The 122,540-nt window shown below is 41.8% G+C and overlaps 1 protein-coding gene across 1 annotated transcript; it reads left to right on the top strand.

Annotated features, from left to right (window-relative positions):
* Positions 1–23,193: 23,193 nt before the first annotated feature.
* Positions 23,194–101,052, top strand: GXYLT2 (glucoside xylosyltransferase 2). The gene is made up of 7 exons (XM_068983013.1): positions 23,194–23,468; positions 45,865–46,057; positions 51,900–52,031; positions 83,497–83,748; positions 84,837–84,960; positions 95,827–95,999; positions 100,870–101,052. Exons 1-7 carry the CDS (start codon positions 23,194–23,196, stop codon positions 101,050–101,052), a joined length of 1,332 nt encoding a protein of 443 aa, XP_068839114.1.
* The last annotated feature ends 21,488 nt before the right edge of the window (positions 101,053–122,540 follow it).

The raw sequence follows: 122,540 nt of genomic DNA, 5'->3' as shown, positions 1-122,540 counted from the left end.
TCAGCCCTGAGTGTACATGTGTCCCACCATCCTGAACTCCCCTCCCTCTTCCCTCCCCACCCCATCCCTCTGGGTTGTCCCAGAGCACCAGCTTTGGGTGCCCAGCTTCATGCATCCAATTTGCACTGGTCATCTACTTTACATATGGTAGTATACATGTTTCAATATTATTCAATGCCATCATCTCACCCTCACCTTCTCCCACATAGTCTCAAAGTCTGTTCTTTACATCTGTGTCTCTTTTGCTGTCTCGCATATAGGGTCACTGTTACCGTCTTTCTAAATTCCGTATATATAGGTGTTCATATACTGCATTGGTGTTTCTGTTTCTGGCTTACTTCACTCTGTATAATAGGCTCCAGTTTCATCCACTTCATTAGAACTGACTCAAATGCGTTCTTAAATCTGAGAGTTTTGATAAAGACAAGAGGTTTATGTTAAACAATTTAAAAAGTACTCTGCCCATTCATCCGTTCTTTGGGGGGCAGGGGGATTAATTGAATTGATTGAATACTCACTATGTGCCAGCACTGCACCATATCCTTTATAATGATCTCATTTTTCCATTCTGACAGCTCTGTGAACTAGAGATTACATATCCCCATAGTGTGCACAAGATTACAGTTAGTGAGTGGCGCAATGAGAATTGAAACCCAAGTGAGTCTGATTCCTGAGCTCAAGCTGTAAAATACTATAGAGTTGGCTCCCAATATACTACCTCCTACCCAGCTTGTTTCGCATTGTGAGCACAAGTCTTCCTGCTTTAGACCGTATTTAGCCCTACAAATAACAGGTGCTCTATGAAGAGGAGCTAAAAAGCCTCTTGATGAAAGTGAAAGTGGAGAGCGAAAAAGTTGGCTTAAAGCTCAACATTCAGAAAATGAAGATCATGGCATCTGGTCCCATTACTTCATGGGAAATAGATGGGGAAACAGTGGAAACAGTGTTAGACTTTATTTTTGGGGGCTCCAAAATCACTGCAGATGGTGACTGCAGCCATGAAATTAAAAGACGCTTACTCCTTGGAAGAAAAGTTATGACCAACCTACATAGTATATTCAAAAGCAGAGACATTACTTTGCCGACTAAGGTCCGTCTAGTCAAGGCTATGGTTTTTCCTGTAGTCATGTATGGATGTGAGAGTTGGACTGTGAAGAAGGCTGAGCGCCGAAGAATTAATGCTTTTGAACTGTGGTGTTGGAGAAGACTCTTGAGAGTCCATTGGACTGCAAGGAGATCCAACCTGTCCATTCTGAAGGAGATCAACCTTGGGATTCCTTTGGAAGGAATGATGCTAAAGCTGAAGCTCCAGTACTTCGGCCACCTCATGTGAAGAGTTGACTCATTGGAAAAGACTCTGATGCTGGGAGGGAATGGGGGCAGGAGGAGAAGGGGACGACAGAGGATAAGATGGCTGGATGGCATCATGGACTCAATGGACGTGAGTCTGAGTGAACTCCGGGGGGTAGTGGTGGACAGGGAGGGCTGGTGTGCTGCGATTCATGGGGTCGCAGAGAGTCGGACACGACTGAGCGACTGAACTGAACTGAACTGAAATGAACTGATGCCAACATGGAATTAGTGTAGCCCTCAAAAAAATCCCTTGAGATAGGCCTTTGGCTGGCTCATTCCAAATTAGCTTTTCTAAAAAGAATCTTTACATCTGCCATGGCACCTCATTCCTAGAGGTCACAAGCATTAATGTTTTTAAATTATTAATGCCAAAGAATTAACTGAGGCTGAAGCTACACCTGAGGAAAGTCTATTTGAAAGCACTTTACACAGTAGAGCTATGCACTTCTTGGATATTTTACTCTTTGTTTGGCAACACACACAGACAAATTGTTGCAATACAGATAAACAGACCATAAGGTACATTGCTGCTGTTATATATATATTCAAAATATATATTGCATATGCTATTTCACAAAATACTGATTGACACATATAATAAAACAGGGATTTATGACTTTATTTGCAAGTTATAGTTCACTCTATTTGGATTTCTAATTAATGGTTAATTACACAAGTGAAAAGTTCATTCTCTTTTCAAAAAAAATGGAATATTACAGAAAAATTCCTTTGACTGCTGTCTAACTTTGGTTATTTCTTCTGCTTCATCAAGAGTAACCCCTCTAGCCACTCTTGCAGAGATTTTTATATTTCTATATATATTTCTAAGTACCCTGTTACATTATGTGTCTAATGCTTGGGGAGCATTATCACACTATAAATGAATATCTGCAACACTAGTTTATTGTTTTTCTTGGGTACTTTTTTAGGCATATCAATATTGGTTCAAAGATCCAGTTGAATTCTTATTTCTAACAATGCTTGAAAATAAAGACATCATTTCAACATTTCATGTTAACTCTGCTTTGGAGGGAAAAAAACAAGAATGAAAATTTTCGTCTCTTTTGAGCATTCAAAGTTGCAAGGGGTTTGTTTGTTTTTCCATTATTTTAAGCCTTATTTTTGGATGGCCTTTCACTATTTTAAAAATAGCTTTTTCCTGTGATCAGTTTGGTGGGTTTCCCAGGTAGCTCAGCTGGTAAAGAATCTGCCTGCAATGCAGGAGATGCTAGTTTGATTCCTGGGTCAGGAAGTTCCCCTGGAGAATGGATAGGCTACCCATTCCACTATTCTTGGGCTTCCCTGATGGCTCAGATGGTAAAGAATCTGCGTGCAATGCAGGAGACCTGGGTTTGACCCCCTGGGTCGGGAAGATCCCTTGGAGGAGGGCATGGCAACCCACTCCAGTATTCTTGCCTGGAGAATCCCTTGAACAGAGGAACCTTGCCGGCTACAATCCATAGGGTCACAAAGAGTTGGACAAGACCTAAGCAACTTAGCATGCACAAGCATGCATATAACCTGCCATCTCTGATTGAATTAAATCATCACCTCTTCTAGTCTAATAACTTGATTGTGATCCACATGATTCAAAATTAAATGTTAATTTAAAAATATTTTCTAAAAACAATCCCAGTTCCAGCCGTATTACAAAATTCTACAATTAGAAATCTTTTAATGATGAAGTCCCCCTTGCTTCCAGAAGGTGGCAGGCTCTTAGGCAAGTAAGACAATGTTAATGAAGAACAGAGTTTTAATCTATGTTGGAAATAGCTTCCTGTATAAGCTGTTTATAACTCTAGTTCATTCTCTGAGCCATTTTTGGGAGATGGTGGGATCTTATACAGAACTTGCAAACTACACTTTAACCACTGTTATTATTTTGGCATACATCTTTATGACTTTCAGTGTATTCATAAAATTCATTAAAAGTATCTTCCTATTCATAAAAAGTACAGAAAGAATTTAAACAAAGATGGTATCATATCTTATTTTTTCATTATTTCCACCCAACATGGCATTATATCTAGTATTTCTTCTTTTTTTTTGGCAAGAATATTTTACCAAAACTGTACCTTCCTTATTTATCACTGTTATTGTTAATTCTTAAGAAGTGAACAAAGTAATGATTTGTTTCAAGAGGGGAAAAAAAGTGAGACCAATAAAATCATAAGCAAAGATCAGAAAACTAGAATAAAAATATGAAAGTTAGAATACAAACTAGATAACACATTTTGAAGTTTGAAAAACAACTATCCTTCTATATACAGTGGGACTAGATATCTGAAGTTTTGCAATTTTGAGTTATAAACTAATTCTAAGAGGGCTTGGATGAATTCCTGGATAGAAAGCAAGCATTAGCAGCTCAATCATGTCCAACTCTTTGCAAAGCTATGAACTGTAACCCACCAGGCTCCTCTGTCCATGGAATTCTCCAGGCAATAACACTGAAGTAGGTAGCCATTCCTCTCTCTAGGAGTTCTTCCCAACCCAGGGATCGAACCTGGGTCTCCCTGCATTGCAGGTGAATTCTTTACAATTTGAGCCACCAGGGAAGCCCTGAAATTTGGATTGTAAAAGAGGATTAAAGGATGGGCCTAACAGGGTACATGAGCATGAGGTGGACACTAGTGATGTGCCCAGTGTTTTTTAAACACCTTTATTGTTACTATTTTTTATCTTTGCACCAATCTTTTAGCCGATTCAAGTCACAGCTGTTAAAAGAGCACAGTGTTAGCAATAAAAGAGCACAATCATGGGTATTTCAGTTAAGACTTAGTCCAATTCCAATTGTATGCAAGCTCAATAAAGTTCTGAAAAAAACCTAAAACAGTTACAGCTAATCCTAGGGTGTTTTTTGTTTTGTTTTGACATTTTTTGTGCAGAGTTCAGCTAAGGGCTTAGCAACATACATTCCAAGATGCTAGTCCCATTACATTTGATGAAATACAGACCATGGGAGAAATGCTAACCAAATTGCACTTTAAGCTTCCTTTATTGTTTTCTGTCATATATATAAAAGACATCTACAGAAGGTACTGTTTTGATGCCCTGCCCAGGTATTCTTCATGGATCCAGGAGGCCCATCTGTAACTGGCCACAAACATTTGGGATGACCTCTCCAAAGACTTTCCTTAGTTCAGGGTTTCTCCACCTCAGGTATTTGGGGCCAACTCATTCTTTGTTGTGGGGAGCCCCCCCTGCATATTGTGAGATGTTTAGCAGCATCTCTGACCTCTTATTTCTCAATTCCAATACCAACCCTGCTATTGTGACAACCACAAATATCTCCAGACTTTGCCAAAAGTCTCTTAGGAGACCAAATAGCTCATAGTTGAGAATGACTGCCCTAGATTGATGGAAGACTCCCGGAAGTAACTATTGCCGCCACCACCACCTACCCCAGATCCACAACCATGAGGAATATTATGGGGTACAGAAGACTGCCTTAAAGGGCAGATGACTCCAGTGTGGCTTACACTCCAGAATTCTTAAGGGCAAATTTTCGCTGAACCCACATCTTTGCTCAGCTTCTCCCCTTTCCCTTTCCTTCACTTCGTTCCTTACAGATTTCTCCTGAGTAATACCCTCACAGTGAGTCACATGCATCGGAATCTCTATCTCACGCTCTACTTCTAGGGAATAGGTTGAGGGTACCTGACCTATGTATACAGCTTGAGGAATCCCTTACCATTCCTTACAGTCCTTCAAAACTTCTGGAGAAAAGTTATCTGCAATATCTACAGGAATACATGATACACGTTTTAATGTTACTCTTTTTAAAGTTCTTATAATCCAACTATCCTTAACAGAACTAATCTTTTCCTTAATTCACAGAGAACGTGTTTTTAGTCCTTCATGCAGAAATCATTTAAATGTACCTCTTTTGGCAGCAAAGACTGTGATGGGATTGTAAATTGGTATAACCACCTTGAACAAGAGTCCCTTGAACAGCAAGGAGATACAACCAGTCCATTCTAAAGGAAATCAGTCCTGAATATTCACTGGAACAACTGATGCTGAAGCTGAAACTCCAACACTTTGGCCACCTGATGAAAAGAGCTGACTCATTTGAAAAGACTCTGATGCTGGAAAAGATTGAAGGCGGGAGGAGAAGGGGACAACAGACGATGAGGTGGTTGGATGGCATCACTGACTCTATGGACATGAGTTTGAGTAAACTCCGGGAGTTGGTGATGGACAGGGAGGTCTGGCATGCTGCAGTCCACGGGGTCACAAAGAGTTGGACATGACTGAGCAACTGAACAGAACTGAAATGAACATTAAAAAATTGTTTGGCAGTATTACTAGAACTAAACATATGTATGCCCTAGCACCCTACAGTTCCTCTCTTTGATACATAACAGAAATGAATGGTAATTGTCCATTAAGAGACAGGCACAGGAAAGTTCAGAGATGTATTATCCATTACACACTACACTAGATACAATTCAGGTGCCCATCAAGAGTAGAATAGACAAATTGTGGTATACTTACTCAATATTGCTAAACAGAAATAAGAAAGAATGGACTATAGCTATACACAACATGTAGAATCACATAGGCATGTTAAGTTAAAAAGACCAGATCCAAAAGAAGATGGAGTATTGTTATTTAGTCACAAAGTTGTGTCTAACTCTTTTGAGATCCCATGGACTGTAACCTGCCAGGCTTCTCTGCCCATGGGATTTCCCAGGCAAGAATACCGGAGTGGGTTTCCATTTCCTTTTCCAAGGGATCACCTCCACCCAGGGATCAAACCTGCATCTCCTACATTGGCAGGTGGATTCTTTACCACTGACCCACAACAAAAGAATAAAATAATGCCATTTGCAACAGCATGAATGGACCTAGGGATTTTCATACTAAGTAAGTTAAAGACAAACATGTGGGATCACTTACATGTGGAAACTAAAAAATAATGACATAAATGAAGTTATTTACAAAACAGAAGTAGACTCACAGACATAGAAAACAAACAGGGTTACTGAAAAGTAAAAGAAGGGGGATAAATTAGGAGTTTGGAACTAATGGATGCACACTTGTATGTATAAAATAGATAAACAACAAGAATCTACTGTATAGCAACTATATTCAATATCTTGTAATAATCTAAAATGCAAGCAAATCTGAAAAAAGAACAAATATATACAAACCACTTTGCTATACACCTGAAACTAACACAGTACTGTAAATCAACAAAATTTCAATTTTTAAAGTAGTGAAAAGTTTAAAAAATCCAAAAAATAGATACCCTCTGCCTTTTTAAGTAATAAAATCACGCAGATAAGAGAGTTATTAAAGAACATTTATATGTCAGGAGAAAAAAGACTAGAATCAAAAGAGTTCATACTAGATGTTTCCATTTATATGAAGTTCAAAACAGGCAAAACTTAATCCATGATCACAGATGTGAGAACAGTGATTCCTTTTGTGGGGATGGTTACTGACTGGGAGGAGGTGTGAGAAAGCCTGCTGGGTGCTGAATATTTATTCTATATCTTGATTTGGGTGAGAATTACGTGGCTATATACATATGGAAAATTCAGAGAGCCATACACATATATAAGATTGAGCAACTTACTATATGGAATTTATCAGTATATAATAAAAGAAATCCTGTGCATGACTAGAAAACGATCAGAAGAGATGACTCACCCCTGGATGCTGGGAATACAGACTGTTGATGGCTCACAGTCATGTCCTTCACAGGGCATTGTCCTTGACTGCAGAGTAGTGCCTCGTCCAAAGTTATCCACTTCCATGAGGCTAATGCAGGATACAAAGGTCCTGGGTTCCTTACCTCAGATGGGACAAGTAACTCTGAAAGCCATCCCGGCTCCAGGGCTCCCTGCAGAATTGGCAGAGGCCTTGGTTGCAGTGGCACTGTGGGCCTCTGTCCCGTGCCTCTTTCTCTTTGCAGGTGTGTCTCCAAAGAGCATCCCCTCCAAAACCATCTGCACTCAGTGGTCCTTCTTAGAGTCTGTTCCCAGGAGCCCCAATATAAGATGCTGTTCGTGCTACAGGTCCACTCTTCCAAATAGACTGGAATGCCCACTTTACTTTCAATATCAACATTCTTAAAATTAACTCAACAGCTCCCTGAGTTTTCTGCAGTGTCATTTCCTGATCTTCCTTCACCAAGGGGTCTGGAAGCCATGAATTTGCCAATATTTTTAAAAGACTGTTGCCAAGACTCTCTTTCTTCCTGAATGACTTTTGATTATTGCAGTCACTCAGAAGAAAACCAACCTCCTGAAGATAACACTAAGCTAAACTATGAGCTCTAAGGAGGAGGAAAATAGGTCCCCTACAATTTGAAACAATTTCTGTTGATTATGTCTATTGTAAATTCATTATAAGTACTTCTCTATGAAGTTGATATAAGTATTTCTCTGTAAAGTTAAAACAGCATAACTGGGTAATTTTATGTTATTTTTCCAGGGGAGTTCATGTTAGTTATCTTTTTCCTAAATAAAACTACATCCTTTTCAACCAGAGGCCATGGCATTCGGAATGTAGGTAGTAATTATGTCATTGTCAATGGTACATAATTAAGACATAGCCTTGAAACCGTCTCCCAGTCTTCTCCCTTCACTTTTCTCCATTCTGCACTCTGGTTTTTGCAACGTTTCTAAGCGTTCATTCATCCCTCACTTTCTACTTACACTTATTTTTCCTGCATTGACATTTTCTCTGCTTCAAATCAATATTTTTCCTTGTGGGTTTTGTTTATTTACACTCATCTCGCTTTATCACTTCAGTAGTTAACAACATTTTTATGGTGATTTTTGAAAATCATAATTTGTAGCCAGTTAAGTGTCTTCTCTCTTTATACAAAACATGAAGAAATAAGAAAATTTTAAGTTCTGTCTTCGTGGCATCAGAGGTCTCCAGCCAGTGAGAACAGAACCTGTTGCCTTCATTATCACAGTTTACGGAATTGTTTTTCATCCTGGAAAATAATGCTTATGCTCTTTTCTTTGCCTCTAGGTAATACTTCCCCCAAGTTATCATAAACTTATGGTATAAATTTAATCAACAATAAATTTATTGTTTGCTTATTATATATGAGTCATTTTTCTAAGTGTTTTGCAAACAATGTCATTATTTCAGCTCTGGGAGGAAACAGACTTCATATTACCAGTGCCTTCATTTTATTCATGAGAAAACTTGGACTTAAAGAGGTTGAGTGACTTTCTGGGTCTCATGGCTTATAAGTAACACAGTCAGGATTGGGACCTCTGAGTTTATCCGACCTTTAGTCCTTTGCCTGTCTTAGTACCTCAGACGGTAAGGCGTCTGCCTACAATGCTGGAGACCCGGGTTTGATCCCTGGGTCGGAAAGATTCCCCTGGAGAAGGAAATGGCAACCCACTCCAGTATTCTTGCCTGGAAAATCCCATGGACTGAGGAGCCTGGTAGGCTACAGTCCATGGGGTCACAAAGAGTCGGCCATGACTAAGCAACTTCACTTAGTCCACCATCTATATAACACATGTTTCTGTTCTTGGTCATCTAGGAGGAAGAGAGAGAAGAGATAATACAAGATGAAAGAAATGATCTCTAACTTCAAATAATTTAGACTCTAGTTGTGAAAATGAAACACAGAAGAATTAGCAATTGCAGTAGCCAGTTTCCAAAGCTGCATCTTCCCACACCCGAGTGTGAAGCTGGGTTGGCCCTGTGGTACCAGTGGTAACACTGCATTACTTTGGAGAGCCAGGTCATAAAAAAACCTTGCCACTTCCAACCAGACTATTGAAACACATGCTCTAAAGGAAGCCAGCCACCATGCAAGAAATCTAGCTACCCGTGAGATCACCATGCTGTGGGGAAGCCCAACCTGCCACTTGGAGAGGCTGTGTGGCCAGCAGTGACTGCCTCTGCCATCCCAGCCCAGGCACCATTTTCAAGAGTGAAGAAGCCATCTTGGACATCTAAGCCTCAGCAGATACCACAGGAAGAAGAACAGAGGAATCTTGCTGTTAGCCAGAAACACATCTCGAAGCTTACGGGCCCATCCCAGCCACCTCTAGGATTTGAGCCACCCCAGCTGAGGCCCCAGTTACATCAGAAGAGAGACAATCCGTCCCCACTGTGCCTGCCCTAATTTCTGACACACAAAATTATCAGCCTAAGAAAATGATTGTTAGGTTTGAGGGAGGTTTTGCAATGCAGCAGGGGATAAACAGAATAGCAATGAAAGACAATCTGGTGTAAAAATCCAGTCAGAGAGATCCAGAGATAGAGAAATGTGTAGGGGGCTGAACAATTAGAAAAATCTCATTCCTGATAAGTCTGACAAGTCTAAATTATCTGAGCAAAGGCTCCCAGGGGAAAAAGTACAGATAAATGGGGTGGAACCAGGTCACTTTATCTGATGTGGAAGACACAAAAACTGAAGCAACAAGCATTAGGACTAGATAAGACTCTAGGGCAATCCTTGAGAGGGGTGAATGCCCAGGAAAAGAATTCTGCAGCTGAACAGGGCAGAACCATTTAGTACAACTCATGCTTTTGTAAGATAAAGAAACTGAAATTCAGAAAAATGAAGTGATTGGGAGAAGGTCACATAGCAGGTTGGTGGCAAAAGTTAATACTTAAGGCTAGGACTTAGTTTCTTTTCTCCAGGAACGAACCCACAGTTGGTTAAGGAAATAGCATCATGATTCTTTGTGTCTAAATCTAGATAAACTTTCTTCCCTGGCATCAAAACAAAAAACCATGGTGTATCCATCCTAAATATCTGGACAGATAACCATGGTGTATAAAGCCAGATTTTCTCCTTCACAGCTGTGAAGTCTCTAAACACTCTTTCTTCATCCTTTTCTTCCATGTTAAAACCAAAATACAATAAAACCTCTAAATCTTTTAGTCTCTGAACTTTCACCAAATTCTCCATTAAGTTTTTTAAAAAAACTTTTTTGAGGCATAAATTACATTTCATGAAATTCACTCTGTTTTAAGTGTACTAGTCAGCGTTTTTTACTACTGAGTTGAGCAATCGTCACCTTAATCCACTTCCGGAATATTTCTATTCCCTGAAGCAAAATCTCTCTGTGCATTTACAGTTAACCTTCTTCCTGCCTTGAGCTGCAGATCAGAAATAATTTACTTTTGTCTCTATAGATTTGCCTTTCTGGATATTTCAGGTAAATAGGACCATGCTATAAATGGCCCTTTGTATCTGGCTTCCTTCACATAGCATGTTTTTGAAGTTCACCCATCCTGTAATGTGAATCAGTAGCTAATTCCTTTTTATTGTTGAATGTATTCCATTGTATGGATATACCATATTAGTTTATCTATTATTATTATTATTATCTATTTTTATTAGTGGACATTTGGCTTGGTTCTACTTTTTGACTACTGTGAATAATTCTGCTTCCACTAATTTTAAATTTAAAAGTAGTAAAGATTGGTTAGTAGAGAGAAGTCTCACAGAAGTTTTGAGAGTTTTATGGAGATTGTTTATTTAAATAAGAAAATGCAGAAAAATAGGAAAAATACAAATTCACCATTCAGAGATAACCAGAGTATTAATGTTCTACACATTTTAGCTAAGTATTATGTAGAGTCTTTTCTTATAATAAAGTTAAACAGTATATACTTTTTTGATAGCTCATTTTAAAATTAATTATGTCAAGAAAAACCTTTCTATGTGACTGCTGAGGCTGCTGCTGCTAAGTTGCTTCAGTCGTGTCCGACTCTGTGTGACCCCATAGACGGCGGCCCACCAGGCTCCTCTGTCCCTGGGATTTTCCAGGCAAGAATACTGGAGTGGGTTGCCATTTCCTTCTCCAATGCATGAAAGTGAAAAGTGAAAGTGAAGTCGCTCAGTCGTGCCTGACTCTTCGCGACCCCATGGACTGCAGCCCACCAGGCTCCTCCACCCATGGGATTTTCCAGGCAAGAGTACTGGAGTGGGGTGCCATCGCCTTCTCCATTCTATGTGACTACATTACATTGAATCAGTGTATCATCATTTGTTTATCTGATTTGATAAAAATTTTATTTCAGTGATTATATAATTCAGTTACATCCAATTTCTTGGCCATTATAAACAAGAATGACTTTGGCTATGCTCACAAAAGCTGTCTTCAAACTAAATTCATGAAACTATTTACTTCTGTTTTCTTTCACCTCTTTACGGTTAATTGTTTATATTCAACTTTTTAGTCCATCCTGAAAGTATTTTGGCACTTGTTTACCCCAAAGCCATTCTTCCACACTGACTTAAAAAGCATTCTTTCATTCACAGTACAGATGAACACTGTCCAGAACCATTTCTTAGGTTTCTACTCTATGTCATCACATGACTTCAAGCGCCAACACCATCTTGCTGTAATCAGAACTGGCTGGAGCATGATAACACATAGCAGCGTCAGTCTTCCTTCAGCGTTACCTTGTTTCATACCGTCCAGTTTCACAGCAAAAATTCTCAAAAGTCTAACTTTATTTAATATGTATAGACTGAAATTTTGGATGAAATTCACACACTTAAGTAGCAAAACTTTTTTCTGATTTCACCAAGAGAACTACTGGTCAAAATGACCTTGAAGTGACTTATTTGTAAGCCATATATCAATAGTCCCCTCTAGTCCCATGTTGTCAGTCATCATGCAATCCCCCACAGGACTTCTTCCCCTGTCCCTGTGATGAGAGGGGCATGAACTGTGAGTCAGGTTGTTCTAAAAAGCAGATGGATCTTGGGTTATTTGTAAAGTCATAGACAGACCTAGAGACTGTCTATAGAGTGAAGTCAGAAAAACAAATATTGTAGATTAATGCATATGTGTTGAATCAAAAAAAATGGTATCAGTTCAGTTCAGTGGCTCAGTTGTGTCCGACTCTGTGACCCCATGGACTGCAGCATGCCAGGCTTCCCTGTCCATCACCAACTCCCGGAGCTTGCTCAAACTCATATCCATCCAATCAGTGATGCCAATCAACCATCTCATCCTCTATTGTCCCCTTCTCCTCCTGCCTTCAATCTTTCCCAGGCATTGGGGTCTTTTCCAATGAGTCAGTTCTTTGCATCAGGTGGCCAGAGTATAAAATCATATAGACGATCTTATTTGCAAGCAGAAATAGAGACACAGATGTAGAGAACAAATATTTGTATACCAAGGGAGGAAGGGGGAAGTGGGAGGAATTGACACATACACACTATTGATGGGCTTTCCTTGTGGCTCAGCTGGTAAAGAATCTGCTTGCAATGCAGGAGATGTTGGTTTGATCCCTGGGTTGGGAAGATCCCCTGGAGAAAGGAAAGGTTACCCACTCCAGTATTCTGCCCTGGAGAATTCCATGGACTCTGTAGTCCATGGCGTCGCAAAGAGTCGGACACAGCTGAGTGACTTTCACTTTCACATTATTGATAGTATGCATAAAATACAGGTAACTAGTGAGAACACCCTGTATAGCACAGGAAACTCTACTTAATGCACTGCGGTGACCTGAATGGGAAAGAAATCCAAAAGAGAGGGGAATATATGTATATGTATGACTGATTCATTTTTCTGTACAGAAGAAACTAACATAACATTGTAAAGCAACTATACTGCAATAAAAATTAATTTAAAAAAAATTAGATGGATCTTAAAACCCTAGTGAACCCAAGAAGCACCAGTACAAGCTGTATTGGGTATGAACTTTCAATGCACACAACTCAGGTGTGAAAAAATGTAACTTTGATTCTTCCTTGTCTGAATTTAATTTCTTTGTCTGGCAACAGTTTGCCAAATCAATTTGTGGTCAACTCAGTCACTTCAGTTTTTCCTTAATCTCTTTGGTGTAGACTCAAGGGGTTCAGGTTTTTCTCCACCTCCTTAATTCACCCCAAGGTGTCATTTTACTTCTAGGAAGTTTTCCAAGAATCACAGAACTGAGTAGAGTGGGGTGGGCCTAAGGAAGCATCTGAACCTTGGAGTTGTGTCTGTTCAGACACACGCAAGTGTCCTCTCCTGTGTGGTCCTCAGACAAAGTTGTCTCTCCACACCAGCATCTACCGAGGCATCCAAAGTCCTATGTCATAGCTGTACAGTCTGCTCCAGTTTCTGCTAAGACATTCCCTCATCAGCGTAAGGACCTCTACTATCCTCAAGCCTCGGGTCTAATGGCTTCTGCTAGGCCCCCTGTTTTATTGGGTCCCACTCTGGCCTTTCTCAGGCAGAGCCCATCCAGAGCCCTGGCTCCTCCTCTACCTGGAATATACCCTGGATATCCAAGACTCTGCAATTCCCAATCTAAATGGTCCCGAACCCCATCTCGGTGCAGGCCTCTTTGCTAAGTGGTCCTCCTGAAGACAAACTGCCCCTAGCATACATGCCCTTAGGCTTGAGGGTGGCCAAAGGGCAGGTGTTTGCAGGAGAGTGGATGAAGCTTGTGCATGTGAGTACAGGTGGAGGGAAGAGAGGATGAGCTCAAGACTGGGGCTGGGGACTTGCACTCCACCACCTCCAAGCATATGTGTAGAAATCTTGAAGTTCCTCCTGAACCTGAAGATTGCTATCAAAATACATTTGTCATGCAGAAGCATAGAACATATGCTATTTGACAGTGGATAGTTTGACCTGTAAATATTTAAGCAAAGGATAGGTGGGTCTCCATTTTTTTTTAACTTTTATATTAAATTGGAGTGTGGGCTTCCCAGGTGACTCAGCAGTAAAGAACCTGCCTGAAATGCAGGAGATGTGGTTTGATCCCTGGGTTGGGAAGATCTCCTTGAGAAGGAAATGGCAACCCACTCCAGTATTCTTGCCGGGAAAATCCCATGGACAGAGGAGCCTAGCGGGCTACAGTCCATGGGGTTGCAAAAGAGTCAGGCACAACTTAGTGACTAAACAATAATGGGAGTTGACTAACAACATTGTGTTAGTTTCAGGTGTACAGCAAAGTGAATCAGTTATACGTATACATGTACCTATTCTTTTTCAAGTTCTTTCCCCAAATAGGTTATTACAGAATGTTGAGTAGAGTTCCCTGTGCTATAATGGGGTTCTCTGATTTTACTCTCACCCCAGACCCTGAGAATTCCAGGGATGGACCTGATAGAACACTATCACTCAGTTGAGTGCTGCCTTATATAGCTTTGACTGTTAGAGTCACAGAGTGTCACTCTTTGGGGAACCCAGTTTATTCAAATGTCCCCATTCTAACTTCACAACTTGTTTAGGTTCTAGGTTTTATTTCCTGTCCAAAGAAAATTTTCACTACAATGCTGAATAGTCTCTTGGGTTTCTTACTTTCTTACAGTTTCTTGGCTTCAGAGATTTTCCTTGTTTTCCCACCAGGTCAGTGAAACATATCAAGAGAAGTCTATGCATCCTCAAAGGATACCAAATAACATTTGAACCAATAGGAAAGTGAAAGTTGCTCAGTCATGTCAGACTCTTTTCAACCCCATAGACTATATAGTTCATGGAATTCTCTGGGCCAGAATACTGGAGTGGGTAGCTGTTTCCTTCTCCAGGGGAGCAACTGAACCAATAAGGGACATTTAGTTATACTCCACTGGAAAAACAACATCATGGAGATGTTAATTCATTGTAAGTTAACTTATAAATTTTTCTTAATACCAATAAAGCTTTTTTTGAATTTTAGAATGAGAAAGCTAGTTCTGAGCTCATATGGAAAAATAAATAAGAATGGCCTGGGAAGCTCTAAAACAATGAAACTCATCCTGCTAGATATGTAAACATCTCATCATTCTAAGGAAATAAAATTGCATGCTAACATGGGAAACAGACAAGAAGAATGGGATAGAAAACTCCAAAATATCCAAAAATACACCTAGGAATGCAGCACATGACCAAGGTGGCATCTAGAATTGATGGGGAAAGGTGGACTGTGCAGTTTAAGTGTTGAGAAAACCATATGAAGGCAAAATAAAGTGGGCCCAAACTCACCTAGAATAAATGCCAAGGGAGCCAAAGATTTACACTTAAAAATGAAACTATATGTATTGATAAGGTTTGTTTATGCAGATTTTGGGGAATCTTACAAATCAATCAAAGGCAACGCAACAGAAAAATGAGCAAAAGACTGGAGCAGAGATTTCATAAAATAAGAGATCTAGTTGGCCAGTACATACATGAAAAGATGCTAACTTCACTAGTGCTCAGGGAAATGCAAATTAAAACCACATTGAAATGCCACTACACAGTCTCCAGAGTAGTTAAAATGAAAAAAACAAAACACTTGGAGAGAATGTTTACCAGAAAGAACCCTCATGTGTTGTGGGTAGGTGTGTCAGTTGATACAATCACAGGGAAAAACTGTTGGGTAGCATCCACTGAAGCTAAGCTTATGCCTACCTTGCAATACAGCAATTTACCTCCTAATATATATATCCAACACACACATATTCCCGTGCTCACCAGGGGACAAATACAAGAATGTTCACAGCAGGTTTTCAGTGAAAACATTTCCTTCCAACCCTGTCCTCCATCTGTTCTGGGTTTTTTACTCCTTAAGATAAAGATATCTTTATTATTCAAGCCCTTGCTCAAAATGTTGAATCACCACCAGCAGCAGGAGCAATGTTTAACAGCTTATTAGAAATACAGACTCTCAGGTCATGGCTCAGATATACAACATTGATATCTACATTTAACAAGAGCTCCAGATAATGTGTCCACCCATTAAAGTTTGGAAAGCTATAAGCTAAGCTAAGTCACTTCAGTCGTGTCCAACTCTGTGCGACCCCATAGACGGTAGCCCACCAGGCTCCCCCATCCCTGGGATTCTCCAGGCAAGAACACTGGAGTGGGTTGCCACTTCCTTCTCCATGAAAATATTCCATAAATGAATTTCAGTAACTCTTAAACATTCCACAAAATTTCCTAAGAACCTGTGAGAGTTAGTCAGATTCTCTTCTGCTCCTTCTGACTGATATAGACATGACCCTAAGCCTCCTCTCCTATCAACTGAGGTACTTACTAGCTACCATCTTTACAGATCACTCTACACCCTTCTCTTTGCTCAAGCTACATATATACACTATCCTTGGGGCTTCCCTGGTGGCTCAGAGGTTAAAGCGTCTGCCTCTAATGTGGGAGATCTGGGTTCGATCCCTGGGTCGGGAAGATCCCCTGGAGAAGGAAATGGCAACCCACTCCAGTGTTCTTGCCTGCAGAATCCCATGGACGGAGGAGCCTGGTAGGCTATAGTCCACAGGGTCCCAAAGAGTCGGACACGACTGAGCAACTTAACTTTCACTTTCACTTTGGGGCAGGGGGTGGAGGGGCATGATTAACAACACGGACAGTAGAGTCAGAGTACTTGCATGAAAAATCCTTTATCTGCTTGCTTTTAAAAAAGAAAAATAGATTTTTTAAGAGCAATATTTTTCGGTTCACTGTAAAATTGAAGGGAAAGTACAGAGAATTCTGACATACTTACTGTTTCCTCACGTACACAGCCTTCTCTCCACCAACATCTCAGCACCAGAGGGGTACATGCTTTCACCTGATGAATACACACTGGCACACCATTATCACCCAAAGTGACAGATGCAGCACAGTTTATTTATCCATCACCTGCTGAGGGGCATTTTGGTTGCCTCCAAGTTTTCACAGTTACTAATAAAGCCTGTATTACTAATTACCGGTACTCAAGTGCAGGTTATTGTACCGACATAAGTTAAATAAACACCAAGGAGCAAGACCGCTGGATTGTATGGTAAGGGTATGTTTAATTTTGTAACTGTCTTCCAAAGAAGCTGTATCATTTTGCATTCCCACCAGAAGTGCATGAGTGTCCCTCTTGGTCCACATCCCTGTTAGCACTGGTCGTGTCGGTCGTGCCAGATCTTGGCCATTCTAATAGGTGCGTAGTCGTATCTCATTGTTTAATTTGCATTTCCCCAGTGGCAACCCACTCCAGTGTTCTTGCCTGGAGAATCCCAGGGACGGGGGAGCCTGGTGGGCTGCTGTCTACGGGGTCACATAGAGTCGGACACGACTGAAGTGACTTAGCAGCAGCAGCAGCAGCAGTGACAGAATTACCCGCTCCAGTATTCTTGCCTGGAGAATCCTGTGGACAGAGGAGCCTGCTGGGCTGCTGTCCATGGGGTCCGCAGAGTCTAACACGACTGAAGCGACTTAGCAGCAGCAGCAGCAGCAGTGACAGAATGTGGAGCATCCTTTCATCCGTTTACTTGCTATCTGTATATCACCTGTGATGAAGTGTCCATTAAGGTCTTCAGCCCATTTTTAAATCAGGTTGTTTCTTTTCTTATTGCTGAGTTTTAAGAGCTCTTTGCATGTTTTGAATAAGTCCTTTGTCAGATGTCTTTTGCAAATCTTTTCTTTCAGTCTGTAGCTTATCTTCCAATTCTCTTGCATTTGTCTTTCACAGAAGTTTTTAATTATAATAAAAGCTAGCTTATCAATAATTTCTTTCATGGATTGTGCCTTTGGCATTATATCTAAGAATTTCTGGCCATCCCTGAAGAGTTATAAGCAGAGGCAAAAGTGAAAGTGAAAGTCACTCAGGCGTGTCTGACTCTTTGCAGCTCTATGGACTACACAGTCCATGGAATTCTCCAGGCCAGAATACTGGAGTGGGTAGTTGTTGCCTTCCCCAAGGGATCTTCCCAACCCAGGGATTGAACCCAGATCTCCTGCATTGCAGGCAGATTCTTTACCAGCTGAGTCACTAGGGAAGCCCAAGAGGAGAAATAGGACTCAGTATATGTTTAAAAAATTTTTATTCTGGTTTAAGGATTGGAAGAAGGCATGGGGAAAAGCAAGGAGGTTTCTAGGCCACAAAAGAGCTACATCATACAATTTAAGGTAGCAAGGGGTGGAGTGGGGATAATTTATATGAAATACAATGAGAACAAGACCATGAGGAACTGGGCAAGGTTTGGTCTTGTCAAACAATCCTTATTGACAACTCAGGAGAAAAGTGGACAGATGCCAACTGCACCTTGGAGGCAGAGTTGACAGAACTTACTGACTCTCAGATATGGGAAGTAAGGGAGGTAGCCTTCTAAAACAGCTCCCAGTAATCCTGGTATTCAGGTCTTTGTGTAATCCTCTCCACTTAAGGGTAGAATGGGTTTAATGCCTTGCTTCTAATAAGAAGAACTCAGCATTGCAATGGAATGTCACTTCCTAAAATAGATAATGAGATTGTCACTTCTGTGTTCTCTCTCTCTAGCTCTTCTGATGTCCTTACCCTGATAGAAAGAGCCACCACTGAGGGCAGTCTCTGGCAAAGAGTCATCAAAACAGAAATTCTCAATATAATGACCTGAAAGAAACCACCCCTTTCAACAACTATGTGAGTCTTAGAAGCAGATCTTTTCCCAGTTGAGCCTTCAGTTGAGACCACCATACCTGGGCCAACACTTTGATTATAGCCTTTTGAGAGCCTGTGAAGCAGAGAACCCAGCTACACTCTGCTGGGTTCTTACCCACAGAAAGCATGAGATTGTATGTGCATAATATATTTTTTAATATTTATTTATTTAGCTGTTTCTAGTCTTAGTTGAGGCATGTGGGCTTAGTTGCACCATGTGAGCTTAGTTGTATGTGGAATCTTAGTTTCCTGACCAGAGATCAAACCCACATCCCCTACATTGGAAGGTGGAGTCTTAACCACTGGACCACCAGGGAAGTCCCTGTATGTGTATTATCTTAAGCCACCAAATTTGGGGATTTGTTATGCAACAATAGATAACCAATACAAGTGTGAGGTAAGCAGAGAAACCAAGGATGCTTCCTACCTAATTTCTGGCTTGAGCAAATGGGTATCTAGACATGTTAAAATTCCCAGTGGAAGAACAGATTTCTGGGATAGAGAGACAAAATTTAAAAAAAGCATTTGGTATATTAGATATCCAAGTGAAAAATTGGGTAAATCCTAGATAATGTATCTGGAACCCTTTTTCAATGACATTAGATGTCAGAGCAGTAACCAAACCATGAATTTGAACTCAGGAAAAGGAAGTAAATCAGGCCTTTCCTTTGTTCCAGCAAGGCTGAATAAATTACGGTCCTCTGTTTGTTCAAACCTAGCTGGCCCAACTTCTATTTTGGTATTTGAGACTAAAACCTTAACTGCTAGTCAAGTGTGACTTGGCCTAATTTTATTCTTGTTGCACGTGTCTCCTTGAGGAAGAGAAGAGGTGGCAAGACAGAGTTTGGAAATTCTTGCTTCACTTGGCCACATACCAACATAATAATGGTCATTTCTGAATTTGGAAGGCCTGAACATCAAGCTTTAGCCTAACCCAATGTTTTTCCACAGCATCGCCATGTTGGCAGTTGGCCCAAGACATTTCTTTTCCTTAAAAAATATTTTATTTATTTATTTGGCTACACTAGGTCTTGGCTGTGGCATGTGGGATCTATTCCCTGACCAGGGATCAAATCAATGCCCCCTGCAGTGGAAGCGCAGAGTCTTAACCACTAGGCCACCAAAAAAGTCCCAACCCGGAAAGATCTTTTGTGTTACTGGAGTGTCCTAGCATTGTAGGAAGTTTAGCATGTGCCAGTAGAATCTGCCAGTTATTGACAACCCAAAACATCCTTTCCACAATTCCAAAATGCACCTTACTGAGATAGCACCTCACTCTCGGTGAGAATCAATGAATTTTTTGTGCAACATCTGCCATACACACCTTGAGCCTGGATCCTGCAATCGCCCAGGTGCCTGCTTAACCAGAGGTTCCAAGTGTTTATATGTTCTCATTCCTAGAACTTTATATACAACAGAATCCCTCAAAGAATTAAAATGTAATGCTAATATGGAACCATTTGGAATATAATTGAATTTTGGGTGATTTAGAAGGCAACATGGAATCTTGTAGAATCTCAGAGACTTTGCCATAACTAGTGTTCTTTGTTCTATGGCCAAGCTGAAAAGAAAGTTAATAGAACACTGGCTATCAGTTCACGATAAATAATAAGAGGAGGAGCCCTCATGGTTCAGGTTTATGATGGAATGCCCTGGAAGAAGAGTTAGAAACTTCTAGAAACTTGGTCTGATAATTCTGGCTGTTGAAGTCTCAAGAAGAAGCTGAAGAAGCTGAAGTTGAATGGTTCTATGAAGACCTTCAAGATCTTTTAGAACTAACACCTACAAAAGATGTCCTTTTCATTATAGGTGACTGGAATGCAAAAGTAGGAAGTCAAGAAACACCTGGGGTAACAGGCAAATTTGGCCTTGAGATATGGAATAAAGCAGGGCAAAGGCTAATAGAGTTTTGCCAAGAGAATGCACTGGTCATAGCAAACACCCTCTTCCAACAACACAAGAGAAGACTCTACACATGGACATCACCAGATGGTCAACACCGAAATCAGATTATTATATTCTTTGCAGCCAAAGATGGAGAAGCTCTATACAGTCAGCAAAAACAAGACTGGGTGCTGACTGTGGCTCAGATCATGAACTCCTTATTGCCAAATTCAGACTTAAATTGAAGAAAGTAGGGAAAACCACTAACTAACCATTCAGGTATGACCTAAATCAAATTCCTTATGATTATACAGTGGAAGTGAGAAATAGATTTAAGGGACTAGATCTGATAGATAGAGTGCCTGATGAACTATGGATGGAGGTTCGGGACATTGTACAGGATACAGGGATCAAGACCATCCCCATGGAAAAGAAATGCAAAAAAGCAAAATGGCTGTCTGGGGAGGCCTTACAAATATCTGTGAAAAGAAGAGAAGCGAAAAGTAAAGGAGAAAAGGAAAGATATAAGCATCTGAATGCAGAATTCCAAAGAATAGCAAGGAGATATAACAAAAACTTCCTCAGCGATCAATGCAAAGAAATAGAGGAAAACAACAGAATGGGAAAGACTAGAGATCTCTTCAAGAAAATTAGAGATACCAAGGGGACATTTTATGCAAAGATAGGCTTGATAAAGGACAGAAATGGTATGGACCTAACAGAAGCAGAACATATTAAGAAGAGGTGGCAAGAATACACAGAAGAACTGTACAAAAAAGATCTTCAGTTCAGTTCAGTTCATTTCAGTCGCTCAGTCGTGTCCGACTCTTTGCGACCCCATGAATCGCAGCACACCAAGCCTCCCTGTCCATCACCAACTCCCAGAGTTCACTCAGACTCATGTTCATTGAGTCAGTGATGCCATTCAGCCACCTCATCCTCGGTCTTCCCCTTCTTCTCCTGCCCCCAATCCCTCCCAGCATCAAAGTCTTTTCCAATGAGTCAACTCTTCACATGAGGTGGCCAAAGTACTGGAGTTTCAGCTTTAGCATCTTTCCTTCCAAAGAAATCCCAGGGCTGATCTTCAGAATGGACTGGTTGGATCTCCTTGCAGTCCAAGGGACTCTCAAGAGTCTTCTCCAATACCACAGTTCAAAAGCATCAATTCTTCGGCGCTCACCTTTCTTCACAGTCCAACTCTCACATCCATCCATGACCACTGGAAAAACCATAGCCTTGACTAGACGGACCTTAGTCGGCAAAGTAATGTCTCTGCTTTTGAATATGCTATCTAGGTTGGTCATAACTTTCCTTCCAAGGAGTAAGCGTCTTTTAATTTCATGGCTGCAGGCACCATCTGCAGTGATTTTGGAGCCCCCCAAAAATAAAGTCTCACACTGTTTCCACTGTTTCCCCATCTATTTCCCATGAAGTGATGGGACCAGATGCCATGATCTTCGTTTTCTGAATGTTGAGCTTTAAGCCAACTTTTTCACTCTCCTCTTTCACTTTCATCAAGAGACTTTTTAGTTCCTCTTCACTTTCTGCCGTAAGGGTGGTGTTATCTGCATATCTGAGGTTTTGATATTTCTCCTGACAATCTTGATTCCAGCTTGTGCTTCTTCCAGCCCAGCGTTTCTTATGATGTACTCTGCATAGAAGTTAAATAGCAGGATGACAATATACAGCCTTGCCGTACTCCATTTTTTATTTGGAACCAGTCTGTTGTTCCATGTCCAGTTCTAACTGTTGCTTCCTGATCTGCATATAGGTTTCTCAAGAGGCAGGTCAGGTGAACTTATTACTCTGTCTCAAATCTATGTCAGAAAGCGTGCATTTATGTATATACTACAAGCTCTGTTTTATTGTACTAATTATCACATAAGTTTTATTGAGCACCTGTTGTGAGCTAAGCACTCTGTGAGTTTCTTCGAATGCTTTAAGAAAGGCCCACACAACAACCTCTGTGGAGAAGAGCAATACAATCCCAGTTTGCATGGAGGGAAATAAAGGCTCAAGAAAGCTGTGCAAGTTCCCCAAGATCACCTAGTCAGTGAGGTGTAGAGTCATATTTCAAATCCAGACTCCAAAATTCGCTCTGTAACTTGTTTAGACTCTATGGAGCTGGAGTCATGTTATCTTACAGCTATCTACCAAGTGCCAGGCCCTACCAATGGCCAAGCGGGACAGGGATGTCCCGGCCTGATTGGACGTGTGGATAGCTGCGCAAGTGCGTGGATAGATGGATAAAAATAAATGACGGGGGAAATGCAAGGGATAATGAGGGAATACAATGAACAGGGGATGGAATGAAAGAGTGAATGAGTGAAATAAGGAAGTAAACGAGGGAAGACCGAGCGCCTAGCTGCCGGCGGGTGGGCAAACGGGCAGCTACTCCACACAGTACGGTAGGCGCGGGCTGCCCCTCCTCGGGCCGGCTCTCGCCTCCCCCTCTCTCCCTCCCTCCTCTTCCTCCTCCGTCGCGCGCCCGCCCGCCCGCCCGTCGGCCGCCGGGACCCCAGTCCCCGGCGGGCGGGCGGAGGAGGCGGCCGCCGCGCGCCGCTGCCCTCGCCCCGCCGCCCGGGGCGCCGCGATGCTCAGAGGGGCCCGGTCGCCCGGGGGCCGCCGCCGCCGCGCCGCACCATGAAGCTCCGCAACAAGGCGGCGGCGCTGCTCCTGCTCGCGCTGGCCGCGCTCCTGCTCGCGCTTCTGTCCCTGCGCGCCGGCCGCGCCGCACCCCCAGCGCCCCTCGCGCGCCCCGCGTCCGCCCCGCCGCGCCGCGCCGCGCCGGCCCCCGCGCGCCTCCCGGGCTGGAGCGCCCTCCCGGGGGCCGGCCCGAGCGCTCGGCGGCGCCGGCCTCCTCGTCTGCGCCCCCGAGCCGGCCGTCGGGGCGCCGTGAGCCTCAAGAAGTCGGCGAGGTGAGTCGTGGCAGCCCCAGAATCCCATCTGTGGACCCGTGCCTCCCTCCCTCCACCCGTGTCAAGTCCAAGGGAGGCTGTGGGCTGGAGGGACAAACTCCAAGTTCACCCCCGGGCTGCCCACTTTTATGTCTTACCTTGCTAGAAATGAAAAATCGTCTTCTTGGAATCCTGTTAACAGCGCAGTGCTAGTCATCACGTACCTTTTGGAAAGCAAAGTGTCAGGGGAAATGACTGGCATGTTACATTCTTAACTGTCCGGGCAAAACCATATATTTTCATTTTTCCAAATTTGCGTCCTTTGTTTAATTTCTCAAAAGCCATCGTGATGCAAGAATGCTTTATCTAACTCTCATATTTCACTGGAGTTTTTTTTTTTTTTTAACCGAAAACTTAGATCTGATTGAGTTGGAAAAGTTAGATTTTTGCTAAGTACTGGCTGTTTCTTATTGAACCTCGAATTGCCCTGTGCTTAGAACAGAAGAGCCACTCTACCTGAGGGTGTTAAAAAGAAGTGTTCTCCTAGGAAGGAGTGATGCGTGGCACGGGAAAGACAGTGGGGGTTTCCTTGTTATTCCTTCTTTTTCAGACTCTTGTATGGTCAGAGTCCTGCAAGGAAAACATCTTAGCCATCAAGATTCTGTTTGATATCCCCTTTCTTTACACAGAGCTTAACCCGCCACAGCTTTTCATCAGAGCGTTTTATCTTGGCCTTAGGGTCGCTGGAACGCCTGCAGGTTAGGGATTTGCCTTCATTTCCTTTGTTGTGGAGAGAGCTTTTTAACAATCCCCCCTGTCTTGTAACCGTCTGTTTCCTCTACCCTTTTGAGGCTGTTGATGTTTCTAACTGCCAATTGCAACGTCCACGTTTGCTGGGCTCCCTAATAACTTGAAATGATTGGAAGACTTCTTTTTGACCATAGTGACTAAATCTGGTTTGACGTTTTTACTGTGAGAGAAAAGTCAGGAGACCTCCGTAAGTAGCTGTGTCAGCATTCTCTTCTGCCTGGTAAGAGATGTACAGATGAGTAGGGACGAGTTTTAGGAGCAAAAATCTATACGATTGTTTTTGAGTACTTGGAACCATTTATAACCTCTTATGAATGTATTTGCTCTTATGAATGTATTTGCTCTGTAAGGATATTTCTGTTAGGAACTAAATAGGCTTTTCTCTTCTAGGTACTAAGGTTTCTTGTAATGGGTTCTAATACAGTTTAACTACAAGGTTGCTGTGATTTGTAAGTTGATGGGACAACTTGGAAGGTAATAAGACTGGACACCATTTGTCATGGCTAACTTTTTACAAGGCATAGTGTTAACCTCAGTACGTTAAAAGTCATTGTTAATGCAGGTTATGATTCTTATTACACCATCAGTATAGTGGTTCTCCCAGAGGGCTCTTTGAATCAGCAGCACCAGCTTTACCTGGGGCTTTGTTAGAAATGCAGTCTTACCCCTCCCCTCTTCCACTCCACCCCTAGACCCTCTGAGTAAGACATCAGGAGGATGAGGTCAGTAATCTGTGTTTTAATAAGCCCTCCTCTTGTTTCTGATGCACACCAAACTTTGAGAGCCTGCTGTAAATAAGCACTAATCAAGCACTAATATTATCCCCATTTTACAGATGAGGAAAATGTTATACAAGGTTTACCAATTTGTCTCAGTTTCCAAGGTGAGGTTAAATATCCCAGCAGTCTGGGTCCAGGTTGAGCCATTTAGTACTAGTACACATGTCAAACACGAGGCTTGCCTGCATTCACCATTTTCCTGAGATCTTTTCTAAAGAAATGTGACCAATTTTTGGAACTGTCTTCATCCTTCAAGGTGTTGGGAACACTGGGGCAGCATCTTCTTGTCTCTATCTGGACAAATTGGCTCTGACTCAGAAGAGATCACGAACAGAATCCAAATGGATGTTTTCAGGAAGGACTATTTCCATGAGCAACAGCACCTCCTGAAGTCATTTTTCTTCTGAACATATCTTGTAGATTATCGTGGAAATCATGGCCAACACCATAAAAATAAAGAACAAAATTTTCAAAGTCAGGAAAGAGTGAAAAACAAAAATGCCACAGGAAGTCTCAGGCTCAAATGCATAAATGTGGAATTCCTCTGGCAAAGTTGACATTTTCTGGGACTTCTTAAGGTTTCTCTTGCTACCTGGACAGGAATGGTGACAGAGCAGTAAGGGAGCAGGAGGAAAGATCTTTGCATGGACGCCTTTGTTGCTTTGCTAATCCTGCCTGGGTTAAATTTTTGTGGTTTAGGAGGAATTTCATTTTAGGGAGGGAAAAGTAAGCCTCGTATTTTCAGAAAATGAGTGCTTTAATCTCTTGATGTGGCTAGAATCCAGAAGAGATGAAGGCTGCATGCGTGATCTGGTATCTCAGGCCTGGGGAGTAGTCAGCAGAAATGGTGGGGCTGGATGAGACCCAATCCACCACCTGCTGACCATCCTTCCAGGGCTATACTGCTCCCTGCAGGGTCGTGGTGTAAGTGAACTCCTGCCACGTCAGCACAGCAAGCATGGCATTCTCCTTCCACATCTTGTTTTCATTTCAGAGACGTTTCCAGGGATTTGCCTAGTTAGCAGGCAGACCCTACAATTTTATAAGTAGTCATTTGTATGCAATCTGTCCTGTGGTGGGCTCCCCTTTCCATAAATATAAAGCCAGGAGGTGAGGTCTGAGCTTTTAGGTCAAGGGTGGAATCTGAAAACAGACACCACACTCTTAAGTAGCGGTTCCAGGGCACAAGAGAAATGAAATCTTCCTTCTATTTTTTTTTTTTTTTTTTTTTTGGTGATTTAGACCTGGCTGACTTCCAAAACAAATTTGAGACGACTAACAGTAACTGACACATATACAATAAGGCCATTGAAATACTTATGAAACATGAAAAGTCATAAAGAGGAGGTGGGAAATAAGTACTGTTTGTCTAAAACTAAGGCCACTATTGTTGTGAGGGATTAAGTGTTCAATTTAGCTCTAAGCTTCCTGGCAGCCATGTCAAAAAGGGAACCATGATGGGCTGTGTTATTTTCTTTGAATGATAAGAGGAAAAGTTTATCACGAGGGATCATTTTTTTTTCATGGAACTGAATCCTAAAATGAGAACTTTACATTAGATTTGATTTCAGAAGACTGTCTCTCCAGCTTGCTTCTGAATACCCTTTGAGCCTGCCTACAGAAGAGGAAGTTTAATATAACTGCCCATCAGTGTGATAGGAAAAGAATGTGTCATCTGGAGTCCAGAGGATTGGGTTCTATTCTGGAACCATTTCACCCTAATTTCTATCTCTGTCAAATGAGAGTCGATCCACAAATTTTCTAAGATCTTTTTCAGCTCTGCCATTTGACCGTCCTGTGATGAGATCATCAAGTTCAGCTGCAAAATCCCAGCAAGGACTGTTGCTTAGCCCTTTGTGTTGTGTCTTGCAAAACCACTCTGTTTCTCATTTATTGGCTGTGACCTAGAACTGCTGGTTAGTCAGCCTCCGCCCTCTCCTGAACTTCTATTCTTTGTCTTTTGATTTAGCCTGGATAGTGCTGTTTTCTCTAGAAGCCATAAAAATATGGCTTCTAAGGGAGACGTGGGCTACGTCTAAGCCCCTCTGTGATTTTATACCACAGTCATTCAGCAGATGTTTATTGCTCATGTGTCCTGAGCCAGGTACTCATTGTGCAATGGTAGGTGGAGTTTGGAAGAGGGAGGACAACACAAAAACGCATTACATATTTGGCAGCCTCCACAGCTGCCCCAGTGAGAGGAGGCGAGCATATCTGCTCATCAAGACAGCACTTTCTGCAGTTCCCTTTGGTCTCTGGAGAAGTCTTTTCAAAGGGTTCAAGCCTGAATAAAGGTCTCACTAAAGAGGGATTATGTTATACAGCAAAATGCCAGGTCTGTGGCCAACCTATAATTAACTGGTCACCCCAGAGCACATTACAGATCTCCAGATCTTGAGGACCATCTATGATACTTGGTCACTGTGAGTGCAGATTCTAGTTTCACGTTCATTTTTGTTGATGAGACCCCTCTTTCACCCTCTCCGTGTATTCATTTAGTAAGTCCTCTTGGTTTTATCTCAAAATAGAACCCGAGTCCCACCATTTCTACTACTTTCACGGTTGCCACCCAGCTCCTGAACACGGTGGTTTGCCATGGACCGACCACTGCAGTAGCTTTTCTTTGACTTGGGGTGTCCACTCTAGCGCCCTCTACAGTCCATTTTCTATACAGCTGCTGAAATAATCTTAATGTGACAGAAAGTTTGCTGGTTCCAGTCACTAACTTCACATCATACACAGTAAAATTCAGCTTCTTACTGTGGCCTTTGAACCCTATTTCAGGCCCATTTAGCTCTCTGGCCTCATCTCCTACCCCTCCCCACTTCACTCACTCTGCTTCAACCACTCTGGCCAGCACTGCTTACTTTTTCCTATGCTGAAATGTTCTTTGCTCCTGTCCTTGTGTGGCTAGCTTCCTCATTTCTTTCAGGTTTACGTTTTCAGGTTTTCGCCTCAGAGGAGTCTTCCCAGCTGGGACCCTGCCCATCATCCTCTACCTCCTTGCTCTCCTGTTTTTTTGTTTTAATAGCACTCATCATTATATGAAAATACTGCTTTGCTCCTTCCCCCGTCATGCATGCTTCATGTCTTGTTAATCAGTTTACTGCTGGCACCTAGAACAGAGATGAGCGCTCAGTAGGTACTTAGTAAATATTGGTTGAGTGAATGAATGAATGCAGCACCCCCCTTATGCCAGCACTATACTAAGACTTTGCTTCTATTATAAAATTGCATATTACTTAGTAATATTCAAAACAATCTTACACCTTTTAGGGAGGATCTCTAATAGTAACATCCTTTCAAGAGAGGGAATATTTTTCTTTTAATAGGTTTTAATTTTTTTAGAGGGCTTCCCTCATAGCTCAGTTGGTAAATCACCTGCCTGCAATGAAGGAGACCCAGGTTCAATTCCTGGGTCGTGAAGATCCCCTGGAGAAGGAAATGGCAACCCACTCCAGTATTCTTGCCTGGAGAATTCCATGGACAGAGGAGCCTGTCAGGCCATAGTCCTTGGGGGTCCAAGAGTTGGACACGACTTGGTGACATTTGTGGAAAAATTGGGGAGTATGCAGTCCAGAGGGTTCCCATATATCTTGTACCCAGTTTCCCCTCTGATTAAAATCTGGCACTGGTATGATACATTTGTTGTAATTTACCAAATAATAGCAATACGTTATTACTAATGTTTGGTGTATTTGGATTACATTAGTTTTTACTTGCGGCTCTTTTGCAGTTCCAGGATTTTATCTATGACATCACGTTACATTTAGTTGTGACATCTCTTTGAGCTGTGACAGTTTCTCAGACTTTCCTTCTTTGTTGATGACCTTGAGAGTTCTGAATAGCACTAGTCAGGTATTTTGTAAGATGCTTCACTATCGGAATGTGTCTGATATTTTACTCAGGGTGACTCTGGGGTTATGAATTATCAGGAGAAAAACCATGGGATATAGTGCCATTTCATCACATCATATCAAGTGTATATGCTATCAACATGAATTAATGTTGGCTTTGGTCACCTGGCTGAGATAGTGTTTCTAGACTTACTCTTGCCCTGTCTCCATACCGTACTCTTTAGAAGGAAGACACTGCACAGCTGCCACGTAAGGAGTGGGGAGTTGTGTTCCCCCTCCTTGAGGATGGAGCGTGCTTAATCACTCAGCCATGTTCAAGTCTTAGTGACCGCATGGACTGTAGCCCACCAGGCTCCTCTGTATGGGATTCCCCAGGCAAGAATACTGGAGTGGATTGCCATTTCCTTCTCCAGGGAGTATGGAATATCTATATATAATTTATTTGAAATTCTTTTGTGTGGGACATGTTGTGTTTCTTCTCCCCCATTTATTAATTTATTCAATCATAAATCAGTATAGAATCATCGATATTTTATACTTTGAGTTACACTGCATCATGACCTTATTTTGTTGTTGAAATTATTTCAGTTCAAGTCATTAGTAGCTCTTACAGTTGGCTGCTATGCCCTTTAGACATACTCCCATCCCTGTGCTTTCATTTTTTGTTTTCGTTCTTGTCTTTCTGGGCACTTTCTTACTCTCTGGCACTATAAGAGCTGCAGGCTCACCTCCTGTGTTTCCTGCTTCAGTCATAAAATCAGTCATTTCTTCTAGGAGACCTGATTTCTCTCATTGGAAAATGGTATTAGAAGCCAAGATTTGGGTACTCAATATGTTTGCTGCTACTGGGGTGTCATTTCATTTAGCCTTCACAGCTGAGAGAGCAAAACACATATGTGTGTACTAACCTATGTATGTACATGTACTTTTAAATTTTCCATGCATGACCATCTCTGTGTAAGTTAAACATGGATTTATACTTAATGTCTCCAACTGTAATCTGCTACCACATGGATCATTCTAACCTCTTTTCCTTGATTCTCTGGGAAAGGGAGTGTTTTTATATCCTAGAAGCACCAGCGAAAGTTTTCTCCCATCTTATTGGCTTTATTTGGTTTAAATGCCTACAGTGTGGATGAGGAAATGGAAAGGAATAGAGGGATGAGATGGGATTAGCTAATTGATGTAAACCAAGCGAGGTTCACCACTTAAGTTAGGGATCAGGCCAAATATGCCTGAACCATGGGGTGGAGATAAAGTAATAGACGTTGTGGTTGGCACCTGACCTCTATTTTCCCATCCCAGCCCCAGTTTGACAGTGAGGTGTACCTCCAGGCAATGGTTTAAACCTACCATGACATCCCTATCCATGCCATCGTGTAATCTTTGTATATCCAGGACCAAGATATAATTTCATTTCTCTGGCAATAGTTACTGGTCTTACAGGTGTTACATGACCCAAGCTGGCCTGATCAGCAGGAAGAGAAAGACTTACGTTAGCGGACAAAAGACTTTATTGTCTAGATATGAACAAGATAATAAACAGTCCCAGGTGTCACTGCCATCCTCAGAAAACCAGCCTTGACTGAAGTCATCACTCTGGGCAGTAGAGAAAGATAGAGACTGTGGATCCTTGTGGACAGTGCTGAACCCTTAGAACCACAGCTCTGGAGGCCTGACCCATCTTGAACCCTCCTGCTCTATGCTGCAGTTGAGATTTCCGTTATTTGCCACCAAAATCCTCTCCCGCCCTGCCATGGTGTGCCATATGTGCTATCCTGCTTCCCTGACCAGGAGTCAAACCTGCATACCCTGCGCTGGAAGTGCAGAGAGTCTTAATCACTGGACTGCCAGGGAAGTCCCTAAACTCCTTTTAATGGAACTAGGTGGTACTTTCAGAGAAGGCAATGGCACCCCACTCCAGTACTCTTGCCTGGAAAATCCCACAGATGGAGGAACCTGGTGGGCTGCAGTCCATGGGTCGCTAAGAGTCGGAGATGACTGAGCGACTTCACTTTCACTTTTCTGCATTGGAGAAGGAAATGGCAACCCACTCCAGTGTTCTTGCCTGGAGAATCCCGGGGACGGAGGAGCCTGGTGGGCTGCCGCCTCCGGGGTCGCACAGAGTCGGACACGACTGAAGCGACTTAGCAGCAGAAGCACTAGAAGCAGCAGATGGTTCTTTACATCAAAACCTAAGTGCTATTGATGATGAAAAAAGGGAACAGCTATAGGGCCAGCCAGGAAATGAAGGTCCGTTACACCCTGGAGCTGCCATCCTGTGTCCTTGACCTTGTCCCAGGCAGCAGGTGATTCTGAGATATGTTCCTAAGCCAAATTAGAGCCTTTAGGGGGTGGGGGATTTAAAACATTGCAATCAGAGAGACAGGATAAGGGAAAAGTATTTCTAGTGGCTGGAACTGCATGATAGGAAACTCAGGGACTGGCAGCTCTGTCTCTGGCATGGAGAAAGCTGGGGAGTTCATGGACCCAGGATGACAAGTAGGGTTGAGAAGCAATGCCAAGCAACTGGGGTGGGGGTGGGGTGGGTGCTGACATAGTTCCCAAGGCCAGCTTCTGCCCTCTGCTGGCTGTTCTGGCCCATCGTGTCTGATTCTTTGTGACCCCATAGACTATAGCCCGTGGCCTCCTCTGTTCATGGAATTCTCCAGGCAAGAATACTTGAGTGCGTTGCCATTTCCTCCTCCAGGAGATCTTCCCAACCCAGGGATCAAAATCAGATCTCTTGCGTCTCCTGCAAGAGCAAGTAGAGTCTTTACCACTGTGCCTCTTGGAAGCCCTAATCTCTGTCCTAACTTCCGTGAATTGAGTTTCTGTCACTCACCACCAAAGAATTCTGACTGACGTAGACATGTCTCACCTGACTTTAGCACCTTTAGAAAATTTCATGACTGGTGGCCGTATTGAAAACTTATCCTCCTAGAAACTCACAAGAGAGATTCCTTGGAAGAACCTTTGAGAACAGATTTGTTTTCTTTGGAAATACTTCTCCTCATGATACAATTTACTGTAAGAAAATAAGAGGTAAAGTTTTTTGTTACATCTGTCTTGTGGGTGTGTGCGTGCTCAGTCATGTGCAACTCTTTGTGGTCCCACGGACTATAGTCCACCAGGCTCTTCTGTGCATGGAATTCTGCAGGCAAGAATACTGGAGTGGGTTGCCATTTCCTATTCCAGGGGGTCTTCCCAACCCAGGGATCGAGCACGCATCTCTTTCATCCCCTGCATTAGCAGACAGATTTTTTACCACCAGCACCACCTCTTATCACCATTTAAAATGCTTTTTCAAAAAAGAAAATAAGAGGCAGACTTGAAGATGGAATTCATGTTCCTCTCCAGAACTTGCCCAGCACTTGATATATTTTATATCATGAAATTTTGACAACTGCCCCAGAAAGAAGAGTCTCTTGATTTGATTCCTTTATTTGGATTCCGTGCTATTTTGGCAGCCAAGAGCAGCTGTGGTGTGTTTGAGGGTGATCTTTAGATGCCCGCTTCCCCCCTGATCTCTTTTAGCAACACAGAAGACTATCATCTTCTGATAAATACTCAAAGCCGTACAATTTAGAGTCCAAGCTTTCCATAAGTAGGAGGCAATGGAGAACAGGTAATTTGAAATGCAATTTCCTTTTATATGAGAGAAAACTGAGGTCCAAAGAGCTAAAATAATAATAATGCTCTGAGGCACCAAGCACAGGCCTAGCTCATGGTGATCCCTCAGCCTGTGACGTGCTGTTCTGGGTACTGTTCTCATCCTGGTTGCTTTATTATTTAGAAACTGAATCCTAACTAGATCCAGCTGACTGGCTGTGTAGCTTTGAATGAGTCAGTGCTCCTCAGCAAATCTAGGCTTTCTCCTAAGTTCAAGAAGGAAATGAAACAATGTGAGTCAAATGCTGGCACGGAACCTGCAACACGAGAAGCTCTCAGCAAATGTTAACCAGAGCTAAGATGTGGATTCAGGCAGGGTTTTCGCTGGGTTTTGTCTTGAGGAAATGCAGACAGCCTCTGTGTATAGCGAATGCTATCCTAACACAGTGACCTGGTCCTTAGTAAAAGCTGGGGAAATAGATGGGACAGGACCCTTTTAACTGTCTCTGGTAGAGTTGGGAGATTTTTCTGGAGAATTTGAGAACCCAAAAGTCTGGCCATCTATAGCTTTGACTTCTGCTCAAGGGCAGAAAAACTATTGTTTCTGAGCTTAGAAAAGCAGAGTGAAGAGTTTGCAGAAATTAGGCAGTGTCTTCAGGAACCAAAATGCAGGATTTTGTCCACAGACACTGCTCTTCAGGAGCCTGTGTCTCTGCTTGGGCTTGAACCCTTGCTCTGCTTTCTCTCCTCTCAATTTTGTGGGAATTACAAGGAGCCAGTTGTTTGACGCTGCTCCAAAGTAACAGGCCTTATTGTTCAAGTATCAAATATCATCCCTCAGGAGAAACGGGGTAATGGACTTTGATGTTAAAGTCTGAGAAGTTTAAAAATGTGCAAACATTACAAATCTGATTTGCAATAATTGAGTATTGACACTCAAGTTTTTTGCTGCTCTGCCTTGCCCATTTGGGGCATGGGTATAAAGGATTTGAAGAAAAATGAAGGCTTCTGATGCATCATCTAAGTTAATATTTAATAATAGTGATGATGATAACTAATATTTATTGATGACTTAAAACATTCCAGGTACTATAGAAAGCATTTTGCCACATTATTTCATTTAATCTTAATAACAATCTAAGAGATGGGTACTGTTATTGGATAGGCAGTATTTTTTTTAGTTAGAAGTGATGGAATCCCAGCTCCTCAGCTTAATCATAATCATATCACTTACTCATAAAAAGGGATTTACTAGCTCATAAAATTGTGAGATCAATTAAAACTGCAAAGGAGATCAAGCTCAGTCACAGATGTATCCAGGACGTCTGTCTTGTCTTGCTTGGTTAGTCACTCTGTCGTGTCTGACTCTTCGTGGCCCTTTGGAGTGTAGCCTAGGCTCCTCTGTCCATGGGATTTTTCAGGGAAGAATATTGGAGTGGGTTGCCATTTCCTACCTCAGGAGATCTTCCCAACCCAGGGATGGAACCCGTATTTCCTGTGTCTCCTGCGTGGCGGGCAGATTCTTTATCCCCTGAGCCATCCGGGCAGCCCATCTGGCCATCTTGCCTCATTTTCTAGCTCTGCTTCCTTCTGTGTGGGCCACACTTGTCGGTCAGTTTTTTTTCTGTGTGATAGTTCCAACGGATCTGGACTTGTGTCCTCCTCCTTTAGTAACCTTGAAGGGAAAGACTCCATCCAGCAAGAGTCCCAGGTCTGCCTCCGCTGCTCTGGTTTGGATCCCATGCGCACCCGATCCCTGATGGCCTCACCTGGTGGGGAGGATATTTCAGCCCATCCCAACCTCATGGACTGAGAACTGAGGTTCCCCCCAAAGAAAACTGAGATGTCCTTAGCAGAAACACCTGGAAGTGGATGCTAGTCAGAAACACCAAAACCAAAAGCAGAGAACCACTGGAATCAATAAGCCCATTTTACAGATGGAAAACCTGAGGGTTAGAGATGGTGAAAGTGTTGGCCCAAGAGATGGAACAGCCAAGTCACAGACCTAGAATTTGAAGCCAGGTCTATGTGCAACTAGATCTGTATTGCTTTTTTAAAAAAACTATCAAGGAAGGGTATTTATTGGTTCACATAACTTAAAAGTCCAGTGTATATACTAGTTTCAGACATGATTTGATCTTTGCTTACAACCATACTGTATTTGAGAACATATCTTGAAATTTGAACTGTTTGCTTGCTTTCCAGAATCCCTTTGAAGAAGATACCTTTAATGAAATCTCTTTTCTTTTAACTTTGAAAATTTTTTAAATTTATAAGGGAAAAAGCAGATTATAAAAGTTATCTTGTTTTTAATGCCTTCTATGTATTTATGTATTTATAAACACATACCCACATATATTGGTTATATCTCTGGAAGGTGATATCTGCCTGTGTGCTCAGTCATGTCCAACTCTTTGCAACCCCGTGGACTGTAGCCTGCCAGGCTCCTATGTCCATGGAATTTTCTAGGCAAGAATGCTAGGGTGGGTCACCATTTCCTCTTCCAGGGGATCTTCCTGACCCACGGATTGGACCCATGTCTCTTGCATGTCCTACATTGGCAGGCGGATTCTTTATTACTGCACCACCCGGAAAGTGGTATACCAGAATGTTAACAGAGGTTATCAAATTGGGTACCCCTTCTTTTGCTTGTCTATATTTTGCTTTTTTCTATGCTAAATGTATGCATTACTTGCATATTGATAAAACAATTTAAAGTATATTAATTACCATAAAAATTAAAAATCCCTTATTGGCCTGAGGCATAAGAAGATGGAGATTAGTTGGGGAAACTACTTTTCCTTCCTTTAGGTCCCTCATGCTCTTTCTTGAGGAATGAAATAGAGGTGCCCATTCATGGAATATATAATCCACACTCTTCCCCCTCATATGTCACCAGACATTTATTTCAAACCAGCGCTGCCGGTTCATATTTTAAAAATCTCAATAACATCGTAATTTGAAAAGAAAAGGGAGATGGAGAAATAGAATTCCCTGTGTGTCAGGAACAATCATAAGGGGGAAAACTGAAATGAGAATTAGTCCAGGCAGTGTCCTAAAATTTTAGAAGAAGAATTATGAACGCAATTGTGTATAACCTCAGCTAAGGACAAGTGGCGAATGTAGACAGCATATTAAAAAGCAGAGACATTACTTTGCCAACAAAGGTCTGTATGGTCAAAGCTGTGGTTTTTCCAGTAGTCATGTATAGATGTGAGAATTGGACCATAAAGAAGGCTGAGCACCAAAGGATTGATGCTTTCGAACTGGGGTATTGGAGAAGACTCTTGAGAGTTCCTTGGACTGCAAGGAGATCCAACCAGTCAAACCTAAAGGAAATCAGTCCTGAATATTCATTGGAAGAACTGATCTGAAGCTGAAGCTCCAATACTTTGGCCACCTGATGTGAAGAGCTGACTCATTAGAATGGATCCTGATGCTGGGAAGGATTGGAGAAGGCAACGGCACCCCGCTCCAGTACTCTCACCTGGAAAATCCCATGGACGGAGGGGCCTGGTAGACTGTAGTCCATGGGGTCGCGAAGAGTCGGACACGACTGAGTGACTTCACTTTTACTTTTCACTTTCGTGCATTGGAGAAGGAAATGGCAACCCACTCCAGTGTTCTTGCCTAGAGAATCCCAGGGATGGGGGAGCCTAGTGGGCTGCCATCCATGGGGTCGCACAGAATGGGACACGACTGAAGCGACTTAGCAGTAGCAGTAGCCGGAAGAAAAGGGGATGACAGAGGGCGATATGGTTGGGTGGCATCACCGACTCAATGGACATGAGTTTGAGCAAGGTCTGGGAGATGGTGAAGGACAGGGAAGCCTGGTGTGCTGCAGTCCATGAGGTTGCAAAGAATTGGACGCAACTGAGCAATAACAAAGGGCAAGTGGATAGATTACGGAGGAAGAGATGGTGCAGGTATGCTATGGGAGTCACACCTGGTGGGGCTGTAGTGGGCGCTGAAGTCCAGTTCACCTTCAGATCACTGAATCAGGAGCACGAAGTAAAGATAAAGGCTTATGTGCCTAGAGGGGGCTTCTTTTCTGACTCACCTGTATGTGGTCCCATATACAGCACAATAACGAAAAGCAAGGCTTCTTAAGTCTTGAGTTTGAATCCTGACTCTGCTACTTCCTAATCATAAGCCGTGTATATGTGTACAATGATGGCTAAAACCAGACACACACACTTACAAAATCACCAAGTTTGGGCATTGACACCTATTGTTCTTTAGAGCTAGACTTTGTTTAGGAACACAGCCATGTTTCAAATGTCGTGATCCAAGCAAAATATGAATTATTAATAATTGGATTCGCTTATCAAATGATTTTATTAAGCCTCCCCCTCATAGCAGATATTTTTGCATTGTTTCAACACTGATCATGTAATGCAGGGACTTCAAGGCAAATGTCAGCTTTTCTGTCTGTCTTGGAAGATTAAAGACTGTTGATTTAACTCCAAACCATGGGTCATTAAAAGTGATTTAGCTGTTAGCACAGTCCTGGGCGTCATGTCTGGGTTGCTAAGTAAAGGCTCTACTCACAGCTTCAGTGTGGAAATTTTTTGTCAGGGGTTTTATGTGTTCCCAGACCTGTAGTTTGCAAGGAACTTCATTAGTGTCTCTGGCTGCCAACACTTAACATGGATATAATCACCCATCACCAGACTCTTTTGCTAGGACCTAAATCAAGGTATTTCCACTTTTTTCAACTGCCACTGTGGCCTCATTTGCAAATCTCCATGTTCAAATAGCCATGGCTTCATCTTAAAGGAGGTTCCACTGGGACAGGGGTAGGAGGAAGAGCATTCCACAGGTCAGGTCTTCCCTAGGGTCAGCATATTCAACTCAAATCTTGAAATTTGTCTGTTTCCTTTCCTTCCCACCTCCCCCCTCAAATTTCTGTTTCCCTCCCTATTAAAACTAGACACCAACAGTACTGGTTCAGGCTGTGATTTTCTGTCCAGCTCACACTGCCAGCCCATATCATAGCATCAGGTTTACCTGAGTTAATTTAGCCTGTCAGTTAAGAAGCCCTGATAACAGGGGTAGCAGGAGACAGCAGAAAAGAGGGTCTGAGTAGAAGCAATTACTCGCGTTAATAATTCAGTGTGTTTTGCAGTAATAGGCTTCAAAGTAAACAGCACTACACATAAATGCCGTATTTCATTATTTATACACTCCAGAAATTGAAGTTTAATTAAGTCACACGCTTGAGACTTTTAAGCAATTGAGGAGACACTCGTCTCCAGCAGTGGGGAGGAGGTAGTTGAGCCTTCTCTGTTGTTCTGAGCATCATTTTTCATTGGATCACAGGGCGGGCATAAACCAGGACAATGAGGGTGGCATTTTCCAAACCTCAGTCATTCCTACATCAGCATCATGGTTTTTAAGAGTATACTGCTGTATGCTAACTTGAAAAGAAAAAAAAAACAAACAAATCTATCCTTGTTATAAATGTGTGCCTTTGTGTATTTATTTAATAGCAGCTTTATTGCAATATAACTCAAATACCCTTAAAAGATATACAATGTGGAGATTTTTAGTTTACTCACAGAGTTGTGCAACCATCCCTGATATCCAGTTTCAGAACAGTTTCATCACTCGGAAAAGAAACCCTATACCCATGAAACAGTCACTCCCCCTTCGCCCCTTCTGTGAGTCCCTGGTAACCACTGAGCTGCCTTATGTCTCTATGGATTTTCCTATCCTGGACTTTTTGTACACTTGGAATCATGCAACATGTAGTCTTTTATATTTTCATAAACTATTTTAAAGGTTCTAATATGTTGACAGAGGCATCAGTGCTCCATTCCTTTTTATTGCCACATAATATTCCTTTATATGGGTATGCTGCATTTTGTTTATTCATTCATCAGTTGATGGACACTTGGGTTGGACTTTTTGGCTATTGTAAATAATGCTGCTAGGAACATTTACAAGTGTACATGTTTTTGTGAGGACAGTTGTTTTCGTTTCTCTTGGGTGGACACCTAGCAGTAGAATCACTGGGTCATAGAGTAGTTCTGTACTACCACCTGATCTCCCAAGACTTTGGCCACTTGATGCAAAGAACTGACTCACTGGAAAAGACCCTGATGCTGGGAAAGATTGAAGGCAGGAGGAGAAGGGGACGACAGAGGGTGAGATGGTTGGATGTCATCACTGACTCAATGGACATGAATTTGAGCAAGCTCCAGGAGTTGGTGATGGACAGAGAAGCTTGGCCTGCTGCAGTCAATGGGGTCGCAAAGAGTCAGACATGACTGAGCAACTGAACTGAACTGACTGATGGTAGTTCTATAGTTAAATTTTTGAGGAACTGTTTTCCAAAGCAGTTGCACTATTTTGCAGTCTCACCAGTTGTGCTTGAGGGTGCAGATTTCTCCATATTCATACTATATTTGTTTTTAAAGAAAACTTTATATCACTGACATAAATTGCTAGCAATCACATAAATAGAAGGGGACCATCAAATCAAACACTAAGAAAACAAGACAACTTTTCATTTGTAACTTGGTACTCTTGCCTGCTGAAGGCTTTCTAGCTGAGGCCTGCTGTCTTCTCGGTTGAAAAGGAGAATTAGGCAACATTAGAAAGACATATTAGCACTGTTGAAAAAGACGTTGTTGGAAAAGAACTGAAAATGGAATAACTTCTTCCTGTGAGACTCAATGTTATTTGATGCAATGTCTAAACGATAACTCCAGTCTATGCATCACCTCTTCAGAACACAAGGAATTTGGAGGCACTGATGTCACGTGCAAGCATGTTTCATCTTGTTTCAGCTGTCAGCTCCACAGTTACCTCATACAAGGAGCTCAGAGGTGGCTGGTCTAATGTTTGTTATGTTTTTTGTTTTCCTTCTCATAGTCTGGATGTTTTCTAAGAACTCTTTGGTAAATTTGAGGAACTCAAAATTACTACATCCTTGATAGGAAAATAGCTGTTAACCCAGTAAATCCCTTCCTGGGAATGTAGTGTAAGGAAATAAAGCAAAAAAGGGAAAATAAAATCTATTGACCTATACATGTTTAGTGCAGGATTTTATATGTACACACACACACACACACACACACACACACACACACGTATATTTGAGAAAAATTAAGACAAACCACCACAAAAGAAATGGTAAGCCATGGTGTTTTAGTCAGATAACCAGTTAAAATGATGGTCATGAAGACTTAAAAAGTAACAGGAAAAGTAAAAGGCAGAAGGAGAAGGATGAAAAAAGTAGAATATAAAGTTGAATGTACACCATTAGTACATATTTTATTTGGTGGAATAAAGACCACACTGTAACATGCAAAAAAAATTATTTTATGGGGCAAGGATTTTTTTTCATGTACCAACTTTATTATTTCAACACATAATGTTTTGTATTTTAAAAATTGAAACTATACATTGTGTGTTTTATTCCAACCTTTTTTCTGAGGATTTTTTAAATTTACATTGCCTTATGTTGACTGTAAATAATATTGTGTGCTTGCTGTAAATTACAATGAAAGAGTAAGTAATCCCCAAACAAGGTAGGTTTTTGGAATGAGATAAAGACCCTGATAGAAAAGAAAAGGGAAGGTGCTCCTTCAATGAGGTGGTCAGGGAAGTGTTATTCTACTGTCGAAAGAGAAGGAGGTGGTTTTGTAAAGAGCTGTGCTGTCGCTCAGTCGTGTCCGACTCTTTGCAACCCCATGGACTGTAGCTCGCCAGGCTCCTCTGTCCATGGGATTTCCCAGGCAAGAATACTGGAGTGGGTTGCCATTTCCTTCTCCAGGGGATCTTCCTGACCCAGGAGTTGAACTCGAGTCTCTGCATTAGCAGGCAGATTCTTTACCACTGAGCCACCAGGGGAGCCTTAGAGAAGAACATTCCAGAAGCAACAGTGTAAAGGTCCAGGATGTAAGCACAGCACTAGGTGTCTCAGGACATGAGAAGGAAAAGGTGGAGGGTATTCAGCTCACAAAACTGAAGGATCAGGATGCAGGAACCATCTTTTAAAGAGCCATTGAAGTTCCTAAGAGCCTATGGGGGTCAAAATGAGTAGGACACGACTTAGCAACTAGACAATAACAAGAATGTTGACAAGGACTGTGGTAGGGAGGTGTACTGTGGGCAAGAAGCTCAACTGTTCAGGGAATGAAGAGGAGTGACCGGACAGCTGAGAGATGACACCAACAAGGAAGATGGAATAGTTGCATCCACAGACTTCACCGTGGAGATAGTGTCTAAATGTGTTAGGGAGGAGCAGGGAGGAAACCAGCTTCTGAGGCTCCTGGGACAGGGCAGGAAGAAGAGCTGCACTCGAGGGGTCGACTGGGGAGGTGGCATCCTCACAAGGCGGCAAGAGGTGAAGAGAAGACCCGGAGAAAAGGCAGAGGATAGAGCTTCATTCCTGCAGGTGAGGGGAAGAGTTAGGGAGAGAGAGGAGAGGTGAGAGGTCAACTCAGGTGATGAGTTCCTGGCTGGAGATGGACTCCGGATGCTTGTAGTCCAAGTGTGTTAATATGCAAACTCTGGGGTCTCACCCCAGACCCACGGAATCAGAATCTCTCTGGGATGGAAGTTATAATATTAACAGACACCTCCTGTGATGATGATATGCAGTCAGGCTGGGCATCCCCCGCTCAAGATGGTATCTGGTGTCTCTTCCACCTATGACACTGGTAGAACCATGAAAATTTGGATGAAGGTCCTCAGTTCAGTTGCTCAGTCATGTCCGACTCTTTGCAACCCTTGGACTGCTGCACACCAGGCTTCCCTGTCCATCACCAACTCCTGGAGCCTGCTTAAACTAATGTCCATTGAGTTGATGTCATCCAACCAGTGAGCCTCAGAGAGGGGATGGATTCGTGGAGCATTTAAAGGATGACTCAAGGTGAGAAGAGAAGCAGAGTGAGTGAGTGAGTGAGTGAAGTCGCTCAGTCGTGTCCGACTCTTTGCAACCCCATGGACTGTAGCCTACCAGGCTCCTCCCTCCATGGGATTCTCCAGGCAAGAGTACTGGAGTGGGTTGCCATTTGAGTCTAAGGCAATCTGAAACCTATTTCTAAGACCTATGTAAAGACTCTTTTTTTGATTACTAAGTTGTTTGTTTCAAACTGACTTAAAGGGAAAAGAATATATTGGCTTATCAATGACCTTCCAGGGTTAAAGCCATACACCTGGATTCAGGTGCCCAGGTTATGCCGTTTGAGATATGACCTGCCTCCTTTTGGCTCTGCTTTCTGTTGACTCCCATCCAGGCTCTACCAGTGTGGTAGCTGAGTTGGTTGCCATCAGCTTCAGCCTCAGCAGCAGGCCTGTAAAACTGGATAGCAAATATCTACTCCAGTCTTCTTTTATAAAGTGTAAAGAAGAACATAGTTAGCCATCAATCAGAGAAGTTCAAGTACAATTCCCATCTCCCATTCTCCACCAACACCTGGCAACTCAAGGGGTTTAGAAGTCTGAGGTCTGTAGCCTGGACATCCCTTGACCCTTGCAGGGTCTTCAGGTGACATTTGAGAGGGGCTTGTGTCCCATTGGTAAGATTTGGTGGCAGGCACACCATTTCAGCCCCCTTACTTGATTATTCCTTGTGGCTACAGAATACAAACGCTTATTACCTGAAGCCTACGATTTTTAACGTAACATGAGAAGTAACAGAGTAGGGGGCAGCAAAGGTCTCATTAAATCCCAGCCACCGATACTTGAACTGCCACCAGGAGAAGCTTTATTTGTCTTTTTTAGTACCTGTCACCAGACACCAAAAAGAACTGCAGGGCCCAGCCCCTGCTTTGTGTACCATGCAGGCCCAAATCGCTGAAGCCTGCAAAGAAAAGTGGCCTGCTGTGCTGCAGGGATGTGCAAGCTTTTTTTAATCAAAAAGAAAATAAAGTATTTGTTTCATAGTTTGGGCACATGAATAATACAGACAATTACATCGTGCGTTTCTGTGTACCCTGCTCTCATCTTAAGAAATAAAAACTTAAGTGCCCGGAAGTAACCACTGCCTCGTCTTTGATGTCTCTCATCCTCATAACATGATGACTTTTACTCCATATGTCTGTGAACAACACGCAGTGTTTGCTGGTTTTTCAGCTTCATCCAAACTGTCTCAATCTACCGCCCTCCTGCTACCTAATTGCTCTTTTTCCTGTTTGTCCTTATGTTTGTACATGACCTTCTGAATTGTTTATTTTCACTGCTCTGCAGTATTCTGCTTACATTTGTCAGATATATTCATGATTCTCCTGTGCATGGACAGGAAAGTTATTTCCAACTTTTCAATATTATAAATAGGACTGCTGTGAGCATTCTTCCATGGGTCCTATGCAAATGTGCAAGAGTTTCTTCAGGGCTCATATGCAGGTGTAGAACCAGAAGAGTGAGGGTGTATATATATCTTCACTCCTGACGGATGTGACCAAAAGGCGTTCCAAGGTGTTTGCTGCTGCTGCTGCTGCTGCTGCTAAGTTGCTTCAGTCGTGTCCAACTCTGCGACCCCAGCGATGGCAGCCCACCAGCCTCCCCCATCCCTGGGATTCTCCAGGCAAGAATGCTGGAATGGATTGCCATTTCCTTCTCCAGTGCATGAAAGTGAAAAGTGAAAGGGAAGTCGCTCAGTCGTGTCCGACTCTTCGTGACCCCATGGACTGCAGCCTACCAGGCCCCTCCGTCCATGGGATTTTCCAGGCAAGAGTACTGGAGTGGGATGCCATTGCCTTCTCCTTCCAAGGTGTTTAGGTCAACTTAAATTGCCCCAGCAGCATCTGAGCTGTCCCCAACCTCCATATCCACTCTGAAACATATATAGTCCAACTTTTATTTTTTAAGTTTCACCAGTCCAAAACAACATAGAGTCTCCTTATTGTTTGAATTAGTATTTTCCTGATTACTGAGGTTAAGATATTTTATTCATGTAGAAGTCCAAAGTGTAAACCTAAACTAGGTGGAATTGTACTCTTTGGAGGTGGGGTAATGGCTCATATTTAAGACAGCTAAGCTGTTACATTTATTATTTTAAGTACCTGTGGATACTTGTGTTTTTAAATGTTGAGCATAATTTTAAGCAAATGAGTATGCATTAAATGTTTTTGCAGCATATTTTGGCTGGTATTTTGACTGACTTTTTCTTAATTGACTGTGATTTTGGCCTTGTCTGTGACACATCCTTCCCATCCCTTTATATAAATTAGTTGGGAGTTGGCTTTAATAGCAGGTATGAAAGTCCATCTATGAAGCTGAAGGAGAGAAGACATCTGAGTCCTGAAGGCAAGGATTCTTGGATTCACCAGGCATGCTTCTCATTTAGTGCCTTTGGTCTGACTGTCCCCTTTGCCTGGAATCCTCCTCACCCACAAAAGCATCTGACTCCTTCCCTCCCCACCATCAGATTGTCATCGGATCTCGGCTTCTCAGTGAGGACTTACTTCCCTGACTTCGCAATGTATAGTATGTTCCAAACCATCAGACACTCCTGTATCTCTCATGGTTCCACCCTGTATTTCCTGCTTGCTGGATGACTTTCTTTGTGAGTTGCTCACTTACTATTTGCTTTGACTGGTATTCTTTCTTCGTCTTTTGCCTACCATCTGTAGAATGTAACTTCAGCAAGGGCAGGCATTTTGATCTGTATTGTTCACTGCTGTCTTCCTGGTACCCAGAAAGGTGTCTGGCACATAGTAGGCACTTCATATAGATTTATGGAGTAATGGGACGGAGTGAGCAAGGAAAAGAGGGTCGAGAAGAGCATTTCTGAGAGACACGGCATGTGCTAGGATCTGAAGATGAAATGAGATGGAGAGCTGCAGCCTAAGTGTGACTGTGATTATGAATGGCTGCCCACCCAGGCTCCAGGTGCTGGAGGCAGATACAAGAGACCTAAGTAGAAGCCACAGTCAGCAGTTTGAACTTGATCTTCAAGGCAGTCAGGAGCCTTTACATGACTTTTGTCAAGGGAATAACACAATCCTGTTTGCATTTTAGAAGAACGTGACTCTGACCCCAACAAGGAGAAATCATAGATGGGGTTAAGGATCGGATTGGAGGCGGGTGGACCATCTAGGGGGAGTCACAGTGATCTTGGAGAGGGAAGATGATGCCTCATCAGGTAGCAGCAGGGAGCTGAAGGGACATGGACGTCTCAGAAGATACATCTCTACTGTCCTCTCCTCTGATCCCTGAAATTAGTGGAATCTGAGTAAGTCTATGCATCTGGACCTAACTAAGCCAGGAGGCCATGCTTCTACTCAGCATGCTCTTAAGTAATCAGACTGGAAAGTCTTCCAAAGTGTTCCACCCACATCTTCAACTTTCCTCTTGGTGAAAGAAATCTGGAGCACGGCCGCCTTTATTTGAGCGAGCAGTGAATAATGGAGCAGCACGCTGATTGAACTCGAAGTTTTTGGAAGGAAGGTAGCATTCCACATCCAAGCTCCCCTGGTCTCCAGATCTTTTGTGCAAGTAAATTAGTTTCATTTGTCTCAGGGCACCTTTTTCCAGGCCAACTTCTTGCAGCTTGCCTGCAAATGTTTCTCAGTGGTGTGTTTGAGGCTTGGCTGTGTCTCCTTGTCTGGAACAAATCTTTTATTACGAGGAAATAGCTGGAAGATGATTCTGGACTCTTGGACTCTGTTCCCCTCTCAGCTGTTGACTGGGTATTTGATACCTTGGTAATTTTCAGCTTAACCTGTCCTCTCTCCTGCCTGCTTCTCATTAATAAACATTTCACGCTGGAAGCTGAATTTCATACCTACCAGCTCAGCAGTCTTGAGCGAGATGATTAAGATTAACACCTGTTTCTGTGAGACTCTCCCAAGATGTCATGGAGGCCCCATGTGTTGTTTTCTTTGCTTACCTCCTGGGTTTGCATGATTTTCCTTTGGGCCGGTGGTCATGCCTTCCACTTCAGCCTAAAACCCTCCAGATGATAGGAGTATCATGTTGCTCGTTTCACATGGGAAAGCCACTGTCCACCCTCGTCTTGTTCAAATTGCATTCAAATCTAATTTCCATGGCCCATGTCAGTGGGAGCACCACAGCCCTGTGTCAGCTGTCAGAGTTTAGCAATACCATTTCCAAACATGGGCCAGTAGGCAGCCAGCAGGCACTAGACAGCTGAATGCTGGCGGAAAAAAGCCTCAGACACCTATAGCAGTCCAAACAGTGACTCATCCTGCTATTGCCAGGATAAATATGGGAATAAAGGGTATTTTTCTCTAAGCAGGAAGAATTGTCAAAATGCTTATCACTTTATAAAGTATAACAGATTGTGCCTGTTCATGTTTTGAAATGTTCTAACCCTCCACTAGCTTTTATTTTTCTTTAATGAGTTTAATAATGGCTTTCACCTATTTTTCTTCTTTCTAGGAGGCCTGGAGAACTCAGGAGTTTCCAAGCTGAGCTGCCGCCCGAGCTCTGGATCCACTTGGCAGTGGTGGCCTGTGGCAATCGTCTGGAGGAGACGCTTGTCATGCTCAAATCTGCCGTGCTGTTTAGCCACAGGAAGATGCAATTTCACATCTTCACTGAGGAATCTCTGAAGCCTGAGTTTGATAAGCAGGTGATTGTGCAGAAATTGTGGCACGGTATTTACTGAGTGTAGACAGAGTGTACTGTGGGACATGCATATCCTGTTTCCTACTGTATTTTACTGAATACTCAGCTGTGTGCCCACGAACACTTGACTCTGAGCCTTAAAGTTGTCATCTATAATATAGGGATAATTACACCCCCTTAGAGAGAGACAGGGAGGATTAAATGAGGATCAAATGAGATGATGCACTTGAAGCACTTGACCCAGAGCTCCACCCCTCCTGGTGTTACTGACACTGCTCTCAGTGGGAGTCACGTAGCTTATTTTTATTTGTGTATATATATTTTTTGAATGACAAATAATATGTGCTCATCAAAATAAATTCAAACGGGATGTTATAAATATAAAAGGTAGCAGTCCTTGCTACCCTTCTTCCCCACACAAGAAACTATCAGAGTCAACACTTTTGAGTAATTCTTCCATATTTTTTTCACATACAGGTGTGTGTATGTGTATTTATGTATCTGAGAGATTGAGTATGTATATGTGTATACATGTATATGTGTGTACTCTTCCTGTATTGAGGAACAAGTAACAGTTCCCTCCCAATACAGGAGTGCTTTGGAAATAGCTATTTTCTCTGGGCTTGTTGCATGTGCAACTATAAACCGAGTTTGTTTTCCTGGCGAGGCTTCTCTTGCAGTGAGTTCTTGAGTGCTGGCAGAGAGAGCAGCTGTTTTGTTTTGTTATCTACCAACTTGTGTTACCGGGGCTACATCCTGCCATCCGAGTAGCCACACTGATGAGAAAGGCCAAAGCAGAATGTTGGGTAACTAGAGACTAATAACCGAAATCTAGAGAATGTATTATGATTTCTACAGAAAAAAAAAAAAATCACTTTGACATCCTCTCCTAAAGAAGCCAGGGAAGAAACTGCCTTGGGACTTGAAATTGATTGGCAAATACCTTGAGAAAGGTCTGCATCAGGGGAAGGGGCAAGCAAAAACATTGAAACACACGTAGGTAGCTTCTCTGAAGCTGTGGTATAATGGGAATTATAATTAATAATAATAGTAATCATAATTTCAAAAATAGAATAGCATTTATCAAGGGCTTATGATTTACTGTTATTTAATCCTCATAGCAATCCTTTGAAAAAGTTAATAACCATATCCGTAGTTTGCTAACTAATAAAATATCCGTATTTTACTAACTGAGGTCATTGAGGCTTAGAGAGTCTCAGTGATTAACTCATCTGATGTCAGTTCAAGGTTTCTGACCCAAATATCCATAAACTTAACTTGACTAGTTCTCAAACTAGTAGACAGAAAACTCAGATTCAAAACTCAGCTCCACTATTCACCTGCTGCCTGATCTTGGGCAAGTCTTGGGGCTTTTTGGGGGGGCTTCACTAGTCCATTCTAACGGAGAAGGCTAATAGTACGCCACTCCAGTATTCTTGCCTGGAAAATCCCATGGACGGAGGAGCCTGGTAAGCTGCAGTCCATGGGGTCGCGAAGAGTCAGCCATGACTGAGCGACTTCACTTTCACGCATTGGAGAAGGAAATGGCAACCCACTCCAGTGTTCTTGCCTAGAGAATCCCAGGGATGGGGGAGCCTGGTGGCTGCTGTCTCTGGGGTGGCACAGAGTCGGACACGACTTAAGTGACTTAGCAGCAGCAGTCCATTCTAAAGGAGATCAGTCCTGGGTGTTCTTTGGAAGGAATGATGCTAAAGCTGAAACTCCAGTACTTTGGCCACCTCATGCAAAGAGTTGACTCATTGGAAAAGACTCTGATGCTGGGAGGGATTAGGGGCAGGAGCAGAAGGGGACGACAGAGGATGAGATGGCTGGTTGGCATCACTGACTCGATGGATGTGAGTTTGAGTGAACTCCGGGAGTTGGTGATGGACAGGGAGGCCTGGCGTGCTGCAATTCATGGGGTCGCAAAGAGTCGGACAGGACTGAGCAACTGAACTGAACTTCCCCCTCTGCAACTTGGGACCAGTGGGAGTGATAAAAAGAGATGCTTATCTGTGCCCAAGATAGGCTAGGTCAGGCTGCACTAACAACTTCCGGAAAGCTCAGAGACTTTCCACATGCCTGCTGAATGTCTCAGAGGGCCTCTCCACGTGGTCCTGTCAGCCTGGGACCAGAGTTAACAGAGACCGTTCTTGCATGTAGCTGGCACCTGCTGGAACATTTGGCCTCTGCAGTTCTTGAGATGCCACGAAAGGAAAGACAGGGACTATCAGATCCCCACGGTGCCTTTCACTCCCTCCTCTTGACACTGACATTTCTGTTCCTATTTAACTGTCCAGCAGCAGCCGGTCACAAGACCCACCCAACTCCAAAGGGGCTGAGAAGTATGCTCTGTGCAGGAATGGAGCAAAAGTGGCTATGGGCCAACACTAGTCGGGTCACGTACAGTATCCATTGAACAAGTATTTATTGAGTACCTACTACATGCTAGAAGTTGGGGCATGAGAATGGAACAGAACAGAATGCAGACTTAAAAAGAGAAGGAAGATGTATATATATAATTACAGATGCGTAACAGGTTGCGTTTTCTGAAGGGCCCCCTCGATCCTGCCTCCTACTGTTCACATCTGTATGTACTCTCATCCTGCACTGTCCCAGGGCTGGCCTGTATGAACAGTAGCATAGGGAAGAAGTGACACTATGTCACTTCTGAGATTAGATCTAAAATGACACTGCACCTTCCATCTTGGTTGCACTCTTTCTCTCTTGGAGGCCAGCTCTCATGTCAGAGCAGCCCTTGCAGAAGACCATGTGTTAAGGCTTGAAGACTTCTTGCTGACATTCATGCACATGAACTTGGAGACAGGACTTCTCACCCCATCCAGCCTTCAGATGACTCACCCTCACTCCTCATCCAGAACACCCCAGCTCACAGATTCCTGACCCTAAGAAATGATGTGAGATAATGCATGTTTGTGGTTTTAAGCTAGTAAGTTTTAGGGTCATTTGTTACAAGGCAAGAGCTAATACAGATACATCTACACACATAATATGTGTGTGCATGGATGCTTAGTAGCCCACCAGGCTCCTCTGTCCATGGAATTTTGCAGGCAAGAATACTGGAGTGGGTTGTCATTTCCTTTTCCAGGGATCTTCCCAACCCAGGGATTGGACCCGCGTCTCTTGCATCTCGTGCACTGGCAGGCAGATTGTTTACCACTGTGCTACCTGGGGAACAAAAATCAGAAACGACTGAGCGACTGGGCACGAGCACATATGTACGTGTACATAACATAGAGTATGCCAGATGTCCTGCTATGTGGCGAAAAAGGATACAGCTTCTGCCTGGCTATCTCTTGGGATGCCTGGCCCTGGAACCTCGCCACCATGCAGTGAGAAAGTTCAGATTCACCCACAGGAAGAAGCCCACACAGAGAGAAGTCAGGTCCCCAGCCGGTAACTAACCTCCACCACCAGACATGTGAGAACAAGCCGTTAGATGATTGCAGCCCCCAGCCTCCAAGACTTGTAGTTGAGGCCTCAGACACTGTGAAGCAAAGTCAAGCTGTCCCGTCTGTGCCTTGTCTGATTTTTTTGATCCTTGGAATCTATGAGAATAATAAATGGTTGTTTTGTACTACTAAGTTTTGGAGTAATTTGTTATGAGCCATAGTACTTGGGATGTTATAAATTAGGAGCTATTGTATGGGAAAATTTTGTAGCTACTTGTGCAGTTGGGTTATGTTTTGCGTTGCTCAGATGACTTTATCCCTCTGACGGCTTTTTTCCTCAGGTCTTTGTTAGACCAGTGAAGCCCAATTGCAAAGGAAATTATAATAGGGTGTTAAAAATCACAGCAGGGCATATGGCCCCATTTTTTTTTGTTTTTTTTTTTTAATGCTGAGGTTATGGTGCCAGTTTAGATGTAAACCATTGGCTCTTTCATAAGTCACAGAATGTTTCTCAGTTTCAATTTCTTCATTTGTATCAAGCAAAAATCTCTCATAGATACACAGAAGGGACAGATGATTCTTGCTCTGCTTGTTGTGGAGTCTAAGTGTGAGGCTGTATCAGATTCTACAGATTCCTTGGAATGTTTCTGTCTGGTGGGTACTGTATTAGCCCTAAAACTGTAGATCAGCAGCAGTTGGCTTCTGCTCAGCCATGTAAGATGCTGGTGTGTAGGGGCACGTTATTGCCTCCTTCTCAGGGCTGTCAGTTAGTTTCAACACTGAGGCATTGTGGGAATATCCAGAGTGTCTTGTGATAACTTTCTGGGAGGCTCAGGGACACATACCTCAGCGTCAGAACAAAACAAAATGCTAATTGCCATCATGATTCCTCTGGAAACTACATTGTGGGCAAGTGCTGTTTTATTGAAGTAGATTTTTTTTTTTAACTGTTTAAGAACTAGAATTTTTTTAAGCTGTAGACATTGGTGTTTACCACCTACATTGTTGATATTTAATATTTGAAAGTTTCATTTTTGTCATCTCCTAATATAAAGGTTGAAAATGTCAGCTGGTTGGTTTCTTAACCTCTTCAGGCAGTTTACAATCAAATATACAATTTAACTTTGCCCCTGACTCAGAACCAGAAAATAGTAGGACACAGAAGTGGGGACAGCCACGAGCCCGTTCTGGTGGGGTGCATGAGACATTGACGTTCTGTAATGGTAGATGTAAAACATCATGCCATTGTCAAAACCCATAAAATTGGGTGATAGAAAGAATGACTCCTCATGTAGACTATGGGCTTTACTTGATAATGTATTGATACTGGGTCATCACTTGTAACAAATGTGCCGCATTCATGCAAGATGTTAATAATGAGGAAACTGTAGGATAAGAAAGAGAAGGAGAGAGGATATATGGGAACTCTGTGTACTTCCTGGTCAATTTTTCTGTAAACATAAAGCTGCTCTGAAAAATAAAGTCTACTGATTAAAATAATTTTATTATAAGATTAATATAAGCAGAGAAAGTAATATACACTCCCTATAAAAGTTTTGAAGAATACAGAAATATAAACATAGAAAATGACACCCCCACTTCCATAGGTACCCACTTTTAACAGTACGGTGCATGTCTGTTCAGATTTTCCCCTACATGTAAAATACATACATGTATTTTCCTCTGTGTGATAGACCCATATTATACATTTCTTTTTGGACTTTCTTTTTCTAGAACCTAACTATATATTGTAACTATTTTTTCATAATGGCACATATGCATGCGTGCTAAGTCATTTCAGTTGTGTCCAACTCTTTGCGACCTCAGGGACTGTATGTAGCCTGCCAGGCTCCTCTGTCCATGGGATTCTCCAGGCAAGAATACTGCAGTTGGTTGCCATGTCCTCCTCCAGGGAATCTTCCCAATCCAGGTATCAAACCCACGTCTCTTGCTTCTCCTGCGTTGGCAGGCGAGTTCTTTGCCACTTGTGCCCCCTGTTCTCACCCTTTACAATAGTCCACCGTGTACTTCCATCATAATGTGTTTTCCCAGTTCCTTATTATTGAGTTTTTAATTTGTTCCCAAGGGGATTTTTTTGTTTTGTTTTTTATTTTTTACTAAAAACTATGTTTTGGTGCAAGTCCCTGGACCTCTGTCTTGGGGTTTGTTATTACCACTTTCTAAATTACCCTCTTGGAAGTTTTTTTATAATTTACCCTTCCAGCATTTAGGTGCGAGTTTCCCATCATCCTTGCCAACTCTGGATGCTATTGTTTTAAATCTAAACAGTGGTCTATTCAGTGAGCACGAGTTGTGGTGATAAACTTCTGTGCGTGCTACCTGAATAATTTCTACACTGCCACTCAGAAGTTTTAGGTGTTTTCCATATTTCTGGGGTCTAATCACCCTCCTCTTCCCTGCTATCTTTTTCAGCTTCGACAGTGGCCTGACTCATATACAAAGAAGTTTGAGCACAGAATCTACCCCATCACATTTTCGGCTGGAAACCCTCAAGAATGGAAGAAATTATTCAAACCCTGCGCTGCCCAGAGACTCTTTCTTCCGGTAGGAACACCTGCTTTTAATAAGATGCTGCTTGGGAGAGAATTGCATTTGGAAACATCACGAAATTAACTAGCCTTTGTTTAGAAACATTTTAATTACGGTGGTTACAGTGGAAAATATGTTCCTCTTTGATTTTGTAGTTGATGCTCCTAATGATCAGGGTGTACAGAGAAGTTCCCTGTGGTTGAGAAATTGTCTTTCTCAAAGATTGAGGGACTGAGAGTATCCAGAGCATTCTTGATTATGAATCTTTGTGACTATGGATCCACATTTACTAGCTCTGTGGACCTCACTAAATCTCTAAACTTCTCTAAGCCTCACTTTCCTCCATAAGCTTGGCACATAGTTGCTGCTCAATAAATGTTATTTTAGATTATCGTTATTTCTCTTATAATAAGAACGACTACTGGATGTCACCATGTGGCTGTTGTCACTTTAGCCACTAAGTCGTGTCTGGCTCTTGCGACCCCATGGACTGTAGCTGCCAGGCTCCTCTGTTCATGGGATTTTCCAGGCAAGAATACTGGAGTGGGTTGCCATTTCCTTCTCCAGGGGATCTTCCTGACTCAGGGATTGAACCCACGTCTCTGACATTGGCAGGCAAATTCTTTACCACTGAGCCACCAGGGAAGCCCAGCTGTACCTTTGCTAGGGAATAATTCAGAGAAGGTCCAGGGTTCCAGTTCACTTTTTCATTTGGAGTGTTCAAGTTGAAAGTCTTTGTTTCCTTTTTAAAAAAAATCCTAAACAGAAAAGCACCAAAGATATACTAAAACTGACAATATCACTGAACAAAATGGCAGCTTTGACTTGTGAATTGCAGCCTTGACATTTGTCAAGGTCATGCTTTCAGTAAACATTTATTGAGCGCCCATTAGGTGCTAAGCTCCGGCTTAGTGATGGTGATATGACAGTGAACAAGACACCACGGTCTTTTTAAAATTTTTTTAATTTTTATTGAAGTATAGTTGATTTACAATGTTGTGTTACTTTCTGCTGTACGGCAAAGTGAGTCGGTTATAACTAGCATATATCCAGTCTTTTTTAGATTCTTTTCCCATACAGGTCATTATGGAGTACTCAGTAGAGTTCCCTGTGCTATACAGCAAATCCTTAATAGTTATTTATTGATCTTGCCTCCTTGGAGTTTGAGTCTAGCATGGAAATGAACAAGAACTTAGAAATGTGATCCATGCTGAGATGGAGAACAATCTCATGGATGTATGTAACATAGGGTTACGCTCTGATCTGGGGGATATCTAGATGGTTCTGTTGACAAATGGCTTTTATGCTGAAATGTGAAAGGAGAAGTAGCAGGAGGTGGTCACTGGGTGACTAGAGTCTGAGAAGTAATGAGAGAAAAAGGTTCCAGGTAAATGGAATAGTAGGTGTACAGGCCCTACTACAAAAGTAGGAAGGCACGTGTTTGAGAAGATAGAAGATTCCAGTAACTGAAAACAGAGTGTGGTGGAATAGAAGGGGTTGACAGGGTCTGGAGCCTGCAGACTCTATAAGCCATGTTGGAATGTCTGACCCTTGTGTTTAGGACAGTGAGATGCCACTGAACAGTTCTTAGCTTGGAAGTGAAGTCATCTGACTTGGGTATTGAAGAGGATTCAGGGATTTCCCTGGCGGTTCAGTGGCTAAGACTCCATGCTCCGATGCAGGGGACTGGGTTCAATCCCTGATCGGGGAACTTGATTCCACGTGCCACAACTAAGATCTGGCACAGCCAAATAAATAAATACATATTTCGGGGGAAAAAAAGGATTTACAGTATGGATAGTGGAATTGCTGAGACCAATTAATACTGACTTCAGCTATGGCAGTCGGTTGCCTTTGAGATGGATGCAGACCATGCCTCCGTCCCTATGAGTAGCTGGCTGTGAGAGCTGAAGTGGAGGTGATCAAGATTTCACCAAGGTTTCTGATCTGAGCAGCTTTTAAAGTTGATCTGTTTGAAATTGCCAGTATTCAGCTATTTATGAGCTACAAAAAAGGCTGTTTCTTTTAGTTCAACCTATACAATGTATGTGTGTGTATGTGTGAGCTCAGTTGTGTCCAACTCTCTGTGACTCCATGGATTGAAGCCTGCCGCTCCTCTGTCCATGGAATTTTCCAGGCAAGAATACTGGAGTGGGTTACCATTTCCTACTTTGGAGGATCTTCCTGACCCAGGGATCAAACACACATCTCTTGTGTCTCCTGCACTGGCAGGCAGACTCTTCACCATTTCGTCACCTGGGAGTGTATAATAGTAGTGCTATTTAGAGATGGAAAAGGGGACTTGCCTGGCGATCCAGTGGTTAAGACTCTGTGCTTCCACCATAGAGGGCAAGGGTTCAATCCCTGGTTGGGAACCTAAGAGTCCATATGCTACACGGTGGGGCCAAAAAACCCCCAAAAATGTAAAAACAAAACTTAAGAGATGGAAAAGGCTATAAAGAAATATCATTACTTGTAAAGGGAGAAGATGAGTTTAATCAGGGTCATATTTTGATTTTGAGGTACCTGGGAAACATCCACACAAGGAGGCCTTACCATCTGTTGGTCTGAAACCCCAAATGGCAAATGGCATTTTTAGCATTTCCTACTCAGAACTCGTGAAAAAGAAATACAACCTGGATGTACTATTAGTGGCGATTTGCTGCGCAAGTTCACTGACTACTAAATGACCTGTTTTTCACATGATACAGCCTTTAGTACAGGTTGTGACATGGGATTCACTGCATGAAACAAAGTAAGAAGTGGCTCAGAAGGTAAAGAATCCACCCACAGTGTAGGAGACCCAGATGCGATCCCTGGGTGTGCAAGATCCCTTGGAGAAGGGAATGGCAACCCATTCTAGTATTCTTCTTTTTTTTTTTTTTTCATTTCTAGTATTCTTGCCTGGAGAATCCCATGGACAGGGGAGCCTGGAGAGTTACAGTCCAGGGGTCTCAAAAAGTTGGAGACAACTGAGCGGCTAACACTTTCACTTCACTTTCAAGAAGCAACTACCCTAAATCAGAGCTAAAAACTCTGGGTTGGTGTTATGAAAACTACTTGAGAAGACAAGAAAAAAAAAATCTCAAGCTTCTGCTTAACTGTTTTAATGGGAAAATATTAGAAATCCCAAGTTATTATTGGAAAATTGTCTCCCCAACCTACCAGAAAAATAGTAACAACCCAGGAGAAGACATTTGAATTTTCCCTGACCTTGAATTGTGACTTTACTGTCACTATTAAAAAAACAAACCTACCACATGATGGTTTTCATTCATTCCCCACAAAACAAGTCTATTCCATTTTGAATGACAAATGAGTGCTGGAATTCCTTATCTGCTTTTGATAATGGAAACTAGCCCTTCTTAAAAATAATAAAGAGAGATTGTGGTTGACAGGACATTTACTTTCCCTGAGTTGTATATCATAACAGAAGATTATAAACATGGCTTTTCTGGACATCAGTGAGATATATTGATCTTCATGGTAATTTGAAATAAAGTCTAGGTGATGTTTTCCTTGAAATTTGTCTCTATAAAACCAAATCAGGGGTGCTGCTCAGTCAGTGCAGAGGAGATGGAGATTCTAAAATGCAAACATTCTGGCCCTGGTCAGTCCAGTGACTGAGAATCAGTCTTACCTCTTTTCTGAGGCGGTGTCGTCTGTATATGAAACCTTTTCTCAGGTAAGTGAAAGTGAAAGTAGCTCAGTCGTGTCCGACTCTTTGCAACCCCATGGACTGAGTCCATGGAATTCTCCAGGCCAGAATACTGGAGTCGGTAGTTTTTCCCTTCTCCAGGGGATCTTCCCAACCCAGGGATCAAACCCAGTTCTCCCACATTGTAGAAGGATTCTTTACCAGCTGAGCCACAAGGGAAGCCCAAGAGTACTGGAGTGGGTAGCCTATCCCTTCTCCAGTGGATCTTTCCAATCCAGGAATCGAACCAGGGTGTCTGGCATTACAAGCGGATTCTTTACCAACTGAGCTATCAGGGAAGCCCTTTTCTCAGGTAAGATTTTACTAATCAGAGCATGAACCTTTGCAAGTCAAACCTATTAGATTCTCACGTACAATTAGTAGAATTCAGATCCCACCAATTCAAGATTTATGAAGTCCTAAATCAATCAATGGTCGTTAACTTTTCTGTTTCTGTGAACAGTGGATCTAAGGTCCATTTTTAGTGCCGGCTAACAGGTGACTTGATGAAGCTCCTTAGGCATGAAGCTCAAAAGTATTTAAAACAATATGCCAACCACAGATAAGTCAAATCTGTCCTTTCAAATTGATCCTGGAGGACTTTTCCCTTTTTGCATAGTAAAAGCCAAAAAAGCCTTTACTTTTGTAAGAACAACTGTTTTGTGAATTCACATCACCTTTTCTATTTAATAGGAATTAGTGAGATTTTATACTGAATCTCCACATTTTGTTACACAATGTGCCTGTTTGATTATAAAGACCTATCTCCTCAATAATGTTCTTCTCTGCAGATCCTGGGCTTCCCAGGTAGCACTAATAGTAAGAACCTGCCTGCCAATGCAGGAGACCTGAGACTCAAGTTTCAGTCCCTGTTAGTTATCCAGGCTCCTCTGTTCATGGAATTCTCCAGGCAAGAATACTGGACTGGGTTGCCATTTCTTTCTCCAGGGGATCTTCCCAACCCAGGAATGGAACTGGGTCTCCCACATTGCAGGCGGATTCTTTACCAGCTGAGCTACCAGGGAAGCCCATAAACTCTCACTAATTCCTATTAAAGAAAGAAAAGGTGATGTGAATTCACAAAACATAAATATGTCCTGAGAATTTTTTAACTGTATTTCCAACGAACTTATCCCATTCTTTAATATTTCAAAGTAATACTATGCCATATAAAAATCTTAATTACCTAGATTTTCTATGTAACATCAAGAGCAACAACATATAACCTTCCCTTTTTGCACTTATAGTTTGTTAAAGAGGTCTTTATCTGGTTCCAGTATTTGGAAAACTTTATGCCCACTAGAATGTTCTAATGCATCTGCCATATGTTGAGGGAAAAGAGAGGTTTACTTGGCTTATTAGAACTTTCTTTTATTAGAACTTTTTATAATTAAGGTAGGTTTTTGTATTATCAATAATATGTTTCAGAATTAGCAATTGAGACTTCCTTGAAAAGAACCTTTTGTATTTCAACAAACATTGACAGGCAAATAGGAATATATTAAAAAGCCTTATTAAGAGGAACATCAGTTTGCATCATCATAAATGATGTCTGTATATTTTCATCAAGCCCTAAGAGGCCTTATATTATCAGGATGAAGTTAACTACATAAAAGATCGTATGAAAACAACCCTAGACAGCAATCTTGTTGGACAAGTTTTCCACATTTGCTCACACATTATTAAACATTTGACATTCAGGATATTAGTTACAACTCTTGGTTACCTGTGAGAGAAACTCAATTTCAACTATGAATAGCTAAGCAGAGAAAGTGAAAGACAAGAATTAAATAGTTGGCTTAAAACTCCAGGACATGGAACCAACCTAGATGTCCATCAGCAGACAAATGGATAAGAAAGCTGTGGTACATATACACAATGGAATATTACTCATCCATTAAAAAGAATACATTTGAACCAGTTCTAATGAAGTGGATGAAACTGGAGCCTATTATACAGAATGAAGTAAGCCAGAAAGAAAAACACCAATACAGTATACTAACACATATATATGGAATTTAGAAAGATGGTAATGATAACCCTGTATGTGAGACAGCAAAAGAGACACAGATGTATAGAACAGTCTTTTGGACTCTGTGGGAGAGGGTGAGGGTGGGATGATATGGGAGAATGGCATTGAAACTTGTAAATTATCACATGTGAAACAAATCGCCAGTCCAGGTTCAATGCATGATACAGGGTACTCCGGGCTGATGCACTGGGATGACCCAGAGGGATGGGATGGGGAGGGAGGGAGGAGGGGGGTTCAGGATGGGGAACACATGTACACCCATGGTGGATTCATGTCAATGTATGGCAAAACCAATACAATATTGAAAGTTAAATAAATAGATAAATAAATAAAACTGAGATTAAAAAAAAAAGTTGACTTTAAACTCAACATTCAAAAAACTAAGATCATGGCATCTGGTCCCATAACTTCACGGCAAATAGATGGGAAAACAATGCAAACAGTGACAGACTTTATTTTCTTGGGCTCCAAAATCACTGCAGATGGTGACTGCAGCCATGAAATTAAAAGGTGTTTGCTCCTTGAAAGAAAAGCTATGACAAACCTAGACAGCATGTTAAAAAGCAGAGACATTACTTTGCCAACAAAGGTCCATCTAGTTAGTTCAGTTCAGTCGCTCAGTCATGTCTGATTCTTGGTGACCCCGTGAATCGCAGCACGCCAGGCCGCCCTATACGTCACCAACTCCCGGAATTTACCCAAACTCATGTCCATTGAGTTGGTGATGCATCCAACCATCTGATCCTCTGTCGTCCCTTTCGCCTCCTGCCTTCAATCTTTGCCAGGGTCTTTTCAAATGAGTCAGTTCTTTGCATCAGGTGGCCAAAGTACTGGAGTTTCAGCTTCAGCATCAGTCCTTCCAATGAACACTCAAGACTGATCTCCTTTAGGGTGGACTGGTTGGATCTCCTTGCAGTCCAAGGGACTCTCAAGAGTCTTCTCCAACACCACAGTTCAAAAACATCGATTCTTTGGGGCTCAGCTTTCTTTATAGTCCAGCTGTCACATCCATACATGACTACTGGAAAAACCATAGCCTTGACTAGACGGACTTTTGTTGGTTAAGTAATGTCTCTCCTTTTTAATATGCTGTCTAGGTTGGTCATAACTTTCCTTCCAAATTTTGGAGCCCCCAAAAATAAAGTCAGCCACTGTATCCACTGTTTCCCCATCGATTTGCCATGAAGTGATGGGACCAGATGCCATGATCTTCGTTTTCTGAATGTTGAGCTTGAAGCCAACTTTTTCACTCTCCTCTTTCAATTTCATCAAGAGGCTCTTTAGTTCTTCTTCACTTTCTGCCATAAGGGTGGTGTCATCTGCATATCTGAGGTTGTTGATATGTCTCCAGGCAATCTTGATTCCAGCCTGTGCTTCTTCCAGCCCAGAGTTTCTCATGATGTACTCTGCATAGAAGTTAAATAAGCAGGGTGACAATATACAGCCTTAACGTACTCCTTTTCCTATTTGGAACCAGTCTGTTGTTCCATGTCCAGTTCTAACTGTTGCTTCCTAACCTGCATACAGGTTTCTCAAAAGGCAGGTCATTCCCATCTGGCATTCCCATCTCTCTCAGAATTTTCTGCAGTTTATTGTGATCCACACAGTCAAAGGCTTTGGCATAGTCAATAAAGCAGAAATAAATGTCTTTCTGGAACTCTCTTGCTTTTTCCATGATCCAGCAGATGTTGGCAATTTGATCTCTGGTTCCTCTGCCTTTTCTAAAACCAGCTTGGACAGCTGGAAGTTCACGGTTCACGTATTGCTGAAGCCTGGCTTGGAGAATTTTGAGCATTACTTTACTAGTGTGTGAGATGAGTGCAATTGTGCAGTAGTTTGAGCATTCTTTGGCATTGCCTTTCTTTGCCGTCTAGTCAAGGCTATGGTTTTTCTAGTAGTCGTGTATGGATGTGAGAGTTGGACTATAAAGAAAGCTGAGTGCTAAAGAATTGATGCTTTTGAACTGTGGTGTTGGAGAAGACTCTTGAGAGTTCCTTTGACTGCAAGGAAATCCAACCAGTCCATCCTAAAGGAAATCAATCCTGACTGTTCATTGGAGGGACTGATGCTGAAGCTGAAACTCCAGTACTTTGGCCACCTAATGCGAAGAACTGACTCATTTGAAAAGACCCTGATCCTGGGAAAGATTGAAGGCAGGAGGAGAAGGGGATGACAGAGGATCAGATGATTGGATGGCATCACCAACTCAACGGTCATGAGTTTGAGTAAACTCCAGGAGTTGGTGATAGACAGGGAAGCCTCGCATGCTGTAGTCCATGGGGTTGCAAAGAGTCAGACATGACTGAGTGACTGAACTGAACTGAAGCAGAAAAGGCGGTGTATTCACTTATCTGACTGTGGCGTCCAGATCAGAGGACTGATCTCAAGCACAACTAGATCCAAAGGCTGTTGTAATGTCGCCAGGGCTCTGTCTCTCGTGTAGTCCTTTACTAGGCTCACTCCATGAGAATGATGATTGCTTGAAGCAGCCTGAGAATCATGTTCTAGAAACTTAGCTCCTGCTGCTGCTGCTCAGTTGCTTCAGTCGTGTCCGACTCTGTGCGACCCCATAGACGGCAGCCTACCAGGCTCCCCGGTCCCTGGGATTCTCCAGGCAAGAACACTGGAGTGGGTTGCCATTTCATTCTCCAATGCATGGAAGTGAAAAGTGAAAGTGAAGTCGCTCAGTCGTGTCTGACTCTTAGCGTCCCCATGGACTGCAGCCTGCCAGGCTCCTCCGTCCATGGGATTTCCCAGGCAAGAGTACTGGAGTGGGGTGCCATTGTCTTCTCCGCAGTGAAAAAAGAGCCTGGCAGGGTGGTGACATCTGAAATGGCAGCTTCTGGCCCTGAGGCTTATGAGACCTTCCCCTCATTGGAAGGCAAAGTCTTAATCACTGGAGCTTGCAGGGAGTCCCAGAACATTATTTTTAAAACAACTATCTAGAATCTTTGGAAACTGTCCTAATGGCATAAGCAAATGAAGAAACAGATTTCTTACTCAAGAAATCTACTAAAACTTAATAAGAAAGAGTGAGAGTCTGTGCCAGTTGAGCCATGACCCACTCCCTCCCTCTCCCCTTCTAGCTCAGCATGGTGGAAACCCAACTCAGTTCAGTCAAGAACATAGGAATCCTTTCCTCCACAGCTCCCAGTTGAGGGGTTTGGTATTTTCTTGGGTGCAGGGGGTGGGGAGGTCATCAGCATTTCTCATCTCTACCAGCAGTGTCTTTCAGAAGCTTAAATTCCAGGCAAAAATGGCCAAGGTTTCAGAGGCTCCCTTCATTAAGAGAAAGCTTCATGAGAGCAAGAAGCTAAATAAACTATAGGCCAGTTAGTTTACAAGGGAGAACCAGGGGAAGAAATATAAAAAGTGCCCTTCTGGTCAGAACAAAGTCCAAAGACCAGCTTCTAAAACTGTCCCCTCAGATGTGCCTAAATTTAATGGATCATCCTGTGGAGCAACTCATGCTCAGGCCATTGTCAAAAATCGAAGAGCAATCAGCTGGAATTAGTGAAGGCTAACAGCTGGGTCATTGATAAAGCAAGAGAGTTCCAGAAAAACATCTATTTCTGCTTTATTGACTATGCCAAAGCCTTTGACTGTGTGGATCACAATAAACTGGAAATTCTGAAAGAGATGGGAATACCAGACCACTTGACCTGCCTCTTGAGAAACCTCTATGCAGGTCAGGAAGCAACAGTTAAAACTGGACATGGAACAACAGACTGGTTCCAAATAGGAAAAGGAGTATGTCAAGGCTGCATATTGTCACCCTGCTTATTTAACTTCTATGCAGAGTACATCATGAGAAACGCTGGGCTGGAAGAAGCACAAGCTGGAATCAAGATTGCCTGGAGAAATATCAATAACCTCAGATATGCAGATGACACCACCCTTATGGCACAAAGTGAAGAGGAACTAAAAAGCCTCTTGATGAAAGTGAAAGAGGAGAGTGAAAAAGTTGGCTTCAAGCTAAGCATTCAGAAAACTAAGATCATGGCATCTGGTCCCATCACCTCATGGCGAATAGATGGGGAAAGAGTGGAAACAGTGTCAGACTTTATTTTGGGGGCTCCAAAATCACTGCAGATGGTGATTACAGCCATGAAATTAAAAGACGCTTACTCCTTGGAAGGAAAGTTATGACCAACCTAGACAGCATATTAAAAAGCAGAGACATTACTTTGCCAACAAAGGTCCATCTAGTCAAAGCTATGGTTTTTCCAGTGATCATGTATGGATGTGAGAGTTGGACTGTGAAGAAAGCTGAGCGCCGAAGAATTGATGCTTTTGAACTGTGGTGCTGGAGAAGACTCTTGAGAGTCCCTTGGACTGCAAGAAGTTCCAGCCAGTCCATCCTAAAGGAGACCAGTCCTGGGTGTTCATTGGAAGGACTGATGCTAAAGCTGAAACTCCAATACTTTGGCCACCTCATGTGAAGAGTTGACTGATTGGAAAAGACTCTGATGCTGGGAGGGATTGGGGGCAGGAGGAGAGGGGGACGACAGAGGATGAGATGGCTGGATGGCATCACCACTCGATGGACATGAGTTAGGGTAAACTCCGGGAGTTGGTAATGGACAGGGAGGCCTGGTGTGCTGTGATTCATGGGGTCGCAAAGAGTGAGACACGACTGAGTGACTGAACTGAACTGAACTGAACAGCTGGGTATAATACCAACAGTGGTGAACAGCTTATGAGAAAGATTAGAGGAATAGTCAATCAAAAAGAGCCCTGATAAAAACCACTGTCATCTTGGGTGACCGTGGGTATTTATAGGCTGCATCCTCTGAGGAAAAACTATAGATTTCACACACGAGATGAAGTGGACTACACTGAAATAGTCCAGTCAAGATACTAAACAAATAAACAACATCCACAAGCCCTGCACTTTTTGGAGTGGGGTATCGCGTGGGCAGGGGAGAGTTATCCAAAGTTGCTAAAACATCCTGAAACGTATTATCATGCTAAAATATATTAACATGCTAAAAATATCATCTAAATTTTTTTCAACAAAAAATTATAAGGCAGTCAAATAAAGAAGAAAGTGTGACTCATTCACAGGAAAAAAATGCAGGCAACAGAAACTGACTGGTGAGAAGACCCAGCTGTCAGATTTAGTAGAAAAAGACTTCAGAGAAGCCATTACAAATATATTCAAGCTATAAAAGGAACCTGTGCTTAAAAAAGTAAAATAAGATAAGATGACGATGTTTTGTAAAATTGAGGTCAGTAAAGAAATTTAATTTTTTTTAAAAGAGCCACATAGAAGTTCTAGAGTTGAAAGGTAAAATAACTGAAGTGAAAAAATCGGCTATTTATTTGAATTTAAAGTAGAAATAATCAGTAAACTTGAAAATAATCAAATATGAAGATTATACAACCCGAAGAACAGGCAAAAATAACAAATAAAATTGAGCAGAGACTTGGAGATGTGAAGTACCATTGGACCCACCAGGACACGTATGATGGCAACATTAGAAGGAAAGGAGAGAGAGAAATAATAGAAAAAATTTTTGAAAAAATAATGGTTGTAAACTTGTAAATTTGATGAATACAATTTACACATGGAAAATCAACTCCAAGTAAGATAAACTCAAAGAGATCCACACACAAATCATGGTAAAAACCTTGAAAGACAAAAACAAAGTCTTACGAGCCGTAAAAGAAAAATACTTGTCACATGTAAGGCAACTCCAATAAGATTAATAGCCGACTTCTCATTAGAAATTGTGGGGACTTCCCTGGTAGTGCATCTGAGCCACCAGGGAAGCCCCAAGTATATTGGAATGGGTAGCCTATCCCTCCTGTAGGAGGTCTTCCCAACCCAGAAATCAAACCCAGGTTTCTGGCATTGCAGGGCGGTTCTTTACCAGCTGAGTTACCATCAATTCTTGGCTTGGGAAGATCCCCTGGAGAAGGGGATACCCACTCCAGTATTCTTGGGCTTCCCTGGCGGCTCAAACGATAAAGAATCTGCCTGCAATGCAGGAGACCTGGGTTTGATCACTGGGTTGGGAAGATTCCCTGGAGGAGGGCATGGCGTCCCACTCCAGTATTCTTGCCTGGAGAATCCCGCAGACAGAGGAGCCTGCCGGGCTACAGCCCATAGGGTCGCACAGAGTCAGACACAACCGAAACGACTTAGCACTCACGCACTGGGAACTAAGATTCCACAGGCCGCATGGTGCGGCCATAAAATGAAAAAGCAAAAACTGTGGATACCCTGAGACCATGAGATAACATTATTTGAAGTGCCAAAAGATGGGGAGAACCTCAACCAAAAACTTTATATCCAGCAAAATAGTTTTTAAGTTGAAGGTGAAATAAAGTCACTCCCAAATTAACAAAATCTGACATAATTCATTTACAGCAGAACCACAAGAATAAAGGAAGTTCTGAAAGCAAATGACTCCAGACAGTGATTAAAAAATCATGTTTAAAAAAGAGTATAATAAAGGCATTAAAGCAAAAGAAAATATAAGTGAGTATTTCTTACCCTTTATTCTCTTGATTGATTTTAAAAATGATTGTGTAAAACATTATGTTTATGTTTTGGATTTGTACTGTTAAAATATATTTAATAATAATAGCACAAAGGAGGTTAGATGAAGAAAAATTATATGGAATAAGAAAATGACAGCAGATAGTAACTTGAATCCACAGGAACAAATGAACAAAATTAAAAATGTCATATGAAAAAGTTAATATAACAAACTCCATAAATATATACTTGTTCTTCTTCCTCTCTCAGCTTCTTTAAAACACATAAAATTATATGAAGTAGCAATTATACTGTTGGGCTTATAACAGTATTGATGTAATATAATAATGAAAATATAATGTAATACAATGATGTTATAAAATGAAGAAGAGGAAATAGAGTTATATATGACTGACATTTGTATATCTCACTGGAATGTAGTGTAAATCTGAGGTGTATTCTGATAAGACATATATGATAATCTCTAGAGCAACCACCAAGGAAACATCTCAAAAAGCATGGTGAAAAGAAATGTATTAAAATGTATTAAAATTCAAAAATACTCAGTGCAAAAGAAAACAGCAAGACTAGAGTAATAAAAAAAGACATGATACATATTGAAGACAAAAATAGGAGACAAATTCAGCTCTGTCTATAATCACATTAAATAAAAATGGATAGAAGTCCAATCAAAAGATAGAAATTGCCAGAGACAGATGATAAAGAATACAATCCAACTATGTACTGTTTACAGGAGACATACCTCAGGTTCAAAATACAAATAAGTTGGAAAAGATACGTCAATCAAACAGCAACCACAAGGAAGCTGGACTGGCTATACTAGCATCAGATAAGGCAGAATTTAAAAAGCAACATTAGTAGAGAAAAACAGGCATATTTTGCCATGCGCATGTTAATCCACTAAGAAAATATAACAGTTGTAAACATTTATGCACTGTTTTTGCATTTATGTAAAATGTAAAAGCCCCGAGTACTTGAAGCAAAAACTGACAGAATTAGAGGAAGAAATAGGCACTTCACCAGTGATATTAGGAGGTTTCAATGCCCCACATTCAATAATGGATTAAGCAGTAGGCAGAACATCAACAAGGGAATAAAAGACTTGAACAACATTATAAACCTGGTGCAGCCAGATAAATAAATATATATTAAAAAAGGCAGAGAGATGGCTGTTTCATCTAATGCACAGAAACCAGCACAGAGTCAAAGAAAGTGAAGACACGGAGGCATATGCTCCAAACAAAAGGAAAAGATAAAACTCCAGAAACAGACCTTAATGAAATGTAGATACGTAATTAACCTGATTTATATGCAGAGTACATCATGAGAAACGGTGGACTGGAAGAAACACAAGCTGGAATCAAGATTGCCAGGAGAAATATCAATAACCTCAGATATGCAGATGACACCACCTTTATGGCAGAAAGTGAAGAGGAGCTAAAAAGCCTCTTGATGAAAGTGAAAGAGGAGAGCGAAAAAGTTGGCTTAAAGCTCAACATTCAGAAAACGAAGATCATGGCATCTGGTCCCATCACTTCATGGGAAATAGATGGGGAAACAGTAGAAACAGTGTCAGACTTTATATTTTTGGGCTCCAAAATCACTGCAGATGGTGACTGCAGCCATGAAATTAAAAGACGCTTACTCCTTGGAAGAAAAGTTATGACCAACCTAGATAGCATATTCAAAAACAGAGACATTACTTTGCCAACAAAGGTCCGTCTAGTCAAGGCTATGGTTTTTCCAGTAGTCATGTATGGACGTGAGCGTTGGACTGTGAAGAAGACTGAGAGCCAAAGAATTGATGCTTTTGAACTGTGGTGTTGGAGAAGACTCTTGAGAGTCCCTTGCACTGCAAGGAGATCCAACCAGTCCATTCTGAAGGAGATCAGGCCTGGGATTTCTTTGGAAGGAATGATGCTAAAGCTGAAGCTCCAGTACTTTGGCCACCTCATGTGAAGAGTTGACTGATTGGAAAAGACTCTGATGCTGGGAGGGATTGGGGGCAGGAGGAGAAGGGGACGACTGAGGATGAGATGGCTGGATGGCATCATGGACTCGATGGAGGTGAGTCTGCGTGAACTCTGGGAGATGGTGATGGACAGGGAGGCCTGGCGTGCTGCGATTCATGGGGTCACTAAGAGTCGGACATGACTGAGCGACTTAACTGAACTGAACTGAAGAGTTTAATGTAGTAGTCATAAGGATGCTCACTAAGGTTGGAGAGCAATGCATGAACAAAGTGAGACTTTCAACAAAAAGGAAAAATATAAGAAAGTACCAAATGGAACTCACAGAGATGAAGAATACAATAACTGGGCTGAAAAATTCAATGGAGGGGTTCAACAACAGACTAGATTGAGTGAAACAAAAACTTGAATTTTCAGAACAGTAGTGAGAAAAAGAAGAATGTATTAGGTGTCAGTAAGGTGGAGGGGTGGGGGATGTTCACATCAAAGGATCAGGAATCAGAAGGGCTTCAAACTTGTCAGCAGCAGTGGAGGAAGTGCTAAAATATTGGAGCAATGCCTTTAAATTCAGAGGCAGTTTTATGTCTAACCTAGTTTCCCTACCAGACAAGCTACAAATCAGGCATGTGGGTAGAATCAAGACATTTTTAGATGTGCATAGTTTCAAAATATTTACCCCCATCAGTCTTCTCTCTGAATAATGTGCTCCACCAAAATGAAGGAGTACATTCAGAAAGATAAAGATGTGAGATCCAGGAAGCAGACAGTCCCACACAAAGGAGGCATGAGAGGAGTCTCAGGGGAAGGGAGATGCAGAGCATCCTGATCAGAGGGAATCAGGAAGCTGTGCAAGAAACTTTGCCTAAAGTATAGACAACTAAGCAAATTCACAACAGGAAAAAAAAAAACCACAGTTATTAATTTCAGGGGAAAAAAAAGTTATTCAGAAGGGGAAAGTCACATGGTTTGCTCCATGGCTTAATTGGAAATCATGTTAAATAATCATCATAAGATAATATTGTGTGTTGATCAAAATGATATTTTGATGTTGCTAGATTGGGAGATGAGGTGTGTATGTGAGCGGAGTTATGGGGTTGATAGTTTTTGTGAAAAGGACCTGAATTCTTTTCTAAGGTAGGAAGTCAGTAGATGAGACATATCTGACATAGTAAGAAATATCTTCCTAGAGCTCCTAAGTGAAGTGAAGTGAAGTTGCTCAGTCGTGTCCGACTCTTTGCGATCCCATGGACTGTAGCCTACCAGGCTTCTCTGTCCATGGGATTTTCCAGGCAATAGTCCTGGAGTGGATTGCCATTTCCTTCTCCAGGGGATCTTCCCAACCCAGGGCTCAAACCCAGGTCTCCCACATTGTAGACAGACACTTTACCGTCTGAGCCACCCTAAGTCCCTTGGAATTTCCTGGGTAATAGGCATGTCTTTTGTACTAATGAAATGACTCGGTGGGCTTCTGGATAGGGGCTGATGACTAAAAAGGCCAAGCCGTGATTAGAAGCTTGGAGCTTCCAACCCTAACCCCTTTCTCTAGGAAAGGGAAAGGGCCATTGGAGATTGAGTTAATCATTGATGATGCCTACATGATGAAGCCTTCATAAAAATATGTAAACAAGGAGGTTCAGGGAGATTTTGGGTTGATGAAGATATCCGTGTTCTGGGACAGTGGTGCAAACTTCACAGAGACAGAAGCTCCTGGGCTCAGGACCTTTCTGGACCTCACCTTATGTACCTTTTCTTCTGGCTGCTCATCTGAATCTTTTTTTATATTCTGTACAACAAGCCATAAAAATAAGTGTTTCCCTGAATTCTGTGAGCCATTATACCAAATCATCAGACTTGAGGAGGGGATCATGGGAACCTCCGATTTGTAGTCAAGTCAGACAGAAGTGTAGGCAACCTGGGGACCACTACTTATGATTAGCATCTGAAGGGGGAGGGCAGTCTTGTGGGCCTGGACCCTTAACCTTTGGTAACTAACTGTGGTAGTTCTTACTAATTCAGATAGTATCATAATTGAATTGTAGGACACTCAGTTGGTGTCCAAAGGAAGTGCTGGGAAATTAGTTGGTGTGGAGAAAAGCCCCGTACATTTGGTGTCAAATTGCTGTAAATTCAAAGAATTAAGTTTTATTCTTTTAGTGTGTTATTTAGAGACGTGAAGGTACTACTCAAAGAACTGGAATTGTTTGTTTGCTGTGAGAGGGAGGAAACGTGGGAGGATCAATATTTTTTATTTATTTGTCCATATGTCTGTTTGTCTATATTTAATTACTTACCAAGCCATCGTTAACTGCTCAACCCCTGTGATTCTAGTAGAAATGTATCCACTACTGAATTCCCTGCTGGTTCAGTGGTTAGGACTCTGTGCTTTCACTGCTGAGGGCTCTGGTCAGGGAACTAAGAAAATTTCCCACTAGTAACTCTTTTTGTGTGGGGGTTTTTTGGGGCATGCTGCCTGGTGTATGGGATCTTAGTTCCCCGACCAGGAGGTCAAACCCATGCCCCCTGCAATGGGAGCTTGGAGTTTTAACCACTGGACTGCCAGGAAAGTCCCCCACTAGTAATTCCTGAAATCAATTTTGTAGATAATAATCAGCTGTTTTAAAAATTAAATAAGTAGAGTAGAATTGAATAAGGGACATGCATTACTATAGTAAGACAAATAATATTTTTGAAAATGTTTCTGTTTTATATATTTATATGTGCACATTCTAGTATTGTGATACTATTGTGATATAGATGCCTTTCTTACTGTGGGGTACAATTGAAAATACTTTGAGAAATGAGGCTTTAAGATAGGTCTTCAGGATGTGCCACTGAAAGGAGGGGACTCTATAGGTGGTCCACACAGTGACACAAAGACCACACAGTGACTGTTATACAAACACATGATAAGATCCTCGGATTGATGATTTTGTCAACCCTTCTCAGTTCTTTGAGGAATGTACTGATTTGTAACATTTTTTCTAAGGAGGAAACTGAAGTTAAGGGAAGTTTACCTTATTTTTTTCCTGGGGTATATCTTAGAGCCTGGATTGAAGCCCAAGTTTATCCCATAGTGTAGTCATTTTGTCCAATTTCCTGCAATTTCTAAATGCCACATTTTTCTTCTGTATTTATAGAAAGATTCCCAGAATATTCCAAACTACCTCCTTTGGAAGATTCCCATGAATCTTCCATCGTCATCTCTTAACTGGGTATAAAAATAGTACACATCTTTGTTCAGACTCACTTGTTCAGTGAGGCTATTGTATTTAAAATTGCTCCCCTCCCTCACTATATTTTTCCTTCTCTGCTACTGTCTTCAAAGTTTCATCTGTACTTTACTAACTTGTTTTATTTTTGCTTCCTCTCACTGGCATCTAAGTCCTACCAGGGGAGAAGTCTTTGATCTCCAACACATAGCGCACTGCACATATTAACAGAAGGTACTCAGTAAAACTGTTTGGATGGTATGGATGAGAAGGAAGGTAGGTAGGAAAGCAGGAAGGAAGAATAGAGGAAAGGAGGGAAGGAGGGAAGCTGCATGATTGGATGCATGAATGAGTGGACAGGGCTTTACCAAGTTCATCAAAGCGTCCTAGAGAGGATTTGAAGATTCAGTGCTTATAAAGTGCCCAGACTTGAACCCCGTAAATATTCAGTGAACGTTAATTGAATTTCATCTCATATACAAGGAAAAGGAAAATATCCTTTGAAAACCAGTCCAATTCAAGTGAAGAACTATAGTTGCTTGCAACCCAATGATCCTATTTCCAGCAATTCCCTAGCAGAGGGGACAGTCTCTGAGAAGGCACCATCTGACTCAGAAACTGGACTCTGTTTTAAAGGACAGTTGCCATGGCTTAACAGGATGTCTGCAGCCAGCAAGAGAAGATAGTATGTACTTGCTGGCTGGGATTGCAACACCTGATAAGAGGAGGAAGCAAGCCAAAGGGATGATGGGAACAGATGAAAGATCTGAGAGCCAGTATCTCAGAGCACGCCAGAGAAACCAGACACCTTCAGGAATGCAAGGCCTGTGCAAAACGGCCTGCATGCAGTTAGAACAGTTGGCCCCACAGCTGAGATGATGAAATCAAAGACCAAACACAAGCTTGACAAGCCAGAATTTTAGGAGAACTATCTTGAACAAAGCCATCATTGATTTGCTCAACTCAGAGGCAATCTGAATCTTGTTTGCATAGTGATCAAAGATTAAACTGATTGGAAGAGTCTACTTCATTGATGGGAATGTCAAGGCAGTTTATTTCTCTCCCTCGATTCTTATCTCCTTGTAGCAAACATGTGAAACAACAGACTAGCTGCAGCTCAAGCAGGCAGAATTTTGTTAAGCAGCAGATAGTACACCCTTGAGACATGAGAGTGGGCTGACCCCAAAGGAAACAGGCTGATCCCAAAGGAGTGGCCTCCACTTCTGTTAGCTTTCCTCTTTCATACTTTCTGTCACCTCCCCCTGGAGCCTGATTGGTCCAGCCTTATGCTAAATAGGGCTTGTACCTGCCGCCAATCAGGGAAGGGAATGCAAATAGACATACACTCAAGGCCAATCAAGGAAGGGGGCATGTTTCCCCACTGTAGATTCTTGCACTGGTTCTTGACTTCCTCTTTCCTGGGGTTTTTGTTTGTTTGTTTGCCGTCTATGTGATTCTTCCAACCACCATCTTGGACTCCTTTTTCTAACTACCTAACAGGAACATGTGTAAATGTAGCAAGGAAACGGGTACAATCTGCTCTCTGTTAAAACTAAACAAAAATGAATATGCAAGTTATATGTCATTCCACAAGAGGGCACAACAGAAGCAAAAATAAAAATTGCTATACTTTAATTTTCTCCTGTATGCTTTACTTATTTATTTATTGGCATGACACCTTTAAAACATTTTTGTCATTTTCAGACAAGCACAATCACCTCTGGTACATAAGTTATCGTGGTTTTTTTTTTTTTTTTCAGAATGAGGGCATTATAATGCTTTCTTTTTTTCCCCCCTTGGAGTACAGTTACTTTACAATGTTGTGTTAGTGTCTCCTGTACAAGGAAGTGTATCCTGTACACATACCCCTTCCCTCTTGGACCTACCTTCCACCACCACCAGCACCACCCCCCCACCATCGCACCCATCTAAGTCATCACAGAGCACCCAGCTGATCTCCTGTGCATTTTAAGCTAGCAATTTAGTGATCCTCTTTTAAAATCTCAAAACAGTGTAAGTGGTGAATCACTAATTAATCGAGTGGATATTTATTTTTGCACAGATTTGCAATGAAACAGGACAAAAGAACACTATAGAGGAATGATACTTTCCAAGTGTTTGTAATTCTCTCCCTTATCTTAAACTATTTTAATGGTATAAAGGATATTTGAGAACATATAGCATCAGACAGAAAGTTCTTTGTTTTCTGCACATCTAAAACTAAGGGGAAATATCTCAAAGTAGATAATTACAAAGTACGTGTTGGTGGGAATATAAATTAGTGTAGCCACTGTGAGAAACAGTATAGAGGTCCCTTAAAAAACTAAAAATGGGGTTGCCATAAGATCCAGCAATCTGACTCCTGAGAATGTATATGGAGAAAATTCTAATTTGGAAAAATACATGCACCCTGATGTTCATAGCAGCACTGTTTACAAGAGCCAAGACATGGAAACAACTTCAGTGTCCATCGACAAATGAGTGGATGAAGATATGGTACATATATACAATGGAATATTACTCAGTCATAAAAAAGAATGAAACAATGCCATTTACAGCAACATGGATAGACCTAGAGATTATCATACTATATGAAGTAAGTCAGAGAAAGACAAATATCATATGATGTCTCTTATATGTGAAATCTAAAATACCATACAAATGAAATGATTTACAAAACAGACAGACATAGGAAACAAACATATGGTTGGTTATCAAAAGGGAAAGAGGTGGGAAGGGATAAATGAGGAGGTTAAGATTAGCAGATACAAACTACTGTATGCAAAGTAGATAAGCAACAAGGTCCTACTCTCTAGCACAGGAACTGTGCTCAATATCTTATAATAAACTATAATGGGAAAGAATGTCAAAAAGACTATGTGTGTATATATGTATTTGAATCACTCTGTGCTGTACGCCAGTAAGATACAACATTGTAAATCAACCCTACTTTAATTTTAAAAACTCCAAAACTATGTGCATTTGTGTGCATATATATACATACACAAACATCATGTATAAAAGCGTTCATTCAACAATACTTATCAGACCCAAACTAATTTCAGATAGTAGTAAGCATAATGAGAAAAAATGAAAGCATTTTAGGAATGATGGGGGGTGGGGCTGTCTGAGGAGGCCGCAGTTGGGTTGAGATCTGAATTCCTGGCCTTGAAAAGGTCACGTGCGTGCGTGCTCAGTTGCTTCAGTCGTGTCTGACTCTTTGCCACCCTGTAGACTGTAGCCCACCAGGATCTTCTGTCCAGAGGATTCTCCAGCCAAGAATACTGGAGTGGGTTGCCATGCCCACCTCCAGGAACCTTCCCAATCCAGGGACCAAACCCAAGTCCTCTGCGTCTCCTGCCTTGCAGGTGGATTCTTTATACTGAGCCACCAGGGAAGCCCTGGAAAGGTTATTTTTGTATATATATATAAATATGTAGAAACTGCCTGAGGTGGGGTGAAGTTCATTGAACGGTTATGGTTAGTTAATTCTAAAAAGGAAGAAAGGGTATAAGAGCATGGAGTGATGGGATGCTGGGGAGAGGCAGAAAAAGAACTATTTGAATTTCTTATTCTGTGGATTGCTGAATTGTCCATACTTTTATAACATATAAGCATGAGTTTGTATAATTTACACAGTTTTTAAAATGGCAAACCAGTAAGAAAGAGAAAAAAATAATTTTCATAATGTATGGAAACTTTTCATTCACCTTTGCAAGGATATACAGACATGCCAGAATCACAAAGGATCACAGAAGTTGCTGGCCTCTTTCTGACCAGGTATTCTGGTTCTGGGTGTATTTACATTAAAACAAACAATAAATGCTACAGTTATAATAGAGAAAAGGATGATTGTACTGATCTAATTTCTTGTTTCCCTGCTATCTGTGTCCCTTCCCTCCTGCATGCCACTCCTGGATTTTTTTAGTTTTTGAATGATATTCTCATGTGGATTCTCAGCCCAGAGCCCCTGTTGTCTTATAGGATCAAGTCGGGGCAACCCCTCAGCGTGGTTTTACAGGGCCCTTTGCATTCTGAACGAGTTCACTTCTTAACTTTTCAGCATTATTCCAAATCATGAATTCTTATCTTAGATTGCCACCTCTGTTTACTAGAGGATCTCTTAGAGGTTACCCAGCCATCAGTGGACATCTTTGTCATTACCTGTCTTTCTCCCTTTCACCCAAAATTATTTTCCCTGTAATAGCTTCAAGATAGGTCCATGTAGATTTTTTGAAAAAGAATATGATAGAATGGTGGAAGAAAAAGGAATTAATTTTGATCAAGTTGCATATATATATTGAAATGTAAAATTTCCTTTTTGTTCTGATTTTGATTTGGAAACAAGAATTTTGGTTCCAGAGGAAAAAGTCCAAATAGCCCCAGAAATCCTCTTCTATCCAGTTTATCTTTTCGTAGAATGAGAAGGGCTTGGGGACTGCAAACATTTGCCCCAGAATCTAATCCCTTCCCAGGTAGCACTAGTGGTAAAGAATCTGCCTGCCAATGCAGGAGAAGTGAAAGACTCCGGTTCGATCCCTGGGTCAGGAAGAACCCTGGAGAAGGAAATGGCAACCTACTCCACTATTCTTGCCTGGAGAATCCCATGGATAGAGGAGCCTGGCGGGCTACAGTCCATGGGGTCACAAAGAATGAGACACAACTGGGCAACTAAGCACACAGCAAGGTATATATAATGTAAAATGCTTTAATTAACCATTTTTAAGGTACAGGTCTGTGGCATTCGGTACATTGTGCAAATCATCACCATTTCCAGAACTTTTTCATCTTCCCAGAGTTAAAGAATATCTGCATTTCTTGTGTGTTTCCATGGAGACCATCATTCGTTTAGTCATGATCTAACATTGTATATGGAGACTGTGACTTTTAGACTGTACAAATGAATTATTGCTATTTTAATTATATTCAAGTCTCCGTTTTTCATAAATGTAAATGTCTTCCATTGGTTAGAATAAAAGATGTGTTTCTTTTTTGCTTCTTGAGATGTCTTTTCCTCTTTTCTGTTTCCATCTTCTTTAACTCTCTTTAACCCTATACTGATTATCACTAACATCATTTACCAAAGATCCACCCTTTGAAATTCAGTTCTGCTGAAATCTACATGGCTTTTTTTGCTTTTGCTTCAGTTCTGACCTTTCCCTTTGTAACCAGCAATGGGGAGTCCCACTGCTTGCCACTCAAAAGCCAATAGGAAAGTTTGCTTTATTTTGGATGCCAGCAGTGGTGGGCTGCGGGCAGGGGCAGGCTTTTCTAGACAGAGAGAGGGGCATGCAGAAACTGCACAGTCTGGTCTAACAGTCATCATGAAATTGGTGATCAGTGGTCTGACCAGTGTCACCTTGATTGTTAAGTACAGTTTATCTTTAGTTCTGGGGTCTGTTTGTTCCCATTTCCTTGAGGCCATCTCTAAGAATTGTGGCCGCCTCTGTCGTGGCCACAGTCTGGTCATGATGTAGTTAACTTCTCCCACCTGGTGGAGGTTTCAGTGTCTGGAAGACAGCTCACAGGATATAGCTCAAAATATTATCTATAGGCCTTGAGAAGGAACTAAAGATCCTTAATTATGCTTAATGACGAAACAGCTATTTCAGCTCATCGGACTGTTTTCCTTTGTTTCTGCATTTTCTCACTTCTCGGATTAAACTTATTCTTTAGCTAAACTCTTTTCACAGACAGAAGGCAGGCAGAGGTCACAGGGGGCAAGAACCATAGGTTCCTGCTCCATTTAGCCTCTTCCAGCTCCCTTTCTATTCCTACAGTTCTTAGAGTCTTTTTAAAATCCTGGAGAGGTAAGGAAATGGGATATTATACATATTTAGCAACTTAGCTACCCCATTAACAGAGACTTGGAGAGCAACACCCTGGACCACACCAGCAAAAGAATGATATTTAGCAGAGTAGGTGTTACATTGGTTTTCTCTTCAGGAACATGGTTCTTTTATTCTTCAACTATTCACAGACCTTCTCATTTCTCAGGACCTGTCCTTTCTTCTGCAATCAGCCTTGAAGCATATTTAAAGTTACAATGGTTTTGAGACAGCTCAGTGATTGAAGTCGTTACTTTGGATAAATATTTATTGATGCCTAGTATGTTTACTAGGCATTACACTAGGCCCACAAACTTTAGAAGTTCACTAGACCTAGAAGGTCCCTGCCCTCATGGAACTTCTATTCTAATTGGGGAAGGCAAGCAACAGATGAGAAAATAATTTGGTTCTGGACAGAGGTAGTATAGTGGTGTGATGGGGAGGCTGGAAGGCAAGAGGAAGGAGGCTCTTGGGTAAGCATTTCTGAGGAGGTCACACCTGAGCTTATACCTGCAGGCTGAGTTAGAGCGGCGCATTCAAAAGTGGTAAGTGGAAAGCTCTGCCTCACATGCGGCAATCTGTTGGTAGCACTTTGCTCACAGGCTTGGGATGACGTTTATCCTAAATCACAGGTGCTCCCTAGAACTTAATCTCCAGAGCCAAGGAAAGGGGGAGAAATGTGAAGGTACTGTTAACTGATTTATATCAACAGATATGATTTGGGGGCATCATTAATTTCACGCTAATCATAGTTTTGATACTTTAAGCAATTGTCTAAAACAAGAGCTCACAAACCTTGAAACTAAAGCATCAGAGCTGCACATGTATTTCATAAACTATAGATACACTGTTTTTCAGCAGATTTGAGCACCTTATCTTCTTCATTTTGGGTGCTTTGAATTTAGGGAATAAAGTGAGAGAGACCATTCCAAAAGATGATTCCTGGGAATTCCTTGGCTGTCCAGTGGTTAGGGCTCTGTGGCCCAGGTTCAATCCCTGGTCAGGGATCTAAGATCCCACAAGCCATGCTGCATGGCCAAAAACAAATAAACAAAGCAAACAAACCAAAAAAAACAAAAAAAATCCTTTTCCAAAAGATTATTCCTTTGTTAAACGGGATAGTTTCTAGTTTATGTTTTCTTTTTGAAAGTGGTGGACTTATGTGTTAGTTTCTAACTAAGCAAAGGTGTAAGTGTTTCTCTGACAGTGGAAACTCTGGCTATATATAGGCAGGAAGAGAAATGGAAGTTTGTTGGCTTCCTATTAAGTCTGTTTTGCTCCCTGCCCTTTGACTTTGGCAGTAATTGAGCCATAATGAAAAGCTGAAGGTCTTGAAGCCAGAGTTGTGCTAGGAGGTGAAAGATCACCACTGATAGGAACTCGGTGCCCCACGGGGTCAGAGTATGTCTATCTTTTAGGGACCATGGTTCATGTGTAATGAAAGTGCAGTGAAAAGTCTTGAAGAGGTTTAAAGATGAAAGTGGTATCATCTAATATTAGTTTTTAAAAAAGCCCTCTCTCTGGATCTTTTGTAATGATATGAGGCTCAATCCATCAGGAGCATATTCCACTCTAAATGAGTCTGCACCTGGGAGCCTAATAACAGAGCTCTCAGCTGTAGGAAGCAAACCCATGCTTAGAGAAATGGAAGTGAAGTGAAGTGAAGTTGCTCAGTCGTGTCCGACTCTTTGTGACTCCATGGACTGGGGCCTACCAGGCTCCCATGGACTGTAGCCTACCAGGCTCTTCCCTCCATGGGATTTTCCAGGCAAGAGTACTAGAGTGGGTTTGCCATTTTCTTCTCCAGGGGATCTTCCCAACTCAGGAATCGAATTCGGGTCTCCCACATTCCAGGCAGAATCTTTAACCTCTGAGCCACCAGGGAAGCAGTACACAAATCCACAGTCAATGTGGGAGACTTCAGCACTCTTCCTTTTGTATAATTGTTTGTTAGTGTGAAAATTAATGATGGCTCCCAAATCATATCTGTTGATGTAAATGAACTTGCAGTAATTTCATATTTCTCCACTCTTTCTTTGTGTCTGAAGATAGAACTCCGTAGAACTCCTGTGCTTATAAATAAACAGAAAATCAGTTAGGACCTAGAAATCCTTGACAACACTATCAACCAGCTGACCTAATCGGTAGCTATAGAATTTATAGAATGCTCCACCCAACAACTGCAGGATAAACATTCAGCATTCACCAAATGCTGGGCAGTAAAACAAGTCTCAGTGAAAGGGAGAGGATTGAAATCATGCAGAGTGTGCTCCTTGAGTATAAGGAAGTTAAATTAGAAACGAATAGTAAAAAGATATCTGGAAAATCCCAAATATTTGGAAATTAAGCAACCCCAACCCCCTTGTAAATAACCCATGGGTCCAAGAAGAAATGACACTGGAGATTAAAAAATTGTTCTGGCTACTCTGTTAGGAATAGGTTGGAGGAGGAATGCCAGTGAATGGACCTTTCCAGAATTCTAGGAGAGCTATAGTGGTGCCTTGGACTGAGGGTGAGGCAGCGGAAAGGGAGAGAGATGGGCAAATTCAGGTGTATTTTGGAGGAAGAGTGTGTGAGACTTGCTGAGGATTGGATGGGAGCAATGAGGGTAGGAGAGGAAGCATCAGACCTCAATTCCTGGTTCAAATTATTTCACATCTCCCCATTGCTCTCAGGGTCAAGTTCAAATTTGTCTGCGTAGGTCCTGATCAGGCCCCTGCCCACTTGACCAGCCTAATCTCTCCCCACCCCTGGCTCCTGGCTCTCCTGCTTTAAGCTTCAGGCCCATCAGCCAACTTGCCTATGCATTGTTCTCTCCTGGCTACTGGGACTTTTCACATGCTGTTCTATTTATCTTTAACACTCTTTGCCCTGTTTTTCACTACTAATTTCTTGGCTTAAATGTCACTTCTTCTGGGAAGCCTTCCCTGTTTTCACTCCAAACTGGTTTAGGGGGACCTTCTTAGTGCTTCTGTGCTACCCCTACCATAAATTAGCACATCTTACTTGCTTTATTTGCCTTCCCAACTAAACTTCCTTGAGAACAGATAATATGCCTCATTCTTTTACTACTGCTGCTACTGCTGCTACTGCTACCACTATAGCAGCCAGTTACTGGGCTGTGAGTCAAGGAACTAACCCTCCTGAGCGTGAGACAGAAAGACTATCACACAGCCTTTATCAAGTCCTCATTGTGTGTGTACCAGGGGCTTCACATGCATTATCTCATTTAATCATCCCGACAGCACTCTAAAGTGAGTGACTGATCCCACCTACAAGATAAGGAACATAAGGCTTAGAAGGCTTGAACCAGCTTGCCCAAGACCATAGTTAGTAGTAGAAACAGAATCTGAACACAAGTAATTAGATTTCAAAGCCAAAACTTCCAGCCACAGTGTTGTGCTGTCAAAGTCAGAGTAAGGTTGGAGCAAGTAATGAACTTGAATGAGAGCCAGTGGCCCCTGATAATCTTGCTGCCCATGGCCAGCCTTTGATCCTTACTTAGCACAGAGAGCCAGCAGGGTTCCCCGAGGCAGCTGCCCAGGTTGGGATGATGAATGGAACCAGAGCAGCTTTGTATACAAATAGCTATTATCTGTGCCTATGCCTCTTTTTGCCCTTCTCTTAGAAACCAAAGGCCTCATTTCTAGTGCTAATTTCCATAAGGGAATTAGAATGGCTGATTTTATACCCTTTCAGTAAGTATTCCTCTGCCCATTAAAACGTGGCCACAGTGATCCTCTTCAAATTAATACCACCAATAATTGCTGCAGAATTAGCCTCAGGAGATGCAATGTTATAGAAGGAGTTGGGTTTTTCTCCTGTTTTGTTTTTATTTTTTTTTCTCAGATAAAGAGTAAAGAGGCCTTTTGTGCTCTTGTTTTCAGTCAAGGTAATAAGTGGATTATATTAGAAAGGTTCAAACTCTTCCATTTTTTTTCTGCTATACTTTGTATAAAAACACTTTATGGTCAACATATGCTTTGAAGTACTGTGGCCAGTGATGTGAATGGTAACTAACTACATTTGAAGTTTTTGAGAAATGGAGTATTTCCTGCCATATCAGTAAGCAAGGATGTCAGAGTCAACAGCCATTCCAGCCTTCCAAATGTGAATATCTGAGCCCTATGGGCATTCAGGAAGGAGAGTACCTGAGAGATCAGGCAGCCCTCAGGTTGCAGCCACTCCCTAAGGTGAGCACTGAGGATCTCAGAATGGGAAATACTCAGGACACTGGCCCCAGAGAGCTGAGATGCATATGAAAGGAATGGTTTCCATGAGCCCAGACTCTTGCATCTTCCTATATATAGAAAACTGCTAAATTCCTTAATTTGAGATACCTGGTTTTCTTTAAATCACAAAAATTCTTTTGATATTCAAACTACATGGCCTTTGTTGCAAACTTCTGTATAACCTGATTCCTTCCTGCCCACCCCATGCTCACCCGCCCCCCGCTGCATCCTCCCACCTTCTCTGAACCAGTTCTCTCAGGGCTACTTGAGATGCTGCCTCCTAGGCTTCAGTCCTAGAAATTTCTGCCGAATAAAACATAACTCTCAACATTAGGTTGCGACTTTTTTTTTAAGTCAACATTTTCAAAGAAAAAGCACAGAAACTCCTTATAGTAGCAGTGTGGCTATTTATTTATTTATTGACTTTTTATTTTGTATTGGGGTATAATAGATTGTTAACAAGATAATTTCGGGTGAACGGTGAAGGGACTCAGCCATATATATACATGTATGCATTCTCCCCCCAAACTCCCTTCCATCCAGGCTGAGTGGCTATTTATTGAGTACTTACTATGTGCCAAGTTCCTTGTGTCTTTTATTCACTGGATGATTGTGACAATCCAGGGACAGGGGTGGTAGTGGTAGAGGTCTTGCTTTCCACTTTTTACAGATGGGGAACTGGGGCCTGGAAAGACTGAGGAATTCATCCAGAGTCACAGGGCTCATGATGCCTGGATTTTAACTCAGGAATGCCAGACTCAAGATTCCTAAGGACTATCCGCCGTGCTGTCCCTGAGATGTATCATTAGTCTACTTTTAGATGTCTATTTTGAAATATGATCTGTATACCAAAAAGAGCCCACCAAAGTGTTGTATACTTGAAATGAATTAAGATGAGGATATTTTTTCATTGTGACCTTGTTTGTGGTTACAAAAGCTTGAGAAGAACTTAAATGTTCTATTCAGATGATTAAAAAAATTATGGTAGATCCACACAGTAGAACGCTATACATAAAAATAAGTAGATAAAATCTCTATGTACTGAGTGGAAAGCCCTCCGACGTGTATTGTTTTGGTTAATAAAAAAGCAAGCAACAATGTCATCTGGCAGCCTGGATGGGTGGAGAGTTTGAGGAGGAATGGAGACATGCACATGTATGGCTGAGTCCCTTCGCTGTTCACCTGAAACTGTCCCAGCGTTGTTAATCGGCTATACCCCAATACAAAATAAAAAGTTTTTAAAAAAAGAAAGCAAGAAGACTGGAGACATTGTTTGTGCTATGCTACCATTTGTAGTGTAAAAGGAAAATGTATCTGCCCAGCTATGTAATTTTTCAGTCGGTAGCATTTGTGTTGAAAAAGAAAAACCATGAAACTAATTTTAATAACATTTTAATTCAGTATATCCAAAATTTTATCATTTCAACCTATAGTCATTATAAAATCATAATGAGATATTTGACATGCTTTGTAATGTCCTTAATATGTCTTTAAAATCTCTTGTATATCTATCACTGAATATCTCAGTTCACGTTTTTTTTAAACTCTGTACTTTAATGGCAACCCACTCCAGTACTCTTGCCTGGAAAATCCCATGGATGGAGGAGCCTGGTGGGCTGCAGTCCATGGGGTCGCTAAGAGTTGGACACGACTGAGCAACTTCACTTTCACTTTTCACTTTCATGCATTGGAGAAGGAAATGGCAACCCACTCCAGTGTTCTTGCCTGGAGAATCCCAGGGACAGGGGAGCCAGGGAGCTGCCGTCTATGGGGTTGCACAGAGTCGGACATGACTGAAGTGACTTAGCAGCAGCAGCAGCAGCAGTATTGTTACTAACAGAACTTTTCCTTGGATAAGTGCTGGAATTCCCAGCAATGATTAATGTATTTACAAAGTATTTAACAAGGTTATGTGTATTTCTTTAATTTGGATAATCTGTTGTGACGTGGTAGATGATAATTGTTTTTTATTTTATTTTATTGACATGTAAATTCTATTCCTCTACGACACGAGGAAGGAAAGATAAATGTTACAACTAATCGTGTAAGTTTTTAAATTATTCAAAACTGAAATCTCCATGATGCCGGTGTCATATGGTGTTCATCAATCTTAAATATTAGGATCTCAGTGGAATGTTGTCTTAACTTGCCATAACAAAATACCATAACTGGGTGACTTGAACCACAGAAATGGATTTTCTTCTAGTTCTAGAAGCTGTAAGTCTGAGATAAGGGTGAGAACCCTCTCTCTGGCATGCAGACTGCTGCCCTTGTCACTATGCTCTCACATGGCAGAAAGAGAGAGAGAGAGAGCGAGTGAGATGAGCGCAAGAGCGAGTGAGCAAGAGAGAGACACAAGCTGTCTGATGTCTCTTTTAATGAGGACACGGATCCCGTCTTGCTGGAGAAGGAAATGGCAACCCACGCCAGTATTCTTGCCTGGAGAATCCCATCGAGAAGCCTGGTGGGCTACCACCTGTGGGGTCACAGAGTCAGGCATGCCTGAGCACGCATACACGCATCCCATCTTGAAGGTTCTACCCTCAGGACTTCAAGTAACCGTAATGACCTCCCAAAGACCCCCATCTCTAAATACCATCACATTGAGCGTTAGGGCTTCAACATATGCATTTTAGAAAGACTCAGGCCATAACAAGTGTTGTTATGGTTTTAGGATGATGATCCTTCTTTGGTTAAGCTACTTCTAAATGTGGGGGGACAATAAGAAAACAAGGTAAATAACCCTATTACTATAATGACAATGGCTTTGAAGTCTCAGACCCCAGGGCACAGTTCTGGTAAGCAAATAAGCATTTAGCAAAGGAGAACTTATTTACTTAAGGTGGCTGACTTGAATGATCTACAGCAGAGGTTGACAAACCAGAGCCCTTGAGTCAAGAATGTCTTTTATGTTTCAAATGGTTGACGAAAGAAACATAAGAAGAAGGTTTTGTGGCATCTAAAGATTATATGTAATTCGAATTTAAGTGTTCCCAAGTAAAGGATTACTGGAATCACCCATGCTCATTTGTTTATATACTGTCCATGGCTACTTTTATCCTACAGCAGAGCTGAGTAGCTGCAACAGAGCCTAAACTATTATTCCCTAGCCATGTAGACAAAAGCATTTGCCAATCCCTGCAGACAAAGCTGGCCAATGACTTGCTTTGCCTATTTCCAAGTCTAAACCTTAGTTGAAAATATTATTTCAAAAAGATGCAGAGCCATACCCAGCAACAGTGAGAGAAGTGGATCCAGAGACAGAGTATTTACCCTAAAGCCTGGCATGAACTAGTCAAGTTGTCCAGCTTCGAGTGTTCTAATGCCTGCCCTAGATTTTCCAAGAAAAAAACTAAAAGAGAAAGACAGATGGCCTTACTGGAGGATGGAAGAAGAAAGCCTGGAAGAAGAAGAAGAAGAAGAAGAAAGTAGTCATTTGCTGATATTTTCACTCCCTGGGAAGTTTGCTACTACTACTACTAAGTCACTTCAGTCGTGCCCAACTCTCTGCGACCCCACAGACGGCAGCCCACCAGGCTCCCCCGTCCCTGGGATTCTCCAGGCAAGAATACTGGAGTGAGTTGCCATTTCCTTCTCCAATGCATGAAAGTAAAAAGTGAAAGTGAAGTCGCTCAGTTGTGTCCGACTGTTAGTGACCCCATGGACTGCAGCCTACCAGGCTCCTCCATCCATGGGATTTTCCAGGCAAGAGTACTGGAGTGGGGTGCCATTGCCTTCTCCTGGGAATTTTAACCCTTGCCAAATATAGTCAAGGGTCCTGGAACTGCACCAATCTGGGTCAAGATTGATCTTTCTTTGAACGTCTACCGTTTGATTGACACTTCTCCCTGAAGTCCAAGGAGAAGAAAGGAATGGGGGCTAAGAGTGATACCCCTTGTAGAATTCGCGTTAATCAATGAAATCAGTGTCAGTGTTGACCTCTCAGGCCACTTCCTTTGTTTCTGACTTGTCATGTTTTCCCTCCTCACCCAATACATACAAAGGTAATTTTAAAGGATGTGGACTCCCTTCTCTACGTGGACACCGATGTTCTCTTTCTGAGACCTGTTGATGACATCTGGAAGCTTCTGAGGCAGTTTAATTCAACGCAGCTTGCAGCCATGGCCCCCGAGCATGAAATACCCAAGATTGGCTGGTATAGCCGCTTTGCCCGGCACCCTTTCTATGGCTCCGCGGGGGTTAACTCAGGAGTCATGCTAATGAATTTAACTCGGATAAGAAGTGCCCAGTTCAAGGTAAGAAAGTAGTTTATATTTCCTCTTTTAAACATCAAGGCTTTGTCTTCTCAACGTGACGTTCTTGGAGTGTCAGTGTATTGACTTTAGAAGTAGATGGCTTGTAGAAGCCAGGAAAGAGAAAGGCATTTGGAAAGTTACAGAATATTTGTTGGTTTAGGAAAATCCCAGGTGATTATGGAATTTAACACTCTTCAACAGAGTTACTATTCTGGAACATTACGTTGCATTTCTGAATTCCATCTTTAAACCCTGTGTGTATCTCAGCCTTCAAAAACCTTGGAGAACTTCTCGGAATTACCCTAGGGATAAATTTACATAAATATACAGAGATAAATGAACAAGGCCTCAGCTTTTATCTTGGCAAAGAACTGGAAGAACCTAAGTGAACATCTGTAGAGAACAAGTCAAAAAAAAAAAAAATTACCCTCCTACTAAAGGGTAAATCTATAAGATAAGTAAGATTTCTAGAAAAATATTAAGTGAAAAAATTTAAATGCAACAAAACATGGTACCATAGGGTGTGATTCCTTTTATGCCTTAGAAACTTCCAGAAGACTACCTAAGAAACTGGCCATTAATTGTGGCTCCATCTAGAGAAAGTGGGAATGGGAACTGTAGGAAGCAGAAGGAAAAATATCTTTACTTTTTACATCTTTGTGTGCTGTCTGAATATTTAGTGTGAATATGTTGCTTTTATCTTAAAAATAGATAATTGTTGTGAGATAAGGAAAGGGTATTTTTCCTTAAGATACCTTAATTATGGTATCTGTATTTTGTTCCTTCACTTCAGAGGCAAGAATTTAGTGTAACAAAGAAAGGTTCGATCTGGGGCCTGCTTTTCTCAGAAGCCATAGGCCCGCTGCTAGTTCCAGGTTCCTCTGCCATCCATGTGTGCGCCTGCAGGCTCCAGGCCTAGTTTTGCTTTGTCCTATGCCTTGAGGCCAGCAGGACCCTTCCTCTGTTGGTTTCATTTTCACTCTGGGGGGCAGAGAGTACAGGGGAGAACTCGTCCCTGTACACAGATACTCAGCAGATCAGATGTATTTGCCATGCCGTAGCCACTGTGATGGTTTTGTCTTTTCCAGAACAGCATGATTTCAACAGGCTTGGCTTGGGAGGACATGCTGTACCCTCTCTACCAGAAGTACAAGAATGCCATCACGTGGGGAGATCAGGACTTATTAAATATTATTTTTTATTTCAACCCAGGTAGGTTCTCTTTCGAGAATGTGGTTCATGGAGGAGTTCACCCACCTCAGCCCACAGAACACATTCCAGCCTGGGCTGTGTTGGTGGACCCTGAATTGTGCCTGTGTCCCCTGCAAAGGGGGCCTTTTCATCCGCCCTTGGGGTCTCAAGTGGGCCGTCCTCTCACTGCCAACACAAAAGGTCAAATGTTGAAACCTCCAACACTGGGCTCCATTTTTCAAGAATATCTTTTGGGTTTTGCCATGCCATTCTTTGAAGAAGTACAGGCAAAATAAGTGAGTGGCACAGACCTAAATGAAAACATTATAGTCTAAGCACAAGGCCCTCCATAGCCTGAACAATTGCTAGATTGACGGGACTTGATTCTTGGGATCCTGACAGTGAAGGGACTTGTTCAGGGTTAAAACAATGTAGAACAGGGACCACGAATACATATCCCTCTTTCTTTCCACCTGGGGCAAAGAAATTCTTCAAGTCAGTGATTTGGTGGACTTGGGGAAGGAAGGGGGATGTAAGTTTCTGGTCTGTGTTTTTACATTGATGCCTAAAGCTAAACATTGCCTTTTCTTTCATCTTTACTACAGTCTTACTTAATGTGATTGAAATCAAAACCATGTTTTCTCTTTGAGAAAGATCTCTGGGAAAAAAAAAAATCACTCCTCACCATAACCTACTTAGGACTCTCCTTGGTCTTTAAAAATCTTGAAATAGAGACTTTCCTGGTGGTCCAGTGGTTAAGACTTGGGCTTTCACCACCCTGAACCAGGGTTTGATCCCCAGTCAGAAACTAAGATCCCATAAGCCATGCAATGTGACCAAAAAAAAAAAAAAATCCTGAAATAGAGGCTCCTGTTTTCTAAGACTTCTGTCTCTGTATGTACCTATATTTGGTTTTTTACAAAATTCTGAAATAAAGCCTAATCTCATATGTCTTTGAATCAAAAAGGAGCAAATCCTGGAAAAGAAGAAAAGCAGGTTGATACGTAATGGACTTCATTTCTGGGAAAGATTCCCGATACTAACTCTTGTGATGAAGGGGGCGTGTTGGCTGTTGGTTTGTGGCGTGTTTTAATCCATTTCACTCTGATGGCGACAGGAACTTTAAAGTCAGCCCCTCCTCCTTTTTCTACTTAAGCAGATTCCGTCTTTTTTTTCTAGGTGTAGTTATAGTGAGTAGGACTCTTGGCTACAAATAAAAGGCCCCTGGAATTAGTCTAAACACAAAGGATACGTTTTTAAATAAGCAAACTGGTGTCCTGTAGAAACCTAGAGCAGGAAGACCTGAAACAGGCAAGGAAGGGAAAAGGCTGAGCAGCCCAGGCTGGACTTCCCTTCTCCCACTGAGGCTGTGCATTCCTATCTCCGAAGGTTCTCAATCTGTGCTCACAGCACGATGCCACAGTTTCACACTCCAGGTCCAGCCACAAGGAAAGACTAACTTCATCCCATTTCCAAATTCCTGGCGGGGAGGAAGCAGATGTGGGCAGCATGTTGGCCAAGAGCCTGAAGCTAAGGAATAACGACTGATGTTGATTATTTACTGTGTGTCAGGTGTTGTTCTGAGCATTTTCTTATTTAATTTTCATAGGAACACTGATAGAATCCCCATTTTACAGACAAAGGTACCAAATGAGAGAGAGTTAAATAATTTGTGGCGCAGCTAATGGTGCCAGAGCTGGGGTACAAGCCCAGGCCTTTCCAGCTCCAGCCCCATGCCTTTGTAGGGGAGGGGAAGGTCCCCTAGTTGAGGGGGGTGTCTAAAGAGCTGTGCAGTTTTCCCCAAATGTGTCTCTCTCCTGCATTATTTTGTCCTTTATTTCAGTGGTCCCCAGTCTCCATTGGATTGGTCTCCAATCTAATGCCTGATGTTCTCAGGTGGAGCTGATGTAATAATAATGGAAATAAAGTGCACAATAAATGTAATGTGCTTGAATCATCCCAAAACCACACCCCAGCAAGCCTGGTCCATGGAAAAATTGTCTTCCACAAAATTGGTCTCTGGTGCCAAAAAGGTTGGGGACCACTGCTTTATCGCATTTTCCCTCTCTGTTGTGTGGCTTAAAGTCTCTTCCATAGCCTATCTGTCCATATTCCCAAACTGAGGAATTCAAAAGATCTGCGCAGTTGCCTCCCCAGATAGCCTCTTAGCCTGTTGCAGAGTATTTGAGGACATGATCAGTGAGTAAATAATACTCAAAGGCGGTCACAAGCAGCTCTGCCATTAGACCGAGACCCTTGTCTTTAATTAATCTGAAAACCAGCTGAATTTAATGGCGCCCCACTGCCCATCTTAGATCCATTGAGTACAAGGATTTTATAAAATAATTAGGAAGTTGTTCTGAATCCTGAGTCTGAGCGGTAGCAAGTAAATAACTGAGTTTCCTAACTTTAGGTCAGTAAGTATTAGGTGTCTCTTTGAGCATTCTTTGTATGGCCTGCCTTTGATCTTTCATGCTTTATTCAGATCCTTTATCAAACATGAGCTCTTTGACCTGAAATCCAGTGATATCCATCATATTAAAGGTTTTTCTTTGTTTATATTGATTTGGAGCACTTTCTATCAACCAGAACAAACAGTATTTGAAGAGGAAAAAAAAAAGGGTGTTACCTTTATCCCTGGAAAGGAGAGAGGAAGAGAAAATTGGCCATGACTCAGGAAATAAACATGCTTATTGTTATGATTCTCTGGGTTGCTATGGGTGAAGCAATACACACAAAACCTGAGCCCATATTTAGAATATTTTCATATAGCTTTCTTATAGCTTCCTGTAGCCAATCATATCATGAAAACAGGTTTACAAGTCATTAGCTTAAAAATGTTGTGAAACTCTTGCTATAGTTAGATAGTAAATGCCTGTGGGTGTGTAATTGTCGTGCTGAGTACTGGACTGACTCATGAGGTGACAGCTGAAGCCCGTGGGAGACACACAGGTAACATCCCACAGGACTTTTCCTGGCAGTGAGCTGAGGCAGTTTCATCAAGAAATGGAAGACTAAACTCACATCTTTATAGGTGAATTTGAGTCAAGAGCAGAGTTCTGTAGAAAGGATAAATTTGACAAGAGCTCACAAAGAACTCTATTTAGAAAGATGTGCTTAGATTCAAATATACTTAGGTTTCAGGGAATAAAATTCTATTCAGACCAACTAAGTAGGGGTCCAGGTGCCAGTCCCATGAACACATGGGTCAAATCATACCAGACCTCATGAGAACCATCTCTGGGCAGCTGCTCAGGACCAAAGCTGATTTCTTCATCCCTCAGAGGCCTCAGGGTATCCGTCTTATTGCTTCTGCTCATCTGATTCCATTCCATCTTTCTATCAGTATTCTTTGCTTGTATATGGCCCAACATCAGGTCAACAGAACCTTACAAGTCCACACCAATGATGATAGGTTGTTTTTTTTCTTTTTTTTAATGTCTTAGATTCTTGAAGGAGAGAAAGATAGAGAGGGAGATTGTTCTGGTCCAGCCTATCAACTGATTCCCAGCCAGCTCTAAACCAGTTTTGTTTTTTTGGGTGAGGAGACTGCCATTGTTCTAGTCATGAGGGGCCAGAGGAACAAGATCACGTGCCTTTTTCCTCTCTCAAACATGACTACCTGGATCTGTCCCTTCTTCAGAAACAGTTTCTAGAAAAGTGCATGTGGGCAGGAAAGGAAATGAAACCAGCTAAGTACAGATGACAAGGCAGGACATCCAACCACAGCAGAAGTGGTAGGGTTCTGTCCAGGAAGAGAGAGAGGAGCTGAAACACGAGGGGAATATACACGTAGACCGTCCATGAGTTGAATCTGATACAAAGGAGTCAGGAGGATCTTCTGGGGCCACAGGGAGCAAGACACACAGTCACATGGAACAAGCTTCTTCAAAGGCCCAGTCAGGCCTTGTTCTCTCATCCTGTCTGGGTCACTGGAGTTTTGCACCTGGTGGACAACCCCACTATTTACTCACTCACCCAAAACACCCAGCAGCTGGCAGTTATGAGTGTGTTTTGAGGTGGACAGGCCCAGCAATTTGGTTTTAAGCCTGTCCTGGAAACTGATAATAGATCATTGTCTGGGAAGTTCATGAACTCTGATCTGAAGTGCAAGAATGAAGATTGTTGGGTCCTTGTGAGAGAGTTGTGTCTACTTTGTCTTCATCAAGTGCTTGCAGTGCGAGTCTTAGCACCTTAAATGGTGCTTTGAAGACCAAATGGAATTGGTCTTCAGAGGTGTATTGACTGGTTGGAGGAATGGGATTAATAGACTGAAGTGAAAAGGGGAAGGAAATCAAAGAGAAAGAACACAGTCAGGAATGTGAGAGGAAGGGATGGTGGGGAGAGAAAGGAGAGGAAGAAAGCAGAGAAAGAGGAGAGATACAGAGGCTGGAGGAAGGTATAAGCTTTTGCTCTCCCATTCAGCAGCTATCTTTGAGCACCTACCAGGTGCCAGCCCCAGGGCCAGGCGGTGGGCATATGGCACCAGAGGAGACAGAGTTCCTCCTTTTACCAAACCTACCTTTTATTGGGAGAGATTGACTTGCAGAGAATAGAAACGAGTCATTCAGAATCACCAATTGTGATCAATACTGTGAAGGAAACAAGTGTGGGGTTGAGCGAGCCACTGTCAGGGCTGGGGAGAAAGGGTTGCTTCTTCAGATCGTGTGATCAAAGGTGACTTCATGGAGGAATGAATTGCCCTTTTCTCGAACAAGGTGCATTTTGGAAGAAGGAAGAAGAGGAGGCTGGGAAAGCTTAGTTTCAGAATAAGACATTAAAAAACAAGACAACAAACAAATTGCTCTGAGGAGTGCAAACAGCCTCCGATCTGTTGACAGAATATAGTAAGTAAGTAGCAAGCTTATTTCACCGGGAAGTTAAAAATGATCAGAAGCTTTTCAATCATCTTAGAGACTCCAAGAGTAGGAAATGGTCAGAAATTTAAGGAGTGATCAATTCACATAGTCCTTTACAAATAGTTAGAAGGCTGTGGAAATAAATATAGACTCCTGAAGGGATCACTAAGGGATTTTAATCTCATAAATAATCAATTAATGACCTGCTTTATCTATATAAAATGGAGAGGAAAAATAGCAAAAACCCAGAGAGATTGGCTGGAAATTTTTTTTTTAATAAATTGCAGGAGTTTAAAGCATTGGGGATTTGAAATTTAAAAACCATTCACTGTATTATTTCCTCAACAGTGGAAAAAAATAACTTGCACATTTCATGGTGCTGTCATTTTTTTAAACATTAGGTTTTGACAGCTGTGATAATCTTGCTTAAACTAGATTCATTTCGGAATAGTTATTGATTATGTGCCAAATTACCATGAGTAATCTATACAACATGTTCATCAGCTGGTCTTAGAAGTTTTCCATCTTCAACCCACCCCAGGATGCTGGTCACACATCAACTACTTGGAGGTTTCACAGTGTAACCCACATCAAATGTATCTGTGAATAAAAAAAGCACATCCGTTTTTTTTTTTAACTTCTTATTTTATATTGGGATATAGCTGATTATGGGCTTCTCAGGTGATGCTAATGGTAAAGAATCCACCTGCCAATGCAGGAGACGTAAGAAACACTGGTTTGATCCCTGGGTCGGGAACATCCCCTGGAGGAGGTCATGGCAGCCCACTGCAGTACTCTTGCCTGGAGAATCCCACAGACAGAGGACCCCAGTGGTCTACACTCCATAGAGTCACAAAAGAGTCAGACATGACTGAAGTGACTTCGCAGGCATAGCTGATTAACAATGTTGTGATTGTTTCAGATGAGCAGCTAAGGGACTCAGCCATACTTACACATGTATCCATTCTCCCCCAAACTCCCCTCCCACCCAGGCTGCACATCTGTTATTTTTGCCTGTGCACTCTTTGATTGCCCTTTCTTTTACTAACAGCACCCAGTTTTCTCAGGGGAATTTCTCAGGGAACTCTTCCCCCATCCCATGCACTGTTAGAACTGTGCCCGCCCCTGACTTGCACTAAACCATCAGACCATCTCCTGGGAACCTGAGTCTGGGAATCCAAGAGCAGAAAGTAGGCAAGACTGGTTCATCCTGACAGCAGTGCTGAGAAGCTGACATTCATTAGTCCTGCATCCCAGGAGCTGCCCCACTCACTGCCCTGGTTCAGTTTTCTCTCTGATTTGATGAGCTGTGCTGTGCTGTGTGAGCTTAGTTGCTCAGTCGTGTCTGCCCTTTGCAACCCCATGGTCTGTAGCCCACCAGGCTCCTCTGTCTGTGGTGATTCTCCAGGCAAGAATACTGGAGTGGGTTGCCACAACCTTCTCCAGGGGATCTTCCCAAGCCAGGGATCAAACCCAGGTCTCCCGCATTGCAAGTGGATTCTTTACCATCTGAGACACCAGAGAAACCCAATTTTTTTTTTTTAAATGAGCTATCTCCTCTCTTTCCAAAGGAAAAAGAAACTATTTTGCCTCACAAGTTAGAATTATAGTTGGTTACTTGCAACCTAATACATAGATTTATATTTCTTGACTATCTTAGGTTAAAGAAGTCTACTTATATGACAACTTTCCTACCATTAGCTTACCCTTTTGCAGAAATTGAGTTGCTCTGAAAAATTAAATGCCTTATCTTTTCTAAAACACACTCTGATTTCCCAACTCTTCACCATCATCAGGCTATTTTCTCCTCCTCAAAAGCTCTTGCAAGCTTCTGTTTCTGTCAGAATCCTATCCTTACTATATGTCTGACTTTAAATAAAGCTTTACTGAAATGCCTTCCTTTCTATGAACTCTGATAAAACGTTTTCATTTCTATACTATCTCCCTTACAAAAGAATAGATTCCCCAAGGGCAGAGGCAGCGCCTTATCACCCAGTGACACCAGTGCCTTGCATTGTGGTGAACAAATACTTGTTTCAATTCTATTCTCAATGTGTTTTGCATTTCTTTCCCTGGAACATTCTGAAGGGAAGGTAAACAGGTTAATTGAATTCTGCCTGGGCCAAATTTCACATGTGGCTTTCAATAGCTGGGTTTCTTCGCTGGTCTTTAGAAGATCTACACAACCCTAAACTTGTAAGCAAATATTCTTCGTATATTTTTCCAAAGGCAGAATCTAAAGCCTTCATGAGATTCCCAGAGAGGTCTGTGACTCCTAAAAGGTTAAGAAAGCCTGGCCACCTGCAGGTCTAGAGGCAATTGCTGAAAAACATTTGCCACCCATGTACTATGTGTCAGGAACTATGCTAGGCTTGTTCCATGTAAGTTATCTTGTTTCATCCTTCTAGCAGCCTAATGAGGTAGTACTTGTTATAGCAATAACAGTGTTAATAGTAATGATTGCAGTTTACATGTATGGTGTGCCTCCTATGTGCTGAGCGCTGCTCCAAGTACTTCTAGACATGAACTCATTTAATACGCCCTCAAATCCTACAAGTGATACTTACAATTCTTCCTCCTTTTACGGATAATGAAGCTGAGGCCCAGAAAAAATTGTGTGATTTGCTTGAGTTCACGCAACTCATGGCAGAGTGCGATATTCAGTCTTAACAGATTGACTCCAGAACTTGCTCTCAGCCTCTCTACTTTTAGGTCGTGAGTGACACATAATAAGGGCTTCTCTGGTGGCTCAGAGGCAAAGAATCTGCCTGTCAATGCAGGAGGTGAGGGTTCAGTCCCTGGGTGGGGAAGATCCCCTGCAGAAGGATATGGCAACCCATTCTAGTTTTCTTGTCTAGAAAATCCCACGGACAGAGGAGTTTGGAGGGCTACAGTCCCTGGGGTTGCAAAAGAGTCAGACATGACTTAGCAACTAAACAACAACAAGTGCTCCTAAACTGAAGTCAAGCTTCCCAGCAAATCACCCAAGGTTTTAGAGCTAGAAGATGGTAGAAGTCCATTTTGAACCTACTGAATGTATGAATCTGTCTCACTTCAAATCCTTTTGGAAGTTTCAGAAGGGCAGACGTTAAATTAAATGTATTAGAGTAAATGTTTAATATTTAAGTAAATATTAAACTAAATGTTTAATAGAATTCGCCTGTGAAGCCATCTAGTCCTGGACTTTGTTGGAAGATTGTTAATCACAGTTTCCATTTCAGTACTTGCGATTGGTCTGTTCATATTTTCTATTTCCTTCTGGTTCAGTCCTAGAAGGTTGTACCTTTCTGAGAATTTCTCCATTTCTTCTAGGTTGTCCATTTTATTGACATATAGTTGCTCATAGTAGTTGCTTATGATCCTTTGTATTTCTGTGGTATTCATTGCAACATCTCCGTTTTCATTTCTCATTTTATTGATTTGAATCCTCTCCCTTTTTTTCTTGATGAATCTGGCTTAGGGTTTATCAGTTTTGTTTTTATCTTCTCGGAGAACCAACTTTTAGTCTTGGTTTTTGCTATTGTTTTCTTCATCTCTGCTTCCATTTATGTCTGCTCTGATCTTTATGATTCCTTTCCTTCAACTAAGTTTGGGCTTTGTTTGTTCTTTCTCTAGTTGCTTTAGGTGCAAGATTAGGTCATTTATTTGAGACTTTTATTGTTTGTTGAGGTAAGATTGTATTACTATAAACTTCCCTCTTAGAACTGCTTTTGCTGTGTCCCATAGGTTTTGGATTGTGTTTTCGTTGTCATTTGTCTCTTGGTATTTTTTCAGTTTCCTCCTTAATTTCTTCAGTGATTCATTGGCTATTTAGTAACGTATCGTTTAGCCTCCGTGTGTTTGTTTTTCGCCTTTGAACAATGCCCTAAATGGGCTTGGTCTTCTAAGGCTGCAAAGAGAGGAAAAATTTGGGGATTTTTGTTTGTTTGTTTGGGGGGGTTTTGTGTGTGTGTGTGTGTGTGTGTGTGTGTAGTAGCAGTAGTAGTAGTAGAGTCCTTTCACTACTTAGGAGGAGGCAAAAACATTCATCACCAACCTTAAACTCCATGAAGGCAGGACCTGTACATATAGCAAGCATTCAATAAATATGTGTTGATTCCATCACTCCATGTGTTTACCAAATCAGAGATAGGGTCTAGGGCAGTTTATGGAGCAGAGATTATTGGCAGGCGCTTAAGCAGGAGCTGCAAATCCAAAAGACCAGAGAGGTATCAGAAAGGAGTGAAGTGACTCTTCGGGTTAAAAGGGGCAGCTATTGTGCTGGCATCAGGCTGCAGTTCAGAAGCACAAAAGTACGTTTAGATATTTTCACTCCCACCATCCTCACATCCAGTCTCTGCACTGAAGTACAGGAAAGTCACACAGCTAATAAAGGAATCGGGATTCACATCCTGATAGTATGATTTCAGGATAAGCACCACTCTCCCCCAGGTGTGGCTTACGTATGTGCAAGCATGGAGGTGAATGCAAGTAAGAGGAGCATCATGGTGGAATGGAGTTCTCCCAAGAAAAGGAAAATCTTACAGTGTTTTGAGAACAATTAGGGATTAGAAGGTGCTTCGGTGTCACAGTGGTCTGTAACTTTTTCATTTTGTTTTGTTTTTTGGCTGCCCCATGCAGCTTGTAGGATCTTAGTTCCCTGACCAGGGATTAAACCTGCACCCTTGGCAGTGCAAGTCCCAAGTCCTAAACACTGGACTGCCAGGGAATTCCACAGTGGCCTGTAAATTCTGAGAGGTGGAAATACTACACACCATCTGCCAGAGGGGATGTATAGTGATGGTTTCATTCTTTGCTTTCCATGTTGAAGCTTTCTGTAAATAACCTCTAAGCAGCAGTCCTTTCCATAAGAAGGAAATACCAGCAACCTAACCAAGAACACATCTTTATAATGCTTTTCTGACATGGGTAATTGATTTGCTCCAAGCCTCCTGTGTTCTCACAAAGGTCTTTCTCATGATGAGTGACGCATGTTTGCAGAGAACTTTGATTCATCCTCCTCTAGGCCCAGCCCTTAAAGGCACAGGAAGGAGGAGCCAGGAAGCTTGAGGGTTATGAACTTTTTGCTAATTTTATAATCCTAGTCACCAAGAGGAAATTTACTGAATCCAACAGGATTAGAGCTGAGTTTCTTGACCTTGGCACTGCTACTGTGGTGGGGGCTGTGTTGTTCATTGAGGATGTTTACAGCATCCCTAGTCTCAACACACTAGACACCAATAGCAGCCTCACCTGTGATGACCAATGTCTCCCTCCAGACACTGCCAGATGGAATAGCATCACCCCTGGCTAAGAACCTGTGACTTAGAGACGCAGACACACAAGTACACAATGGACATGCTCACCCACAGTGTGCATAGTCACCGGGACATGGGGACTTCTTTTGGGGGGGTTGGGGAACTCTTTTTGGTTTGCTTTTTTGTTGGATGGGTTGTTTTTTGTTTTGCTATTGTAGTGTTTTGTTTGTTTTCCTTCATTTTGTTTCTATCGGTTGCTTGCTTTTTAATCTGAAGAGGAACCTTTGCCTCACTCTTGACTCTAATTTTTCAGGTTGGTCTATTTCACAAAACCTTTCCAAAGAGTTGATTGTAACTGCTAACGCTATAGGCCACAGCCGAGTGCTTGGCATGTTACACGCGCTTTTAAAAAACTGAATCATCAATAACGGGGCGATCCTATTACATCCATTTTGTGGATGAGGAAACTGAAACACAGGGTGATTAAGTCACTGGACCGAGGTTGCACTGTTTCTGATCCGCAGAGTTGGGTTTCTGTCCCAGGCTGTCTGCTGCCGTTGTTTGCCTTCTTGTCCAAGCTGCTGTATTACCCTCCTCTTCGGGGTAAGGCCTCCAACATCACTAATGCATGATCCTTCAATTCCTGAACTCAGACTGTTAACAAACATGGCAAAACCTGGGCTACGGGTCACCAATCACTCACGTGCCTTGAGATCCTGTGTGGTGTGCAGTTTATGGAAATGTGGGTTTCATCACTGGCACTGATCGTGTCTTTCTCTTGGCACCTCCAGAGTGTCTCTACGTGTTCCCCTGCCAGTGGAACTACCGTCCTGATCACTGCATGTATGGAAGCAATTGCAGAGAGGCAGAACGGGAAGGTGTGTCTGTCCTGCATGGGAATCGAGGTGTCTACCATGACGAGAAGCAGCCAACTTTCAAAGCACTCTACGAGGCGATCCGAGATGTAAGTGTGTTCTCGTCCCCATTCAGCAGGCTTATCAGTGTGATGCAGAGCACGCACTTTGGTCACCCATCCCTTTGAAGGTCAAATAATTCCTCAGAAGCATTGAATTACACCAGTTTTGCCCAATGTCAGTCACATTACGCCTCTTGCTACCTGATCCTGTACCTTATTCACTCTTGACTTATTATTTCCAAATAAGTCACTCATTTTTTCCCCTGAAATAAGTTCACTGAAGGTGGAAATGTCCTATCAGAAAGAGAAACCCTGTGCCATTTGCCATAATAAAGGATCATAGGTTAGGGTAAACATAATATTAATACAATAAAAATAAAATTATATTATTCAACTCAAGCTAAGCATGTTGCCTGGTCACCAGCTCCAGCCTGTTGAACGAACAAAGTGTCTAGGTGGTCAGTTAGGCAAGGAGCCAAACTGAAGTAACAGTCAAGTCCTGCCTGCTATAACTCACATACTTTGGAAATGTAGCCTTCCACATTGCCTTTCACCTTGAAGTTCCTGGGGGAAAACCAGCAACAGCTACTTTCAGAGATTTCTCTTTTGAAACTTTCATTCCCAAAAACAGGACTATAGGGGTCATCCAACTTGGGCCAATTATTGGGCCAAATCTGGTCTGTTTTTGTAAGACATGTGGGGTAAGAATGGTTTCTGAAAGAGTTGGGAAAAAATGGACAGAAGAATAGTTTGTAACATAAGAAAGTTTTTTGAAATTCACATTTCTTGATTCATAAATAGAGTCATGTGGGGGCATAGTGACAGCCATTCACATATGTGTTATCTGTGGCCACTTTTATGCTGCAGAAGCAGAGATGAGTCACTGTGATAGACTGTACGACCCACAGAATCTGAAATATTTACTGTCTAGCCCTTTACAGCAAAAAATTGCCAACCCCTGACATACAGCCTATAGATTTTATTAGAGGGTTTTTTCTTGAGTATCCAAGAACCCTCATGATTCGTGAACGGGCTTTGGTAGGGGTGAAGTGGGAGTGAACCCTGCAATATAGTAATATTTCATACATTTTTGCATGTATGAAAATATGCATTTTGCAAAGCTGCCAATAAGCAAGAGATAAGAGAACACTGATTCAATCCCTGGGTCGGGGAGATCCCCCGGAGGAGGGCATGGCAACCCACTACAGTATTTTTGTCTGGAGAATCCCATGGACAGAGGAGCCTGGTGGGCTACAGTCCATAGGGTCACAAAGAGTCAGACGCAACTGAAGCCACTTAACATGCATGCACGCAGAGAGAATCCCAGAGAATTCCAATTCTAGAATCTCCAGAATTGTCTTCTGTGGAGGGAAAATATTTCATGTACCTATAAGCTAATACTTCTTTCTTCCCCAGGTTCCTGCTGATTTAATTACATAGAAAATGTGTTCTCTACTTAGTGATATCACGTTTAGGTATTCAGACACTGACTCCAGGTGCAGACCCATTCAGGAGTACACATGGAAGTTAAAGAAAATTGCCACAGACGTGGACGTCAGAACCACGCCTTCAGTTGTTCTGTGGTCTGTCAGCCCTGGTCTGGGATTGATCAACTGTGCTTCTAGAATTACAGTCTGTCTTGTTTGTTTTCTGGGTGGATCAGAAAATAGGCCAAATAAATGTTTCATAAAGGATCCTGGCTAATACACTAACTGATTTTCCTCAGTTGGACCTAAAAAGACAATTCTCCTTCAATTCTCATTCATTTCAATCAGGACTGTCACTAACCCCATCCTGAAACTCGAGTAAATATGGACAGACTTCATCATAAAAAGACATATTTCTTCACTCAACCACTGTGCCCTACAGTGCAACCTGGTCAGGGCTTGGCTTTGGGCATCACTAGACCTGGGTTCAGATCCCAATATTATCACTTTCTGGTGATTAGTTACTAGCTCTCTGTTCTTGCCTTTTGTTGTTATTGTTCAGTCTTTAAGTCATGTCCAACTCGTTCCGACCCCATGGACTATAGTACTCTAGACTCTATGGGATTCTCCAGGCAAGAGTACTTGAGTGGGTTGCCATTTCCTTCTCCAGGGGAGTTTTCCTGGATCAAGGATCAAACCCACATCTCCTGTACTGGCAGGCAGATTCTTTACCACTCAGCCACCAGGGAAGCCTCTTCTTGCCTTACTGGGCCTCAGTTTTCTCATCTGTGAAATGGGGATAATATTTTCTAAAAGGTGCTGTTGGAATTCAACATAATGATGGTGTTTACACTTTTTAGTACAGTGCCTGATGTAGAGTTGTGCTCAACAGTTAGTAGAAGTTGTTTGCATGATAACAGGTTCGCACTTTTTTTTTCCTTACCTCTCACTGTGTTTTCCTTGCTTTCTTCTTCTCTGAAAATATTCCCCTCTCCTCCCTCTTCCTTCTTTCCTTCCCTTCTCTTTCTTTCCCTCCTCCTCTCCCATCCCATCCCCTCTTCTTTTCTCCCCCCAACTCATATTCACACACCCTAACCCTGCGTGTATGTTTCTGTGAAGCGGAAGTATGATCTGCTCGCACTGTGACCCAAGGAAAGTTAGGTACCAAGCAGACATCCTGCCATGATTTCTTCAACAATCATCTGTGAAGAGCCTGTTTAACATAGGAACAGTCTAGGTTCTAGGAAACTCAGAAATCAACAAGACCAAGACTGATAAAACCTGCTTCTCATGAAGCATATATTCTGGGTGGATAAAGCCAGACAATATTTGTATAAACCAAGAAATAATAAAAGTCCTTTCAGACAGTGAGAGATTAAAAGGTGACCAGAGCAGAGTAATGGCCATCCTGGATGGAGAGGAGGATTCACAAGCTCAGGTCCTCAGGGATGCCTCTGCCCAGCCTGAGCCTTGATCCCTGGAGGCAGCCTTGGGGAAATCTAGGGGGAGATCCTGCCAAGTAGAAGAAATAATGTGGAAAAGTCCCTGGGGCAGGAATAAGTTTGTGGGAAGAGGCTGCAGTAACCAGAATGACCAGAAAAGGGGAAAGAGCAGGAGATGAGCATAGAGAGTTCCAGATCTCACTGAACCTTTGGGGAAAGAGAGGAGTTTGAATCTTATTCTAATTGCAGTGGGAAGCCCCTGCAAGAAAATGATGTGCTCTGATTTATGCTTTAAAAATACCTGCTTGGTAACTGGTGGAAGGGCTGCAACAGTGAAGACTCAAAGGCTACTTATGAGGCCGATTACCACCATCCAGGTGAGAGATGGGGCCGGCAGGTACTCGTTCAGTATTAGGAGGATGGGAGGAAGGGGCTGGATTCCAGATACGTTGTGGAGACAGAGTTGACGGCGCTTGCTGATGGACTAGATGAAGGATATGGGGAAAGAGAGGAATCAGAGATGAATCCATTGTTTGGACCTATTCTTTTCCTGTTACTGGGGGAGACAGTAGTGGAAAGTTTTCGTTCATGCTCAGTGTGCCTAACTCTGTGATGCCATGGACTGTAGCCCGACAGGCTCCTCTGTCCGTGGGATTGTCCAGCAAGAGTACTGGAGTGGGATGCCATTTCCTACTCCAGGGGATTCCCGACCCAGAGATCGAACCGGCTTCTGCGTCTCCTGCATTGCCTGCATCTGCAGGTGGATTCTTTACCACTGAGCCATCTGGGAAACCCCAGAAGTCTATCAGTGGTCTAAATCGCGCTGTGAAAGAGAAAGTGTTCCAAACATAGTCTCGGACAGAACCTTAACCTCCGTTTGGGAAGAAAATCACATTTCTGGCAAACTCACTTAAGCAATATTTCTGATGAACTTTAACGGATTAAAACTTGTTTGGGGAAACTACACACCCACCCACTCTGCTGTCAGGCGACAGTATTCTGACTTTTCATCATTCTTGCTTTCCTTTTTTTTTTTTTCCCTTTCTCTAGTCTTTTTGTTTAAAATGTCCTTGCCAACAGTGAATCTTTGACTTGACCTTACGGGAGGCCTTTTCCCTTTTGCTGAGATTGTAATAAAACTTTGACTCATGCTCATAATTAGGTAGTCTGAAAGATTTGTTTGGGAGAATACAGACATATTCCATAGGAAAGCAGGATAATCTTTTTAAAGTATGAAGTGAGATAAAACCAACAACAAATATTCAGTACCTAAATTACTAAAATAAAGTTCACTGATGATACATTTCACTAGTAGTTGTTAAACTCTGGACTTGATAAGATCACTGTAGTTCCTTTATTAAGATTGCTATAAAGGCAAAGAAATACGAAGAATTCAGTGTTTTATTGTAGTAGATTTCAAGTATCTACTTGAATTTTTTCGATTTTATTGAAATGTAGTTGATTACAATGTTGTGTTCTTTTGTACAGCAAAGTAATTCAGTTATACATATGTGGGGTTTTTTCTTACTCTTTTTCATTATATTTGTCACAGAATATTGAATATAGTTCCCTGTGCTGTATAGTTAAGATCTTGTTGTTTATACTCAAATCTTGATCTACTCAGCAAGAGCATGGTATATAGAATACCCTGTTCTGGGAAATACATTGGGATGGTCAGAGGTTCCTTTGGGCTTTTCCATAAGATGGTACGGAAAAAGCCCAAACGAACTTTTTGTCCAACCCAATACTTAACTCTTAAATTTTAAAAGCTTTTAGAACACAAATAAGTCATCTTTTTTTGTTGTTTTTAAAGTAAAGACACTGAGCCCCCAAAAGGGTAAATGATGGCCTGGGGTTGTACAGGATTGAATCAGGGTTTGGACTTTGGTCCTTGGAGGTCCTTTCCACTGTATCTAAAAACATACCAACTGTGACTGCGTGTTTCCAGTAATTCCCTGTGTCATTTCCCAGTAAGTTATTTCCTTTTTAAATGGCATTTGAATAACTAAAATAAACTTTTCCTTTTTTTTTTCCCCACTCATCTTTCAGTTTCCCTTTCAAGACAATCTCTTTCAATCCATGTATTACCCTCTTCAGCTGAAGTTTTTGGAGACTGTGCACACTTTATGTGGACGAATTCCACAAGTTTTTCTGAAGCAAATTGAGAAAACAATGAAAAGGGCCTATGAGAAACACGTCATCATCCATGTTGGCCCCAACCAGATGCACTGAGTACTTCATGTTGTCACAAGTCAATTAGGCATCTCATGAACGAGGAAATATTCATCTTCAAGCTGCCTGGATCTCTTTTATGTGAATATTTCATGGTGCTCTATGACAATTGAGTTTTAAAAGCCTTGTTAAATGTTGCTAAATTAGTTGCCCCTAAAAGGAAATATGCTTTAGGTTTTTCCTAAAATGCTATTTATCTCTCTGTTGTTTTTTTTAATGGTATTATTGCTCACTTAACATTGTTGAAGCATGTTGAGCTAGCTGTGAAAAGGAACTCTCATGAGCCTTCCAGTTCCCAAGTGTTGGAGACAATGGCAGTGACATCTGTTGTGGTATATTTTATCCAATTTTCTTGAGACTCTTTCTATGCAATTGGTTCCCCCCACCCCTTGTTATAAAAGTAATACATGCTTATTATAAAGCAAACAAACTTTTAAAAATTTTAGAGGAATCTATAGGTCAGTGGACCAAAATCAAGATGAGATTAGCCATAATCCTATCAACTAGGGAAAAGATTTTTTAGTGTAGTCTCATCTAGCCTTTTTTCCCCTACTTCTGTATTTGTTTGCCGCTTGTCTTTTTCCATCATAAAACGTATCTAAAACAGGTAGTCTAAGTAAAACTTGAACCCTATGCTGAGATTTTTATGTAGGAGACTAAAAATTTAGACAAAATGATTATGTTTACAGTGCTTTATTTAAAATGTGTCTGGGACAAAGAAGCTCTTCAAGATTAGGAGACTGATTGAGATGAGATTAAGGGAGTGCAAGCTGTGCACACACCCTAGTCTTGTCAGAGCTCCCACCCTTGAACCATTGTTGTAAAGACAGTGAAAGTGAAGTCGCTCAGTCGTGTCTGACACTTTGCGACCCCATGGACTGTAGCCACTAATCAGTTCTTTAAGGCTGAGGCACTTAGTTTTTCAGGCAGGAGCCAGCTATGTCCCCCTTTGCCTGGCAAAGCAATAAAGCTATCCTTTTCTACTTAAAAAATAATATGGCAGGAGCATTCAAATTTTAGCTAATTGGGCAGTGATAAAGGGTGAAGCATATCTGGGTTTTTTGTTTTTTAAGAAAAATTGTTTGTTGTTGTTCAGTCTTCAAGTCGTGTCCAACTCTTTGCGACCCCAAGGGCTGCAGCATGCCAGGCTTCCCTGCCCTTCACTATCTCCCGGAGTTTGCTCAAACTCCTGTCCATTGAATCAGTGATCCTATCCAGGCATCTTTTTCCCAGTCATAAGACATGTCTATTCAGCTTCTGAAAGGAGAAATTCAGTACTGCTTGTAAACCTAAGCAGTCTATTTAGCAGAGATGTGATTTTGTGTTTACTCAGAAACAAAGCATTTCATCTCTTTGGTAGGTTTGGCCATGTCTCTTTAAACTCTTGGGCAATAGTTGGAAATTAAAGGCCAAGTTGGAATATAATATGTACGAATAAACAGTTCAGTGGATTCCATTGGCAAGAAAATTCATCTTCCTACCAGCCTTAGAAAGATCTCAGTTGTTTTTTTTTTTTGTTTTTCCTTCTCTAGGGTTATCTAGCTGTGAGCCAAGGAACCAGGCAGGTCTTATCACCTAGCTACAGTACAGGAAGTTCTATATTCTTTACCCAAAGGGATCTAACTTAATCCCTAGTAGCTGCTATTAGCATAAGGGCATTTTGCATAATGCTTTATTTATCTCTACCAACATGTGTATAATTGATCTCCTTGATGTTTGCAATAGCCTAATGAACTTGGTAGGGACCTGCATCATCTGCACTGGGCAAATAAGGAAATTGTAATACAAAGAAACATATCCGGTATCATTACTGTTCTATAAGATGCATAGATATGTATAAGATACATCCTGTTTTACAGAGAAATTTTGAGGAACAAAATTTTTATTTTTCATCACAGACAGACAGCTATCTGAAGGTTTAAAAGGAAAATGTTTTGTTTTGGTAATGCAAATATAATAGATATCCTATATATTGAAAGGCAATAGGATATCATAGGGCTTCCTTGGCAGCTCAGATGGTAAAGCGTCTGCCTGCAATGTGGGAGACCCAGGTTTGATGCCTGGATTGGGAAGATCGCCTGGGGAAGGAAATGGCAGCCCACTCCAGTACACTTGCCTGGAAAATCCCATGGACGGAGGAGCCTGGTAGGCTACATTCCATGGGGTCACAAAGAGTCGGACATGACTGAGTGATGGGTTCTATAACAGCAGAAAAAGTCTTACCATGAAAAGAAAAAATACAAAAACCTCAGCACTACCGAAGAATGTATCAGGATCAATCAATATTAGTGTGCAGCAGTGTACAGTAGTAACAAATTTAAATCTAAAATGGTTGAGTAATAACCCATACTTTCCTTTTGACAAGCTGGATGGCCTGTGGTTTGTTATTTATGTTACGGGAAATTACCATTATGATGTGAAACTCTATCTTTGCTGTTGTATTTTGCTGTTTCCTCATTTTACCACTAAAGGTGACACCATTCATTATTTGATTTCTAAAGCCTGTGGGAGAATTTCTGGATTGTCTTTTGGATGGAGAAAGTGTATCCTGTATACCCACAAATGGAGTTTTGGTGAAAGAGCCAGGACGTGAGATGATTCCCTGACTTCCATTCAAGTTTTCTTCCTGCTTGTTCAATATGGCCCATAACACCCACCAATGCCATTCAGATTTGTTGGTGGCTCATAGACCTGAAGTAGTTTCTTTCCTCTCTTGGCAAGTCCCACAAAAACATCTGCTTGTAAAGACCTGAAATACAGCAATGCATTTTCCTGTATGAGCCAGGTTTACCGACAACTTTCAATTATTGGTTCTATTGAAGATACACAATAGGATTTCCAGCAAAGATCAGTGATAAGACTCTAGAACATTCTGCTACTGCTACTGCTAAGTCGCTTCAGTCATGTCCAACTCTGCGCGACCCCATAGACGGCAGCCCACCAGGCTCCCCCGTCCCTGGGATTCTCCAGGCAAGAACACTGGAGTGGGTTGCCATTTCCTTCTCCAATGTGTGAAAGTGAAAAGTGAAAGTGAAGTCGCTCAGTCGTGTCCGACTCTGTGCTACCCCATGGACTGCAGCCCACCAGGCTCCTCCATTCATGGGATTTTCCAGGCAAGAGTACTGGAGTGGGGTGCCATTGCCTTCTGCAAGAACATTCTAGAATGATGCATTATGAGACTATGAATTCCTAGAATTTGGTGTGGTTTTCTGCTTTGAAATTCCTTTGCTGTATTCTGAAAAATGTTAGATGAGTTTGGTGGAGAATTTAGAAAAACTGATCTTCCAATCCCCACTGCCTAAAAGTGCTAATTATTTTCTGTAGTTAGCATGTTACCCATGTGGCAGTATTTTCTCTACTTTTGATAATTTCCATAAAACTACTACATTAACACCTTTGAAATATGATAACCACAGATTTTAATACAGCGGTCTCCTGAAACTTGTGGTCTGAAGTCTGCCAAAAGGGAACACTGCCCCATCTGGCACATTGCTCATCTGTGGGATGAGCTTGAAACTGGGTTTTTTCTACCCTCCTATCTTATCCTGTCCTTTTCTGGTTTCCTTTAAAATTCTGCTTAACGCATGACTACAGAGTACCATTGAAGAATGCAAGAACACTTTCTAATAGCAAAATGTAATATTTTTGTGTGCATGGATATTGAGACTTTCAATACCAAATCACTAGAAATTCCGACCATATTTTTCTTGCTGAATTTTTCTTTTCCCAATATAAATCTCTGAAATTGTGACATACATTAGAAATTCCAATATTTGAAAAATTCGCTAGAAAATCTAAGTTTCCTTTCAACTTCCAAAGCAACAATTTAGCATTTAGGATATATTGCTCCAGGCTTAACTATTTATTTGAAATGTCTATTCCATATTCAGTGCTTCCACTTCAAATGGTTGTGACTTTTCCTGAATTTGTTCTCGACATGGATATTTATATGGACTTGTAGAGGTTTGTACTGTTTTCATTGCAGTTATGGTGTTTATATAACAAGCAAACCATACAAAACCTTATTCACAGTCACAGAATAATGATCTAATAATGGAATAACTGAAGATGGCACTACATACAAACTTAGGATTAGATGTAATACTGCTTACTATTTATACAGAAAAGATAAATCTCATGTGTTGGATAAACCAACATGAACATGATTTCATTATTGAATTCAGAATTATGTTTAATGTCATAAGAGTGCAAATCATGATATCCTCGTTTATTAGTATGGGAAGCAATCGTTTTTATGTCTTTCCGTTTCTCTCCTTCTTTTTCATCTTCCTCTTTTTCATTTTTGCATTTCCCTTCCTGCCTTTGTTGTTAGCTTCTCAGTGGGACCAAGATGCTTGGCATCAGTGGCAGAGCCACGGCACTTGGGGATCCCTGTGCAGACAGAACTAAGTTCTAAACCTAAAATCAAATCTTTATGGTGACAGTTTTCCAAAAACTTAAAAAAAAAAAATCACACAATATATGTACACACACACACCTCACATGTTTTTTAAAGAAAGACCCAGCATTTGTTGTACTCTGCGAATTGAAGAATCATTGGTAGTGACACCTGAGGTGAAATCATTTCACAGTTCTGCGCTGGCATTTATTGGGTTACCACCCCCCCCAAAAAAAACCAACAACACCTGAATGAACTTTTTGGCCAACCCAATAAAGCTAATGAGATTTCTCTGGCAACTGCAGAAATTTTCACAAGTCAAAACTGGAAATATTCTCTTGAGTCTTCAAGATAAAAGCACTTGTGTTTGTATCATCATATGCACGAACATGTAAGAATCCAGTGCAATTTCTGTTTCATCAGTTTTATGTGTTTGTGTTGTCACTGAAAAGTGCCCCCATTGTTTATTGCTCCCAAGGAGAACCTGAATGCATTTTTTTATGTTGGAAAACTTATTTTTAGTGATTTTTCCTTGGGACAAAATGAGCATAATAAAGAACACTCCAAATAAAAAAGGAATTATTACAGCAAATTAAAAGGACTGATACAATTTACTTACTATCTTGTCATTTTTAAATGCCATTTCCTGTTTTACTTTTTTTAATTAAAACTTTTTAAAAAAGTGTTGTCTTTTGGTGTCATTTTGGAAGTGTGTTTCTTTTCTTTTGTAAGATAATATTAAATAGTAATACTTAAGTCCTTTCAGCCATTAAAGAAATTTGGTTTAGCATGTAGTTTGCCTTTTTTTAAAAAAAAATCATTAAAAATCTTCTTTGTTTGTAAAATACCACACTGGAAGTTATGTTATTTGCATTTTAAAGGTGCTTGGTGTTTGATATACAATGAAGAAAAATCAGAAAATGTGAAAATAGTTCTCATGTTCTTAAATTTTATTTTGCAAAAACTGAGTCTGACTTACTAGTGAAGTGAAGTCGCTCAGTCGTGTCCAACTCTTTGCGACCCATGGACTGTGTAGCCCACCAAGCTCCTCCGTCCATGGGATTCTCCAGGCAAGAATACTGGAGTGGGTTGCCATTTCCTTCTCCAGGGGATCTTCCCGACCCAGGGATCGAACCCAGGTCTCTCACATTGCAGGCAGACGCTTTAACCACTAGCTAGTAACATAATGAAAAAATAACGTACCAAGAGTTTCGAGTCTGTATAAAGTTTTTTTTTCCCTAATCCTTCAGTTCAGTTCAGTTCAGTCGCTCAGTCATGTCCGACTCTTTGCGACCCCATGAATCGCAGCACGCCAGGCCTCCCTGTCCATCACCATCTCCCGGAGTTCACTCAGACTCACATCCATCGAGTCTGTGATGCCATCCAGCCATCTCATCCTCGGTCGTCCCCTTTTCCTCCTGCCCCCAATCCCTCCCAGTATCAGAGTCTTTTCCAATGAGTCAGCTCTTCGCATGAGGTGGCCAAAGTATTGGAGTTTCAGCTTTAGCATCATTCCTTCCAAAGAAATCCCAGGGCTGATCTCCTTCAGAATGGACGGGTTGGATCTCCTTGCAGTCCAAGGGACTCTCAAGAGTCTTCTCCAACACCACAGTTCAAAAGCATCAATTCTTCAGCGCTCAGCCTTCTTCACAGTCCAACTCTCACATCCATACATGACCACTGGAAAAACTATAGCCTTGATTAGACGTACCTTAGTCGGCAAAGTAATGTCTGCTATTGAATATACTATCTAGGTTGGTCATAACTTTTCTTCCAAGGAGTAAGCGTCTTTTAATTTCATGGCTGCAGTCACCATCTGCAGTGATTTGGGAGCCCAAAAAAATAAAAGTCTGACACTGTTTCTACTGTTTCCCCATCTATTTCCCATGAAGTGATGGGACCGGATGCCATGATCTTCGTTTTCTGAATGTTGAATCCCTAATCCTTAGACTCTTAAAAGTCAGAAGGTATTTTGTTCATTTACTGAATTTCCTCCTTATATTTTAAAACATTTAAAAATGCTAAGGTATCTGGATATGATAAGGTTTTCTGGAATAACTAGGACCTCATATCAAATAATTATGTGAGATATGAGAGTCAGGCTCTATATTTAGACAGCATTGAGTTTAAATCCTAGTTCAGTCATTTTCTGACTGTGACTTAGACAACTTTGTTTTGTCCAAGTCACCCGGCATCCGGGATCCCAATCCCTCAACCAGGGATCGAACCCGCGTCTGCTGCATTTAAAGCACAGAGTCCTAACCACAGGGCAGCCAGGGAGGTTCCCAGGCAAACTTTTTGACTGTCTTAGTGCTTCAAACTTCTCACACACTAGAACAGGGCCAGTGGTTCCTCACAGATTGTTGTGAGGAACAAACACAAAACCACGAAATTTCAAAATTCCAAAAATTCTTTGTGGCTCCCTTGCCTCCAGTAAACAAATGGCTGGTGGATTTTTAAAGAGTATCAGATTGAAAAACACAGCATTTTTATGTATTAATCTGTCATGGGGTTAGATGTTTACTCACCAGAGGGTCCACATGCTGAAGTTCTGCCTTTCTTGTCTTTTTAGAGGAGTAAAGTGAAAGTGAAGTCACTCAGTCGTGTCCAACTCTTTGCAACCCCGTGGACTGCAGCCAACCAGGCTCCTCCGTCCATGGGATTTTCCAGGCAAGAGTACTGGAGTGGTGGAAAAGCTTAAATATCTGTGGCTTCGCCTGCAATGCAGGAGACCCCGGTTCAATTCCTGGATTGGGAAGATCTGCTAAAGAAGGGATAGGCTACCCACTCCAGTATTCTTGGATTTCCCTGCCTCAGCTGGTAAAGAATCTGCCTGCAATGTAGGAGACCTGGGTTTGATCCCTGGGTTGGAAGATCCCCTGGAGAAGGGAAAGGCTACCCACTCCAGTATTCTGGCCTGGAGAATTCCATGCACTACAGTCCATGGTGTCACAAAGAGTTGGACACGAGTGAGCAACTTTCACTATCAGTGCTTTTACCATTCCCAAAGCTACCCTGTTTCTGTTCCTATCACACCCTTTAGCTCTTACATAATTCACAAGCAGCCTTCCTAACCTTGTTCATGATGTCATAATGTCCTGCATCCTTCTCCACCTTCATTAGTCCCTAAGTCTGTCAATGTCACCAACATCTACCCCCCTGCCCCCATACCTTATCCTAGAAACCTGCTCATTACTCTTGTTCCTTCCCTCTCTCATTTCATATCTCCTTCATCACTAAATCATCATGTCCCCATTGAAGCACCCTACTCGTGGTAACCAATTTTTGTGCATCTCTTCCAATTGCAAGTGATAGATAGCGCGAACAACCTGCTGCTGCTGCTAAGTCACTTCAGTCGTGTCCGATTCTGTGCGACCCCATAGACAGCAGCCCACCAGGCTCCGCTGTCCCTGGGATTCTCCAGGCAAGAACACTGGAGTGGGTTGGCATTTCCTTCTCCAGTGCATGAAAGTGAAAAGTGAAAGTGAACCGACTCTTAGCAACCCCATGGACTGTAGCCTACCAGGCTCCTCCATCCATGGGATTTTCCAGGCAAGAGTACTGGAGTGGGGTGCCATTGCCTTCTCCGATGAACCACCTGCTACTGCTAAGTCACTTCAGTCGTGTCCGATTCTGTGCGACCCCATAGATGGCAGCCCACCAGTCTCCCCCGTCCCTGGGATTCTCCAGGCAAGAACACTGGAGTGAGTTGCCATTTCCTTCTCCAATGCATGAAAGTGAAAAGTCAAAGTGAAGTCTCTCAGTCGTGTCCAACGCTCAGCGACCCCATGGACTGCAGCCTACCAGGCTCCTCCGTCCATGGGATTTTCCAGGTGAGAGTACTGGAGTGGGGTGCCGTTGCCTTCTCCGATGAACAACCTAAACTAATACAAAAGGAAGTGTATGCTTCTACCTCCAGAATAGTCACTGAGTCAACTTCCTCTCTTTTTATTGTTGTCTCTACTCAAACTGTAACTTCCTGTATTTCTGTTCTCTCTGACCTGGATTGTTGTCTTAATGCCTTTTTTTATTGCTCTGAATTCAGTCTGGAACTTTCCAAACCATAAACCACCCCCATCCTGCGAAAAGCTTCTCCGTGTTTTCCCTCTTCGCTCCTAGAATAACGTCCACGCTCCTTTCCAAAGTTCTCAAAACGTCTCTGCACATCTACCTCCTACCTGTCTCCCTGGCTGCATTTGAGTTTTTCCTCACTCCACTAATTAACTCAGGTTTTCACTAGTTTTTCACTAATGAACACTAAACGTGTTCACTAATGCACATTTGTTTTTCTGTTTCTTTAGGAAGCCAAGCTCTTTCCCATCAAGGGGCTTTACACTTGCTTGGAATCATTCACCCTAAAATTTCACCTGGCAAATTCTACTATCTTTCAGGTTCAGTTTAAATTTCCTTTCTTTGTGGAAGTTTCCTTGGATCCCCCAAATAAAGGCCTTTCTCCCTCATATTCCCTCATAGAATCCTGGACTTTTTCTTTGCAGTATGTATTATCACAGCAACAATACTTATTTGGGTAAAACTCTGAGTTAATTTTCTGTCTTCCTGCACTAGATACAAAGTTCTTTGAGGGTACAGTTCTTGCTGATCTTGTTCCGTGCTCTGCATTACCTACTTTAATGGCTAATGCATTTCTTGTGCTCCAAGAATCTTAAATGAAAATAAGTGATTCTGCTGCACCATGAACCGGGACCAGTCCCTACCAGTGAAGCTATAAAACATACTATATTTATTTTGAGTGTTGTTTTCAACAACTATTGCTATCTCTCCTACAAATGCTTTGTGTGTCGATTTGTAATAACCTATCCTTTAAAGTCTCATTCACTGAAAGTATAGTGATTTATTTAATTGCTTGGAAATTTATTTACTTGTCCATAAAATGACATGATCAGGTCAGATGATGTTTGAGTTCCTTTCTACTTGAATGCTCTGTGTTTCCATAATCTCTCTTTTATATCTCTGTTGTGGACATTTGTGGGATTTTGACTGCCTAGAAACAACCCCACTCCTGGTGCCAATTTCTGTATTGTTAAAAACTTTTTAAATTGCAAGTGACAGCAAATACAACTCAAATTGGTACAGGGGGAGAGAGGGAGAGGGAATGCATTGGCTCGTGTGAGTGAGAAACCCAGAAATAGCTCTGGATTCAAAGGCTTAAATGATGCCAAGGGAAGTGTGTGACTCTAACGATGCTTTTTTCATTAATATTTTATTGAAAACCATACATCCTTCTAGGATTCCAGCCATAAAATTTTCATGTCATTCCAATAGAATCATTTCAACTGTGGAAAAATACATGGTCTCTGTGTCCAACTGAAAAACAGTATTGTCAACATGGGTCAAAATATCAAGAAAATTGTTCTCTTGGTGTATATTTTAAAATAACTGAGGTGAGGGATGATGGTAAAGCACTCTTGCCCAACGGTTAATGAGAATGCATCATCCTTCCTTCAAACCCCACCCTCCCTCATTGAAAACTGCCATTAAGCAAATAAAGCCTTCATGCCAGAAATGAGTCGGCAATCCAATATGAATGAATGAGTTGGGGTGGTGGGGGGGAAGTGGAGAAAAGAGGATACAATCTCATTAACTGTTGGGCAAGAGTGCTTTACCACCATTCCTCACCTCCGAGGTCCCCATAGACTTGTGGAGGCGACCAGGCAACACATGAGTGTGTCTTCTTAGGCTGTGACTATAAGGAGACTCCTAGGAATACCTGTGCTTGTCTCTTTACTGAGCATTTAGATCTTATCCAAATAATAGCATCTCCTTTTCCAAGATATCTGCTTTGGCTCTAGTGAAAAAATGAGTCTAAATGTCACATTAGGAAGCTGAGTTCTCTTGTATCTAAATGACTATTATTAGAAATAATTGAAAAAAAAAAAATAGAAGACAAGAGTTTAAAAAAAAAAAAAAGGAATTTCCTGGCAGTCTAGTGGGTGGTTATTACTCCATGCTTTCTCTGTAGAGGGCAAAGACTCTATCCCTCGTCAGGGAATGTGGCCAAAAGAAAAAAAAAAAGAAATGATTTCAAACACACAGAGTTGAAGAAAAGAATAAAAGGATGGATATCAACTTTGGTGTATTAAATGTTTAAAATGATAGCTATTTATGAGGTTCTTGGATTTTGGATAATGGAACCATGACTAATAATAATAATTGTGCATACTCAGTCATGTCCAACTCTTTGTGACTCCATGGATTGTATGTAGCCTGCCAGGCTCCTCTGTCCATGAGATTTTTCAGGCAAGAATACTGGAGTGGGTTGCCATTTTTTTATCCAAAGTATCTTCCCAACCCAGGGATCGAACCCACGTCTCCTATGCTCTTGCATGGACAGTCGGATTCTTTACCACTAGAGTCACCTGAGAAGCCCCAAATGGAATCATACATTATGTACTCTATTTTGCTTGGCCTTTTTCACTCAGCATAACTGAGATTCATCCATATTGTTGCATGTATTGTTCATTCCTTTTTATTTTATCCTCCTATTGATGGGTTTGCTTGTCTCCAGTTTTTGACTAGTACAAATTAAAGCTGTTATGGACACGAACAAGTGAACAAATCATGAACATGTCTTTGGACCTATTTTTCCATTTCTGCCGGGTAAAATTTAGGACTAGAATGTCTGAGTTCCATGGTAAATGTATGTTTAACTTTTCAAGAAACTGCTAAACCGTTTTGCAAGTTGGTTGTACTGCTTAACATTTTCACTAGCAGTTCCTGTTTCTCCAAGTTTCTTGCCGCGATTGTGTGGACAGTCTGTTTAAGTTTAGCCAGTCTAGCGTGGCTTTATTTTTTGTTGTCTTTGTTGTTTGTTTTGGCTGTGCCATGAGGCATGTGGGATCTTAGTTCCCTGACCAGGGACTGAGCATTCCCCATGCACTGAGAGTATAGGGTCTTAGAAAACCAGTGGACCACCAGGGTAGTCCCTCATTTTAAGTTGCATTTTCCTGCTGATCATAGAGTCACAAAGAGTTGGATATGACTGAAGGGATTTAGCACGCATGCACGCAATGATGTTTAGCATCCTTTCATGTGTTTGTTTAACATTCAGATGTTTTCACTGGTAAAAAAAATCTGTTCAAACCTTTTGCCCATTTTTAAAAATTTTGGTCTTTCATGTCTTATTCTTAAGTTTGGGGAGTCTTTACATATTCTGGATTCAAATCTTTGATACACATGTTCCAAATATTTTTTGTTAGCCTGTGTCATGTCTTTTTATTTTCTCAATTTGTCTTTATAAGAGCAAAAGCCTTTATGTTGGTAAAGTTCAATTTCTCAACTTTTTCTTTTTTGTTTTATGTTTTGTGTTATGAAAAACGATTGCCTGTCCCAAGTTGCAAAGATTTTTCTCCTGTGTATTTTACCAGAAATTTTATAGTTTTAAGTCTTATACTGTTATGGACTGAATACTTATGTCCCATTCCAAATTCATATGTTGAAATCCTAAACCCCATGTGAAGGTGTTAAAACTTTGGGAGGCAATTAGGTCATGAGGGTAGATTAATGCCTTTTTAAGGAGAAACACAAGAAACACTATTTCTCTCTCAGTCATGTGAGGATGCACTATGTATTTTGAATTAAGTTTCAGGTATGGAGAGAGTTAACCCTCATCAATTTCCATACAGGCATCCAGTTGATTCAACAATTTACCCAAGTGACTTGTGTTTAGCTAAATATTAATGTTTGGATCAATATTGGAAAAAAGCTATAGGCCCTTGTATTCATTTATTCATTCAGTAAATATCTATTGACTGTCTTATTAAGTGCCCTAGTAAGCTTTGGAGACACATGATTCATAAGATCCAACCCCAACCTACACATAGTTTACACTTTAGGTGAGAAGATAAATACAAAAATAATTGCAATTTCATATGAGAAATATGTACCAAAGCTGTGTGTTTCATGCTGCAAACAACTTAAAAAGTCACAGCCAGCTTTAAAAAAATAGAATATCAGAATGCATATTAAGATAGGTATTATTTTACAAAGTCATGTTTTATTGATTTGATGTAATCATATTTTATGTTATATATCAGTGTATGTTTACTGGGTTGCAATATAAAATGAATTTTTCCTTCTGATTTTGGTTAAAAAAATGTTTTCATGCTCCTACAACTCATTGGAAAAGACTCTGATGCTGGGAGGGATTGGGGGCAGGAGGAGAAGGGGACGACAGAGGATGAGATGGCTGGATGGCATCACTGACTTGATGGACGTGAGTCTGAGTGAACTCCGGGAGTTGTGATGGACAGGGAGACCTGGTGTGCTGCGGATCATGGGGTCGCAGAGAGTTGGACACCACTGAGCAACTGAACTGAACTGAACTGAACTGATGTTAAAGGTATGTACAAAGTTTCATTTTCAAGTCTCATCTGAAACATTGTCTTTTCAGAGACTTCTAATCACCTCACTCAACATGGCTTCCCTACATGGCTTCCCTACCATATTATCCTGTATATTTCCTTCTTAGAACTTACTACGATCTATAAATCCTGGGCCTTTACTTAGTTGTCTACTTCCTTCACATTTCTCTGTCCCACTAGACAGTAAGATCCAAGAGGGCAAGGATCCTGTGTGCATGGCTCACCACTAACTCTATAGACCAGTTCCTGGCCTAAAATACTCAAAGAATTTCCTGGGCTCAGCTTTAGATTCTAAGTCTGTGACTTTGATGATGGAAGCTGACCCCTTCCCCACCTTTCTATTCCACATTTCTGAGTGATGACATTAACAAAATCCACATGCAAATAGGCCGTTGCAGAAGTGATACACTTTGTGTCAACCCAGAAGATAGATCCAATCAATGTGATTTAGAGTTATCTGGAAAGTTTGTAGGCTTCACTAAGATGGAATAAAAGATGAAACTATACTCTTGGCAAAAAAAAAAAAAAAAAAAAAGGAAAAAATGTTCCAACTAACAATACATCTTGGAAATGAAAATCAAAACAACACAGAGGTTTTCTGCTTAGTCCTCAGACTGGTGAAAATTTCTGAGTCCACAAGTGCGTGGACAGTCACATACTTTCAGAAGGTGACAGTACTGTTTAAGGAGGTCCACTGGCAGTATGGCTTTAAAATATGCCTATCCAGCAATTACTCTACAGAGAAATGGTCATGTAGAGGCTTGTGGTAGTAGCTGCTGCCACACAGCTAATAATAATAGTATAAAACATAATAAAAGATTTGCCAGGTACTACCCTAGGATCACTTTTAATCCTCAGTCTTTTATGAGATGAATACTGCCTCTGTTTTTTAAAGGAGGACACTGAGATTTGAATTACGGAAGATCTTGTTTTCAATAGAGAAAAACTGGATAGCTGTATATGTGATTCATAGAGACTGCTTAAATAATATTCTATCTATATGTCAAAGTACTAAGCAAAGCAAGATTTTAAGTATCTCTAAAATAAAACAGAAAACCCTCAAGACATATTTTTGAGTAAAAAGTAAAAAAAAAAAAAATTGTAGAAGACTATGTTCCCTTTTAAGAGAAATTTAAGCCAAGAAGAACTACTTCAGTATATGTTTATGCAACAAACTATTTACTGAGATCCTATGGTGTATGGATGCTGCACAAGGCTTCAAGGCACCTTGGGAAAAACCAGTGAACAAAAGAGTTTTCTGTCTTGGGGTGTTTGTGTTCCAGTGATGCAGAAAAATGTAATACACATAATTTTGAAAGAAAATGACATGATATGAGATGAAAAGAGCTGGGAGGAAAAGAAATAGAGTGGGGTAATGGACAAAAGGAGGTGGTCGGGAGTTCAGGGGAAGGTGGAAAGTGCAATGTCACTTACTGACAAGGCCTAAGGAGGTCTTGTTGAGAAGATGGTCTTCAAGGGGATGAGAGGGCCACATGGATATCCCAGGGAAGAGGGATCTAGGCAGATGGAAGAGCTGGGCACCCTCCTAAGGAGTGTACTCACAGATTAAGAGTGTCCCTAGAGGTTCAGTGGTAAAGAATCACCTGCCAATGCAAGAGACACAGGTTCAATCCCTGATCTGGGAAGATCCCATATGCTGAGCAGCTAAGCTCAAGTGTCACAATTATTGAGCCTGTGCTCTAGAGCCCGGGAGCTGCAACTACTGAGCCTCCGAGCTGCAACTACTGAAGCCTGTGCCCTAGGGCCTGCGCTCTGCAACAAGAGAAGCCCCTGCGATGAGAAACCTGCACACCACAACTAGAAAGTAGCCCCCGCTCGCCACAACTAAGGAAAAGCCCGAGCAATAATGAAGACCCAGCAAAGGCAAAAATAAAAAAATATGATTTTTTTTTTCTTAAAGAGTACATCATGAAGGTCAGTGAGGCCAGAGGACTTGAAGAAGGGCTGGGAGGAGGGGTGACGGTAGGAGATGGGGCAGGGGAGTGGCAGATTGTGTTTTTAGGACCCTTGGCAAGGACTGTGGCTTTTGCTCTGCTGCTGCTGCTGCTAAGTCGCTTCAGTCGTGTCCGACTCTGTGCGACCCCACAGACGGCAGCCCATCAGGCTCCACCGTCCCTGGGATTCTCCAGGCAAGAACACTGGAGTGGGTTGCCATTTCCTTCTCCAATGCATGAAAGTGAAAAGTGAAAGTGAAGTCACCCAGTCGTGTCCGACTCTTAGCGACACCATGGACTGCAGCCTACCAGGCTCCTCTGTCCATGGGATTTTCCAGGCAAGAGTACTGGAGTGGGATGCCATTGCCTTCTCCGGGCTTTTACTCTGAGTGGAATGTAACTAGTTGGGTGGAGCAAGATAGGCTCTTATTATTAAAAACCCTGGCATTTGTGTTAAAAATGGGGCTCCCAGGTGGCTCAGGTGGTAAAGAACCTGCCTGCCAAGGAGGAGACCCGAGTTCAGCACCTGAGTCGGGAAGATTCCCTGGAAAAGGAAAGGGCAACCCACTCTAGTATTCTTGCCTGGAGAATCCCATGGACAGAGGAGCCTGGTGGGCTACAGTCCACAGGGTCGCAAAGAGTCGGATATGACTGAGCGACTAACAATTTTCTGTTGAAAATAAATTGTTGGAAGGTCCCTGATGACTCAGCGGTAAAGCACCTGCCTGCAATGCAGGAGACAGGAAGATCCCCTGGAGAAGGAAATGGCAATCCACTCCAGTATTCTTGCCTGGGAAATCCTATGGACAGGGGAGCCTGGCAGACTACAGACCGTGGGGTCACAAAAGAGTTAGACACAACTCAGTGAAAACACATAATAAACATCTGAAAAGATTCACAAGAAACTCATGAAGCTCCACCTAGCTGTGGTGGGTATTGGGGTGGGGGAGAACATCTTAAGAGACTTTTTGCTCGCCCTGTAGTCTTTGAATTGCTTGATAAAATACTATTTATCAGACATTAAAAAAATTTTAAATTACTACTATTATTATAAATACTAATGATATTTACCCTTCCTTCTGTAATAGGGGCTTCCCTGATAGCTCAGTAGGTAAAGAATCCTCCTGTAATGCAGGAGACCCTGGTTTAATTCCTGGGTTGGGAAGATCCCCTGGAGAAGGGAAAGGCTACCCACTCCACTATTCTGGCCTGGAGAATTCCATGGACTGTATATAGTCCATGGGGTCGCAAAGAGTCGGACACAACTGAGCAACTTTCACTTTTCTGGAATAATTCAATCTCCAACCAGTTAAGTGTGGCCAAGAAAAGTAGGTATCTGCCAGGGGCTGAGGGAAAGTAGCCTGGTGCAGGGTGTCAGAGCCCAAGGGAAGTGAGAAAGGAACCTGTTACAGGGACTGCTGATTGGTCGGTTGAGTATTAGGGGAGATTGATAGAATAAATGAATGCACTGAGAGTGAAGAATGAGTTTGTCAAAAATCATTTTTGAGGCTATTATAAACCTTTAACGTGGGAAAAGCCCATGAAGTATCTCACTCAGGATTTGGCATGTAGTAGGCACCTGAATATTTGATTTTGATCTGTCCTGACATGGCTTCAGTATAGAAACAAATGTCTATGGAGTCAGTGAATTTCTTATGCATTGGGACAGTAAACCAGTATTAATTTAAAAGGGTAGCTTGGTGTAAATCTCTGAAGTTCAGAAAACATGGATTTGCAATTCTTGCCCTTGACCTTGTTGTAGTTTAATTAAGTTCTTAACCTACAAAGAAAAAAAAAGAATATACTGAGGAGAATGACAACCAGGTTTACTGTTGGACAGTGATGTGTATAGAAAAGGAGAAAACCAAAATGAATCCTCCAGTGTTAGATTGGAATTGGAAGCTGTGAACTCCTAGTTTTATAGATATTGATATAGAAATAAATATATAGATATATCTGTGTGCCAAGAGGGCCCGGCAATGACATCTCAATGGCCATGAACACCCTAGCAGCCTCAACTAGATGCCTAAGTAGCATTCTCCACCAAAAGGAATTGGGACTTCTGGGAGAAATGCTTACTTCCAGGGCTGGGAAAGGGAGATGCAGGATGAGCCTCGAATACCTTTTTGTACAAGAAAATAAAGAAGCACTCCAAGAATGATGGAGACATGTCAATAGGATGCAGGAGCCAGCTTGAAGAAGGTCTCACTGGCCAAGTCTAGATTAATTTAGGTATCAATTAGTGATAGGAGTGAAATAACCCCCTGGATAAAATAGGAATCAGTGAGTCAAAATTATTATAACTAAAAAAATGAATAAATGAGAGGAGACAACTCTTTGCTTATCATAGGAAGCCACCTGATAAATGTAAGAAGAATGATGGAATTAGAAAACTACCATTTGGCAACCAGCATAGTGATTTTTTTTTTTTTTCCTTTTTGGTCTTGCCAAGTAGCTTTGTAGAATCTTACTTCCCCGACCAGGGACTGAACCCAGGCCTTCTGCAGTGAAAGCTCAGAGTCCTAACCACTGGACTACAAGGGAAGTCTCCATCATAGTAGCAACTTAGCCTAAAAGCATGCACATAATAATTAGTTCAGTCAAGTAACATCAATGGAGGTGAAAACTTGAGAATGAAAATCTGATGAGAAATGGAATATTTGCAAAGTTTCACAGTTCTCATAAAACAATTTAAATTACTATTATTTAATAGTAGCCCCCCAAATTATATGTCCACATCCTAATCTCTGAAACCTGTTATTGTTACCTTCCTGTTAAAAAGAGTGTTTGTAGATGTAATTTAAGATTCTTGAGCTAAGGAGATCACCCAAGATTATCCAGATGGGCTTTTAATCCAATAACTAGTGTCCTTTTAAGAGTAAGGTCAAGAGAGATGTGATAGACATAAGAGGCAACATGACCACAGGGGCAGAGATGGGAGCGATGCATGCAATCACATGTCTAGGAATGCTGACAGTTGGGAGAAGCTGGGTGAGGCAAAAGAACTGACTCTTCTGTGGAGCCTGCAGAGGGATTGTGGGCCTTCTTACATCCTAATCTCAGACTCCTGTCCTCCAGAACTAAGAGTCCTGGATCCTACGGACTACCCTTGTTTTTGTTTAGTTGCTAAGACGTGTCCAACTCTGTGACCCCATGGACTGTAACCCACCAGGCTCCTCTGTCCATGGGATTTTCCAACCAAGAATACTGAAGTGGGCAGCCATTCCCTTCTCCAGGAGATCTTCCCTACCTAGAAATTGAACCAGCATCTTATCACCAGCAGGCGGATTCTTTACCACTGACCCACCAAGGAAGCCCAATGGAGTACCCCTCCCTCCTCATAAATTCCCATTTCATTCACACAGTTTGAAATGCACCCCCAGGATTGCAGCAAACTTCATGAAGCCATCCACCCAGGCAGTACCTGCCAGTCTATTTTCCTAAGTCTGGTCTTCACCCCTGCATGGCTACCAGCTGCCACCCCACCATTGTGGCATCACAGAAAACAACCCTGGGTCTTTTAGAGCAGACTTTTTGTTGCACTTATTTCTAATTTTAAAAAAACACACACACACACAATCTTTATATTTAAAATGGATAACCAACAAGGACCTACTGTATAGAACATGGAACTCTGTATGGGAGGGGAGTTTGGGGGAGAATGGATATATCTATACGTATGGCTGAGTCACTCTGCTGTGCACCTGAAACAATCACATTATTAACTGGCTATATTTCTTTATAAAATAAAACATTTTTTAAATTTAGATTTTGAAAGTCTCTGGGAAAAAGTTAACCTTGATGATATGTGAAGCTTTCTCTTATTTGTTTGGAAAGCTGGATTCCCCCTTATTGTCCACCTTCCCCTACCTCAGCTTCATTCTGGAACCTACTGTGATCTACAAGTAAGGACTAAAAAGCATGAATAAAAGACCATGAGCATCAAAGAGCCTCCAAGTCTCTCTTTTGGCATTTTAATCCAGCCTGTTCTGTGCCCTTCAGCCTTTGTAGATGGTGTGTGGGATTTTCTGTTCTTTTCCTCAATCTCCTCTTCTCGCTTTCCACAGGATCATCTCAGAGGGATGGTCCAAACCCAAGTCATTCTCTCTGGGGTTACAAAAAGATCCTTGCACATGTTTTTCTGACACAGTCTCAGCTGTTTTCTCTTTCCCATTCTTCTTTTGTCTCCATCTTCCATCTCCTCCTCTTGTGTACCCCCAGAGGAACGGGCTAGTCTTCTTGCAGATTCACACTTATTGAAGGGACATCTCCTCCATTATACCCAGTCTCTGTGCGAGGAAGAGATTCCACACATTTTCTCTGCAACACAGAGGAAGCCCTCACCGACTGTTTGCCTGGTTGATACCATCCCCTTTGCCTGAAAGTCTCTTCTCTTGTGGTAGAAATATTTTCCCATCTTTAAGTTAGTCTCTTCCAAAAGGTAACTTCTGTCCTTGCCTGGAAGAGATGTTACAGGCCTCCGACCATTTGATTTGCGTATTTGCCTTCTACTTTGCATCAGAGTCTATACTTCTGTCTTATTTCCCCTGGTCCTTTGCAACCTTGTTGAGTACAACACAGAGTCTCAGGCTCTGAAATCAGTCCAGGTTTGAATCATGGGTCAGTCACTTGCCTGTGTAGTTGTGTCACCTTGGACAAGTTAGTTCACATTTTTATACCTCAATTTCTTTAGTGGGGGTCATAATCTCATTTATAGAATTTTTGCAAGGATTAAATTAAATATTTTTCTAAAGTGCTTAGAAGAATGCTAGACACATAGAGAATACTTAATGTTAACCTATTAATATTAATTACTATTAAGTATTATTAGTTACTATTAATATTCTCCTTTGTTGCATTAGTTATCTAGTGCTATGTAATTAAATTATCTCAGAATTTAGAAGCTGAGAACAATTATAAACATTTTTCATCTTTCATAGTTTCTGTGGATCAGGACTTGAGGCACAGCTTAGCTGGGCGGTTCTGGCTTGGGATCCTTCACAAGGCTGTGGTCCAGATCCCAGCTGGGGCTGCAGATTACCTGGGGTGGGAAGACTCAAGTTAAAGTCATCAGTGTTCTCCATTTGGGCATTTAAACAGGCTGCTCTGATGTTCTGGTGACATGGCAGCTGGCTTCCTCTAGAGAGAACAGTTTATGACCTAGTCTCAGAAGTCAAATGCCATCCCTTCGACCAAACTTATTGTTCACACAGACTTGCTCTGATTCACCTGGGAGCGGGGGAGGGGAGGGGAGGGGGGGAGGGGGGAGGGGGGCGGGGGAGGGGGACTACACTAGGGCATGAACTCCAGGAGGCAAGGATCTTGGGGGCAATCGTAGAGGCTGGACATCACAGTTTGTTTTGCTCTAAGTGGATGAGTACCAATAGGAGGCTCTAGCAATCGCAGACAGTGAGATGAGCTCTGGCTAGAGAAAAGTTCCGAGGAAGAAGGAAGAAAGGAACCAAATAAAATATTTCCTCAGCCTTATCCCTTGCCTCTCCCTCCACTGCACTCTCAGCTTTAGCCAGACTGAAACCACCTCACTCCTCGATCTCATTTCAAGGCCCGTGCACATCTACAGTTTTTCTCTTTGAACGCTTCTCCTCTCCACTTCTCTTGGGCTACTTTCCTTTCAGAATTCAGCTCTCAGCTTAAACACAACTACTTTCTCTAGGGAAAGTTTTCCCTGATTCCCTTAGGCTGTGGCTGCTGTGTGTACTTTATTTCCTTTCAAGGAACTTGTCCAGTTATTAGAAGTCACTTTGGAGGCATCTCCAAGTGAGGGGAACAGCTGATGAAAAGGGACAGAGCAAGGTGTAAGAAATTAGCATCGTATGTTCTCTAAAAGAAAGTTCCAGAAGAACTTTAGGTGATCATGGAATTTTCTTTCTCTGCTGTTCAATGCAAAAGTCACTAGCCTCGTGGGGCTTCTGAACACAGGAAATGTGGCTAGCAAGACTAAGGAATTGAATTGTATTGAGGAACTCAGGAGTTGAATTTAAATTTTATTTAATTTAAATTTAAATACCTACACAGGGCTAGTGGTGACTGTATTGTTCCACACAGTTCTTACCAGAAGACCCCTGCTTAAAGACAGTCCAGGGTGGCAGAGAAGGAGGCTAAGCTTTGCTCTGTAGAGGACGGGCCCCTTCAGACTGGAAAGGCGCCTCTGTCCTTGGAATTCTCCAGGCAAGAATACTGGAGTGGGTTGCCATTTTCTTCTCCAGGGGACAATAAACTAAATCCAATGTATTTAACGGGCTTTCCTGGTGGCTCAGCCATAAACAATCCACCTGCAATGCAGGAGATGTGAGTTCGATCCCGGGGTGGGGAAAGTCCCCTGGAGGAGGGCGTGGCAACCTACTCCAATATTCTTCCTGGGAAAATCCCATGGACAGAGGAGCGTGGCAGGCTTTAGTTCAGGGTGTTGCAGTCAGACAAGACTGAAGCAACCAAACACAAACACGGGTGCATTTAAAGCACTGGCCCAGGGTGAAGACACCATTCTAATACATCTCCTACAAGGCTCTTTGTAACTGAGCAGGATGCTTAGAACAGTGAAAGGATCTAAAGATACTAGGGACTAGTTCTCTGACGGCAAAATTGAAGAAATTTTTTTGTAGTGGGGCTTTTCCCTATGTCTGCCACCTACGGTCAGGGTCAGAGCCACTATCTTTTAAGAGGATCAACACTTGTGATGGTTGTCTAAATTTGCACTTTCTAACACCAGTCAAGAATTAGCTTTCTGTCCTC

Source organism: Capricornis sumatraensis, chromosome 10, assembly GCF_032405125.1.
Source record: "Capricornis sumatraensis isolate serow.1 chromosome 10, serow.2, whole genome shotgun sequence".
NCBI classification, from domain to species: domain Eukaryota; kingdom Metazoa; phylum Chordata; class Mammalia; order Artiodactyla; family Bovidae; genus Capricornis; species Capricornis sumatraensis.
This window is presented reverse-complemented; position numbering and strand designations above follow the sequence as displayed.

Excerpts from the sequence above, each read along its gene's own strand:
- GXYLT2 (XM_068983013.1), top strand. The coding sequence starts at position 23,194 with ATGAAGCTCCGCAACAAGGCGGCGGCGCTGCTCCTGCTCGCGCTGGCC. Across the intron at positions 23,469-45,864 it reads AGCCTCAAGAAGTCGGCGAG|GAGGCCTGGAGAACTCAGGA; the intron begins GTGAGTCGTGGC and ends TCTTCTTTCTAG. Across the intron at positions 84,961-95,826 it reads TATTTTTTATTTCAACCCAG|AGTGTCTCTACGTGTTCCCC; the intron begins GTAGGTTCTCTT and ends TGGCACCTCCAG.